We start from the raw sequence: 109,174 nt of genomic DNA, 5'->3' as shown, positions 1-109,174 counted from the left end.
CAATCCAGTAACATGTTGAATGCACCTTGCAGCTTCCTTTTCGAAGTTCCTTCTGCCTAGTCGAATAGTTTGTCCAAGGTAGACATAATAATATTGTTGCTGCACTAAGGCCGCAAAGCATTTTACTGAGTTTCTGCAGATTGCCACTGTGATAACATGAAATGGCGATGTGAAAGGTCCATCGTCTTGAAGACATTTCCAATGCATTAGTAAACAGCTTCGGGATATAATTTAACAGCCCCCTGTGTCCTCTTGTTTTGTGGTCCTGGACTTGGAAGGCATCTCATCTCAACACCGCGATATAACGAGGGGATTCCAGAACTGCCCAGGTCTCAATGTAATCAAAGGCTTTCTCATAGTCCTTGAAGAACTTGATAGAAAGACGGTTCGTGATGACCTTATACAATAACTTATACATGACTTATAAACAAAATCGGTCTATTCTTCTTTATTAAGGTCTTATCATCCTTCTTGAAGAACAACACCAAGTTCTTGCTCCACGCCTCCAGTGTTGTGCCAGTATGAAAAAGCGAATTGAAAAGCTTCTGAGGCTGTTCAAGGATAGTAATAGCTTTCAAAAGCGCTGTACTATCTTCGTCTTTACCCACAGCTTTGTCCTTTTTGAGCTGTTTGAGGACTATCTTAATATTACCTCTGTCGACGTCTAGGAAATCGTTAGTGTGGTGGCGTGTTAATGGAGCTCTGTAACAGTGAGCAAGTAAAGCTAAAAGCCGTAGAAACCTTCAATTTCCCCATGAAATTTCAGATTAGAGGCAATTATACTACCGTCAGCAGTCTTCAACTTAGCCAGGTCACTTCTCCCAAGCTGCTGAATGAATACATCAAGGTCAACAAGCATTTGCTTTCTCCATTTCCGTTTCCAAATCCATGGGTTTCTCGATTTGTTGCATCCATATGGACCCACGATTCGTCGCATACTTGTACTGTCATTTTGTCGTAGAAGTCGACCATTACACCGGTGATTTTGAGTCTTACCGGTACAGAACCTAGACAGGTAGTTGTACATTACCTAATATCAAATATATTATTGATTTTAGAGTACTTATTGACCTAATTGCATGACTTTTTAAAAGGTGCCAGTTACTGAAACATCATGTGACAGTTACTAATTTTTACTGCCAGTTACTAGGTTTTTTGGGGGTAGTGGATATAAACTTCATTAAAATCGAATATTAATCTGATATCTTTACAATTTATACTTATAATTGTTCTTCGTCTTATTGCCAGTAATTCAAGCCTACCAGTGCTTAAATCAGGCCAATACTTTATTTTTAAAATATTTTTTTGTGTTGCTAGTCGCTTAAAGTGCCAGTTACTAGTACTTTTACCCTACTTTGACAAAAACACAACCATACCGCGATGTAGAAACCGATAGTAGCGCGCCATCTGTCCGTAAGTCATAGAACTTATGATTTTATACGAAAATCACGCCTTCATCTCAGGCACTCCAGGCACTACTCAGACGAGTGTAACCTGTAGTGACATCCACAGGTAGGTATAGTGCGACAAACTTATCTGTTCCGGTGACAGCGAACCAAATTGATCCATATCTCATAACTTACCAATGAATTATACTTTCATATAGATTAGATGGGTTTATTAAAACCGCAAGGGTGAATTACCACTACAGGCTAACTTAAAATCTTATAGAATCAAGAAATATTAGACATTTACGTGAGCTCTCACCGGAACAGATAAGTTTGTGGCACTATAAGTAGGTATTTCTTTTATTTAACCATGTGTGTGTGTACCATTATTGTATTATATATAAACTATAATTATAATTAGATCTATAGATATAAAGAGGTTGCAATTACAAATTTTACCAAACATAGAAGTTCCTATCTTTATTTTAAGATAATTATGATACATTTTGTGTAAGATGATTAACAAAATGTATAATTTTAAGTAATTGTTTATCTTTTTTTAAGAAGTATATTTTTTGTTCAACTAAGTACATAAATGTTCTGACAAAGTTAAATTATAAAAACACTAAACCTAAAAACTTTGATTCGTTAGACGTGTTTTTGTTTGTGACCCTGATCCCGGGACTATCCCGGGATCCCGGAATTGTCTTCATCCAGTCCCGAAATCCCGGTATCCCAAATAAAGGCCGGGATTGCATTCCCCATCGCCAAGGCGCGAGGCGGCGAAATTGGAGGTCACTGTCATTCATTAACGTTTAAGCGATGTAATGCACAGGGTTATTATTTATTAAATTTATATGTACGACACGAGTGGCGGCTGAAAAGTCCTCGGCCCAAGGCATAAAACAAAAGAAAATAATATTTTTATTTCTCTACGTAATCAAGTGAAATACATTTTTCACATCAGGCATATAACGCCTTTATACCATAAAAAATGATTTCTCTTTCTCTTCAAAATAGCTTTCTACAGCCGCCTTAATTTCGTTTCGTTCTCGTATAGTAATAGATGCGAATTATCATTGAATGCTCCATTAACGTTTAGGCGATGTAATGCACAGGGTTTAAGTAACAATTTCCTCCTCTCTTACAACCAACTTTCACATTTTTACAATGGTTAGAAAACAGGGTTGTAAATAAGGGTAGGTAGTAGGTACCGCAAATCATAAAACAATAAAAAGATTTATTGCCTAAAAGTAAAAATATTCACAATAAAATGATAAAACAGAGATCAATATTTTACGATGCATTGAGCTCTCGTTGCGTTATGTACAAGCTAGCGGCAAACACAATATCCCTCTTGATAACTGTTGAAGCTTCTAGCATTTTCGTTTGGAGTTTCGGGTCTCCAATGCACACAGCTGCGTCCTTCACATCGATAAGTACCTGAAAGTTGAAACAAATCATTAGATTATTGTATACAGTAATAGCACAGCACATACACAGCGGGGGAGGTAAGACAGACATATACCGTGAGTGAATGCTAGAGCAGGACAGAAAATCTGCTCGGTGGCTGCTTGGGTCTGGTTGTTGTTTATAATGCCGCTGTACCGTATACATAATATTTTTATATTATTACGGCCACCACACGGGTTCGTAGTCGACTTCGATTAACCCGTTGAATGCAGGTTAACCCATCACAGCGCCGTATTTATGGCGAATCACGATATAGTGACATTTATCTAAGTCGATACCGAACCCGTGTAGTGGCCGTAATAATATAAAAATATTATGTATATCCTAACTAATATTATAAATGCGAAAGTAACTGTGTCTGTCTGTTACTCTTTCACGCCCAAAATAAATAACGGATTTGAATGAAATTCGGTATACATAATATGGTCTAGACCCTGAGAAAGAATATTTTTATCCCGGAATTCCCACGGGAAAACTTTTTAAGGCGAAGCGAAGCTCGCGGGAACAGCTAGTAAATAATAAATAAATACATATGTGGGGACATCTCACACACGGCCATTCGACCCCAAGCTAGGCAGAATCTGCGTTATGGGTGCCGGACAGCTGATAATATATCTACACAAATACATAGATAGATGTATAAACGACAACCAGACACAATATAGGTACCGAAATATCAGCTGTCCTACACCCATATTACATCCATGCCTAGTTAGGGCACCGGTGGCCGTGTATATGTATATGTATATGTATATGTATATGTATATGTATATGTATATGTATATGTATATGTATATGTATATGTATATGTATATGTATATGTATATGTATATGTATATGTATATGTATATGTATATGTATATGTATATGTATATGTATATGTATATGTATATGTATATGTATATGTATATGTATATGTATATGTATATGTATGTAATAGTATATATATAACACATCCACACATACACTATTATATTTTTTTAAATGTTCTTAGATACCTCATGCAGCTGCTGTATGCACCTGACAATAATGCCCTCCTGCACATCAGTGAGGTGCATGATCTCTGCAAACGGCTTCTCGAGCGCCCACTCGTACACTGCTCGCACGAGGCCGAAGTTGAGCCGGTCGGGTTGGCCCTCGAATTGACCCACCTGGGGGAAACGGGTCATGTTGAATCTTTATACGGGTGTGAGATCTCCTATTATGGAATTTTCAATGAATATTAAATAAACTTTTCAACGTAAGATGTCGAGTATTGCAACTCTTTTACAGTAGGACGATGTGTTTTTTTGCCTATAAAAAGGTAAAGGTTAAGATCTACTCAGGTAGATTGAAAGGATAGGCAGGTAGAGAAGGCAAAAATTTCAAAACGACTTTATTATGGTTTCGGCATGATAGTGCTGCCACCTAGCGAGATAATATTTAAATACAAGACACCAACTACACCCTATGAAGAAACTAGTGATAATGCAGTTACGAAACGCATCTATTAGAAGGCAGAATAACAACACCACGCTCAACTCACCAAATGCTTAGATTCAATCGCAGCCAATTCATTATCGATCGCCTCTATCGCCTTCACTCCTTCCTGCAACTTATCCGTCAATTTCGGCTCAATCTGCGTTCTCGCTTGGAACACGAAACAACTGAGCAACGCGGCGATCTCAGCCGGCGTCTTATCCGTAAACACGTTTCTGAACACCAACTCTGATATGATCAACTCATTCGTCCCCATACCACAGGCCACTCTGCCTTTGAGGATCACACTGTCATGCTCGTCTATGTAGTTAAGTTCACGTAACACCATCAGTCGTCGTTGGTAGTCTGGGTATAGAGCCAGATTTTTGAAGGAAAGCCGCTTTCTGTACATGTCCCGCATTCGTTCGGTCTGCTTGCGTTCGTAGACGATCGCAAACTCTGAACGGAAGTTCGCTATTTCTGTGCTCTTCTTCAGGGTTTCTAGTTCATTCTGGAATTGAATAAAAATATGGTTAAGAATGAGGATTATTTTAACTTTGACCTTGACCGCACACAGTTCAATATAAAAATGGATTTAAAAAATCGTGGCGTTTAGCCCTTGGATTGGCTGATAGAGCCACAAGTGAACAAAAAGTCAGTAAACTTTGGTAAAATAAAAAATACAGTATAGTCAATGTTAACTAAAGAAAAAAACTTTTATAGCATTTCGGTAGACCTGGTCCTTGCCTGACCAGACGACCAAATGGCGTAGTGGTTAGTGACCCTGACTACTGAGCCGAAGGTCCCGGGTTCGATTCCCGGCTGGGGCAGATATTTGTTTAAACACAGATATTTGTTCTCGGGTCTTGGATGTGCCCGTAAAATGGCAATAGGCCCGCCCCCTATTACATTGGGACTAACATAACACTCTGGCGAAAAGTGGGTGCAGCAATGCACCTCTGCCTACCCCGCAAGGGAGTACATTGGTACAAGGCGTGAGTGTGTGTGTGGTCCTTGCCTGGACTAAATCTTCCAAGTGCTGATACCTACACCTACAACCACACAAATATCATTGATCAAAACAAACTCACAGCAAGTCTATCCATCCTGTCCAGCAGTCCCAGGATCTCTCCGCTAGTGATCTTCAGTGCCTTAGTCATGGGCACTCGCTCGAGCGTCGTGGCTCGCGTCTTCACGGCGTGCGACAGACGAGCTAGCTCTTGCACGCAACGCGCGCACGTCGCGCCCACTTCCGAGTCCGCGAATCTGAGGATTGTGATTATAAGTATTTTTAAATAATAAGCAATCGTGATATGACTGTTAAATTACTAATAAAACCAAGGAATGTAAAGGTAGTTTAAGATATTTTAATTTTCCATTTATATTTATTTTTTAGAAGCATTTTAAGTCTGAAAGATTTACCACTTTACTTTACTGCAGGGGACCTAATTACGGTAAGGTTAACTTAATTTGGATAGCCAATTATTGGTAATTTTTAACAAATGTTCATAAAATTTAAATATCAGAAGCTGTATAGGACAAAGACAATAATATTATGCTTACCTTGGTATCTGCCGTTTATCCCAATCGCTAATGACCATGTTAACATCAATCTTTAGCGTAGTTTTCGTAATAGCTATAATATGCTTCGGCGATATACACATAATGGTGTGATCCATGGTGCTCTCCTCCGTGCCTATCCCATCATAGAGTGAAGAGAAGCTCAGCATTCTGTACCAGTTGTCGTCGAGGGGGAAATTGTATTTCACAGTCTCTTGGTCTTTCTTCGCCGTGTTTAGCAACAGGACTTTGTAGGGCGTTTGCTTGGAGCCTGCAAAAAATAGTTAGTTATAAGTAAAATGGTCTGCAATTATGGATAATAAATAGAAAGGAAAACTATCCAAAAATATTATTTACAAGGAACTTTTTGTAGGTATAAAAAGAAATTGGTCAAAAGCCGACCGACTCAGCATGTGATGGCGTAAATTTTGTTAAATACCTATTTAACAAGAGTCATTCTAATACAAATATCCATACTTACCACTCTTATTTAAGAACACAGCCAACTGGTTGATAAACGCCCCCACGGACACTATAAGAATCTTTCCAGGAACAAATTCTTCGGCCACCTTCGGCGAATCGAACAAAATCGGCGTAATATCGTTCAAAACATCCATGTACTCTGCGGCAGTGTCGTAGAACGTAGCTAGAGGTGCCAAGTGCCCCGCTAGAGGTGTGCTACACTTTTCGGTGTATTCCTTTTCGGCCAATTCGAGTTTCTTCTTGTAGTCCTCCGCCATTTTCGTTTCGCCGAATTCTCTGAACGATCTCTGCATCATGCCTTCGACGGATACTGTGGCGACCCTGAAATAATGTAAACATTATAGTTAATAATAACTAGTTGTTTGGTTCAGAGAAGATGCCTAACAAGTTGGAGTACGTTGTTAAGAGCGCGACACTCGAACAACGTAAATGGAATATCTCACTTGCCACATTACATAAACTATCGTAACCAGTGGTATCCGTCATCTGTCTGCAAAGGTTATGTGTGTTATGACTTATGAGAGTGATGAAACAGACCTAGAAACCATTTATGTGACTCTGTGCTCTATGTTGTATTTGTGGTTGGATTATACAGGATGTTGCAAAAAGGGTATACTAAGCCGAAACCTACATTTGCAGCATGGTAATGGCATGAATAATTTTTTTCGCGAATTTCCAAATTCTGATTTCAGTTTCAGGCTTAGATATACCATGCTGCACATGTAGGATTCAGCTTAGTATACCAATTTTACAACACCCTGTATTGTTGGCTGTATTTCTTATTGCAGTCAATTAGAAATACAGTCAATGAGTCAGGTACTGAAATGTTTATTTTACTTTATCTTCATACCTACGTATCATATCATATATTTACCTGAGCAGACTCAGTATCATAGCGTAAGTGAGTCTGAACTGCGAGGACAGTTCCTGCGGCGTGCCCAGCATCATGCCGGTGAGGTCGCGCAGCTCGGGCACGCCGTCCTTGCACAGGACTATCACCGTGCCCGTCGCGTCTAGACCTGGATAAATACAGGAATTAAGTAAAAATATAAATGGTATAGGAACCTGTAAGCGTTCGTAAGAAATTATCATTTTGTCGGTGGAGTAACCGAGTTCTCGAGTGAGACCCTCAGAAAGGTAGCCGGTAGTGACTGGACGACGAATGCCAATGATAGAGTGTTGTGACGCTCGTTGGGAGATGTCTAAATCATCAGCGATTACGAGCTAAAAAATATGTCGATCGGCCTCATGTTATCTTGAACACTCGGCATACCAAACCGATACGCCGCTAAGTCAGTCGGCGACAAGCAGCTTGCCAACTGGATACGCAGCCTAAATATAACTTTCGTATAATCATCACTACCCATCACGTCGCCACTGCTGGCGCACGGGTCTCCTTCTAAAGGAAGGGTTTTCGGCCAAGTCCACCACGATGGCTTCGTGCGGGTTGGCGGACTTTCGTATATACTCGTAGTTTCTTTATTATCTGCGCGTGTTATACCTCTCCGTCCAGCTCTTCCAGCCATCTGTATGTACTCGGCGGGTGCCAATATCCGGTTCTCCAGCCCGTCGAACTTGCGGATCTCGTCGAACACCACCGTGCGCGCCGGCATGTTCACGCCCATCGCAAACGTTTCAGTGGCGAACAGTATCTTCACCTGAGAAAATGTGAAGAAATATGTGTGAATTAAGCTCGATCTTTGATGCTCTTCATAATCAACTGTCGACTTTCAGAGTGTTTTGTTTCTCCTGGCTGCTATGAATGATGACCAGACGTCGTCTATTTTCTCGATGGCGAAATGTGGTTATCACTTTGATAAACTGCGAGCGAACTAAAGCACGCAAACCATCGACCATTATTGAATTCTATCAATAACGTCTGAATAGCATAAATTAGTAACAATTTACGGGTTTCTGGGGCATTTTGTAAAGACAAACTACAACCACAGCTACAACTAAACTACATAAGTAAAATATAAATACATACATGTCCAGATTGGAACAGCATTTCGACGATCTCTTTCAGCAATGGCAAGATGCCACTGTGATGCACTCCGATACCGTTTGTCAGGACCCTTTGCAGACGAACCACCTGCAAATTATTATTACATTAGTAGTACATAGTCTATGGCAGTGTTTTTCAACCTTTTTCATGATGCGACCCCCCTGGTATAAAAAAATATTTCGCGACCCCCTTGACCCTTTCGGTTTTTTATCATGTATGTATGTGTATGTTACAGTTATCCCAATATTCCTTCCATACGACGTATTTATGGTCTCCATGATTAGGATTCGAAGGAGTACATATTTATCGGATTTAAAAACACATTATTTTACAATTACACACATTGGATACGTGTGGCCATGTACATAGGTACGTACGACTAATGTCATTGCGACCCGGAATTTCATTTTCGAAATTAACTTTTCTTTCTGAATTTTTTGAGCATTTAAATATCTTGAATAAAAGTTTTCAAGGGTGAAATGAAAAAGACAAAATACCTGGCTTTACAAAAAAATAGATACTTGTTGTCGTCGTCTTTAAACGGTACGTTAATTTGCCTATTCGTGGTCTATACTCGAGAACACGTTTACCCCAACGGTTATCGGTTCTTCGGCAGATATGACCAGCACACTACCACTTCAGCTTGCATATTTTGACAGCTATGTCAGTAATCTTAATCCTCTGACTGACGGAAAACCTAATTTCTGATGCCCCCAAGCATAGCTCTCTCCATAGCACGCTGAGTGACTTTAAATCGGTGGACTAGTCCTACCGTCAGTGATCACGTCTCTGCACCATACGTCATCACTGGCAGGACGCACTGGTTGAAATCTTTAGTCTTCAGGCTCTGAGGGATGGCCAGGGAGAATATGTGCTGACGAAGTTTCCCGAATGCAGCCCAACCCAGTTGGATGCGCCTTGCAGCCTCCTTGTCGAAGTTGCTTCTGCCTAGCCGAATAGTCTGCCCGAGGTAGACATATTCTTGTACAACTTCGATTGTTGCCTCACCAACGATCATCGGCTCCCGTTCGATGTGAGCATTGTACATGACTTTCGTCTTGTCCAAGTTTTGACCCCGAAGCCTACACGTTTAGAAGCAGCATTTAGGCCAACTTCTATCATCCAACTGAGTTCCTGCAGAGATTCTGCCATAATAACGATGTAATCCGCAAAGCAGAGAGGTGTGACATGTACTTGCACTCCATTGTCCAGCGGCATCGTTCAGACAGACTCCTCAACACCTCGATATAGCGCCAGTCGATTTGAAATCTCTGCAACGCTTCCAAAATTGCCCAGGTCTCGATAGAGTTGAAGGCGTTTTCATAGTCCACAAAGGCTAGATACAAATAGACCGATTATACTCTTCAGTCTTCTGTGTAATCTGCCTTACTGTGTGGATGTGGTCTATTGTACTAAAACAGATCCACGATGGGATAATTTAATTAATAAAAAACAAGCTCAACCTTCGCATTTAAGAAAATTTTAAGTAAAAGCATTTTTAAAGTAAGAGTCTTTCTTAATAAATTATTACTTTTTTTTTGTTTTTTCAATATTGTCTTTATAAAATCTTTATTGTTTTTTTACTGAAGTTTCCAGTTTTTTCGCTCTTTGGCGACCCCCCTACAGAAGCTTCGCGACCCCCCGGGGGGTCGCGACCCACAGGTTGAAAAACACTGGTCTATGGTACTTACAGTAAAATTGCCGCTGTAGTTTTGTTGTAGAAAATAAGCTTTATTTTTGCGATGTGTGATGTGATATAAAAATTATCTGAGTTGCCGAAAGGGACTTTAAGCTAATGTCGACCTTAAATGTATCGCTGTCCTGCTTTGACAGCGATACATACGGACAGAAAAAGATAGACACAGATTTAATGCCAACATTTGCATAATGTTCCATTCTGGAACTCAGCGTATGTCATTATTCTTCTTATCTTGTCTCACTCAGTTGCAGAAACGTCCTTTAAGTTTTAAAAACATCATTAAACCTTAAAGTCCAATTAAGTCGTTGCAGAAAAGCATTTTAATGTGACGTTTCATGAGACTTTTAAATTTATCTAATGAAATGTCAAATTTACCCTAATGAAATGTCAATGTCGTTTTTTCTTCATTTTTACGTTGCACAAAGCCACATTAGCCACTAAAGTGACTTTATTTTGACGTTTGGTCCCTTAAAATATACTTCAAATCTAATGACCCAAAAAGCATCCATTATAACCAATTTTAAATTTATTTTCTTATAATAATGTATGTATTTGAAACTATTTCAATCAGTGTAGTGTCTTAAACAGAATTGTAATCGTTATTATAGCAGAGGAAAACATTTATGTGCTTGAATTGGAACCAATACACAAGTACTCATTACCAAAATTTCGCAATCTATCTATGCAGTGTTATCTCTTTATAAATAAAAAACAGTATTTTAAAATTGTATTTTTAATGTTTAATACTTATTACTAAAATAGTAGGTAATTCATATTTAATTTTATAACTATGTTGATAAAATGAATAAAAGTTATCTATTCAATTCTCTGTGGGTTGTTAATGCCTGCACCTCTGGCTCTCTGATGAGACCTGCCCAGCCTGCATATGCATATCCACAAAACGGCTTTCCTGTACTTCTTCAATACGTAAGGCAATGGTCTTCCAGAGACTCTGGTCGTAGCAGCATCTAACCTACCAGTTAAAACAGTAACGAATAACGCGTTTTCTTCCGCTGTTTATCTCAGGTCACACCTGCATTTTTCACTTGTTTATCTTCCAGTATCGGCATAATTTTGCAGTTATGTAGTTAAGTAGGTAAAACAACATTGTAATTATAAAGAAATACGATGCGGTGGTATTGTTTGTTGATTGTTATTTGCAGTCTGGCGAAAGACAGTCTGGGAAAAAATAAGTATGGAACGCGTACGAAAAATAATGGCGAGCACCGCTCACAGAGTACTTTTTACGCTATCATAGACATCTTTGGCTTTTGTCATCTGTCAGTGTCAGTCAGTCAATCGTTTAGTTTGAAAAATAATTTTAAATCATAAATAAATTAAGATTTAACAGTTATTTATATATTATTATTACTGTGGATAAGTGCAGTGTTTGTGTGGAGGTACCTAACTATTAATGTTGCTTGATATTATTGATAATAATTATGTTTTATAAAACTTGTGAAATATGTGGTTTAAGAGCCGCTAGCCGGTCGTATAGATGGCCAAAAGAGAATTTTCATGGCCAAATTTCCACTGGATGAGGAAAAGTAAGCTAAAATTAAAGGCTAAAGCATAGGATTTAGATTATTTATATGTATAAAAAAGTTAAAGTCTAATAAAATAACTGGAGGGTCAGCACAACCAACAATAGTGCATGAATGTTTTTTTTATCGATATGGATATTTTTATTTATCATTAGTACGCACAGCTCATCAATCAGAATAACTTTTTCGAAAATCAAATTCGGATCTCCATACAAAAATTACCAGTGACTTTTATTATACAGCATCATGTTTTGGGGTCAGAGTCATGACTACAACATGAAAAAAGCATTTACAATCCAGAAACGGGCCATCCGTACAATGGTCCGTATTCCACCCTGGGACTCGTGTAGGGAACACTTTGTGAGGTTAGGAATATTAACTGCCCCTTCCTTGTATATTTTTGTACTACTCACAAAGTTATCAAAAAATCTACCCAGATACGAATCAGCAGATCTTAAGGAAGCGCGAAATAAAACAAGGAGGAGAGATATTCGCATTAATTCTCTGAGCGCCAGACTCAAAATTGTGGAACATAGTGCGCGATATCAGGCTGTGTTCTTATACAATAAACTACCAATTGACTTGAAACAAATTGACAAAATAACTTTATTTAAGAATTCTTTACGTGCCTTCTTGTTGGAAAAGTGCTTCTACTCAGTTGACGAATTTATTAACTTGCATGTGCATGACATATTTTGACTTGTCTTTTTTTTTATTATTTGTATTATTTTAGTATTTTGTTTTGTATTGCATTATTCAAGAGCAGATCAAGATGGATAAAATTGCCTCACTACATTCTTCTAAAAAATTTGGCTCCTTTTGGAAGGAAACTAAGAAGCTGAACCCAAGGTCGGGCCACCCTGTGAGCGTAGGAGGAGTGCATGACCCTAAGGACATTGCCAACTTATTTAAATCTCATTTTCAGGTTAGCTCACCATTGGGTCCGGCTGTACATGTAGATGATGCTGAGGTGGTAGACGGTTCACAACAGGAACTTGAGGTCCGCTTTCAGGCCAAAGAAGTTGCCAAAGTTATTGGAAAGATGGTGCGTGGCAAGTCGCCTGGTCATGACCATCTCAGCATCGAACATCTCCAGTGTGCAGGGGTCCACCTACCTAGAGTGTTGGCAATGTTCTACAATCTCTGTCTTAGTCACTCATATCTGCCGTCGGAGATGATGAAGACGATTGTGGTGCCGATACTTAAGAACAAAACTGGGGATGCCTCGGACTTGTCCAACTACAGGCCTATATCGCTGGCCACTGTCATAGCGAAGGTTTTGGATAGTATGCTTGACCGGCGTCTGGGTGAGCATATAAAGATTCACGATGCACAATTCGGGTTTCGTCCCAATCTGTCCACCGAAACTGCCATATTATGCCTCAAGCATACTGTTCAATACTACGCTGACAGGAGGACGCCGGTATACGCCTGTTTTCTGGATCTGTCCAAGGCATTTGACCTGGTGTCGTATAAAGTGCTGTGGGATAAGTTGGTAAGGGAAACCACACTACCTAAAGAGGTAATATCGGTTCTTAAGTATTGGTACGGCAATCAGACTAATTGTGTGAGATGGGCGGGGAGCAGCTTGTCGGATGCTTACAGGCTGGAGTGTGGAGTGAGGCAAGGTGGCCTAACCTCCCCTAAGCTCTTCAGCTTGTACGTCAACCAGCTCATCGTTGAGCTCAGCAACGCTCAAGTTGGTTGTTCAATTGACGGGGTAGCTATGAACAATATCAGCTACGCCGACGATATGGTGTTGCTGAGCCCAACGGTGAGGGCTCTCAGACATCTACTGGCGATATGCGAACAGTATGCGGTGACTCATGGACTCAGGTATAACGAGTCTAAGAGCGAGTTCATGGTGTTCAGGGCGGTCAACAAGACATACACCACTGTTCCTGACATCCCCTTAAATGGAACTCCGCTCAAACAAGTTGACAAATTTAAATACCTGGGTCACTGGGTCACCTGCGACTTAAGTGACAAGGCAGACATTGAGAGGGAGCGCAGGGCGTTGTGTGTTCGTGCTAACATGTTGGCCCGTAGGTTCGCTAGGTGTACAAAGGAAGTCAAAATCATGCTTTTCAAGGCTTTCTGCCAGTCTATGTACACCTGCAGCCTGTGGACCAGCTATACGCAGGGAGCATACAATGCCCTGCGCGTGCAATATAACAACGCATTTAGGGTGCTGCTGGGGCTGAGACGCTTTTGTAGCGCTTCCGGCATGTTTGCTGAGGCGCACACAGATGGCTTCCATGCCGTGTTACGGAAAAGGTGTGCGTCTCTGCTCGGGCGAGTGCGCGCCAGCTCCAACAGCTTGCTAGGTACGTTGGTGGACAGGTGGGACTCCCCGATCCTGCGCCACTGGTGCAGTCTGCATGTCCGGCCGTGGTGGACGGAGGATCGGTGAGTAGGCTACACCTGTGTACTTACACTTTTTATTTATTATTTATCATTATTGTGTTTAGCATAAGGTACTAACATTAGCGTAAGTTAACATTGTTACTAACTATTTTTTTTATGGATTTTATATCTGCAATAAAATGAATTGAATTATTATAATCATTGTGTAATTTTATTGTGTGACATTCAAATACAATGTATTATTGTGAAAGAATAAATGAAATGAAATACCTACTTAAATAATATTTAATTGTTTAATAATAATTATAAAAATGTTGTTTGCAGATGTAAACAGTGGGTTAAGATGACCGGTAAGGAGGATCTGGTTTATGTGCCTATTGAAAAGCTACATCAACTTAAACGAATTTGTGGCAATCATTATCTACCACAACATTATAAGAACACAATTGAAAAAAAAAACAATTCCATGTGTGGGACTTACTGCAGACACTTTATTTTATAATAAATAAACATAATTATATTTTTCCACTTTTATTTTATTTCAACATTATATCATAGCACTTACGTCAACGGAAAATCTCGAGTTTATTTTATGGATTATATTTTTGTGTTCAAATAGGAACATAACATAACGTTGAACCGAGACTTAACGTTGGTGTCATTGTGTAACACTGAAATCCTATTGTGTAAAACTGAAATTAAAGTAATACATACACTCGCACTTTTTTTTTACTAGTTATCGATAAAAAATATCCATAAGAAGCACATCACTATTTCAGCGGGGCTATGTTGGCAGTTTTGTACGTCATAATTTTTGTTTTGTTGGTACCCTCTGTTAGTACGCGTGAATAAAAAAAAATACAAGTATTTTTTTCTTTTTTTTCCCTTGTACTCCCATCTCTTAAAACGTAGTGTTCTTTTCTCTATGGTTATTTGTTGACATTTCATTTTGCGTTTTGTTATAGGTGAATCAAATCTCAGAATAATGTAGAATTTCTTTGATTATTGTAATTTTATGCCAAACTTTATGATTTTTGCATGATCAAAACGCATTCGTTCACTCATTTCTACTCCAAAGTTCATTCATTTCCTAAAGAGCACAGAGTAGATATGTTAAACTTGTCATTACTTAAAGTAGCAATTTTTATGTCCAAAAAAGTTCTGTGCAACAGCTTTAAATTAATGGAATCATTAGTGGTAATGACATAATAGCTAATGTGACATTTTAAAGAGGCTTTCTGCAACTGAGTGTCTATCGTATCTATACATAGTTAGACATCCTATCCTAATCCTAACTTCCTAACTTGTATTATAAATGCGAAAGTAACTGTGTCTGTCTGTCTTTCTGTCTGTCTGTCTGTCTGTTACTCTTTCTCGCCAAAACTACTGAACGGATTTGTATGAAATTTGGTATACATACGGTCTAGACCCTGGAAAAGAACATAGGCTACTTTTTATCCCGAAATTCCCACGGGAAAACTTTTTAAGGCGAAGCGAAGCGCGCGGGAACAGCTAGTATTATTATGAATAGTGAGGTTCCGCTATTATAGCTTACCTGAGGCAGTTGCCTATCTGGTGGTTTCAGCCGCTGCAGACACTTCTGGAAGAATGTATGAATGTGGCTCTTCTCCCGAGCGGTCGTGAGGTCGGTCGACATCAGGTTCTCGGCGTTTTGATCGCATCTGTTAATTAAGAGTGTAAGTGATAAGCAGAATTTAAGTACAGGAAAACTTAATAGGACGCGTGCATAAATAATTATTTAATTTGAAAATGGCGAACCGACTCATGATATTTAGCCCTGTCGTATGCTATTCTTACCTACTTTTGGCGCCATTTTAATGGCGTTTCTTACTCTGACAATAGTTAAGATAAGTTTTTGTAGTATCAAATGCAATAATATTTATTAATACAAATTATCTTTTTCCTCTCAGTCTATCGCACTACCTATCACTTTCTCCACAACACCCAAGGTTAGCTGGAAGAAAATGCTGTTAGCATTAAGTTCGCCTACTTATGTACATATTTTTATTTTTTGTGCAATAAAGAATTTAATGATAATAATACTTACCTATTTCTTGATAATGTGAAGGCCACCACTGGCAGTTTGTCATTTGTTTTCAAGTGGTCTATCAACGCCACCCACATAGTTTGTTCTGCTTTCGGTTTCAAATGTTGCTTGACACCTGGAAATAAGGTTTTTTAGCTGTTTTTAGCTTATTGATGGAGCCCTTGAAGACTTAAAGATAGTCGATGCCTATAAAGAAAAATAACCATAAAGTATGGTGATGGGTGAAGGTTTGAAGATAGTAGAAGCTTATTGGGCCACCGTAAAGTAGCAATGAGCAGACATAATAAATAAGGAGGATTCAACAAAACTTAGTAAGCTTAGTAGCTTAGTAAACTTACATGGCATAAGATTTTTGTTGTCGTAACTGTAAAATGCTAAAATAGATGTGACTATTCAGAAGTTATTATAAAACTTGATTCTTATAATTTAGTTAAGGGGGCATGTTAATATTTCGAGAGAGCTACGCATATAGAAACCCTTAGACCCTCCCAGAATATAATAGAATAGTCACCTTTAGTTCCGAAGTTCTTCTTGAAGTCGTTTTCTCGTGCCTTCTTGGCGGCGACGGCGTCGTTGTAGCCGCGCGGCTGGAACTTGCCGTCCTGGTCGACCACCAAGAACCTCTCGTTCTTGGATTTACCACCGGAACCTAATAAATATACGAAATAATTAACAGTCTTAAATATTGGTGAAGAGCGAGCTTACCGTAAAAAGATTTCCCATGCATGTGATTTCATGTGTCAATCTTCGGTAAGTACCAACTTACAAACTTTCACGTTTATAATACAGGACGGCATCTTGGCTAAAGGTAGATTAACAAATTTTGAAAAAAATTCTAGAAACGCATTATTTTTAATATGTACAAAAGTTGAGGATATCGATTTGTGTGGCCGCTATATACTTGACAAGTCATAACACTATAGTCAAAACAGTAACTAATATAAAAAATCCAAAACGTGTTTACCCGTATAAAGATAGTGGCAAAGCGGCACGGGTCGCTTCGCCGTGGACACCACATACACCTTCCTCTTCTTGGTCCTTCCGACCCAGTCCGCAAACTGCAGCGTGTTCGGGACAGTCGCGCTCAACATCACGATGCTGACGTGTGCTGGCAGAAGAATGAGCACTTCTTCCCAGACGTGGCCTCGCTAGAATGTGAAGATTAAACTTAATTAGTAATTTCTAGCTTTAAGGTATATAGTGCGCAAACTGGAACGAGTTTGCTACAGTAGTTGTACGGTGTGGCATATTGTCATCAAAATTTAATTGAGAGATGAGAAATCAGTTTTTTTTTTGTATGACGTGTAAATGGTTAAATTTATGAATAAATAATTGAAATTGAAAAAAAGTATGCACTGACCGACTGGCTGTTTAGATGCTACTCGTTATATTTATATTTATCATGGGAGCGCCCTCGGACGATACCCATCAGTGGATTCAAATCTTCCCTTACTTTATACGAGGAGGCTAAGGTCAACCATACACATGTCATGCAAACTCCTCTAAAATAATAATAAAAAGCCACTCACATCAGCATTATTAATATAGTGCACTTCATCGAAGATGACGAACTCTAAATCCCTGGTAACATCCGAGCCACAGTACAGCATAGACTTCAATATCTCCGTGGTCATCACGAGGCACGGCGCTGTGGAGTTGATCTGCAGGTCTCCGGTCAACAGACCGACTTCGCCGAACATCTTTGAGAAGTCATTGTACTTCTGATTCGATAACGCCTTTATGGGGGAGGTGTAGATTGCTCTGGGAGGAAAGAAAATTGAAGGTGAATTTAATTGTCGAATTGAATGCTATAGCGCTATTAAAATTTTAAGGTGAAATAGTACTAGGCCAGCCATCTGACGTTAAAGGAGGACTTTTGGAGTGACCAAGAACTTGTATCCTAGCGCGGGGCACAAGACGCGCATATCAAGACGTAAAAAAGTTTTCCGTCACGCACGCTATCGGCGTTGCGAGATGTGAGTGATGCAAAATCGAGACGCAAATCTTTAGTCACGTCTTGCGCCCCATGCTAGGAAATTTGGGGAGCGTAGTGAGGACGCCCGGTGGCAGCTGGACTACCAACTAAACTACTGTATCCTGTTTAATATACGATATATACCTAGAACAAAATTATAATCGTGGTATGTAACATTATTTCGTATCTTTCTAATCATAGTTACCGTGTGCAGTTTCGTCTGGACATGGCAATGGCATACTCCGCGACCACAGTCTTGCCGGCCGAAGTGTGAGCCGCCACGAACACATGGTGACCTTCTTCCAGCTTTAGAATAGCCTGAAAATCAGTTTTATGACAGTATAAATTTAAGATAAAGTTGATTTGTGTATGAAAACTTTGCAGATCATTATAAGTAGATGTAAATTCATGACATAGGTACCTGCTTCTGGAAATTATCAAGCTCGAAAGGATAAGAATGAGCCATGTCTTTAATTTTTTCTCTAAACTCAGGAACAGGCAAGGAAACATCTATCATTTCTGCCCATTCAGTGGCGGTTGCTCCTCTTCTTATATTTGATCCAGTTATGTTGAGGACTGGGAGTTCTGGCAACTGCACTGCTGGCTGGATGGCCGTGGTAGCAAGGAGGCCGTCGTCGTCATCAGAGGTTGTCAGTTGTTGGACCTTTTTGGTTAGTTCTGGAACCTTTGATTGCGAGTCATCTTCATCTCTCCAAAGACCTATTGAGAAGATTTATTTAACATAAATTCTTGTGGTTTATTGTTTTACCTGATGGCTTATGCTAATAATAAATAATAGTGTATTAGTAATATTATGAAGAGTTAAAGATATAAAATCCTTACCTACTAAATAGGCATTGTTATCAACCACCTCTTCTAAGTTTATTTTCGACTGTAAGTCAATACCATCGACCTTTTCCACCTGTTCTTTGTTTTCACCACCCTCACTGTTGAGGACCGTGTAGCCATCCTCTGCAAATATCACCCCGCCCTGGCATCCAGGAGGTACCATCAACAGTTCTGAAAAATATTTGAAAGTACAAATGTAGTTATACTTATATTTCCTCCAATATTTTATCATACTCTACTTAGTATTAATATGCATTCAAATTAGAAAGAAAGAAAGAAATGAACGGCAAGAAACTCCAGTGTCATCTTCTCAAATATATGGACAGAGTATTGTGGCTTACATCACATTTATAAAAATAGTTAATAAAATGAATCACTTAATAATTTTAAATGGGTACTTAATTAATGACATTTCATCACATACCTTCTCCCAAAAATTTCCCAGGCTCATCATCTTCCAAATTAAAGTCTATCTCCCCATACTGTGTGATCTGATCCAGAATCTTCTGTTGCTCTTCCTCGAACCCTGCAGGGAGGAACGGCATCTGTGTGGTGGAGCCACGGGTGGCCTGGCTCGGAGGCAGCGGTGCCCGTGACATGGACAGGGTCTCTTCATCTTCATCTAGGGGCAACTGTATCTCTTCTAGCCCAATAATTTCACCTGTTATTGGGTGTCTTACTACCTGAGGACAAAAATTAGAATAACTTTAGGTATTTTATACTGTATTGCACATGGGACCACTATCAGTGGACATCCACTGCTTGATATAGCCCTCCTAAGGAGTCTATACAATAATCACACAGGCCACAGGAAGAAAGACACTCAAACTTGTTCTTAACTTTCTCGACTATATGTGAATATGGGGTAGGTATACAAATTATAACATACATACTATATCTATACTATTAAGATAAGGTCACCTCAAGAGTTGTATCAGGATCAGTTTGATTGTCATCAGTTTCCAACAAGGAATCTATGTTGATCTCCCGGGGCCAGTGAGTCTGCGATCTCTCCCATTTGTGGATAGATAAGTTCTCCGGCTTCAATAGATATTCTTTTACTCTTTCGTTCAAGTCATCGAATATAGGTGGTAGCTGAAAGTGTTAATTAATAGAAGGTAACAAACATTAGCGATCTGGTAAAATAAGTAACCACTGATAAACATCATACTTTAAAGTCTTCTTCACTTTCACCAGACATTCCTGGAGCAAATACGCAGGCAACTGAAAATGAATAATATGGTTAGGTATTATTTGCAATAAAATGCAAAATAATCTTACGTTGAGTTGAGGTTATTTTTTTGTTTACCAAAATAAGCACAAAGTGTCAAAGTTGTCAACTTGAGTGACACATCAATACACTTGACAGTGACAGCTTAGTCCACAGATTAATGGCGTGTCTGGCGTTTCGAATTTAGAATAATAACGGCCTCGCGCTACGTGGGTTTCGTACAAGGAATTTGCAAGGAACATACTCTAAAGTTCCTAGTTACTTCTCTAACGAGGTTTCGTTCCACACCGTTTCACCATTCGTAGTGTATTTATTTTCCCTACTTACCTAAGTACATCTTTCCATCCATACATCCATCGGGATATTCGGGATAAGTATATTTTTTCTCATTCATCAACAGTATGAATCGTCTAGGTATCATCATCTTCTTAGCTCCACAACAACACTCTATCCTCGATCTTCCTCATCCAGCTACTATTATAAAATTGGAAACATGTCTAATCTTTCGAAACTTCTGTTATGTAGGTAGGTACCTATACTTACCTAGTAAAAATATATAAAAAGGTATTTTAAAGGTTAATGTAGTTGCAATGCTCACATCAAACTGGAGCCGGTCATCGTTGGTGAGGCAACAATCGAAGTTGTGCAAGAATATGTCTACCACGGGCAGACTATTCGGCTAGGCAGAAGCAACTTCGACAAGGAGACTGCATGGCGCATCCAACTGGGTTGGACTGCATTCGGGAAACTTCGTCACATATTCTCCTCGGCTAGCCGGTAGTGGTTGGATGAGGAAGGCCGAGGACCGAGTGTTGGGGCGCTCCTTGGGAGAGGCTTATGTCCAGCAGTGGATGATTATTGGCTGATGATGATGATGAAAAAAAAAAATCTTTACCTATAGGTACAAATTATAGTACTTACTTACTTATTCTCAACTGTGTAAGCAACTAAGCATTATAATCACATAATTCTCTGGTAACATTATTTTATCCTATACTTTGTAGTTACCTAGGTATAGGTAGTCCGCTTTTATTTTATTCTTCTAAAATTACGCTATACCTACATATAATTGACGCTCGCTGCCCTGTGACCTGCTAGATTTTCCGACTGTGTAAATGACTCTCGTAACTCGTTATAAATAGTCGGAAAATCCGTTTTTTTAAAGTATGGTAGTCATCCTGTACACTCACGGGCAATTAAAAATCACCAAATTACTCCCAATCTGAAAAACTAACCTTCTCCAATATTACAGTAAGTACCTACCTACATCAGAATATTACCAACTAAAAACGTAAATATTTTGTTCAAAGTTCCTATTAAATGTTTAAAAAAATACCTAAGGGCCATTTGGTGGCTGCATTTTGTGTGTGGAATTCTTTGCACGTGAATGTATATAATTTTCATGTCTCTATGATGCTAGTTAAGAATACTGCTTGCTTAATTACTTATTATCAGATTAGAATCATGCTGTCGTAGTAACCTAAGCCGAACCACCCACCTACCGTATTGCTGCCAACCTAGTTTTTCTTAGATATTTAACTACGGAGCTGTGTGATCATGATAAGATAACCGAGGACTTTCTGACATAGTTAGGCACATGCAAATTGCAGTTACTTTATACTCGTACCTATCAGGTAGTGGACTAGTGATTCACCGAGCCTTCGCTTCCAAGGCCGTCGAGCAGGTCCACACAGCTCCCTACTTCACCCACTAGCCCACCTGTCTGTCCACTCACTTGGCTTCTGCCTTCGTTGGCTGAAGGCAGAGAGCGCTTGCCAGACTGTGATTAAAAAAATAAAAACAAAAAAGTGGCGGAATCTTCCCGCGGTTTTATTTTTTAAAAGTTTGTGTCTTGTTTGTTTTTTTTTTTACGAAAACGAAGTTAAGTTTGGTGTTTTGTGTAGTTTTATGTTTGCTGAATTTAGTTATTGAAGTGACCAATGGGCTTGCAGTGGTAAGTACTTATTCCATTTAGGCTTAGGTACCATTATTATTATAATATTTATACTTAAGTACCAGATTTAAAAAAAATAAAAAAATCACAGGGTCTTAAATAGGTAGGTAGGTACGTAGTTACATCTACACTACAGGGTACTAATAAGTAACTATGTTGGGTAGGTACATTAACCTGATAACGGGAATGTCAATGATAAAATTTCACCCTAAGTAGATCTGATGTGTTTAGGACGTATTTAGGAGTGTTCAATATAAGGACTTCGAAAAGAGGAATACTTATTGTAATCTGAAGTAAGGGATTTAAGTAGGTACCTACTAAAAAACTAAGTACTTAATGTTTTTGGCCATCTACCTAAGTAGGTAAGTACCTACCTACTTAACATAATTTTGATTTTCATATTGCTTGTATGTACTTACAGAACTGTACATAGAGAATAATCAAGGGGTGGTAGGATAGTTCGTTGATACATACGTAGGTACAAACACTACAAACACTTCTCATCATCATGCTTCAATAGCTTCATTGATTGCTTAGTACTTAGTTAGATAGATAGTTAGAATATTCTTTATTTGTACACAAGAACAGATTTTATAAAGCTTATATACAAACACATAGGTACTTACAAAAAAGGCGGTCTTATCATTAAAAGTGATTTTTTCAAGACAACCTTTACCAATACTTATTCTAAAATTAATTCGATTTAAGTAAAACTTAGATAGGTCACATTAGTTTATTGTTCTTACCTTAATATAGCCACCTACTTATCACCAATTCTCAAAGTTATTATCGTAAAGTAGTGCACACGTGTGTCTTTTACATTCATTAATAAAATCTTTGTTTAGTTGGGTATTCTGAAGATAAAATAAAGTCTATGCTTAAGTAATTTTAAGAATACAACAATACAAATACAAAATCATTTATTTCCTTTAACAAAATAATCATAACATTTACAAGTAAATGGAGTCTCCTTTAAGTAAACTTTTAAGTAAAAAAGAAGCAGTTTGTAACATAGATCTACAAACTTACATAATATTTGCAGGCAAATATAATACGTTATCCAGTTAAGATATGCTAAAAACGAGGAAATGGGCCTAATGCCTTCTCTTCGGAATTATGTTAACATAAAACTATGTAAGTAGGTACCTATAGTTGTATCTAAAACATATTGTGTATTGTATCTAAAACCAATGGGTAAAAGCGGCGAAAAGAAGGTGTATCAAATATGGAGCTCCTCACTACTACAATGCGGGAACAGACCTTAATATAATTATATAATTATATAATTATAAATAACTCACTTTAGTCACATTATCACATAAAATAAAAAAATAACAATAGGAAAAGCTGTCCGCTGCGCTAACATTGTTTCCCAAATCATTAGCGGAAATCTTTTTAGATGTCTGCACAATTTAAACTTCCTGTTTAGGTAATTTATGAAAGTTAAAGCATTAGCCATTATTAGGTATAGCTATAAACATCTGTGAAACGCTATCTTAAGTTTTTATAACAAAGCCTGTAAATAAGTTTGGAATATTTTCTAAAATACCTACTTATGTATAACTACATAGTTAAGTACCTACTTATAAATACTATATTTTAAACATTAGGCATAGGGGTGTTGTAATTATTACGTAAATAAATAGCTGATAAATAATACCATGATGAGGGCTTTATCTAAAAAAAAATTAAAACAAAATCGTACCATACTTTTTCGAGTTAAATTTGAGACAATGATCGGGTATAGCTAGAACCTAACTATAAGTTTAATTGAAACCTGAGCTACAATAAATTATAAATCCATTATGTATGAACTAGAAATTAATACGAGTTTATACTTAGATACTTACCTAACTGGTTTACTCAGACATTTCTTTAAAGGCAATACGGAAAAGAGCGAGATATCTCATGCAGCTTCCAAGAATGCGCATCGATTGTAACTTTGTAGGTAAACATACGTCTTACATAGGTAGGACAGACTAGGGTAAAAAGTACAATACCAATAAATAATGTACATCCAGACAAACGGGGAGGTTTTCTCGGAGATATTGTCCATTAGACCAAGAGTAGAAATTCAGTAACGCACCTATGGAGAAAACTGTGTACAGAAATAGGTGTGAACTGTTCAGATATTGGCACATGATGATGATTGAGATTTACCGAAAGATCTATTGCTAATAATATCCACGAAATTCCTATTTACCAAAATGATGAATGAGTAATATTGATCAACTTTATTGATGTTTCCAAAAGGCTATTAAACTCTCATTGGGCACAACACGTTAAGTTTAATCACTTACTTAACTAATTACTACTATACATAGTTAGTATAATTTAATTTCATCAACATCGTTAACCTGTTTCATCCTACGATGTGACACCAGCATGTTTGGATTGTATGTATTCTGTCTCATTCTGCGGAGGCTGACAATATTATGTTGTCTGTCTGGCAGGAACTGATAGTGATAAACTGATAAACGATGGGATACTCTCTTATCTTCTCTAGAGAGTAGATCACCGTAACTAGACAAAGACAATATTTATATTGTTATTTATTTAATTCTTTAGTGACCAGAAACTCTGGGTTAAGAAAAAAAACATAATTAAGATGAATGAGTAATTATCTACAGCATCTATCGATCGATACATACCCCAGTCACGATCACAAGATGTGTCTAAATTTCTATTACTTATTACTATTTCTGTAAGTATCTTTGGTCACGTTAGTCAAAATAGCATGCTATAGGTATTAGAGTAGGTACAGTCAGCAAAAGAGTTAAGTATCCACGCCCAGCATTACACTTTCATGTTATAATCTATTGACGAATGATAGATTACTCGAAAAGGAGTCATTCTACAGCGCTTGCATCATCTGTTTTTATAGAATATTTTTCAACTCATTCGTCTTTCTCCTGTCCGAAGGAGCGCACTTGTCTCTTTAGTTGGCTGTACTAGCGGTCCACAGGCAGGCACTGTTGGTCATGTGGGTCAGGGATTGTCCTCTGATGAATATAATTTTACGGGACATCGCAGAGCCATCATCGTCGCACGCAATATGTAATGTATTCAGATTTACCGGGCGCCCTTGAGTGGCGGATGCATTCTTGTCACACGATTGCAGGGTTCCGCCGGTTCCGTACTCGAATTTATCAATGAAATTTCTGAAGGGAGAATAATATATTCGACAAACTGAATAACAAATCTAAAAAAATGATAGAAAAAGGGATGTCTTTAAAATCGTTACACTCAAAAATGTCAATAGGAATCGTCTTTGTTGAAATTAAGGGTGGGTTGCACCATTTAACTTTAACTATTACAAACGTCAAATCCCTTGACGAGCGAGATCAATCTTCAAGAGATTTGACGTTTGCAATGAGCCGTTTTCCTTGACAGCTGTCAGTTGAGCTTTTGGGTAAGCCGATAGATGGCGTGAAAACGCAGTGTACCAACTGTCAAAAATTACATAGAGAGCAAAGAGTACTAAACTCAGAATAAGAACTCACTAGTTGTGATTAAATGTCGGGTGGTAGCGCGAGCCATCCTTCCGAGGCTCAGACTGCATGTGGCTTGGGATAGTGCTAAGTATTCTGTGAATAGTTCTACCCGCGCCGTCACGTAGTGTTCTTTTCTCTATGCGCGCCGTTTGAACGGGTGCTGCGTGCGAGAACTGATTTTCTATTTTTATTTATTGTATGATCCTAAATAAGATCCCAAAGAAATGTGCACTAACTCTACAGTATCAAGGGAGGAGGAGCAGATAGCTCAACTACAACTCAATTAATACAGGAGAAACACAAGGAAACTGAGAAAACTTGAAAAGAACGGCTGTACGCACAATCGCACTGAACGCTGAAGCAACAGTGACATCGACATCATAGAGAAAATAATACTACAATTCTACCTACCTACGTCACTTTCACATTTCATTAGCCTCACAGAATAACATATTGTGATCTGAGTGTGTTCTGAGGGTTTGAAAGTTGGTACAACCCCAGACAACGCCATCTATTTCTCCAAAAAGGAACTTTTTTTTTTTTTAACAAACGCCTCATAGTTAAAGTTAAATGGTGCAACCCACCCTAAGTGTAGTAGGTACATCTACATAACATAATAATATATTATTATTATTAATAATAAGCCATATATCTGTTTGTAACTTATATATTTGCAATAAGTGAAGAGTTTTTCTTTGTGTTTGGCAACGAAACCGTTGTGACAAAATCACGGAGCATAAAATTAAACTTACGAAGTTTGAATTTTAATTGAATAATTACGGATACTTCAGAGTTAAATTATTTTTGACTTTTGAAATTAAGCATATCCTGCCATAGTACCTACCCGTGTATGTGTGAAATAAATGTATTTTCTTTCTTTCTTTCTTGTTTATATTTTTGATAGGTACAAACAAATATCAACAATGTGCTACAAACAAGATACCTAGATCTGACCCACTTTGTGTAAGTTAGCGGCCACTAACCAAACCTACCTATATTTTAATTCATTTATAAAATCGCTTACTATCAGGGAAACATATTAAAAAATATCTGGGATCCCGAAACATGGGGCCTAGAAATGCAAAATTCAAATCGGTAAATCCGTTTCACTGCTACAGTCAATGGGATTGCAAGCCTGCCACATGTGCCACAGTTAAATCCATGCGTTGGTAGCTAAATATAAAATACGTGTCTGATATTATTAAGTAAGTATAAGATCTAGTAGGTATCCACATACACTAGTTTGTCAGACCTATGGCTAGACGATGTTAGTTACAACTACAAAGAAAAACAATAAATTAAAAAAAACCGTAACCGCCTCAGCGGAGCGTAACATTCAATGGGATTATCAGTTATCAGTAAACAGTGCATTGCATAGTGTGTAACGTAGAGGTGATTGTAAGCACGTACTTACTAAGTACTGAGAGAAAAATAAAGAATAATGACCAATTAACTACCTGCAGTATTCCGCACTGCTTCGATGAAGTGTCTCGCGTTTTTAATGGTGATTTTCCTCAAGACCTGTTCAGACTTTGAGGTAAAGAGATGTACGCTATACAATATACTAAGGTATATCGTTTTTTTCTTATTGTGTTATTTATACCATTCGTTATAGGTAGCTCCTTTCCTTGTATTGTAATTTTGTAATGCCTGTAAATCAACTGGGTTTTAACTAAATACTTGTTTCATAAAGTGTAATTTGGTCGCTTCTTAATTATTAAATTACCGTCGGTTTAACTATCTATAAGTTCCCATAACTATCACAAAAACATAAACTTGACTTATAAATTCAGTTAACACGGTATTTTCTGGGTTTACAACACGTTCGATGGTGTATTATTAATTCCCACTGTAATGTATTCTGAATTCGCATGGTCTAAATCTGGTTTCGAAATTTTGCATATAAAGTTCCCCCTTGATACAGATTTATGTTTTGCCTAAGTAATACGAAGATAAATCACCTCACCTAGCATTCAAAACATCAGCCTAATTATTCTGATGCAAATACCTCTAAGTATTTATTCATAATCATACATAAATACCATCAATAAAATTAATAGTTCGGTTAAAGGTAGTAGTAGGAGGCAGTAGTATTTGAATAACCACAAGTAAACACCAACCATTTCACCAAATCATTGCATTCAAATCAAACTGTTAACACTACTGTTCTGCATTATGTGATCGGCTCACACAGCACATCATTATGCGTTTATTAAATAATGTAAGTCGGTAAATCGGAAGTTCTTCCAATTTTGTTATTCAATGATGTAACATCGATAGCGCATCGGTGGTAAAGGAAATCACATGAATGCTTTTGGATTACTTAAGGGCATTCGAACCGCTGACCCTAAGTTAACTTTACGGAGAAAAGGGTAGGGACAAGTAGTGAAAGTTGTTTAAACCAGGAAATACGCGCATTGTCTACAAAGTTCCTAAGTTTATAAATAGTTAGATAAATAAATCCAAAATAATAATACCCACTTATAGGTAAACGCGATTTATTTTCCCTTCTTTCACGGATCTTCCGTCGTTCCTACAGCAAACGCTATGACAAAAGCTAGAAGTTCTGTTATGTTATTTATTTTCTCCTCTGCAAAAAACCTTGTCTAAAAGATTTTGCATACGTACGATGGTCAAGATAACCTACTCATCAATTAAAGATTTTACTAATCAAGGTTAATTTTAGTCTAGAATAGCATGCTAAGATTAAATAATTGAATGCAAATACCTACTTATGTACATAGCATAGACGTAACAAACAGCAATATTGAACTGGTGCTGGCTTAACATACAGAATAACATGAATAAATAATGAGTGATTAATTTATAAATCTTATAAAATCCAGTAGCTGTACGAATAAAATCACGTGGCCTGACTACCTTTGTCTTACTAATCGGACCACATGGGCTCTGTTCCAGGTGGTCCGATTCATCGGACTGCCAGGAACTTTATTCCGCGTGGTCCTGCCAAAGGAACCATTAATTTATGACATGAATTATAATATTATGCCATAGCAGGACTGTGGAAGCATGGGTATCTTGTTTAATTTAGCAGAGATTCTATGATCACTGTCCGATTGCATCGTCATCATCATGACATACCATTTTGCCACAAGCCCTTTAAAATTAAACTTTTATCTAACCTATTTCCAGCCCAGATCATCGGGTCGCACCTGCATAATAGGCGCCGGGATATCAGGGCTGGCCACAGCGAAGTATCTCCAGGACTATGGGGTGACCAACTTCACGGTGTTCGAAGCCACCAGACACATTGGAGGCACCTGGAGGTTCGACCCTCACGTGGGGGTGGACGAGGATGGCCTGCCGCTGTATACTAGCCAGTATAAGTACCTTAGGTATGTATTTGTTAGCTTATGCTACTGGTAAATTATACCATACAACCATACGTATTATAAACGTTTAAGCATCTAGACTTAATAAATACCCTATGAAGTGAGAAGATACCGTCGACGTTAGATTCAATATCGAATACTTTCGTCGCAAGAATCGGTGAAGCAGTTATGTGTAGCATTATTCCGTTATTTAATAACACTAGTACTTATCTGATTTAAATAAATTTAATTTAGGAAGTTATCTTTTAAAAATCATAACTTCCGGTCAATTATTGTAATTCACAGTCATGTTTTAACTATTGGAAAGCTCTTTGGCCATTTATTAGATTATTTGATAAATAAGTAAACGTATTGGCATTTGCCCGTACATTACAGATTACATAACATAGGTAGGTAATTTGTATGGAGTCCACACTCATCAATTACATATGTGGACACCTACTTTAGTTAGTTGTAGGAATCTTAACGTTTTCTTACGTTGATGTTACGTCATTAACTCTCACTTTTAATGAATATTTACTTAAGCTCTTTACAATACATGCTTAAGTAATTGACTACTTTACCACTAGGTCACGTTGTAACCTAGACATGTAGGTATACCTAGGCATTTATTTAGTTCCTGGAAGTAAGCCACGAGGCAATAAGCTGCAGGACTTTTAACGTAACGTTGTAACGATAATGTGTTGTATTGGTAAAGTAATAGCCAAGACAAATTGCTAGAATGTAATTTGTTCTAAGTTTATGCATGTGAAGCGAAACAAGTGTAAATATAACTTACTTAGGTATACATAATCGGATTTTTAAATAATTAGCAATATGGACAAAGGTTTCAATAGATAATCTCAGACACAAGTTTATTAATATATTCACACCAGTTTGGTCAGTTATTATGAAATGAATGAAACCAGAACACAGAACTGGTTCACCAAATAATACCGAATAAGCATGAATTAAGAGAGTATATAGGACCTTACGTATTGTGCTTTCTTTAGGAAATTGGAAATAATTTTCACTATAGATTAACTTATTTACTTACAAGAAATCATAATCGCTCATAAAACTCATAATGGACCAAACACTCATATTTTAATTATGTTCTTCTACAATCTGGGCTAAACCATCGCTATCCTGAAAAATTCTATGGGGCAGTTAAGCGTATTTCGTTTTTTTAAAATCGGGTTCAAAATTACCCTCTGAGTCATTCTCTTTCAGCTTTTTTAAGCACTTTACTTAGTACATTTTTCAACACCCTAATTTAATATTGCAATATTGTTTCCAGAACGAACACTCCCCGCGAGACGATGGAGTTCGAGGAGTTTCCCTTCCCCGAGGGGACCCCCTCCTACCCCTCCGGCACCTGCTACTACAAGTACCTGAAACTCTTCACTAAGAACTACGACCTTTATAAGTATATTCAGGTTAGTTGTTTTGGCATACATGTAGTCCTTTACCTGCATAATATTGTATAATGTTAAAAATCGTATAGAGATGGTGTTACCTTTTGGTTTATTTTTACACAATAATAAAAGGTAAGTAAAAAAAAGTTCCCTACGAATTCAGAACCTCCTTTTTTTGAAGTCGGTTAAAAAATTATAATAAGTAGTATAAAACTTCAAAAATCAAAATTTGGTACTTTTTATTATGCATTCAAATGTTAACATATTATTTATCATGGAATTTAAACTAAGAATATTTTGATAATTTTTGCCTGATCACTAATTAATCATTCCGAGTTGATTTAGACTAATGCGAAGCCTTAAAGTACAACCCGCGCAAAGTTTCTAGACACCTGGCTCAAAAATCTACCCCACTCCCTCTTCCCCGCGCGAGGCCCCGCTCTCGTCCTTTTGTAGCGTTAGCATAAGAATTATCAGACGATTAACAATAAATATTTTTTATCGCATACTTTTTTGTTACTACTTTAACAAGTAGGTAACAACTTGAATACTTGAAATGAAAAAAATATTTATTTAAATTAAAGATTATGAAAGTATAAAAAAAATAGGTTGCAGTGTTTGGTAAAAATTAAAAGGTGATATAACAAGGGCTACCACACTAGGCTAGGCCTGTGTCGTGGACAGCCAGGACTTATACATAGAGGGTATTGCAAAAAGGGTAGACTAAGCTTTTTTTTTTGGATAATCAGAATAATTTCAAATATCGGGGCGCTACATGTAGGTATATTATGTTTACGTTCTCGCAACAATTTTCTTTATAAAATTAGTTCATTAAAACTGCGCAGTATGGCGAGGTTTATTATTTTTCCGAGCTTAGTTATAAAAATACTGATAGCAAAGAGGACGAAAAAAAATATTTTTGGGATTATCGATATTACTTTTTTTGCACTCAGTACTAAAGACAAATGTCATTTAACCCAGGTGTCTAGTTATCTCGCCCGCCTTGTATAGTAGGTATAGAATAGTAGGAACGAAAACTAGTTACAAGATCCTACAATGAATTTTAAAAGGGCATAATGTTAACACCGGAAGACATAGTGTGATCGAACATGAGCTTATAAATCGTGACTAGGATGTGAGATTGCCATTACGTGAGCTTGACTATTTGCTGTAGTTCCTTTACATAGGTATTATTATTTATTATAGCTTGGAGACGATTAATGAGACGTATAAACCCGACGAACCGAATATTACGTATTATTATAGTTCTGAATACACATTTCCTAACCTGCCGTGCTGTAAAGTCTTCAGTATTGTTACGAGTACCTACCACAGATGTAAACGGTACGATGTTGACGGTCGAATGGCGTAGTGGTTAGTGGCCCTGACTGCTATGCCGAAGGTCCCGGGTTCGATTACCGGCTGGGTCAGATATTTGTTTAAGACAGATATTTGTACTCGGGTCTTGGGTGTTGATATTTATAGTTAATATGTATCTATCTATGTACTTGTGTAGATATATCAGCTGTCCGATACCCATAACACAGGCTCTGCCTAGCTTGGGGTCGGGTGACCGTGTGTGAGATGTCCTCACATATTTAATTTATATTTATTTAATGTTCCAAACTTTTTGAGCAACTTTGCCATGTGATGTGACCAACTTCCAATTGAAATTTCTGATTGCGGATGAGATTTTTAGATTTGTCCCCATACTGCAAGTTGCTCAATATAAAGGTACTTATAGGATAAAGGTCTACATTGACTTGCCAGCGTAAAATAATTAATTAATACAATACTTAATAAAAATCTAGATATCGTATGCTGCTTGTATTAATAGGTAAAACTACGTACTATATAGTTTTATTGTAATCACTATATAGGGTTTCCATTTAAATCGTGACTTAAACAATACAACAACATACGCAATCAACATAAATAATGTACCTAATCAAAATTGTTATCAATTAAATAGATACCTAAGTACCTACGAACTAAGTTGGAAAAACTTGATGCTTATGTTACGACTTATCATTAAGAGTTTATGACTCATACAACTTCGACCTTACAATCAAACACTTACATTACCTACTCATAATGGTAGAACCACCTATTTATATTATTTTTTGTAACACAATTTGTAACGCATAGTCGATGTTGGTGTCGAGACCGCGAAGCTCAAGTGGAACTGGGCTGGCCACGTCTGCCGCATGCACCCGGACCGGTGGGCCAAGATAGCGACCGAGTGGGTGCCGGGCGACGGGCGCCGGCGGAGAGGCAGGCCGAGACGGAGATGGCGGGACGACCTGGACAAATTCGATAGTAACTGGGCTGAGAGTGCACAGGATCGTAGGGTGTGGAAGGAAAAAGGGGAGGCCTTTGCCCAGCAGTGGGAAACCAAATAGGCTATGTAAAAAAAAAAAAAAAACACAATTTACACAATGGTCCATATCCAATCGGGTAAAAAGTCTGACCATGACAAAATGACAAAAAAGTCATGCGAACACCATTATGGCATTGAATATCCTTCACTGGTCATCCTGCCAACCTTTTTAGGTTTCTCGGGCAGTGAAAAACATAAACTGGTTTGTTATTTTGGTGATGCAAAGAGATTGTTATAAGTAACTGCTGTAATACATACAAATTGCTACTTATCTTTAGTTTATGAGGGTCCGAGGTATTACAAAACCTGTTCCTGCGATTCGTGGAATTATTAAAATGCTGTTGTGATGACAAACATGATCACATGATCAGTCATGTAATAGTGGTTATTTGTTTTTAAGATACAATCACCAATCATTTGATTATTTTATTCATAGAACTGAAACGCATATGTAGGTACGATTTCTAAAACTAGCTTATGAAATGCAAATCTACACTAAAATCACCCGTAATACCACTACAGGACACTACCCTCCCCCTAAACTGAAGATATCACTATCACGTAACACAACTCGCCCGTACAAAATATATGTCTTCTTCTGTCAGTCAGGCATTAAGTAGTCAGAGCTTATTAATTTCTTCTGTCTTCGAATTTAACACCCAAGACCCGCGAGTCCAAAATATCTGTATACAGTAGACTTAATTTCTTCTATCTTCCAGTTCCGTAGCCACGTGCGCTCAGTGCGTTGGAACAAGGACCGCTGGAGCCTCTCGTACTACAACACGGAGACTCAGAGCGACGAGGTGGCGTCGTGTGACTACGTGGTGCTGTGCAGCGGACACTACTCCAAGCCACGGTGGCCCAAGTTCGAGGGCGCTGAGGCTTTTAAAGGTAGAGTAGGCCGGTGTAGTGTTTAGTGACCCTGACTGCTATGCCGAAGATCCCAGATCCACGGCCGACCTAGTAAGAGTGGATATAGAGAAACTTGCCGTCCGTGCATATCCCCTGTTGGTTTAACTGTATAAAGATCCAAGGGACGCCTAGCCTGTGGCCTGTAACCAACCACGTTTGCGAATATATATTTGTTTAACCAGACTAATACCCCTCCATACTAGCCAGAAAGCCGCTACACGTATTATTATGTATTTACTCTAAGTCAAGGCTAGATTGCTGTAGTTACCCTTGGAGATAGCAGCACAGAAACTGGCAAAAAATTATCGCAAATCCACTAAAACCTTGCACCTTTCCATTCCAGGCAGCATGATCCACAGTCACGACTACAAAGAGCCTGAGCCTTACCGCAACAGACGCGTCCTACTCCTAGGAGCCGGACCATCTGGTCTAGACCTCGCCACGCACTTAGTCAACGTGACCCAGAAGCTAGTCCACAGTCACCACTTAGTGTACAACCAGCCTAACTTCCCGAAGAACTATGTGAAGAAACCGGATATCCGGGCGTTTACGTCGGATGGAGTAATCTTCGTGGATGGCAGCTTTGAACAAGTTGATGATGTTATCTTTTGTACAGGTGAGTGCGAAGGGTCTATGTGCCTGCACCTGGCTCACTCGAACGTATATGTATAGCATTTGGGTCTTATTTGCCTTCCTAAACTTGGATTTACACAACGCTGAACCACTACGGGACTGTGAGCAAATACACATGCAAGTTTCCACACGATGATTTACTTTACCGTAAGAGCGATGGCATAGTTTGTTCCAAATGGCCGTCACGGGAAAAAATTGTGCTTGGTGTGGCTACCTGACTAAGCTGTTGCACCTACATTATCCTTATACTTCCTCATAAAGCTCATACAGAAAAACCACATTCAAGGAAGAATATTCCATTCTTAACATCCCCCTTCAATCTCCCAGGTTTCGACTTCGACTACCCCTTCCTGGACGAGACGAGCGGAGTGACAGTATCAGGGAAGTTTGTTCTACCGGTGTACCAGGACATCGTGAACATACGCCGGCCCAGCATGATGTTCATAGGCCTTACGCAGGTCACCATCACTAGAGTGCTGCTGTCTCAGGTATGTGTTGCAATAATGCAAGAGCAGCATAAAAATTAAATAGATATCCTTACAATCGATGCAAACAAGGAAGGAGATTCTTATTCATGAACCTTGACTATTTTGCAATAAATATTGTAAGACTATTCTGCACACCACAACACCACTTCCTGAGCTGAAATCCTGACGTTGGTTTTGTTGGGAGATGTTAAAGTCATATTCGAGTGGTGTAGCGCTCCTTGGGAGAGTAATCTTATCTTATGTAAAATGTAATTGGACTATAACCTCTTGTATCTTGCATCACCTGCATGGCTGTCAATCGTGTATTTTACGACTCACAAAATCACAAACCAATTCTCCTCGTAGGGTGAATACGCAGCCGCAGCCATCGCGGGTAAATTCAAGCTTCCCCCTCAAGAGCAGATGCTCAAGCACTGGTTGTCTAAAGTGTACTACCTGGACTCCATCGGCAAGAAGATCGTCAATGTCAACCTCATTGGCAACTTGCAGGTGAGGAAGGTAATGTCTGAACCAGTTACATGGTCCGAGGATGGAGGGTGACGGAGCAAGGGATGGTGAATATGTATTTATGGTTCGTATTTATTATAACTATCCATACGTTACGTGAACTGGTGAGGAAGCGAGGGATATTTTTGTTTATGGTTCGTATTTATTATAACTATCCATACGGTACGTTCCAGACGTTATAACTAATATTGTTACGGAGAAATGGTAATGATTCATAAGTAACTAAAATAAGTATTAAAGTACCTATATAAGTACACCACAACATCTTAAAACTTTCAATAATTTTATACATACTTACTTACACCATATAAATATTCATATGTAACCTTATTTACTTACTTTAAAGCATAGGATATCTACATTAATATTATACTTATCATACCTATAATTAATTATTCAATGTGATAATGACAATAATGCTTTTGTGATTAAAACAATAGAGCATGTGTGGAATTTTATCAGGCCACCCAATGTACCTAGATCTAGGTCGTTACTGAAAATACTATCAGAAATCGTGATGTCTATATAATTCCATTACATAAAATATGATATAATTTATAACGATAATAATTATTACTTTTACTTATATTGTTTTCAGTCTTTAGCCGGCATCGGTAATCCACTATTGCACATTACGGTCTGTAGTCAATTTTTTCAGGGCTGAACAATAAAAGCTGAAAATATGATAGGAGAATCATGTGTGTATTGTGAAGTTGGAGTGGATTGAAGAGATTAGTTTTTTTTGTATTGGTCTTACATAAATGTATAGGTACCTAATCACAATATTTTCCCTAACCCAGGACCAGTACTTTGGGAACCTAACATCAGAGGCAGGAGTGAAGAGAGCGCCGCCAGTACTTACCGAGATCCGAGACTTCAACGCACAGATCCGACTGGACGACTTGCTCCACTACAGAGATTACGACTTCAACATCACCGACGCGTTTCATTACGACCGGTATTACCACCCGGTTGACCCCAACAATGTGCCCTGTCCTATTGACATCGATTTTTAAGAGAAGGTGAGGTGAAATTATGTTTTTCTGCACAGGTACCGTGCCACCACCGATACATTTAACTATGTAAAAGCAGCGTCGCTTGCCTCTCAAACATCTGCCAAATCCATACAAGTCCATCCATACGATATACGTCAGATTTGTCAAGCGAGCGACGCTGCTTAGTGATTATTAATTGCTAATCCTCGGTGGTGGTAGCCCCACAGATCATTGTTGCCAAAAGCAAGGAGATTTTGGTTTGACTTATAATAAAGTTGGTCAACATTGGTCACCCCGACATGATGTTCTTAACCTCTGTTGTCAATTTGTATTTGTAATGTTTCTTGGACGCAAAAGAGTAAAGTTATATGATGTAATATTGATAGTTATTGAAATACCTATCTGTAGGTATGGGAAAGTTGTTTTACAATGGGAAATTGTAGAAATAATTTTCATATGGAAAAAAAGTCTAAAAAGCTGAGTGATCTAATAATATCGTGTGCATCATGATTACTCAGAATGGCGGGTATACTTTTCCTAGCTTTAAAATATCGCAGATATTTTGTACCTTTACGAAAATAATATTCACAAAAAAAGGCACACCTGGGTGAGTATCCTGTCCTGACACAAATAAAATTTTAATATCGATGTATAGCATTTACGATCAATATTAAATTTCCATTACTGTATATTTTATCTATAACAATAACCGTCCTAAATAAGGGTACCTACTATTATTCCTTCAATGAAGCCATTCATACAAAATTATGTGTTATGTATAGTTGAAAGTGTAGTTATGGTTATGTAATGTGTTACACTTGCCTATAGGTACCACTAATTAAAATATAATTACTTTTACTTGTAGGTATTTTTTTACCATTGTAGATATAGATCGAGAAAGTAAAGAAAAACTGTATTCTACTTCACAAAGTACTTATATTATTATTTAAGTTACTTACATAAATAAACCTAAGTACAAATAAAATATTTTTTAAATATAAAATTTGTATGCTTGTGTTATTTTTGCCATTATATTTTATTATGTAGATAAGAACGTAAATTTTATGAGCAGCTAAATATTGTAAGTTAACAAACTTATACAGGTGCTGTTCCTAAATGTTCTCATGTATTCTACTAATGACTAAACATGCAATAATTAATATTATTTAATTAGCTAGTTATGTAGTCTTTGTACTTTTATAAATAGAGTTCAAATGCCTGAGCACATTAAGACTCACTAGACGGAACAAAATCATGAAAGAACGAACTTAATCATGAGGTTTACTCTTTCTTGAAAAAAATATCGAGTCTTTGTACCTTCGTTTTTCGTAAGCTTGAGAGACCTCCCCTGATCTACAATCACAGCATTGCAGTTAACCACAACTTAACGCGCTAATCGCTGTCGATTTACTGACAGAAGTATGACACTGGAATTTAACTATCGGTTAACTAAAATATTAGGGCCTTACCATCAAAACTTAGACACAAACGTAAACGCTTTATACCTAAGTGTAAAATGTTGGTTTAAACACCCATTAAAGGTTTTTAAAAGTTTGATAATAGTAAGATGTTCCGAGTATTTGCTCGGTGATTCGGGTGTTTTCTATGTAAAAATACGTTCTAATTTGACGTCTATGAAAATTTCAAGGAGTACAGCTCTTGCTCTCCCGCGGATCTTGATAGCACCTGGTGAAGGTGTTTTCATCGATGACGTTGTACACATAGTTCCTGTAGGTGTACAGATTGTCCAGCTTGGCAGCTGTGTCCAGTGTCCTCATTTTGAACAGCACCGGTGGCACTCGCGATGTGCCTGACTCTTTGGCGATGGCTGCGTAGTACTCGTCCTGGAATGATAAGGAATAAACATAAATCATGGTGACTTGATGACTATAGGCCTAAAACCATTCCTTGGAAAGAGATCTGCGCCCCAGCAGTGGGAACTTGATGGGTTGTGATGATGATGATGACTGAGGTTGCATGATAGTTATTTGTTGTGGTGTACGCGAAGGGTTGATATAACTAGGACGTACACATCACAATTAAGTGTAAAATATAATATGTGATATATATAATAATAATATAATATAATATGCCTTGGTTTAGCCAATAAAGTCCGCTAGGGGACTTTATCTCGATTCTCGACGAAAATACAAACGTACACATATTTATATCACGTGTAATGGCCTCGGATATGTAAATGATAAAAATAAAACAAAACAAAACAAATAATATTTTAAACGTAAAATATATAAATGTATACATACGTTTACCTACGATAATTATTATCTATTGAAACTGGAATATTCTTTAACTTACTATGAAAGACAGTATTAAAGGGCTTTAGGTCTTAGTGAAAATGTACCTCTCTTTCAGCTAGAAGATGGATATCACTCATAGGACGTCCTCTACTTTTGACTAAATCAGCTCTGGTTTGCCATTCTGCTAACATTTCCTCCTTGGATGGCAGTGAAAAATTACCCTTGGCTAGAGCTGTAGCATATCTAGCCTGCAAAAACATAAACACTTGATTATTTATAAATCATAATAGTATAATAAACTAACAGATTAAAGAGGTCTTCTACTACAGGTTTTGTCAAACTTACAAGAAGAGTTCCAAAACGCATGATATATTTTGTAAATGTAGAATTTTGTATTTTTGATTACCTACGATATTAAAATTTTACCTGAGCATCGATTGCTGCAACTAGGCACGCCCTTACGACCATTCCCATCATGATCATAGTCGGTTGGTTGATGTTCACCATGTAGTGGTAGAGGGGAATCACATAACGAGGAGCAAAAGTCAGGCCACTTGACTCGTCCAGAAACGGATACGAGTATTGGAAACCTGAAAAAGGTTTTGTTTTGAACAGTTTTAAGTACCTAAGTACCTACTTTGAAGAAACAGATAGGTACTATCAAGGCGTTTACAATCATCAACAATTATCTAAATTAAAGTAGTTAGTGATATATACCAGTACAATAGATGACATCATCCAACTCCTCAAAACTGCCATCAGAAAAATACGCTCCGTTTTCGGTGAACCTCTTGACGTCTGGCTTCTTGATGAAATTGTCAGGGAAAGGTGTTCGGAAGGTAACTTTGCTGTGTGTACTATGGAATAAAGTCTTGCTGACGTCGGCTACGTCGAGGCCTATGTCCATGCCTGAGGGACCAGAGCCCACAATCATTACGCGACGGCCTTTGTAGGGGTCTGGTTCTCTGAAGTCGTGGCTGTGTATGATTGTTCCTGGAGTATGAGTTAAATTGAAATATGTATATATAATATTATACGCTTTAAATACAGTGCAAGAAGAAGCATTAGTGCATTAGAAATTTGATGGAATGCTTACAAACTTGTAATTACCTTTGAATAATTCTTCGCCAGGGATATTAGGCATGTTTGGTTTACTGTGGTGTCCTGTAGCAATGAAAATAAAGTCGCAGACTTCTTCGAATTGTTCTCCGGTTTTAACATTTTTATGTTTAACTTTCCACACATTTTCTACTCTTTTCACAGATTCGACTAGATGAGAAAACTGAAATGTAAAATTGAATTAATACTTAGTAGAGTTAGTACCTAGATGACTATTTATCATTGTTACATGATGTTTTTGAGAAAAATGTTAGCAAGGAACTAACCTTGATATGCTCCTCCAATTGGAAATGTTTAGCGTAGGACTTCAAGTATTCGTAAAACAGCTTCCAGCTTGGGAAAGAAGGGTATTCCTTCGGTATTGGAAATCCAGACAGTTCCATTGCTTGTTTTGGTAAATTTGTTCTGAAACAAGCGATAAAGTTATTAAGCATAATAAATATAAGTAAAATACGGTACATCAAGGAACTCTGTATAATAATTATGTGAGTTACTCTATGAGGGATAGCCCTATAAAAAACAGTGGATGATAGCCAGCTCTAATCACCACCTTTTTTCTCGGAAATTCATACGAAAACACCTAAAAAAAGGTATTAGGTATAAGTATCATAAACTACTCCTCCAGTTTACTCGGGAGCTAGGCTGGCTGAGCTGAAATCAAGGGGATATGTACAAAGGTTCCACTCGAGAGAGCCACGTGCAGGAACTTCACCCCCTATGAGAATAGAATAGAATAGAATAGAATAGAAGTATCATAAATTTAATATAAAATTTGTACTTATTCGTCTCACCTCAGATGCTTATACATGCTGGTATGTATCGGCTGTCCAAACTCGTCAGTGCCCACTCGGGGGTCGTATCTCCAGGTGCCTCCCACATACTGTGTTGCCTCTAGAACTGTGAAGTTCAAGCCTTCTTCTTTCAGATAGTGAGCAGAAGTCAGGCCGGCTATGCCAGCCCCTATGACGCAAACACGCGGCTTTTGAGGTTCAGCCTGAAAAATAATTTTTTTACTTACGTAGGGTAAAAGTACTAGTAACTGGCAGTTTAAGCGACTAGCAACACAAAAAAATATATTAAAAATAAAGTATTGGCCTGATTTAAGCACTGGTAGGCTTGAATTAATGGCAATAAGATGACGAACAATTATAGGCATAAATGGTAAAGATATATGATTAATATTCGATTTTAATGAAGTTTATATCCACTACCCCCAAAAAACCTAGTAACTGGCAGAAAAAATTAGTAACTGTCACATGATGTTTCAGTAACTGGCACCCTTTAAAAAATCATGCAATTAGGTCAATAAGTACTCTAAAATCAATAATATATTTGATATTAGGTAATGTACAATTACCTGTCTAGGTTCTGTACCGGTAAGACTCAAAATCACCGTTGTAATGGTCGACTTCACGACAAAATGACAGTACAAGTATGCGACGAATTGTGGGTCCATATGAATGCAACAAATCCAGAAACCCTTGGATTTGGAAACGGAAATGGAGAAAGCAAATGCTTGTGGACCTTGATGTATTCATTCAGCAGCTTGGGAGAAGTGACCTGGCTAAGTTGAAGACTGCTACCGGTAGTATAGTTGCCTCTAAGCTGAAATTTCTTGCAGAAATTGAAAGTTTCTACGGCTTTCAGCTTCACATGCTCTGGGTAAAGACAGAATTAGTACAGCTCTTCTGAAAGCTATTACTATCCTCGAACAGCTTCAGAAGCTCTTTAACCAATTTTGTTTATAAGTCATGTTTTCAAGCTGTTTTATAAGGTCATCACCAACCGTGTTACTATCAAGTTCTTCAAGGACTATAAGAAAGCCTTTGATTCCATTTAGACCTGGGCAGTTCTGGAATTCCCTCGTTGTAACATGCATAGCGGCCTTAATGCAGCAACAGTATATTATGTCTACCTTGGACCGTCTATTCGACTAGGCAGAAGGAACTTCGAAAATGAAGCTGTAAGGTGCATAAAACAAAATATTACTGGATTGGACTGCATAGGGGAAGATTTAGAAGAACCAAAATTTTCACATAAAAATGCCTGAAGGCAAAGGTCTTCAGTCAATGCGTCTTACTGGTGATGGCGTATGGATCATAGACGTGGACACTGACGGTTGGACTGGTCCACCGATTCAAAATCGATCAGCGGGCATTGGAAAGTTTCTTGGTTCTTTGAAGGACCATATTAGAAATAAGGTAATCCGTAAGAGAACTTGAGTAACCGATATAGCTCTTAAATTCTGTATGCTCAAGTGGCATAAGGCCGGCCATAGCTGCCGAAGAACCGATGACCAGTGGGGCAAACGCGCTCTAGAGTGGAGACCACGAAAAGGCAATGGTAGCGGCGGATACCTTCGGGCCAGCTGGACCAACGACCTTATAAAGCTGACCGGTAGTGGCTGGATGAGGAAGGTCGAGAATAGAGTGCAGTGTCACTGCTGGTGAGAGGTCCAGCAGTGGACAATTACAGACTACTGTAGATTGCCTTGATTTTAGTCATTTTTCTGAAAAGAAACATGAAAGAAATTTTTACCGCACCAGTAAGTGCCAGTTATTGGTGCGTAAAAAAATGTATGCAGATTAGTAACTGGCAGCCCCGTGCCAGTTATTGAAACAAAGCTGCCTAGACACTGGGGGTTTTTACAGTGCACTTTAAATCGTATTTTCTGTCGATAGAAGGTATAAAATAGCTTAAAATCACAAAACCCAAAATATTAGTAACTGGCAGGGGGGTGCCAGTTACTAAGAGAAGATATAAATTACATTTCAGTAACTAGCACCCTCAAATATAACTCAAAAGCAACTAAAATCACAGTGAATCGGGCTATTATGATATTGTTTAGACCTTCCCCTACTTCTTTGTTATTGTCACACTATCAAAAACTTATTTATTTTCGCGAAAACAGGCCATACAAATTTTGGTGTCTCCTTAAGAAAAACTAAACGCACATGCATTTTTTTGGCGATCTTCGCCGCTTTGACTGAAATAATTTCCAGCGCTGGAAAATACACACCTAGCGGCGTAAAATTAAACTATAATATCAATGAATAGTTGGAGATTGCTGTAAACACATCAAAGATGGTCTTACTATATCCAAAAGCTTAATATATTTAGTTTTATAGCCAAAGTGCCAGTTACTGACACATGCCAGTTATACCACGATTTACCCTATATCCGGTAGGTATGTAACTATAAGCAGGTTTTTACTTAAACGTTTTATCAGACAGACATTACTCTACCTTCGGCACTATCGCTTATGAAAATCATAATGGGGAAAACCTAAGGGAAAACCTCTATGTGGTTTTGTTAACCCCTCAGCTGCATAAGCGCCAAATCGCAGAGTCGCCTACAGTTACGGGTTTTAGGAAAAAAAATCAAAAAAAACTCCACGATAGTAAAATTTATGTACCTAAGTAAATCAGCCTAGGGACTAATATGAGGATTGTAAACCTACTAAGGGCGGATTCGGCCAACGTCGAGTAACTGTTTACTCACGAGTAAAGTACCAGTTACTCGCGAGTAAGCAGATTTTGCATTCTACCAAACCTGAAACCAAGATAACTAGCTTATCCCAAGAATAAAATGTTATACCGCCAAAATTGACCGTGTAACGAGCTTATCCGAGAGTAATTTTGTAATGGCGGCAGCACATCAGCTGATTAGAAAACCGTCATAATGACATATAAACACATCTGTCAAAACATAAACAAAAGTACGTTAAAAGGCAAAGTCTCAGAATAACAACAGCGAATAAAATATTAAAACATAAACAATTTCATACTTTTATAATACATTCAAACTAAGTTGGCATGTCATTTCTATTGCATGCTTTGAAACGCAGCTATTTTTATTTTAGTTGCATTACAGTTTCGTTCCTCGTTCATTCAATTTAATCATGGTATAACTTGGTAGAATCTCAGATCAACTACAAATAGATTCGCAATCGCCGTGTGCACTATTCTCTTTCTCACTCAAACCATAGATGTTGCCGACAAAAAAATAAAACCTAAATATGGGGAAATTTAACTTATCATAATAACAAAAACAAAACTTGAGTATATCGTCGGTTGATAGGAAAAAGACACTAAAGGCTAATTTTTCAATAGCCAGACAAAAGTTTTGCTAGGAAATAATTTTGATGCTGTTGCGTCTCAATGTTTCTCAATGTTTGTATTACCAAGATAACATTTATCTGAATATTGAAAAATCTGCCTTATTGAGTTTTTCCTGTCAACCGACGATATAAGAAAAAAAACTTTACTCATACTTATTTGATTTCAATATAATTATTTAATATACACAAACTGAGTGGATTGTATAATTCATTGTCTTCGTCCAATCGAAACAATCCTCTTCAAAATGTGCCGAACACAATTTTTGTATGTTTCCTTGGTTCCCAATTTGTGCGACCGGTAATGTCTATCCATTTTCTTGATATTTTTTTTTCTGTCGGAAACCTATGAAAGAGATAAATGGATGAGCATGAGCATTATAATCGTGGGCCAAATATGTGATGGGGTTTTTTTTAAAGGAAACACGTATTTCGTATCAATACAATAAACTTTATATTATACAGAAGAAATCACACATGGAAGAAAAAAAAAGAAACGAACGTTTCCTCACAATGAGAGGCACCTCATTTGAAAGAGGAGAATGACTTCTACAAAATACAATCTTCACAAAAACCGAATTCGTGCGCCCCATTTGTAAACCCAACCCGAGTCCGTTACAATTTCTAGTATTTTCTTTGCATACTATAATATTTGTGGGTAAAATAAATTTTCAATAACTTGCAACACCATGTGATTTGTTATGATATGGTACCTCGTAATTTTTACTTAAAACTGATACTAAAAGACCTTACAGTATTAAAATTAGTATCGTTTTATATTAAAATCGAGCCAATAGATAGTACTATGATGAATGTAAGCTTGTTAAACTTGATAGTATCTACTTACATGTGAAAATATATCTCATCCATCATTCCATCGTGTTTTCGTTCAATATGCTCTAAACAACCGAACAAAATCCACCCACCCATGTCACACACTCGTTAAGTGATGATAATAGTCTAATAAACTTAATAAACACCCACAAATCACTAGCAAATCGAAAATAAATAGCATTTAGAAAATTTTGTTGTAACTGTCAGCCTTTGTTTGGCACAGATTTTTCATTTGTTTCATTGTTTGGCACAGAGAACTGACGTAAACAGGCGCCACAGCAAAAAGGACAAAAAACATTTACAGCTTAACGTTTCTTTCTTACGCTTAATGTAGCTAAGCGTCTCTTTTTCGCAATGTCAGAACTGTCACGATTATACCCCTGTGGGTAGAATGCAAATGTACTTATCCTAGATATTTACTCGCGTATAATTTTAATTCCAGTATAGTTATTCTCGTGTAACGTGATGTTTGGACGAATTCACCCTTAATGTTATGTACCTACATCTAGTTATTAATTTTGCTCAAGCTAGTGACATCTAGTGAGCAGACTGAACACTTCTTATTAAACGCGATGAAAAATAGTATTGACCTTGAACCAACTATAGTCTACGCTTTGCTCACAAACAAACCTATCATTCAGCGATATAGTGAACCAATTATGCTATTTAACACTCACCATTACGTAGCAATAACTTTCCTAGCCTGTAATATAACACAGATTTAACTTTTTACTATCGTTTTTCTACATAACACACGGAACGCGATCGTTTCCGCACACAAACATGTAATGACTGTACTTTTACATAGATAATGGCGCTGCTATCTCTACACTATACTATACTGTGGCTATTGTGAGTGGCCCGTAAACGTCGGGTGACAATGCGTTCTAGACTACTTGTGTGACTCAATAACACCCAAACGAATCTGAAATGGGCACATTATTTTTTGTTATAGTGCCACAATCTTATCTGTTCCGGTGGTCAAAATGTGCAACTAACGAGACGTCATTGTCAAACGTCATTTCATACTCTGTGCGTTATTTGAGTTGTCAATTTCTGCGAAGAGGCTGACGCTACGTTATTTAATTTGTTTTGTGATTATCTGCGTGAAAATAATGCCAAAAGCGCTAAAATGTGATGCAAGAAAAGTAATACTAGATATATTGGCTTTTATGCAGTAAGAATAACGTATTCAGACGCCTTTAATTCCGTTTGAAAAATTGGAAGAACGAGTTGCAGCGGCTACAGGTTAGTGTTGCCAAATATGACGAATATTTTTACCCATATACTCACATGTAATTTCAATAATATTTTCACCCCATCCCGTGCCCCAGCAGTGGGGACGGGATGGGTCATAATGAAAAGTATATAATATTTATCTTTCTTTGATTACAGGTGACATGTCACTTTAAATCTAAGGCAGTATACCAAGAAGAATTTCGCGCACCTGCATCGATTTTAGACGAAATAATGATGATTAATGACATCGGAAGAAATTGCTTTTTGTTCTTTGTCTGAATTTATTTTAATTTTATGCTCTTATTTCTTGTTACTTTAGAAAATGTAAAATAAAGTGTTCATAAATAAATAATTAATAGTTTTTTTTTTAAGTCTGTCTATATCGGTATTTTCACGACCCACAGATCTGATATTACCTATACCATTGTAATCTAGATTTAATCTCCTATATCAGAACATAATTAGAGCTTATTTTATTTCTGTTCGCCGTGTACAAATTTTCCATACAACAAATGTCGTTTGATATATAATATCCTCTTTCATTTACTATCGACCCAATATTTTGATTTATCTATACTTATGAATGTACCTAATTATAAAATAGGCAATAGCAGAAATGCATTGTCGTTTAAACCACAAATAGGCAAAATTTAATCGATGGCACCACTGGATTCGATCACAGCGATGCCGTCACCGGAACAGATAAGATTTTGGCACTATATGTGATGATGACAACACAAGTTTTTAAAAGTTAAACAAGCTCAAACCGTTATTAAAAATAGTATAGCTATTATAAAAGAAGGAAATTAAAACTAGGTATATAATAAGACGACCGAATGGCGTAGTGGTTAGTGACCCTGACTACTGAGCCGATGGTCTCGGGTTCGATTTCCGGCTGGGGCAGATATTTGTTTAAACACAGATATGTGTTCTCGGGTCTTGGATGTGCCCGTAAAATGGCAATAGGCCCGCCCCCTATTACATTGGGACTAACATACACTCTGGCGAAAAGTGGGTGCAGCAATTCACCTCTGCCCACTCCGCAAGGGAGTACATTAGTACAAGGCGTGAGTGCGTGTGTGTGTGTTTTACATAATAAGAATAAAAAAAGCGGCTGTATTGCTAATTGCAATCTTTGCCACAGAACCTTTACTATCGGTATCCGATTAGAACTTATTTTTTTATGTCAGAACTAATTAAGTAAGTGTAAGTACTTACTTAGTTTTTTTGTTCATTATCTACTTATGCGTGTGAGTAAATAAGTAACTAATTAAGCACGCTCTACTCGTGAGGCTGCGTCATTTATTTTCATCATTAATTTACAAAGAAATTAATAATTTATTATTAATACTTACTTGATAATTTTTTTATTAATAATATCTTGCCTTTTTGTAATTTAACAATTTATGCTAAGTAATAGTACCTAAGTAAGGATAATTAATAAAAAAAACTTGATTCATCAATAAAAACTTGATTGACAACGTTTGTTGTTAAATGTACCAACCTACCTACGTCATAACAATACATAATAAAATATAATTATATCATTATCAAAATTAAAATGATTGCTAACGAGTGATTCAATGGTTTGTTGTTACTATCTAATGTATTGATTTTATTTTATGTGATTGCTAAGATAAGATAGCAAAATCATCTTTGTTATTTAAACAGATTTATAATTACCTACCTTATAATAGTACCATCAGTGATCTAAGTATGTATTTTGTAGGTAGCTATTTTATATACTTATCCTAACTAATATTATAAATGCGAAAGTAACTTTGTCTGTCTGTCTGTCTGTTACTCTTTCACGCCAAAACTACTGAACGGATTTGAATGAAATTTGGTATACATACGGACTAGACCCTGGGAAAGAACATAGGCTACTTTTTATCCCGGAATTCCCACGGGAAAACTTTTTAAGGCGAAGCGAAGCGCGCGGGGACAGCTATTTTATATAAATTTCAGTTACGGTAGTCTTAAATTTCAAACGATATAAAGTGTTAATAGTTATGCTTATGACTGAACCGTCATCTCGTTACTTGAATAAATTATATAAATTTAATAATAAAAAATATGTATCTGTTTGAGCGCAAGTAGGTACTTACAGGTTGTGTAGATTAAAGTACTTACTTATGACTTAACAGGTATTATTAACTATGCAACGCATAGAACGCAACGCTCCTGAGTGCTGAACCTACGAAATTGATTGCTTTGCCAAAAACCACATGTGCAAGCTATTTTATTGGGTCGGCAGCCGAGAGATTAAGATAAGAATAACGTAGCTTTTTGAAGTTTAAGTTCTAAACAAATTTTCTAGACCAAGTGTAAGCGTACACAGAATCACTTTCTATCTATTCTGTAGCTATCGCATCGCACTCGTAACAGTTAGGTATCTTAGATCATGCATATCCCCATGGAACGGGTGACCTGATTGCTTGCGAATCGACAAATTCACAGGAGAGGACCATTGGGTACATGTCCTAAACAGCAGTGGCCGCATCACATATTCTCGATAGGTTATTCGACAGGCGCTTCACTGGGTTTTTTTTTCATTGCTAACGTTACCGAAAGAGGCGCTTACGTTTATCATGATCTCATACCTACAGATTCCGGTGAAACGCCAGCAAGAAGTGTCAAAATCTAGAGTGAATATGGTAACACTAAGTACTTAGTACAAAAAAAAGTATGTACATATTACTTCTATGAGAGTGACACATACATACTATGGATTATAATGGTATGAAACGTCACAAGAGGGTTTTCTTATCAGCTGACGTGCTGCCGCCATTACGAAATTACTCTCGGATAAGCGCGTTATACCGTCAATTTTTACGGTGTGAATTTTTATTCTTGGTATAAGCTACATAATATCTAGGTTTCAGATGTGGTAGAATGTAAGAGTAATTACGTAATGGCGGCAGCACGTCAGCTGATAAGAAACCCCTCTTATGACGTTTCATACTCTTATAATCCATTCAAACTAAGTTGACTTGTCATTTCTATTGCACACTTTGAAAACGCAGCAATTTTTATTTTAGTTGCATTACAGTTTCGTTCACGTTTATTCAATTATTCATGGTTAAACTTGGTAGAATGTAAATGTACTTATCCCAGATGTTTACTCTCGTGTTAATTTTATTCCGGTATAGTTAAGTTACCCTGGTATAACGTGATGTTTGGTCGAATCCACCCTTATAAGCGTATTTATACGACTAACAGCGTTTAGAATTGTGTCTTAAGTTTTGATGGTGACGCTCTTTATGTCTCATTTTGAAGCATAAACTATCTAGGCAGTGTTAGTAAATAAGTTGTTAATAGATACCTTAAAAGTGAAACTGACAACACCACCAAGGAGACTGCAGCTGATCACACTTGCACACACAAACAAACACTTCAGTTTCATGTTGCACACACACAATTATTAAATATTAATCACAATTATTATGTAAATTTGTTTAATAATGATCATTGAACGTGCAACCGCTCCCTATCGCACAATGTCAGCGTTTAGTAGTCTGACCCCGTTATAAACAATATACGCAATTACAGTAGAATATTATGACTATTTATATAACACCTCTTGGGATTTATTTACCCCCAACCGTGGTATCAATCAATGTTTGGTGATGGCTCTATGCCGTGTGTGATTAGAGGCGCCATCTTAAACGTTTATTTCGTGAAATCGATTTATTTCGGTTTTGTAAGGTAAATACTACTTACAGCAATACAAAATACAAATACAAATACAAAATTGTTTATTGTCTTAACAAAGATTTCTTAATAACTAGTAATTTGAAGCCTCCTTTTAGGCGTTGGAAACGCCTGTGCCAGGAGACTCCGCTCTTCCTGTATATCATCTAGTTTAAACTTAAGCGTCTATTACTGATTAACAATTTTTGGTTTTGCATGCAATAGATTAAAAATTAAAAATTAAAATTAAAATTAAAAATAACAATTCAGAATGTGTACGTAATTAATTAATTATAAATATAAAAGTACCTGCGTGGAGTGTGCGCGTGTGTGTCTGTGTTTGTGCGTGTGTGTGTGAGTGTGTGTGTGTGAAGGTGTGTAATTGTGTATCAGTTGAGTGTGCTTAATTGTAACTGTAAGTGTAATATTACGACAGCAAATTTTATATAAGTCAAGTAGCCTATTGAAAGCCTGCGTGGTTTAAGCGGCAGGTTTTTGTTGTAAACTTATGTACCTATTATAATATGTTTTTGGAAAATAAACGAATATATATAAAAATAGAAGAACTGTCGCATCCTCACAACTGGTTTCTATGTCATCATCACAACCCATCACGTCCCCACTGCTGGGGCACGGTTCTCCTTCCAAATCGTAGTTGAAAAACTCAAAACTCAATAAGTGGCAACATAATAAGCCTTGGCATTCCTGGGTTACCGACATAGCTGTCAAAATATGCAAGCTGAAGTGGCAGTGGGCTGGTCATATCTGCCGAAGAACCGATAACCGTTGGGGTAGACGAGTTTTCAAGTGGTGACCACGAACAGGCAAACGTAGCGTGGGGCACCCTCCTGTCTGCTGGACTGACGACCTTAGGCGTGTAGCCGGTAGTGGTTGGATGAGGAAGGCCGAGGACCGAGTGTTGTGGCGCTCCTTGGGATAGGCCTATGTCCAGCAGTGGATGATTATTGGCTGATGATGATGATGGCATTTCTACTTGGTATACTGTTCATAGGTACCTAAATGGCTATACTAGTGGTATAAATATTCAAACACAAAAAAAGATAAAATTTATTTCATTTAATGTCCTACATGATCCGTTCCTCAATCTAATAGACGTCAATATTAACGTATTTCACATAAGAAGGTTACATTTAAAATGATGATTTGTAGGACCGCCGGTACAATCACTGGCCGTGTATCTTCTGCACACAGGGTGTCTTGCTCTTCGGGTCTTGCAGGCACCGGCTGAACGTGTGGTCGTCGATGAGCTGGTACTCGTACTCTCTGAAGGTGTACCAGTTCTCCATCATGGACTGCTGGTCCACGTCCCTCATGCTGTAGATGACTGGCGGGATCTTGTACGTGCCTGACTCGTTGGAGATGTCTTCGTAGTATTCGTTCTGAAATTGTAATTGAAAAGGTCAATGCTTTTATAATTGACGTTTAGTGTAAAGTCTGTAAAGGAAAGTTGTAAAAGGTGGGTAAAAGTGTTTACGAAAATGAGTGCTTTCGTTTTATTTTCGGCCAAAGTAGTAACGTGGGTATATTGATGACCTAATGTATAAAAATATATTATATTATGAAACTATTTAGAAATATTGTTATGTTATGTACATTGTACCTTACATAAACAATAATTTGGGGTTATCTAGTTGATAAATACGACACGGATATAATTAAACACAGCTTGTTCGTTTTATCTTCCCAGTAATGTTTATGTAAGTTTCTTGAAATAATACAATAATATGTAGTACCCGTAGTAATAGTTATACTAGTGTAGAGTAGTGACCCAGACCAGAGGTCATATTTTTTATTTCAAAATCACGTGCTTCTAATAAGCTGTTAAAAATAAAAGAACATGAATATGTTAAGAATAAAAGTTAAGAACGGTCAGTGTTTTAAAGTTTGAAAAGATAATAAGTGTTAAGTACCACGTGTTACGAAAATCTGAAGCTTACTCTTGCAGAGTGAAAAACAAGTACACACAATCGGTACATTTATTACATCGAGATAGAGACGTGGACTGCACGTGGTTAGTGCTACAGCGATATAAAACTTATTTTTTCGTAAGCGGGAGTGACCCCCAGATTCTGAATCTAATCATAGTTTTTATTCAAATTCTTACCTCTTTCTCGCCAATAACAAGAATGTCACTCATTGGTCGTCCCTTCTCTTTGATGCTGTCAGCCCGCGCTTGCCACTTCGCCATCATGTCTTCCTTGGAGGGCAACGTGAAGTTGCCAGTGGCGAGCGCCACGGCGTATCTGGCCTGAAAACGAGAGAAAGCGTGTCAGGACTTCAAAAAAGCTTTCAATGGACTTTGGGTTCGACAAAGCTTGAAACTAATGCTACTTATAACAGTTTTGAGAGCATTTTTCTTTGTTATTTCGAATTTACGTGACGTGCTACGAGTATTTCTTATTTTTTAATTTTGGGGGACCTTCCAGTTACAGAAAACCATATTTAACCCGTTGGAAACTTTGGTCTGACTTTACATTAGACAATACAGAACAGTTTTAGTTTATTCTGTAGGTTATGGGGCCTAATCCAACCCAGCTTTGCTTTCAAATATTGCGACCATTAACCAATGTAGAGGTAGTATCAAATTGTAGAGAAAATCCCAGCTTTCATTAAATATTGCATTTTTTTTTCCCACCTGAGCCCCAATGGTGGTGACAGTGCACGCCAGCTCGACGAATCCCAGCAGCACCATGGTGGGCTGGTTGATGTTCACCATGTAGTGGTGGAGCGGGTATACGTAGCGGGATCCCATGGTCAGCCCACTCGACTCGTCCAGGAACGGAAGGGCCGTTTTGAAACCTGAAACGTGAAAGTGTAATATAGAATGAAGAGTAAGACTTGGCAATTGGTCTCCTCCCTTCTAATAAAGAAATGGTTTAGGCCTAGTCCAACACGCTGGCCTATTGCGGGTTGGTGACCCCAACACAAGCAAGCTTGTTCTGAGAGAGTTGTCGGTTAAGTGGTCCTGGGCAGCCTCATATTAATTAGTAAATTATTATAGAAAATGATTATTTTACCTGTACAGTAAACGACGTCATCCAACTCTTCAAAAGAGCCGTCAGTAAAATACGCGCCGTTTTCAGTGAACCTCGCCACATCAGGTTTCTCTACAAAGTTGTCCGGGAACGGAGTTCCGACTTTAGTCTTGCTATGATGGCTGTGCACTAATTTCTTGCTGACGTAAGCGATGTCCACACTTATGTCCAGGCCTGAAGGTCCACGTCCAACTACCAACACGCGACGGCCTTCAAAAGGTACTGTGTCTCTGAAATCGTGGCTGTGAATTATGGTTCCTGGAAAAAAATATTAGTGATTATTTCAGGATTCTAGATTTAGAGCTTTCTTATATCTCCCAGTTAGACAGAAATCATTGTGAGAGCATCTTTTGACGTTCCTTGAGAAAATGATCATGATATAATTTTATTGATGATGGTGTGTTCTATGTTTTATGACTATCCAAAAAATATATTTCCTTACCATTAAATAACTCTTCGCCGGGGAAATTTGGCATGTTAGGCGTATGATGGTGACCAGTTCCCACAAACACAAAATCACAGTCATCCATAACATATTCTCCGGTTTTTAAGTTTTTGGATTTTACTTTCCATGAATTTTCTTCCCGTTTTACAGACTCGACAAGGTGATTAAACTGAAATTAAAATATAAATGTTAGTTATTTTAACTGGAGTTCTAAGATTTAAATATACCCATCCCTCTTATAATTACAGACAGAATACAGACCTTCATATATTTTTCTAAGTCGAATTTCTTGGCATATGATTTCAAGTATTCGTAAAACCGCTTCCAGGTTTCAAAGGAGCGGTAGTCGTCAGGCATGGGGAACCCTGATAGTTGCATTGTTTGCTTCGGTAAGTTGGTCCTGTAATGGAAAACATAGGTAAGTTTAAGTATCCACACGAGATCTACACGAACCATTGAGTTATGTCACTCTTGAAATGGAGAAAAACTTTGTGAAAATCTAGATTTAAAATAAACCTTACCAAACAAAGGATTTTTGATTTTGTTACTGAAATAAGTCAGGATGTAAGAAGGTGTTACATTGTAAAGGCGTGAAGACACTACGATGAAAATCGAGGTCTCTCTGGGAAGTTATAAGTAGGTAACCTAGGTCGTCTACTGTAAAGTTTTCTGGTGTGAGCTTGGGTGGCTTTTAATAGCTAGTTTCCCCATAACGTTAACGCATAATGGCACACATTGGAGACTAAATGCGGAAAATCTGCTCGCCACGATAGATAGACCGATAGAAGTCAGGGTCTTGTTGATTCTCACCTCAAATGCTTATACATGCTGGTATGTATGGGCACCCCAAACTCGTCAGTGCCCACTCGGGGGTCGTATCTCCAGGTGCCGCCCACATACTGGGTTCCCTCCAGAACTGTGAAGTTCAGGCCTGCTTCCTTCAGGTAGTACGCCGAGTTGAGACCCGCTATGCCAGCGCCTATCACGCATACTCGCGGCTTGTGAGGTTCCGTCTGCAATTATCCCGGGAAATTTTAAATAATTAAAAACCTATTATGTCTGGTATAAACACGGGTCAGTGGGACGTGTTGGATAGTTGAGAGCTTTTTACTGGTGGAACTATGTTAGGCTATTAAAAATTCATACTAGCAATCTTTAAAATAAATAATATTCAATAGGTACATACATAATAATGATTTAATATGCGGTCGCTTGTATACCCATAAGGTTATAGTTATAGTCAGAAGTATTTCAATACCGAGTTACCAATAATATCAATTTATTTATTAAGACAAAAAGCTTTAAATAGAACTAATGCGTTTACCTAGTTGATATTGGCAATTCATCGCCATGATATAGTTCATCGATTTTATTATCATACATTAGGTAGGTACGTCAATAAGCTTTTTTCGCTACGAAATAGCATGAGCGTCGAGTTTTAAAAACGTTCCTGATATACATAATATGTTCCTGATATACACATTAAGTACCTATATTAATTTAACTGTGTTTTTATCACGTGTATGACACAAAAAACTCGCTTCTGATGATGAATGATTACTCAGCATATAATAAGCCATGAGTTAGCTTGAGAAAAACTTGTTTGGTATCTACGAGTGTAAAAGTAAAAAATAGTATGCAAAAAAGGGAAAGAAACTTTGTTAATCACGTTGAGTTTTTACTATGGAGAGTAGTTTTTTGCAACGAATTTACTCAATTCGTAGAACAAAAGCTGTTCAGAATTATGAACTAAGTCACCCAATTACGGCTAGTAGGTACTCTACAATTTTGTTCTTTACTTTTAACATTGTAGTGGAAAACCAACAGCATTATATTAGCGAATTTACAAAATAACTTAGGAAGTGAGAACTTCCCCGCATATTGGGTAAATAGATACCTACCGAAAGTAGTAGTAACTACCTACTAAAAGTAAACGAGATAATAAATAAATAAATAAAGTGAGATAAGGTATTTATTTGAGATTAAGTAAGTACCTATGGATTAATTTTTTTTTTACATTTAAGTAATATTTGTCGCTGTGCAGGGTGTTACATAATAACCTAGATTGTAAAATTGAGAGCCTGGGTCACTTGGGTCAAGTTCGCCTGATAATGGTTTTTTAAATACAAATCTTATTGAATGCTTCTCTTTTTCGTGGTAGGTTAGTTACAATTACAATACTTAACGCCTAGTAAATCAAAAAGTTTCATTTACAAAGTGACGACACCAAATTACCCGAATCGTATTTGTAATATTTTGTATTTCACGATTTACTTAAAATAACAATTGATTCATTACACATAAACATTTAATTAATTTTAAGCACTTAAATTTTATTTTTTGTATTTTTTGGCACTTCTTTATTATTACCTACTGATTCTGTACTGTAGGTTGACTGGAAGAAAATAATTTTAGCATTTTGTCCGCCTTTTATACACATATTAATACATTTACATTTAATACATTTTGTGCAATAAAGAGTTAAATTAATTAATTAACAAAAAAAATTGCGTTCCTACCTACCTGGCGGAACTGCCTAGGTAGTACCTAAGGAAGGACCAGCAAGCGTATAGCTGCTAATGAGCATGAAGTTTCTTCATAGATTAGGTGTACCTATGTTTTGTTTGGTTTTATCCTAATTCAATTATTCTATAAATTGGAAAAAAAATGTGAAACTATTTAGAATGTAGGTACCGAGAAATATCTTGACAACAAATAAAATTATTAGGTACCTAGGTTCAGTAACAATTTCCCAAACATAAACATGAACACCAAAATTAATAACCATCAGCCAATAAAACAAAAACCGTGTTTCAACCTTATGCGCACTATCCTACGACTCCTAGGAGTATTAAATTTCTCGGTGCTATAGTGCCATAGTGCACACTACAGGTTGTTGCAAAATGGTATAGTAAGCAAAAAGGGACGAAAAGATTCAGCCCGTCTTCATCATTCTGAAAAACTATTAAGTATTCGTGAAAAAAAAACCTAATACCCATAGTAAAAAGTCTTGAGGACTAAGTTACTACGGAGAAGCTTTTTTTCTTTGAATGTTTAAAGCTTCATATCAAAATTTGATTTAAAATTATGTGCTTAGTCAACTTTTTTCGGCTTATAACACATATCCAGCAACCCCCTGTATATTATCTATTAAATATTTGGCAGTATAATCTATTATTATTAGTTTGAACTTTACCTTTATACTAACGCCAAAAACACTAGTCAAGAAGCACAAAATTATGGAGTGTTTAAATAACATTTTGCACGCTTTAATTAAATAATTATACTTATTTATATAATAATAAAGTTGGACGCCGTCGTCGGCGGTCCGTAATGCCGAATGGTCGAATTTTGCCTTCTTATCAGGATATACTTAACGCTGGTGATGACATCATTATATTTTATTCCGTTATAATAATATGTAAGTACATAGTAGAAGACCACTCGAAGTATACGGAGGGACGTTAGTTCTAAGAGCCGGTAGAACCTTTATGTTGTTTGGAACTATAATAACTTTTATTGGAAGGTTCTAACGTACTGAAGTATTTTTTACGCAATCCGTAACTATTTTCACTTTGTCTTAGTACTAAATAAATATAATAGTACAGTAACGTAAGTATATAATAATATAATATAATATCTAATATCACGTTTTTAGGGTTCCGTAGCCAAAATGGCAAAAACGGAACCCTTATAGTTTCGTCATGTCCGTCTGTCCGTCTGTCCGTCTGTCCGTCTGTCACAGCCGATTTACTCGGAAACTATAAGTACTACAGTGATGAAATTTGATGGGAATATGTGTTGTATGAACCGCTACAAAAATATGACACTAAATAGTAAAAAAAAGAATTGGGGGTGGGGCCCCCCATACATGTAACTGAGGGATGAAATTTTTTTTTTCGATGTACATACCCGTGTGGGGTATCAATGGAAAGGTCTTTTAAAATGATATAAAGTTTTCTAAAAAACATTTTTCTTAAAGTGAACGGTTTTTGAGATATCAGCTCTCAAAGTCGTAAAAAGTATGTCCCCCCCCCTCTATTTTTATAACTACGGGGTATAAAATTCTAAAAAAAATAGAAGTGATGCATGCTAATTAACTCTTTCAACGATTTTTGGTTTGATCAAAGTATCTCTTATAGTTTTTGAGATAGGTTGATTTAACTGTAATTTTGCTGCTACGGAACCCTTTGTGCGCGAGCCCGACTCGCACTTGGCCGGTTTTTTCCGTTTGTTTTGTTACTATAGTACGGTATACCCAAACATTGTTAGGAACTCCATATTTAAAAAAAAAATTGAATTTTTAAAAAAGTTTTTTAGTTCATGCGTCCGGTATGAAAATTTTCAGAAATTTATGTTCAAATTCATCAATGTACCATCCCGCGTCCCTCTATGAAGAGACTTTATGATGTGTTAGCGCCCCACCGTCCATTCTACTGAGGCGAAAATTAGATTCCAAGGGTCATTCATAGCCAACGAATGTATTATATTTTAAATTGGCCATGAAAAAGAATTTGAGAGGCGGTCGATGTGGCCGAATTGTATAGTACAAGCTGGAGGTTCAGATGAAATACCTAACAAGTAAAAATTATAGGTAAGTATAATAAAACTTGAAAAAGTACCTACGTATGCTTGCCGCACCTGTTTACACGCACAAGTCGACTTTTGCAATTTTATTGCCATTGTATATGTAAACCCCGGTTTAGTACTGACCTATCTTTTTCAAAATAATGACATTTCTCAAGTAAGTATGATAAAAATAAACTCAAAAACGACTTATTACTACATTATCTCTGATGACTCTGAATGCTAAAGGCAGGCAGGTTGTTGGGAAATTCGACATGTAATAAATAATACGTTTATGTACTTTAAATAAATACACATTTAAAACTTCTAACACGACTATTTATTTTTGAATCATCTGAAAGTTTCGCGTGTTCTGCAAGAAATAACCCTCCCACAGTTAGATTAGCCAGACGAACTTAGCGAGGGGTAGCGGAGTCAGCCGTGGCGGGTCGAACCATTCAATTTGAACAATTTTATTATTTATTTATCATCAATATCATTCACTGTTCAAACTTCATGCACTCCATTTTTAACCCATTTATAGAGGTGCAAATTTTTACATGGGGTTCTGATGTTTTGGTATTGGTAATAACTTATGGCTTCTTACACATATTTATACAAACAATACATATAATTATTCTTACTTACTTGAAATGATTGTAAAGCGTATAAAAATAACTAATAAATTAAAGTGTACTGCCCTGAGAAACAACTTTCAGCCTAATTTTGCTACAAAGATTTTTAGCTCATTTAAGTCCAACTTCAAGATAATCCATATATATATATATGTCGCAGGCAACTGGTTTAATGGCCTGTTTGATTGAACCACTAGCCCGTTCATTGGATGGCGCTGTTCAGTTGTATGACTAAAGGACAACTCGTCAAGTCGTTGATTGTAACGTTCGACGTCTTGACTGAACGTCATTCAGCGAGGTCGTTGAATGGGATATAGTATAGCAACTTTGTAATGTCTGGTTAGGGTGAACATCACCAGACAAGAGTAAACAAAAAGACAATGTTACAAAGCTCTTATCTCACAAATAAACTAAATAATACCAATAAACGTACCTTCATATTGTTGTTCATAATTATCCAGTTTCGCCACTTTTTTTCTTTGAAACTATCCGCCCGCGGCGTAATAATAGGTAAATCCATGTTGTCACACTATTTTAACACAAATAACGCACTTTAAAGCTAAATTATTTGCAAAAAACTAACCCCCTTATTCATAGAGAAGTTACAATACGTTTTAACTAATAAACTGTTTTGTCCCTCTCCGACAAAGATCAATTTGTTCTTTGACAGAGAGGGACAAAACAGTTTATTAGTTAAAACGTATTGTAACTTTTCTATGAATAAGGGGGTAACAATATAGGTGCTTTTTGTGTCAGCTGTTAGCTGTTAGACGCCATATTTGTTTTATTCACCACCTGACTGATTTTAAGTCAGCTAACTAGTTGGACGTTTTGTGACGCTTGTACAATCAACGTTCGGCCTAGTCATACAACTGAACAGCGCCATCCAATGAACGGGCTAGTGGTTCAATCAAACAGGAGATTAAACCAGTTGCCTGCGACATATACATTTTAATATACTGAAATACCTACTATCATACATGAATTACTCCGTAGTACTAACTAGTGAACTATGTCGTGTACTGTGTTCCAGTAACGTAGCAGTAATTATCCAGGAATCCTGCCCAAAACGCGATACAAAGGTGGACCAATGTACGAGTATATTAAATTTGTGACTAATTGACAAATACTTGACCAACCGTGTGTATAATCGAATGTTCATACAGCACTATTGTACCTGAAAATGAACCTTGTTCGCATATACCAAGGTGGATTTTGTGGTGTAGGTTGTATTATTCGTAGTGCTGGGCCAATGGCGATGGGTGACCATTGTTGCGTTGACAAGGAATTTCATATCAATTTGCTGTATTATAGCGTGTCAGTTCGAACCATTGGACACAGTGGCATAGATTGCTTGTGTAACAATTTGTTAGAAGAACGATGCCATTCATTATCTTATGGCTTATGGATAGGTTACAGTAAGGATGACTGTACATAAAATAACACTATGTATATTGCCCTGCTTTGTATCTGATGTTGACAATAGTGGGTTTTGCTAAATCTACAGTGACAGGCTCCATGCAGTCGGTGAAATCACTGAAATCACTCCTCAGCAAATCTGAGACATATTAAGTATTATAGTTTTGCCTGTTTTAGGCCCTCGGATAAAAACATATTTGTGTAGGTTCTTGTGTTTTATTTAACTTTAATAGTTTTCACCTACTTTTACTCGTATAATCTCGACATGTGCCAAAAGGTACTACTGTCCAGCAGTTTCCCTTAGGTATACAACTAAATTAACAAAATTACAGTACCTTCACCCATTACGACCACAACAATCGTCCAAGCGTACGCGGACTTCTCTCAACTTATCCAGACGCATGAAAATGGAAAACTTGTCAAAGAAACCACATTGTTATCTTCACGGCGCCGACTGACCGCCACAAAGGACTCGGCCGATGCGGGGAGCGAGCGCGGACTCACGGAGGTGTGAATATTTGGTTTGGTCAGTAAGGTCCGAGGGCAGTACTTCGTAAGTTTACCCTATAATAATATATACCAACTAATACATAATATAGTTAAGACCCAAATTGTGTGAATGCTTTCGTACCAATCGGTATTTTTTTTTTGAAAGAATATAACATATTATTAAAATTGCACACGGCTATAACGAATATATGTATATTGCCTATAATTTTCCGACTGAATTCTATGAAAATATCATCCTTATAATATTAAACTCATTTGATACTTAATCCAAAAGGAAAGCGTTTTGTATGGAGCTATCTACTCTGTTATTTTTTTAGAAATCATTAGCAATTAGAAAATACTATAATTTATTTTAAGTATGTTTTAAAGGCTAATGTTAGTAACTTTAAAAATTATTGTTGTGATAAGTAAATCAATAACATTATACCAATATACTGAAGTCCTAGAATGTATACGGATCCGCAACTATTGACAAAAGTATTTCTCAACAAATCTAATTTCACTTTCGGAGGCAATCTGTCGAGAAAATTCTTGGTGGTAGTGTAAGCTGCGCCACAAAGCCTCACAGATGCCCATACAAAGCCGCGGTAAGCCTCAGTCACCTCGCCAGAATTAGCTCTGACATGGACTTAGGTACGGACTGATTCAGGAAGTTGTGGCATCAAAACTCAAACCTACTAATAGAAAAATAAAGAAAAAACGACTACTACTAGCTATACATACACATGCTATAGCTCTTTAACATAGCAAAGAAAAGCTAGGATATAAAAACTATGCAAGTATTACTACATTACTATACTAAAATTTATTTTATGTGTGTGTACAAATAAAGAATATTCTATCTATCTATCTAAAGGTACTTTTCCCGTACTTGTTGTGTTGCTACGAAAATTATGCTACGCAACCAACTTTCGTAGCGCGAAGCACAAAAATTACCTGAAATAAGAACATAAGTAACATAAATTTATACATTCATTACATTGGTAATATGATTAAATTACTTTGCTTTTAACAGCATATCGAACAAAAATACATGTTTCTTTAGTTCAAGGTCTCAAACCAACCTTTTACCTTAAAACCGTTTATTTTTATTGAGATTTTGAAGGATAGAACCTCTTTCCCACGCGGGACAGTGGAGTTTTTAAGTATAAGTATAAAAATAATGAGATAGAAAACATTCCACTTTCTGTACGAATGATCAGAGAACCCGAATCGGTGGGCAGTGGCCAGTGGATAGCTCCTGACGAGATTACGAACTACAAAGGGGGCTTCGGTGAAAGAACGAAGGACTTTAACTGGAAGAAAAGCGGCGAATAAAGATTCTTTGTTGAGTATTCAAAAAACTGATCTACTAACTAAAAATAATCTGATTTTCTGCGATGACAAACGTGTAGTTCTTCCTAAACTGGACGAGAGGCACTAATACTTTTTTTAAGTTACTTACCTATTTCAAAAATAAATTATGATTAGGTACCTATAGGTTCATTAATTAAATAATACCGCTGTATGTCCTTTAGTTAGTCCCTGGGTTCCCTGAATTCCCAAATCATCATCAGCCAATGATCATCCACTGCTGGACATAGACCTCTCCCAAGGAGCGCCACAACACTCGGTCCTCGGCCTTCCTCATCCAACCACTACCCGCCACCCGCCTAAGGTCGTCAGTCCAGCGGGCAGGAGGGCGTCCCACGCTGCGTTTGCCTGTTCGTGGTCTCCACTCGAGAACTCGTCTACCCCAACGGTTATCGGTTCTTCGGCAGATATGACCAGCCCACTGCCACTTCAGCTTGCATATTTTGACAGCTATGTCGGTAACCTTAGTCCTCTGACGGATAACCTCATTTCTGATACGATCCATCAGAGAAACCCCAAGCATAGCTCTCTCCATAGCACGCTGAGCGACTTTAAATCGGTGGACCAGTCCTACCGTCAGTGTCCACGTCTCTGCACCATACGTCATCACTGGCAGGACGCACCGATGATGATGATGATGATGATGATGTCTACAGGTATGTATAGGTAGTACTTTAATATTCTGTACCTACATCTAAAGTGTATCGTTTAGCGGGTTATGGTTTCCTGGGCTATATCTCACTATAACCGCACACAGTAAACACGTGTAAGGGTATTAGTCGAGAATATTTTCGTATTCTGAACATAATTGAGAACGAGGTATTAACTCGAGGCATTACTCTGATCCTGCGTAATTCCTAATAGAATCACACAGGTGATCGCACAACATTTTTTGTTATGCCACATCCTGTAGCTCTCAAACTTCTGATTATACAGGGTGGCACAAAAGTGAAAGTGTATGGCGATAGGGAATTAAGGGCTGTCGACAGGTATAAAGATCCCAGATTAAAAATAGCGGTATCCAATATCCATTAATTGCATAAGAAAAACTTTAATGTTTCTCTATATTATTGTAATTATAGTTATGACTTTATAATCATTATGTACCTACCTATGCCAGCTAGCCAAATCAAACAGTACCTATACAATTATTATACGCACTTACATATAATCCATATTCTGTAGACTAGATACGCACTGTAGTTTGGGAGCCGCTACCGACGTAAGCGGCTAATATTCGCAGGCTATTATAGTGACGGAGAATTCCCGTCTAATACGCGGGATCGAATGAGGTGGCATTATTCACTAATGCGCCTACTCCGCTGCCTCGCTTCAAAGACGAGGAGGGAGAGAAAAAACGATGAATAGAGCTTATGGAATCTAATAAAGCGGGACATTCTTCAGATTTTCAGTCGAGATAGGTAATCTTGCACTATTTTTTCTACTTCGTGTTTTGAGAAGTATGGAAATAAATGTTTTTAGTACCTAAGTATATCCCCTTTTACTGTGTCATCTTATTAATCTTTAAATACTTAGTTTAAATTAACCCTTTAACCAGCAGAAAGATCCAAGTGTAGCAGAAAAATGAAACTTTGGGTATGGGTTATATATGTAAAGCTTTATTAAAATTCGAAAAAAAAATTAAAAAATATATATTTTTTATATGAAAAAAACATGGTGGCAATATAATGTACACTGCCGGTTTAAACTTTGGTGGAGTTTTGTTTTTTCTTTGTTTCTTTTGGATAGTGATCTGCAATGAGTGGAGTGAGGCGGAGTGGGGTCTTGTCGGATGATGCTGTTTCCCATGAGTTGGGGGACGCGTTTGGTGTTCCGGATGGTGGTTTCTGGGGATGGTTTGGGGGAGTCGTATTCGGAACGGGTTTCTGCCCGGGGTGGTTTGGTGAGGGTGCTTGCAGGTGGTGGCGTTCTGCTTGGTTCGGCGGCGCTGTCGTCTCCGTCCTCATCGGCTTGTCGGTCTCCTTCACTTGCTGGACTTCCGGGCGCTTCGGGATAGGCACCGGAGGCTCTGTGTCGAGGTCTTTCGGCTGCAGGACCTCGGGGTGCTTCGGTGTCTGCACTGGTGTCTCCCCGGCGTCGGGGCCGCTCGGCTGCGGGAGTGCCGGGTGGCGCGGAGCCGGTTGCATCCTCTAGCATGCCGGATGGGTTGGATGGGGGTGAGCTTTCGGATTTCTCGTCTTCGGATTCGGGTGAGGATGGGACTGGTTGGGGGGAGCAGGAGTGGACCCGGGGGCCGGATCTCGGCTGCTTTGGTGCTCCGAGGGTTCGGTCTTCGGAGCGGCTTCCGGGCGGAGCGGGGCCTCTGACCTGCTTTTCTTTGTTCTTTGGTGATGACGTGCTGGACATTGTTGTGGACCAAACTAATTTATACGCTGTACAAGTAGGATCGAGAAATTATACACCAACCACTAAAGAAGAAATCATGGCTTGGTATAAATTGGTTTGGTCCACAGTGGTGTTTGGTGCGTCATCGCTGAAGAGTGGAGAGGGGTGGGTCGGAGGTTTCGTTCTGTTTGGAGGCTGTTTTGGGGATTGAACTTTCGGAGTATCAGGGTGGCTGATCTGGTTTCTGGGTCCATTCTTGTTTTTTCCAGTCGGTCTCATCTTCGTCCGAGTCTGGGTCTGGGGACGGGGGGGTCCGGGGGTTCATTTTCGTCTGGCCTGTCTGGTGTGTTGGGGGATGCGGTTGGTTCTGCGTTGCTTGGTGCTCTTGCAGCTGGGCGGCTTTGATGTTGGTGAGATGTTGGTGCAGATGTTGAGGCACTTTGGGGTCTTGTGGCTGGGGGACTTCGGTGTAGAGTCTCTGGTGTTGGTCTTGAGGTGCTTGGGGGTCTGGTGGGTGGGGGAGATTGGCAGGCTGGTGGGGGTGGGGACGGTGGTGCCGTCGAGCTGGGTGGAGCGTCGTCGCCTGTGGGTGCCCTCACCGAATCGTTTTGGGTGGAAGCTTGTTCTGGGTCCGGTTCTTCCGGGTCATCTTCGGAAGTCGTGCCATCTGGAGTGCCGGGCATGTCTTCCGGCTCATGGGCGGTGGCATCATCTGGTGGGACTTTGTTCCGCATCATTGTGGATCGTTGTCTGGAGGAAGCAGGGAGGGAGCGGAGCTTTGCCGGGGTTTGGACTGGCGGTGTACATTATATTGCCACCATGTAGGTACCTACAAGTTGATAGTGGCATATATATGGCCACCACAAAAAAATTGAAATTCGAATAAAAAATGTCGATTTTTTTTATAAATAGTGATCATATCGTCTTCTATACTACATGTTTATATAAAAAAGAAGGTTACTCACATTTTTATCTGCAGGATTGATGAGATATTTTTAAATAAACTTTGTACTTTTGAAATGAGGCAATTTTATTTCAAGTGACATTTTTTTTTTTAAAGTTGGCACTACTAATTGATTTGATTGAAGAAAAAAAATACTGATGTGCATTCAGCTATGTATTAGTGACGTTTCCAGTAGCAAGATCGAATAAACTTTTAGAATTCTCAGGCCTATAAGATGGTGGCACGTATATTGCCATCATCAGTTAAAGGGTTAAGTAATTACTATCGAGTGCACAATCGGATTGCGTCAAAAGAATACAAGCACGAAAATGATAGATGCAGCAACAAAAACATTACTTCACGCATTTACGAAACAAGTAAAAGCTGGAACCACCATTTATGTTCGGAAATCCGCTTACGTCGGTGGGCAGCCAGTGCGTCGCATTAGCAACTGATAAAATATGCATGGGCCACTCTGTTCCTGAACGTAGCGCCTCGAATACTGGCTGGATGGGATTTTTCTTTGAAAATTGTGAATAAATTCTTTATTCAAATATGGAATGCGACGGTTGATGTTTTAATGGAAGGATGTTGAATTCACTTCATAGATAATAAAATAATGTACCTAAATAACAGCCACTATAACCGCCTACTTATGACTGTGTATAACAAAGGTTTTCTTGATATCATTTAAAATGGATTTCCATGTAGCCATTCTCGGATATCCATGATATGAGTTGTATGTGCATTGCCCTGTGTGCCCTCACATATGCTGCGGGCCTGATGACGGTGAAGTCTATGTGGGAACTTATTACTTAAGCAGACAGGTTCGTTTGCCGTAGACACTATAAAGAAACAATATTAACAAAAACATAACCATAAAATTTGCATAGGCTCCTGAAAACCTCAGCTAAATGCATGTTGATGAAACCGAAAATCATAACATCTCCATTTTACAATCGAGTGTTAATGCTACAACCACAGACTGTATATTTAATACCCAAATCTCCAACAACCGTAGGCACAGTCCATTACATAAGGCAGCTAGTGCTGTCGGTGGGCGGGGCGGGCAGAATCCTCCACTCAGAGATTACGGGGCGGGCGGCCGCTCGTGAATTCTTTATGAGGATTGTGGCGGCGACTGTACCTTCTGCTTTGAATTTCCAGAGCACTCTAGTGACATGCTTTTAATTTATTATTATAATCTCTGTTCGAAGTCGTTTTGATGGTGGGTTGTGATGTTGTGGGTGTGGGTGCTACTTGTGGTATTATTATCTTCAGCCTCTGATTTAGGGTTTGATTTACTCAAATATGAATTAAATTACGATAGGCTAGTTATTCTAAAGATATTATATGTATATTACCGATAAGATTGCCTCAAAATGAAACTATATATCACTTATGTTACATAGAACAAAGTGGACTCGGGTTTTATGTAACGACACTTATGAGTTTACGATTAAGCTATACTCTTACCCCAAAAATCTGTCAATTTCAAACACGAAAGAAATAAAATCTAACTACCTATTTAACACACATGTATCATAATTCACAATATTCATGCCCCTCTAACACTAAATGCTAAATACTTACATAATAATATAAAACCGTGGGTAAAATGTTTAACCACAAAAATTACCAGGCACCGTTACTAACACACTTTACTTTGTAAACAACGCCCCCCCACCCCTCCATTTTACACATTTGCATAACAAGCGTATAGCGTTGGCACAAGCTTTAAAATAAAAACTCCCATAACGGCTTTATAAATAGATTTACCAAAGTATTTTCTATTAAATAAACTTCCATTTCATTCGACGGGGAAAAGCGTGTAGTCTCTTTTGGACTCCGTTGTTGAACCTATGTTCATAACATAAAAAGTCAGTTTTTACCTCATTGTTTATCTAAATATATGAAATCCAAACTTATTGAGTGTTTATGTGTAACATAATATCATAACACTGGTCAGGGGCAAGTCGACAAATCGGGTTCCGCTCATCTCGCATAATCTTTATTGACCAAAACTCATTTCGCATAACTCGTATGGTCTAAACTTTTTTGGCCGAACCATCACTTTGCCAAGACTTATGTGGCATAAGGCTCGTTTCGTCTAAAACTCTTTAGGCACAGTCTTTAAACACCTAAGTTTCGTTTGCTCAAATTTATGTTCGTCTATACCTATGTATAATCTTGTTTCTCCTAATGTTATCTTAATACATAATATATTAAGTATGTAGTAAATGTACAAATTGTGGTATTTTTCTCCTACATCCCGAAAATCACGATATTGTATGATCAAAAAATCGAAAGTTAACGACCAATATAATTATTACAAACCCCATGAGATCGAAACCTAAAAATAGGTGCGACGACGAGCAAAGCGAGGAGGAGCGTATTAGGTGCACATGTTCATCAAAACCAATGCGGAGCGCAGCGAAGCGGAGCGGAGCGTTTTCCAAACAGCGGAAACAATACAAGGCACCAGTTTGCGCTATGTAGGGAGACGCTCCGTCAAAGTTAAAGCCAAACGAATAATATTACTTTGTATAAACCTATGCCATAGCATTATTAGGCTATTCAAGATTTGGCCATACCATTATTAGGCTAAACAATGTTATGCGAAATAACTTTTTACTAAACGAGATTTATGCCATACGATTTTCGGCGTAACGAGACTTTGACCAAAAGTTACAATGCAATACGAGATTAGGCAAATAAATCTTATGCCAAAAAAGGTAGAACCCGACAAATCAATCGTACAACATTAAATAAATCAAATTCAATCATCAAAATAAATCAATTTAATACTTACTATTAAGCCTTGAAAAGATGCCGAGGACAGCACGTTGCGTTGTTATAAATTCTTCAGCCGTGCACGATTACTGGCCGAATATAACAATCATCAATTCTTGTCATAATTTAAATTAAGTTTCAAACTTAATAAATCAACGATCGTAAATATTGGTCCTGAAAGAACAAACCCTACGCGGACGGGCTGAGATGCGTACGTATGAATAAATCATATCAAATAACTATCAGGGGACCTAACATGGAGCATTCTTTCCCCGTTCCACATCAAAACATTTCACATTAGGGTCGAATGCCTGGTCGCTTTGGGAACACATTTTTTGCGAAATGGTTTTTCAACCCAAATAGCTTTTAATAAGTAGGTACATACTTCATATAAAAGTGGTTAGATTTTACGAAAGTGGAAATAAATAAAAAGGGATCAGATATAGCCCTTATATACTCTCAATTAAGTATTCTGAAGTCGAAAAACAGAGGTGTTATGAGTTTTTGCTGGTTTTCTATGTGTCCCTCCCGGGTACTTAGCCCTGAAATCGCTAGCAATATAAAAGGAGTTAAAGGAAAAAATATGAGATATTATCATATTAACTAAGTTTATATACCTACTTAACTACCTGTGTTTGCCTCCAGGGTATTGACATTATTTGACCTCTCTACTAATACACACTAAGTAATAAATTTATATCCAACCTAATTACTAAAGTACGCAATCCACACGGTAATACAGTAATAATACAGGATAATATTATTATTTCCAATTACGCGCAACAAAATAGGCCACTTATAAACGAATCAAACGGTTAATTTGCATTAAGAAACGGTTTAACCACTCTCTATTACGAGTGTACTTATGCATTTTTTGCACACTTACGTTATAATAACGTAATCATTAGGGGAAATTATTTGCGTACCATATTAATAAATAAGTATACATTTGTATTAAATCATGATGATGATGATGATGATTGTATTAAAAAGTTCACATAAGTACAGTAACGCCGTATATTTTTTTTATAAAACTTCTTTATCTGACACCCAACAATTTTCTCCAACATCTAAAAGTAACTTGCCATTTTCAACAAAAGAAATCATCAAAGCTGACTCAAGATACTTTTAATAGCGCACGTCAGAAGCAAACCGATAATTACCGGTTTAGCCTGCCAACTGCACCAGTATCCACATTGATATTTTGTTCCAGTTTGGATCGTAACTGGTGAGGGATAAGGTAGTTTTTGCGTCGTGCGATGCTGCTACGAGTTTCGTAGCGAGGCGTAGCGCTACGTCACGAACATTCTCCAATCGCGACTTCTAGATGAGACGAACAATGAATACGAGTTCTGTGAATTCCTAATTCAAATTTATTTGTTGCACTAGCTTGGGAGATATTAAATACCCACTTATTTATTTATGGTTTAAATTATTACTATGTGTTTCCGTAAAAAAACTACAAAAAAAGACAGTGCGCTGTGACTGTAAGTTAAACTTATCCAATTCATTTTCCAAGCGGAAAACCCTACGTTTAGAGGAGGCCAGTGGATTAAAGTGTTTGTTTGTGTTTAATATGTCTCATATGAGTATGAGTGGAGGATTTGTCTATGGTGCATGGTGGAGTTAAATATATTATCGCCAATCTAACCTATTCTGCCTCGGAACTACTACTCGTATGTCCTATTACTGTATCTTGTAACTTTAAGAACAAGTGAAACCTGAGGAAGCATTTTTGAAAGTATGCGCCAAAAGCCGTGACAATAACACGGCAAATAGAATTGTTCGCGGGATCCCCGGAGACGACGACGGTGATTGGAACTGAGGCGCGGCCCCCAGCCACCTGCAGGCCAGTTCTAGTAAATGAATCGAAAATGGTCTGAATTGATTCCAGAAAACAGTATATAAGTGATGGTACGGCCGTGCCGCCTTTTTATTGCCTGCTCTATGACCCTGCTACGAAACTGCGACCTAATGCTGAAAGTATTTCATGTCACTTTATTAACCGACTTCCAAAAAAGAAGAAGGTTACTTATACATTCTTATTTTTAATGTTTTTATTTCCTATCTACATACATAATTATTTTCATTTTCGTCAAGTTAATATTCAAATTAGCAGTAATTCGGTGACTTGTAGCGGCCGCGTATTTAAACGGTACTTTAACGGCTGTTCTATGGCTTGAAGCAAGCTACCAAACTAAACAGACTTCTGAATGCTAGATAAATCTGTAAAAAAATATTGCACCCTCTAACTAATTGACGAGAAGTCATCAGTCAATGGGTGACCATTTTATTCACATGATAGTTTCATTAAACATACGTAGGTTAAAAAAAATATGTGTATGTACACATATTTTGTTAAAAATGGTTTAAGAAAAAATGTTAAAAGAATAGCAGAATCGTACAACATATTGCAATAGCCGTCACGAGTAAGGTCTTACCGTCTAATACACTTCTCTTCCAGGACACGTGAACGGCTTTTGGCTTCGTTTTGTCACACATCCTGAAAGAAAATGCGTCAAGAAATGTACTGAAAACGTACTTAGCGTACCTTCTGCTTATAAAATTTAATGTAACGTGGATTTGGCGTAAAAAATATATACAAAAAACAAAACTGTTCGTTCGTACCTGCTCGTTCTGGCCATAAATTTGCACAAGACAAATAAACACTTTTTAGATTCACATCCATAACCCATTATATTTAAAATGTAAAATAAAGTTATAAATTCTAAAAAAAATATTCAATTTCCGTAGCAGATCTTAATACCTACTCGGGGAAAGATCACTTTGATCTGGACGGACGTCATGTGGTTTCACTTTTCAGAAGCATAATCTCTGCCTACCCGACCTTGTAGTAACTATTTTATTTCGTATTGCATAACATATGCAATAACCGTGAACATTAGGTACATTAATGAAATATCAATGAATGCACACTTAAAACTAAAAAGCTAGGTTAGCACCCTATTCCGTAATCATAATGGCTTATAAACGTTGAGAGTACATATTGGCGTAGTGTAGGTGGCGGCAGTCTATTACTTACAAGTTAAAGGGCCGGCGCCCGAGTTGGGGGAATCTTTCATGAATATTTTAACCAGTGATTTGCGACGCGTTCGAGCGAGGGAACCGATTATCTTACCGTTAGTTACTTGGGTATATAGTAGGTATATAATGTAGAATATGTTGTTGGTTTTGGAAAACTTTGCTGAGAACATCTTGTACCGTAATAGGAAACTGAATAGGTAAAAAATAAAATATTTCTAAATACTTTACATACTTTTGATAAGAACGTGTATAGTAATGATTACGACTGAAATCCTCTAATGGATAGTTATAGGCTTATAGGTGACCAAAAGGATTTTTGAATAAGGTATTTAGGTACATAGTATTTGTGTTTTTTCCATGCTTTGTTATACAAAGGTCTTGCCTTTGTAAACTTCAACTTTCAGGCTACATGAAAATTCATGGAAATAATTGCTAGAGGTGACACATATGATGTAACAGAAACTCATTCCGAGCGAATCAGAGCAGTCGTCGAACAGACCAGCCAATTTGTAAATAAAAGGGGTGCCCACGGCCGGAGGGCTCGTAGGGCTCCATAGGGCTCCATGGGGCTCAGTAATCTAGTTGTCACCCGCTATACAGTTAAAGTCGCTAGGCTAATAAAATATTTTGACCCCTTAACGCGACAAATACGCCCAATTCTTGTACTGTCGCGTCGACCGTCGTTTTAGAATTACTTTCATAATCTTTGCTTTTACCTCAAGAATATTAGGATTAAAGTAATATTAAAAATATTTAAAGATTTCGATATACTTATAGATAGATAGATAGATAGATGATAGAATATTATTTATTTGTACACACACATAAAATAAACTTCCTAAACTTATAAAATAATTTACAGATTTCGATATACTTATAGATAGATAGATAGATGATAGAATATTATTTATTTGTACACACACATAAAATAAATTTACTTAACTTACTTACATAGCTAAAGAAAATCTGTGCAATAGTCAAATTTTAATGGTTATACCTAGCTAGGTACTTACACATAATATCTATGCTTATTTAATATACCTAATGAATACCAATAATATATAATATATAATAATAGAATCATTACTTTCAAAAGATTTACTTACTACATAATTATATTATTATAGAAAACGCATAATAAAAACCGTCACAACTCAAAGTAATCCTAAACACTAATTCTTAGCAACTTTACACCCCGCCTATACCAGGGGTGCTACAAAACTATTCGGATGCGCCAATAATTGAAATTTGTGCCCGGAGGCATTCATGGCAAATAACTTTATTCGCCATTTAGCTTCCAATCTTTGCCGACTTGTCGTGGGCCGTCGGAAGGCGTCACTAGGGGGCGCGGTGACAACCCTGAACTCTGTACACTGCTTTAATGTTGTTTTAGCTGATTTGCTTATTGAGTTTTGTTTACCGCGTGTCTTGTTTCGGGATGGAGAATATGTTTGCAGACGTGTCAATGCGTTGAAGAGTGTACATACGTGCAAATGGTTGGGAAAACATTTCAGTTGTAGGTAAAATTGTTTCTGTACCAACCACAACATGATTCATGTTTTACGGCAGAGGTTACATACTTTTTATATTTTCTATTCTTATTTTTCTCCTCTATGAAATGAATAAAATATTTCGTCTACTTTGTATGAAAGTGGTCGATGGCCTGATTTAGCTGCCAATCTCTGCATTTATGTTTCCGCACAAGATTGCATAATTTTTTCTCCAGATAAATTTTATCTTATTACTGAAAAACGGGCCTTATCGTATTATATTCATACTAATATAGCTATTTAGCTTAACATACTAATAGGTATATTTGAAAATCAGTGGGTTGGAAAACGGGTAGAGTGGGCGATAACGGTAATCGTATTCGTGTTATTAGTTAGGTCGTGACTCGTGACCTCTAGGTTATATACTATGGAACTGGAAAAATCTGCATTACACTGTTCTTTCATCATATAAACCGCCTGTATTTGGATAGTTAGATAATGTATTTGCGTGGTAGGTACGATGATGATGCCAGAATAACGTTTTGATTGATTAGTTTGATTACCAATGAATACATGAAAAAGTAAAGCAAAGTAAAAAAAAGTCACTCCCTTTGAATATTTGCAAAACTCAAATTTTAGCTACACCACAGCACATTAAACTAAACCTTCACCACAAGGAGGCAATTTTCTAGAAGTTTCATGCATCCTTCGATGGCATTTAAGCACATTTTAAATGTGGTTTTTAAGTAAACGAACTTTAATTACAGTGCAGTGGCGGTAAGAAGGATGGCGTTGCTAGTTCCCCGCGCTCACACGAGATGGCGTGAGTGTGCTGCCATTTGGAAAATTTTCATGTTACTTTCATGCTTTATGAAACGTATAATTGTGTTGTGAAAAGTATAATGAAACATAGGTAATGTTAAAATAAAAGTGTACCTATACGCTGCTCAGTATAATTTTAAGCTACAAAGATCGTTCTGTTAAATATTGCCCGTGGTATGCCATACGGTGGTAGGGACCACGGGTAATAAAGAGTATAATATCTTCCCTCAAACCACAATTTAGAATATGACTCAGCTACAATTTGTACATAAATAAAATAATCTAAGAACTTTTTAATACGCGTATAAAAATACTACACAAAATATACCTACCTAATATAATAACTTCAATGTTACAATTAATTAAGTCACAGTCCGGTTCCCGCGCGCAACACGGGTGGTCGTGGTCGCGCATTATCTAATTATTATTGCGTGCTAATCCAAAAGTCACAATGAGTAAATGTAGCAAGTGTAATAAAGTTGTCTCGAAGAAGTCACCGGGTATTCAGTGTAGCAAATGTAGCAAATGGATTCATGCCGCCTGTGCTTCGATAACGAACGATCAGCTAGCCGCTCTTTATTCTACGGAGGCGGTAGATTGGAAATGCCGCGCGTGCGCTGCAACCGTTAAACCGAAGAGGATCTCGATCATTCTCCCGGACGCTGATGAAGACACGGACACTGAAGCCACTGCAACAGCTACCAAAATGCAACACAGCATCAACGAAAAATTCCTGGTCGACATGCGGCGTGAGATAAGAGATTTGATTAGAGACGAAATACAGCGCAGCTTGAAATTCTATTCCGACAAGATAGATGACTATGAGGAACAAATTGAAAAGTACGAAGTTAAAATCAAGTCCCTGACGAGCCACCAAACCGATCTAAACAACAAATATAAAAATATACAAATGAAATACGATCTACTAGAACAAAAGATGAATTCGATCGAACAGCTTCAATTTAACAACCGCCTTGAAATATGCGGAATCCAACTAAATGAGAAGGAAGACCCTATGGCAGTCACCAAGCAGATCTGCGAGAAGTTGAAGCTAAACGCTGAGGATATAATGGCAGCACAGACTAAGATATCCCGTGCACCGGCTGCAAAGAAGAGGAACCCGCCGACCGTGCTGGTGACGCTGCGCGAAGGTCGCCGCGACGGATGGATGGAGTCGTCGAGAGCCGCCACGCTGACCAACGCCGAGCTGGCCCGCGAGGGAGGCAGGATCTTCCTGCGCGAGGCCCTCACCCCGGCTACGAGCTTTCTTCTGTGGAAGGCTAAGACGGAACTTAGGGAATCCAACATGTATAAATTTGTGTGGTGCAAAAATGGTGTGGTGCTAATAAGAAAAAGTGAAAATGATAAAATCCAATCAGTGAGATCTGTGAGTGATATTGAAAAGTTCAAGAATGATGGGAAACCTAAGCCTGCGTGCTAGGAGGTACTATTCTTCAATTGTATACTTAATTACTATTATGGTCTAACCTACTTCTGTTACTACAGGTAATAGTCCTCTAATACTCACTCCATACTTTAATTTCTTACTGATAATCATATTATTATTATTACTGGATTGCTAAATGGACGATAATTGTAGTAATATGAATGAAGGTACGTTCGATAGCTGGAATAATTATCTAGTCTCAATTCCAGCTGATTGCCAGTCACTTATAACTTTAAATATAAACATACGATCTATGATAAAAAACTTTTCTCACTTAGAATACATTGTATCGACTAGTAATCGTATAATAGATATCATAACAATAACAGAGGCTAATATTAAGGATAAATATAAATCATTCTTCGAATTAGATAACTATACTATGTTCACTAACTTAAGGGAACATAGGAAAGGTGGGGGAATCATATTATTTATTCACAATAGATTAAAATTCACTCCATATCAAACAAAAACTATCAACTTTGAATCATTAATGGGTACCATTGAGTGTGATAACGCCTACAAAACAATATTATGCTCAATCTATCGTCCACCCGATGGTTGTAAAACCAGTTATATCAACGAATTAAACCGCACACTAGGGAAATTTAATAATGAAAATATTTTCATGACCGGCGACATCAATATAGATCTTAAACAACAAAACAACTACAAATGTACCTATTTGAACTGTCTAAGTGAAAAGGGCTTGGAATGCGGAATAACGCAATATACGCGAGTAGAAAAAAAAGGCAGTAAGATAACTAAATCTTGCATTGATCATATTTTTACACGATGTACCGGGTCATACCAGGTACTTCCGGCCGTTATAACTGTAGCACTAGCCGATCACTACATCATCGGATGCACCATAGTTTATTCTCAAAGTACATGCACTGGCCGCCCCCCAGCATTCAGAAAACGAATCGACAATAAACAAGTTATACTTCAATTAAAGCAAATTGATTGGACCCCTACACTGAATTACCAAACACCAGAAGATATATTAAATTCTATAGTTAATAATTTCCACACAATTTACCAAAGTTGCACGACATATGTAAAAATAAATGAACAAAACAAAAGACAGAACTGTAAATGGGCTAATAAAGAAATAAAAAAAATGATTCAGACCAGAGACAGGCTCCTTAAAATATGGTTAAAAACTAATGATATAAATGATAGAATACTATACAACAAATACCGTAATAAAACTAATAAAAATATTAACAAGACTAAAAACAACTTCTACTATAATGAAATATGCAGTAACTTTAAAAATTCGAAAAAGGTCTGGACAATAATAAATAACTTATGCGGGAACTTAAGCAACTCGATTGATACTATCTTATTAAAATATTTTGACCAAAATAAATGCGACCTGGCTAACAGGTTCGCAAACGAGTTCGAAAACAATGCGTCAAACATCAGTAACTCTTGTAACATGCCTATTTTGAATTCGATAAACTATGAAATAACACCTAGTACTACTATGCGCCTAAAAAAAGCAAGTGAAGAAATTGTAACTAAAATAATAAGTCATATAAATGAGAAAAAAAGCCCCGGGTACGATGGGATCAGAGCATCCGATTTAAAGTATATAAATAAAGAAATAACTCCAGTCATCACTCACTTAATAAATAGTTGTATTACTACATCGCAGTACCCGGACAAATTAAAGATTGGCATTATACGGCCTATATTTAAGAAAGGTAATCATACTGACTATAATAACTATAGACCCATAACTATATTGTCATGTATAGATAAGATAGTTGAGAGATACTTCGGCGACGAGCTCAATAAATACCTACGTAATCAGCATATTATAAATAACACACAATTTGGGTTTCAGAGAGGCCGGAGTACCTCCCAACTACTGTGTCAATTCACTAATGAGGTCAATGATCACCTGCACAATAGACAACATGTACTTGCGGTGTTCATTGACTTCAGTAAGGCGTTTGATACCCTACAATATAATACCTTATATAAAAAGTTATCGCAGAATGGTGTACAGGGCCCTCTCCTAGACTGGTTTAAAGATTATCATAAAAATAGAAAAACAACTGTGAAGATATCCGATACATATAGCAACCATATTTTTACACATCAAGGAACGGCACAGGGATCCATACTGGGCCCGACTGAGTACCTGCTGTATGTAAATGACATGAGTAATGTGCTGGAGGAGGGTTCGGTATACCAATTTGCAGATGATACGTGTTTACTTGTTTCAAATACATGTTTACGTAAGGCCGAGTGCGCACTACAGCGTAGTTTCGACCAGCTGTGCAGGTGGGCACATGATGTAGGCCTCACTATAAACGCGCAAAAAACCAAAGCTATGCATATACATTCTGCTCACCTAAGAACAGGAAGTGACTACGAGCCGACTATCACTGCCCACCTCCACGACTGTCTCCACTCTAATAACAACCCTGTGTGCAACTGCCCTAAACTTGAATTTGTGAAAAACCATATGTATATAGGTCTCATTATTGACCATAAATTTAACTGGGAACCACACATCAATTATATTTGTAATAAATTACGTTCTATCCTAAGTAAACTATACCTACTAAAATATAAGATACCTTATAGGACACTACGTATGTTATATCTTGCACTTGCAGATTCCATAATTAGTTACGGACTAGGTAGCTATGGCCGTACATATAAAACTTACATAGAAAAAATATATAAATTACAGATAAGAATGTTAAAAACCATTGTCCCAATAAACATCAAGAATAAATTTAAAGATAACTATACACAACTGTTTAAGTTTTGTAAAGTCCTACCAATAGAAGAAAAAATTAAGTTGTCAATTTTAAAAGAAGAAAATCATCATATTTCCCAAATAGTTTATAAATCCCGCCCCAAAGCACTTCGAATTTTAACATCAACAAAAAAATGTATCTTGCCTAAATATCGGAATTGCTTTGGGATGAGACATTGGAGATACTTACTGCCCAAAACCATTAATGAATTGCCCCTAGATATGCAAAGTGTATATTTAAATTGTGGTTATAAAAAACAACTGAAGAGATGTTTCATAAAAAAATTATTGTAATCTGTACTGTATTCTTAACTATCTCATTGAATTGTGTTAACTTAACTTATAATATTTAATAACTAAATACCTACCATAAGTGATAACTACTAGCTAATTACTAATATACCTACTTGTTAAATAATGCATGTGATATAAAAATATTTTACTATTAAGTAGCTCTTAAACCCTTAATGGATTTCTGCTGCTTGTATTAGGCATATTGTATTTTTTTTGTGTAATTTCTTATTCAATAAATAAATGAAATGAATGAAAGTGATGGAACAATGAAGGGGATGAAATTATGAAATTGTAAAATATAAAATTAAATCTCAAGTGTAATTTGGTAAGAAGCGCGAAGATTCTCGTGTAATGAACAAACTAATAAAGTAACAATTGATAATTTTGTTGAGGCTAATTGTTGTTCGCCCCTCGGTAACATGGGCTATTCTTAGTTAGTCCACTCTACACAGACCAACAATATTGATCAGCTTTGAGTCCTATTTGAATTTGAACCCATAAGACGAAAACCAATGTTTAATAAAAAACCGGCCAAGTGCGAGTCGGGCTCGCGCACAAAGGGTTCCGTAGCAGCAAATATAATAAACTTATTATGTCACCTATCTCAAACACTATAAGAGATACTTTGATCAAACCAAAAATCGTTGAAAGAGTTAATTAGCATGCATCACCTCTATTTTTTTTAGAATTTTATACCCCGTAGTTATAAAAATAGAGGGGGGGGGACATACTTTTTACGACTTTGAGAGCTGATATCTCAAAAACCGTTCACTTTAAGAAAAATGTTTTTTAGAAAACTTTATATCATTTTAAAAGACCTTTCCATTGATACCCCACACGGGTATGTACATCGAAAAAAAAAATTTCATCCCTCAGTTACATGTATGGGGGGCCCCACCCCCAATTCTTTTTTTTACTATTTAGTGTCATATTTTTGTAGCGGTTCATACAACACATATTCCCATCAAATTTCATCACTGTAGTACTTATAGTTTCCGAGTAAATCGGCTGTGACAGACGGACAGACGGACAGACGGACAGACGGACATGACGAAACTATAAGGGTTCCGTTTTTGCCATTTTGGCTACGGAACCCTAAAAAGCCATGGCCTATAAGGGTTAATTAAATCAAAAGCTTTAGACATCTAACCTTCAGACCACGATATATGAATTAATTACGTCTTCTTCTTTCGTGTCAGTGAACATGCGAATCTTTAAATTGGTCCAGATCAAAAAGAAGCAACTTTGATAGCATTCTGGTTGGCCTAGGGTAAGTCCTCCCGAGTGCAGGTGGAGAGGCACAGGGGAATGGGAAAGTTAATTAGGTGTGGTTATCACAGTCTGTTGCTATAACTACCCTTGTTTATACTCTGTATTATTTTAATTATTTGTTAAGAACAAACTTATATTTTCAATTGTGTATCAAAGCTGAAGAGCCCGGCGAGTGGGTCTGCCGTAGCCCAGTTTATTATTAAAAGGCGAGATAATTAAATTAAGCGAGCTTCTTTGACTCTGACGTCGGGCTAATATTTTTATTAGCTTCTTTGAAATACAGAGGTGTAAGAAATGTACGTCGATTATTATTTTGGTGTTTTTAGGTTTTCATTCACATAGCTAATTTATAACGATATTAAATTAATTTTTAAAGTTAGATTGCAAGTTTGTATGTGATTGATTTGGTAATTTGTGTCGCCTACTTACTGTGTTTGAAAATGCTGAATCAATGTTTATAAAATTGTATAATTATTATAAAAATTGCTCTAAAATACTTACTTATAGGATCTGATGTTGGCCTACCCCCCGGGACATCAACAAATCCAACTATTTTCTTTTTATGAAAATGCATTATTGTATCAACATAGGTGCGTAAATATTTAATGTAACTATACGTGCAGATGCTGAGTACTGACACGCAATACCGTTGCCGTGTTATTATTTGGAGGATGCAATGCAATGTAACATAACACCATAATGCGCGCCGGGGGCGGTGTTGCCCCCTTATACAGGGTGTTCAATGTTCATACTACGGAGCATTCTCAATACCTCTCGTTTGCGAATTATCTCTAGCATAATGCAAAAAGACATAAAAGACATGTTGGATGAGCGTTTGCGTGAACAGTGCAGACGATTATAAGATTCGAAACCTCCGTTTACGTTGCGTATCGTCAACTGTCACTGTCAAAATGTAAGGCAAATTTGTTAGTTCCAAAGGTCAGTGCTGAGTCGTGAGCACTGGTTTCCGCTCATCTCGCATAATCTTTATTGACCAAAACTTATTTCGCGTAACTCGTATGGTCTAAACTTTTTTGGCCGAACCATCACTTTGCCAAGACTATTATGTGGCATAAGGCTCGTTTCGTCTAAAACTCTTTAGGCACAATCTTTAAACACCTAAGTTTCGTTTGCTCAAATTTATGTTCGTCTATACCTATGTATAATCTTGTTTCTCCTAATGTTATCTGAATAAATAATATACTAAGTATACATGTAGTAAATGTACAAATTGTGGTATTTTTCTCCTACATCCCGAAAATCACGATATTGTATGATCAAAAAATCGAAAGTTAACGACCAATATAAATATTACAAACCCCATGAGATCGAAACCTAAAAATAGGTGCGACGACGAGCAAAGCGAGGAGGAGCGTGTTAGGTGCTCATGTTCATCAAAACCAAAGCGGAGCGCAGCGAAGCGGAGCGGAGCGTTTTCCAAACAGCGGAAACAATACAAGGCACCAGTTTGCGCTATGTAGGGAGACGCTCCGTCAAAGTTAAAGCCAAACGAATATTATTACTTTGTATAAACCTAATAAACCTATGCCATAGAATTATTAGGCTATTCAAGATTTGGCCATACCATTATTAGGCTAAACAATGTTATGCGAAATAACTTTTTAGTAACCGAGATTTATGCCATACGATTTTCGGCGTAACGAGACTTTGACCAAACGTTACTATGCAATACGAGATTAGGCAAATAAATCTTATGCCAAAAATAACCGTGAGCACTAGTTTCGATCCTCCGTTAACGTTGCGTATCGTCAACTGTCACTGTCAAAATGTAAGGCAAAGTTAGTTCCAAAAGTGACATTTGTTTTTTCCATATGTTAGGTGGAATTTCACCAAACGCTAAACGTATTTAGTAGCCTGTCATACGTCTGTCAGTTAGTACAAAATGTATTTAAAATTTGATTTGAATACGTTTAGCGTTTGGTAAAAGTGACCCTTCGTATAGATTCGAAAATAGTATCGAATCCTATGCTCGAGACACAGGAGCGCCGGATTCGATACTATTTTCGAATCTACACGAAGGGTCACTTTTACCAAAACGCTAAACACTCAAACAACAAAATCAACATAAACACTCACACCATAATGTAATGTAAGTTGTCTTGCAGGTAATCAGAAGTGCATTGCTATTGCACCTATTATTTGAAATTGTTATGTCCTAAACCTAATGCACCTAATATGGGGCAAATAAATAACAATGTTCAGCAATTTTCTGTGAAAATTTAATTGAATGGCTTATCACGATCAGACGTAATTCTTTCCCCGTGATTGGCGCGACCCCACGGTAGCGCCCCTCGGCAAGCTGTTCACAATTACTCGCATTGCTGAGGCTTCCGCTGCGGCGCTACCACAAACAAATGAACCCTACTTGTCTAGGAAGCTAATGGGCCAGTGGAATTATAGCGAGGTTTTTTTAATGAAGCTTTAAGACAGATTTAGGTAGGTAAAACTTAAACGTACGTAGTATTTGTTTACGTTTGTTTCATATCCATGGTACCTAGTTATGCATAAAATTCTAGCTGCAATGCTTGAAAGCGATGGAACCTACAAATTGGTATATGTATCGTATTAGATTGCCAACGACCACTGCGACTTTCCAAAACTGAAATTCAGTACATAGATGCAGACCGAGGATGCAATATAATAAGGTAACGGGTCCATATTCCGAGGTAAATAACAACATTTGAAAGTAAGTAAGAAAAATAAGCATTTGTAACCATCAATATTGATGTGAAATATTGTCTTCTGTAAGAATATACGTTAAATTTTATATTTCTTAACACAGATTCATTGATAACACATTAATTATACTTAAAAAAATATAATTTATTACACATGTCGATTTGCCCTTATACCGAGGTAGGATTATGGTTTCTTCCATATACCGAGGTAGCCTGTTCCATATTCCGAGTTAGTCCTATCAGTGGCTCCATGAGTGTGGCCATGAACATAAGGAAATTACAATCTAAAATATCGATATACTTTTTTAACCCTAAAGTACTCCAAATAAATTTAATTATTCTAAATAGTAGTTGAAAATAATGAAAAGAATTAAATACTCTCCATTTATATTGGTTTTCGTGATAATTTCTATTATTTATGTAACATTTTCATAATTCATTATTGCAACTGGTAACATTGGCTAGAAAAAATATTCATAATGCTTCTATGATGTTCTATGGACTTTTCCAAGCGATTAAAAAAAAATAGAGTAGAGATGGGGTAAATTGATGAAATAGTGACAGTAATCGAATATAATCTATTATTGAACTCGAATGATTTAAACATTTTTTACTATAGTTTTTATCTAAGTAAGGTCTAAAATTTTTCCACGATATTTTATGTTCTTACTTAAATGTTTAAAAGTTGATGATACGTAATAAAAGTAGATGTGTAAGGGATGAGGAAAAGTATCGAATACTTACAAAAGCCAAATACCTTATCAGTACTAATTTCCGATGAGTACCTAATGTATTTACCATAAACGAATATGATTATAATAAAAGTATCTACCCAGGAATCGATCCAGCATCGATTATTTTTTCATTCAAGCATAGGTCGGAAGCAAGGAACATTGCACTAGGTACATCTCTATGGCGCATGCGCGCTGGACTGGAGGCGCGCCGGCGCCATGTTCAATTTTCCGCCAAAAAGTTTGCCGCTATTCTTTGAAAGTATTTTTGTTAAGTCTTTACATTAGAAAACAAACATCTTTTATTAAATTATTATGTTTGTATTTGCAATTGGAAAATCGATAAGGTAAGCTTGTGTGCGAATTATTTTAGGAAATTACGTAAAATGGAAATATTTTTATGTTTTTATCAGTAATTTGGCATCAGTTTAGTTACTAACCTAGGTTTTTGTTCTAGCGTTTTCATTTCTAAACTCACTAAGTTTTGTGAAAATGGGTACCAACTTATAAGGATAAGCTTAATTCTGTCAACTATCCATACAATTTACCTACTTACTTTATTTTTCAGTGACAACAACAAGAAAATGAAAAAATCAACCAGACCCCTAAACCAAACATGAAATGCAGTATACAGGACATTCATTTATCTGGGAATTCTGGGATAACAATATTACAACGGCCATCAGACCTCGAAGTAGAAGGATAATGGAAATAAAATACAGAAATGAAATTAGGCAATTGTGTATATAAGTGTTATAAAAACTCCACGGTCGTGTGTGTTATTTTATTCACCCAAATAAAGTTTTACGTCTACAAATTTCTTTATTTCTTCTTTTATAAAGAGTAATAAGTAGGTAGTATCTAGTAGTAGTTTCGTAAAGTCAGGCATATCTATCCACACCCCTTTTATATTTAGGAAGAAAGCATAGAGAAAAAATAAACAATTGTGTAAAGAGTGCCATCTGGAGGAGTTTTTTGTCATACTCTATACGTCATACTGAGCCTACAACGCCATCTCTTTATATTGCTCAACCTCATTGTACATACATACAGGGTGCCCTGTTGGGACACCCTGTATATATATATATATAGATATTGTTATCACAAGTTAATAGCCGGATCTCCACCAAACGATCCAATGCGATCCGATCGCCCGATCCAAGAAGTTTAGTATGTAAGATTCCTTGGATCGCATCGCGTTGGATCGTCTGGTGGGGATCCGGCTATTAACTTCAATCTATAAAGATATAAGACATATTTGCGTTGACGTAGTTACACCACACAACAGTTATTACATTTATCAGCTAAATTTAAGTTCGTTCTATTTATGTACCTACCTACATGCAACAATAAATAAAAAACAAATTATTATATAATTCTTTATTACCTCGCATATAACAATGTTTCAGTTCAGTTTTGTTCATGTCACTTGTAAAATAATATGCGAGTGGGTGTGTGTATTCCTTTCACCATGAAAACCAATTCATATTTTGCTAGTTTATGTTTCCCAAGAGAAGCAAATGTTGTCACTTGTGGTGATAAAGTCATTTCGTCCAATAGTGCATCATTTATCCTCGCGAGGCAAATCTTTGACGACATTTATCAGTTTGGTACACATAGTATTTTAATCTTCAGCGGATATGAAGATGTCGATCGCTCTTTGCCAGTGCCGCCATTTCAGCTCGGTTCCCGTGGAACCTGGATCCATATGGAATCGTCAGGTCACAAGAATTTCATAAAAACACTTTTTGCGGATAAAGATGCTTTTTCTTGACACACCATGTTTATTTTTATTTGTAGGTATATAAAATTTGTAAATAACGATATACCGAGAGTATAGGCTTTTATTACAAAAATGTTATTTGCGAGACATTGTAAGACAACTGAACTGACACTGACACGCAATTTCTTCATAAAAGCCATAGATCATGACAATGTTAACATTCAAATACTACTTATCTATGTGTCTTGTTATTGTTCTATGGTCTTGTTGATAACGCCATCTTACATCTTTTTTGGTAGTAAGAGTAATATAAAGAGATGGCACTACCTTCTACTAAAAGTTCAGCCATTAAGGCACTGACTCCCCCCTGGAAGAAAGTCGCTAATTCATCTTGATTTTATGGTTTGATGACGGCATCGGATGACACTGCGAAGGTGTGATGTAGTCATATTCCGATTTCCGAGGTACCTACCTATGTAAAATGTCATACTCCATATTAGGGGTTCAGCAAGTATTTTAATAATCCATATTCCGAGTTATCAAATTATCGATTTAGAAACAACATAGATTTGTTACTCAAATCATACATAAAATATTGGTAAAATTATGTATCACTTACGTTAATAGCGATGAAATAACACTGTTTTTTATCATTTCAAATATACATACTAAGTTAAGGTTTTCTATGTAACCATGATTTTTGGGTCAACAATTATCGTGTCATATTAAGATTCCTAGAGGATATTTTGTACCGCCGAATTAGGTTATAAGCTTGTCACGTTCATCATTATTATTATGTAATCAAGCATATACTTCAAATGTTATTATTTGTAAAGTTATAAGCTAAAAATCATGACATAGTATTTTTCCTTATACCGAGGGTAACTCGGAGTTAGGAACAACGTATAAAAATCAGGCCCTTATACCGAGGTATTTTGTTTTTGAGTTTAAAGGGGTTAAATTAGTTTAAAAAGAGTTAAAATTTAAATTTAATGTAAGTATAAGAATATAATAAACTAAATATAAACTATTTACAAAGTTGAACGTCGTATAAATATTAAAAAACACAATTATTAAATATGGCTGGCCTTACGTAAGCCGGGTCGCGTTTGTATGAAAAACATGGCGGCGTCGCCCTCACGGCACATTACATGAGTTTTTAGTAATTTTAGGCAATTTTAAACATATTTACTACATCAAGTAGTTTCAGTTAAAGATAATGAACGATTAAATGTAATTTTAGAGTATCCAAACCTATTAAAATGAGTAATAATCATGAAAATAAATATAACTCGAAATAAGGACGCCATTTTGAATACCGCGATATATGGACCCGTTACCTTACTTCCAATTAATTACCAACCTATTCACAAAAATATCTACAAAGAACCAAAGACTAAATAGTCCAACGCTTCGCAGATGCGCGCGCGCACAGAAATCGATAAATCCTGCCCTCCCCCAACACACGGTATAATTTAGTGAGTAGTAGTGAGTGTACGCACTCCGATGTATTTGATGTGTCGTGATGGTGTGTTTCATGCTCATTATAGTCAACACCAGCGTGTAATAAAGCCAGCTGGCCTGGGCCTATATTGGGTGCACTTACTTGATGAGTTTTGTAAGGTCTTAATGAATGTTTCTAATGAGAAATCGTTGGCAATCTTATTGATAGGTTTCATCGCTTTCTGACTACAATATTAGACAGTATTTTGTTTAAAATCTCTAAATGTAGAAACATACAACAAATGTTATTTAGCCATGTAGGCCGCGGTAATAGTTCCTGTAAATAAGGATACTAAACGAATGTAGAATCGTTTCAAATCTTATTGGTGATCGCTTTGCGACTGCAATCTTATGTTAAAAATACTAAATAATGTAGAAACATACAAAAATATATACTTGCTATGTAGCCCGTAATAAGTTTGGTAATACGTAATACTAAACATGGTGATTTGGTGATCAACTGACAAACAAAAATGTTACACCAAATCATCGTTCAGCTGTGATTTGGTTTTCTTTGTATGTTTGGTTTTTCCACCAGAAATCTATTCAGACGCCCATAAATAAACACCAATTGTGTATCAGAGGTCAGACTTACCTTTTTACCCAGTTTCCATGAGGTAATTTGATGACAGGGTGGGAGCCGTTGCAGCTTGCATCACGCATCCGGGACACCTTGCTCTGGAGGGGGTCACTCTATATGAAGAAAAACTCAGTTTCGTTGCCCTGCTGCGTGAGTCACGACACTATCTCGTTGTATTAAACGAGCCGATTGCACGACAGCTTTCGTTCGTTCGTTTTTCGTCAGTATAGAGTAACCCCTCAGTGACTAGTGCCTCTAGTGACATCGATCGTAACGGTATTTTGAACCTTTGTTTGTTGATGTCTGTAGTGGTATGAAAATGTACTTGCCTCTTCATCTATATAATATGAACAGCTTTCTACAAATCTTGTAAGATTCTGGTTAGAATCGGCAAGCGGCAAGTCAGCGATGAAAGTGTGAATGTCTATCAATGGAAACTTGTAAGACTATATTTTTGTAGTCTATACGTATTCGTAAATTGTGTACAGAGTTGAATTTTGTCATGGCATTTCAGTCAATGTACTTACCTAAAAATTGAGCATCTTATTTTTCCCAAAACTCTAACTTAACCCCATACTAAAAGATGCTTAAATGTTAAATACATGGAAGACGGCAAATTCACTGCCATTTTAACCTGTTACAGCTAGATTTCAAAAACTATGGGAAAGGGTATTTTGATCATGATTATTTATGCTATTATCCAGTTGGCTACATGCTCTGCCCTGAGCTGAGTGGAAAAGATAGTCCTAAGGGTGAGCAAGGGTACCTGAGTGTTAGTACGAACACTTTGTGCCCAAAATTTGCCGTAGCTATAAGATATGGACAGGACGACATAAGGAGTGTCTTTACTTAGCTCTGCTACATACACTATTAGATTAGGGTATCGGTGGCAAATGCTAGAGCTAGAGCACCGGACACATTTTTTGTATTTCGCTCTTGGCGGCACTTCGGGCACATCAAATACAAGTACTTATAATTCGGTTTACCGTGTAACGTACTAAATGAAGTCAGGGTGTAAGCAGCTTGCGCTTCCGGGATCATAGTGTGGGGACCTCGCACCTTGCTGATGCGTCGCTATGGCGATCAACCGTTGTTGTTGTGTGTTAGAGAGACCGTTAGTGCCTTCATTTTTTGGAGGGATTCATGGGAACCGTTCCAGGAGTAAGTGTTACCAGTGGTTTATTCCATGCAAAAGGTATAGTAGCGTGTAATGTTCCTTGGTTGCAAGTCTAAATTTTAGGATAAATTACCACTATACAATCACCAATACAAAGCCCCGAATGGAAAAATCTTTTTTAAATATTTATATAAAAAAATACATAATATACAGAAAGTGTTCACTAAGATTGTATACTTAGTGAACAGAGGCACTTTCTGTATCTTTATAAGTTAACCCCAAGTATTTATTGTAGTTATTGCTCAAATCATAGTACCTACTACGACTACGATTTATCCGATATTTTCTTCTTGAAATGATGACGTCACAATATCCGGCGGCGAGTATAAACTATAGACCTACCCACTCCGGGCAAACTTCAATAACTCTCCCGGTGCGCGGTGTCCGCACTGCCCGCCGCCGCCGCGCCGCCGCGATCTCAACACGCTCTTTCATGTTAGGTACATGGTGACCATGCGTTTAATACATTTAAGTTTTATGTAGCTTATAACTTTCATAATTTCTTTTAGGTCTAATTATTCAATAGTTATATACATATATAGTCACTTGCCAAGAAGAAGAGGAAAAATCTTAATCCTGTGATGTTTGAATGTATGTACATATAATAATTTAATAATATAAGGAGGAGAAAGTACTGTTGAGGACTATTATTCATGTAAAAAATCAGAAATTCTAGAAATATAATATTTGGGCCCGTTGACCTAGTAGCTTCTAAGTTGTAGGTACTACACTCACGTCAATGAAAAAGATCCATTCAGAAAATCACCAAATTACACCGAAACTGGAATAACTAAATGACACCTTCTGAAATATTTAAGTGCATTTATCGGCTCATCAGAATATTACAAACTAAAAACATAAATATTTTGTTCAAAATTCCTATTAAATGTTTAAAAAAATTGAAGCCATTTGGACTATGCATTTTGTAAGTGGAACTGTTTCTTTGCCCGTGAGTGTAGAATATGATCGTAAAAGCTTTGTAAAAAGCTTCCATAGGTTCCCCGTGCTTGCATGGTCACCCTTTAAAAAATCACGAGGGACAAAAGACTAATAGCTTCTTCAGACAGTGGTCAGTTTACCAAGTTTCCTCCATTTTACAGGACACCTTAATACCATGCCCATAAGGGTGGATTCTATTGGTTTATGTGAGAATGTTATGTTGGTAGATAAATCCATTTGTTGCATTTGACAAGCCATTTTCTTGCAGGTCACTTTGAGTATTTATTTAAAAGAAAATATTGCCTTTGAAGATGATATTAAATGTAACTAAACAAATATAAATGAAATATCCATTTTGATAGCTATATATTTGGTTTCTTCTTACTGAACGTTAGTGGTCTACTAGAGTTCCTGTTCAGAATAACCCCTACTTTTGGCTTAGTATACCTACCACTTGTGTAAATCCTTTATCCTTTATATACATAAAGAAAAAAACTAATAAGTACTACAAGCAAAACAGGGATGCATGTGGCATGAAACTAGAGCACAAAATGAATTAAAGATCTAATCTATGTTAGGTTCAATATTGGAGGCAACCGCCTACGCAGTTCTTCTAAATCGTGATTATGCATAATCTTCTCGCTTATAATTTCACTGGTCATTATGTAGGCTGAGCCCATATAATTTTTGTATCATTTGCTCGTATCAGATCTTCGTAACTCTGTATCAGCCTCGGCTACCATCTATAATAATATAATAAGATTGATAATAAATAAAATGGTAGGTACCTATCATAATGATAAAGATTTAAAAGTCAAAAATGTAATTATCATAAAGCACGCAGAATGGCTAGTGACCAGGAGAGCAGGACGGATAGTGTGAGATTAGCGCGAGTGCGCGGGCGCCGGGTGCGCGTGCCGGCTCGCTAGCAGCTGGTCGCGATAGCTGGACCACATGGTCTTGATACTTTCACCTTTTATTTATGACTAGCTGTTCCCGCGAGCTTCGCTTCGCCTTAACATTTTTTCTTTCATCTTAAAGACTTTCATACCAACTTCTATCCCTAGTTTCTGAAAATCCTTTCTTAGTGCTCTTCTACACTACCTAACGTACACGTGCCAAGTTTCATGATTATGCCGTTTGAGCTGTGCGTTGATGCCCAATCAGTCACTTTATTTTATATAGGTATACAGAAAGATGAGTTGATGACTGTATTTTGAAAGAAATAATTTAGAAAAACGAACGAACGAGAGTTGTCGTGCAATCGGAACGTTTAATTTAACGAGATAGAGTCGTAGCGCAGCAGTGCTCTGAAACTTCGTTATTGTCATGTAGACTCCCTGGGCTTCAAAAACAATTACTCAAGACAAAAGTATAATCTTCTTCCGTTCATTTTCCATTCACTTACATAGTGCAATACTTAAATAACTTAATATTAATAAAACCACTCTATCAAGGGAAGCTTGAATCACCACTACATATTCTAAGTATCAAGACCATAAAATCCAATCCAAACAAATCGCGTGACGTACTCGCAGTATCGTGATTGTCTAAACACCGACAGATGTGTGTCGGAATCTAATTGTATTCGGGGTTTTGTTCCGACTACATTTTATATCACTCGGAACTCGGAACCCCCTAAGTTCGAGGTTCCATTCACCTTTGCACATGCTTCGGTCGTAAACTTAGGGTCGGTAGTAGAGAGGTCGTTTTGTGGCGAAAGTTGATTTTTTTGGACGTTTGATTTGTGTTATAGACGGCCAAAAAGCACTCTGCTATTGGATACAATATAAACCGTAGAAGTAGCAGACGGTAATGTAATTAAATGAACATAAGTATAATAAGTTTATGATATAAATTTACGTCGTAAAGGCAAAAAACAGTATTCAGCATTCAGTTGATGTTATTTTAGCGATTATGACTTACATTTTTTTTTATGATTTAGTATAAGTTCTTTAAAAATAAACCCCTGAAACTGAAATAAAATATTTTAAATTTTATAACTACAGTTGGAACAATACAAAATGTAGCGTTATTAATCTCTTCTAACTATATATCTTCCAAGTAACCTTAAGATGAAGGAATATAGGTATGATTAATAGAAACTGCTAAGTACATTGAAAATATTGACCTAAAATCAATGCAAAAGTTGACTAAACTTTATCGGAAACCGCATACACTCACCATAAGTATTCCCTACCCCATTCCACGGCATGTCCAGATACTGCCGAGGGGTTCACTCCGTGACTAATTATGGTAATGGGCTAATTTCCAACATCGGAACTTGGTTAGACATTTTAGTTTTTAATGTCAAAAGTAACATTTGGTTAGCAACACGGCCATTATCAATTTATCAGCAAACAACTGTGAAATGGTTCGTGTCATAATACTATGTTGCTATGTTAATTTTAAAACTAATAAATACGTGGAACGTGTGTGGTAATAAACTCAAAACGAAATTAAAAGCTTCAGTCTTTAGAAAAAAAAATATCTTCAAGGAAAAGTTAGTAAATAGGTACAAACCGACTAATTCATGTAAGTACCTAATTACAAGACTAATAATCCTACAAAAAGAACTACAAAAAACAATATAAGCAAATAGAAGCGTCCTGCTGAAAGCTTATGCAGCTAGATCAAAATCAACAATGCCCATATAAAAACTTGATCAATAATTCTCCCAAAATATTAGCACCTTACTAAAATCATTCAATTAACTCCCTTACATCATTTCATTTCTTATAACAGGTGGCCCCTTGACTCAAGGAACCGCTTGGTATTCCATTATCTCCCCTATCCCTTAGGCTCCAAGGTGCTAACACCAGGTGGGGTACAATCTTGGGGTTCCCTTCAAGAAACAGGTCAAGGCGTCACCTGTTGCGCCCTCTGGTGAACTTTACTGGAACAAGTTGTTTATGGGTAGGGTTGCTTGATCATTAAGATATCTGGTTGCGTTTTGAGGAAGTGGCACATTATAGTTGTAGCACATTTTTAGATGATGATGTTATGAGTTATGAATTCAGAAAAATACAGAAGGTTTCTTTTATAAAGATTTATTTACATAAACATACAGATGATGGATAAAGTGCTAATAATATTTTTTCAAAGCTCACGGCATTTCAATTTCAATAATATATCAATCATTTATTGTAAATTGTTAAATTTACAATATTATACAGTAATAAAAGGAAGGTACAGTATAAAAGTAATGGCTTACAGAATTGAAACATTGAAAATTCCTAAAGTTCCTAATCGTCTATCGGTTACATGCTAATCCGTTATCAAAAACAAGTCCATGGAAAAAAAATCGAATGCTGAGCAAATTAAACAAACACTTTTATAAGAATAATAAGCATATTTTTTGCCTCTGCACTTCAAAGCCAGCGGCAGCGGTGCAGCATCAGATCTATTTCATCCATTAGAGGCCGCGTCAACACTATCCGGTTCCCCGGATTAATAAAGCTGTAGGGAGTAGAGTATATCATAGTTATAGTTATAAGATTACCCACCACCTATGTATAGTTGCTTTGTCATACTAAAGTTTGAAATATAAATTAAAATATGCAAAATTTCTCATTAATCAGCCAAACAAGCTATGAACAACATGAATAAGATAAAAAGTGAATCAAACCGCATGTTGCGAGAAATGGAGGTCTCAGGTTGTTTTTTATAGATTTAAGTATAAGTAAGTCAAAAATCGTGTTAGCCGTGAGTTTTCATTAATGTTATTATAGGTAATGTAATCAAACACAATTACAAGATATTCAGGTTAAAAATGAACATTCCGTCTGAAACCTGCTAGGGTTTGTATGCGCACTATGGTTCCTTGAAAACAGTAGCCTACAGAACTCGGAGATAAAGTAGGTACCTTTCTATTAGTAAGCTCATTAAAAATAATTCTTCAGTAGAGATTTAAGCGAGTGTTTTAGTATTCAAAAATACAAAAGTAAAAATGTTCACGCCGAAATGAGCATTTACAATACAAAGTTAACTTCATCTGGGTCCCATACCCCATTAAAGCACAAGCCATGGCTAGCAAAAACTGAAATGCCTTTAGTACCACACTCAATACCGTCATCAGCATATAATTTGCATATTTTCTATAGAAATAAGAATAGTAAGTACTCGTGGCCCGCATTTTACACAGAGGGCTGCACAGATAAAACATTGTAGTACCGATATGTGCGCTATGGGCCTATGGGCTTCGAGCACTATGGGCTTATAGAATGCTGGCACAACGGCTGGATTAATGCTCTACTAAACGTAGCTCATTGATTATTATAATTAATTATTTATTAAGAAGCTAACTTCATACCGCCTTTTACCCTACCCTACCCTTCTTACCTTTAAACCTTCCTTGGACTTCCACAAATATTTAAGGACCATAATTAGCCAAATCTGTTCAGCCGTTCTCGATTTTTAAGCAGACTAATGAACATCAATTCAATTTTATTTTGTATAGAAGAAGATTGGACTCTACATCTTTTCCGTAGTATACTTAAATAAATAGTCGTAATGGACAACATTTCAAAAAACTAAAGCTGCTATAAATCCATTTCGAGATTTAGCTCTAAAGGCCACAAAAAAAATGTTTTTGTATTTTTTAGATGTATCATTTTCGAGAAAATCATAAAATAGTAAAAAAGTGCTGATGACGTCATGCATCAGGTGCGATGCATTTTGATGATCAAAGCCTATAGATTTAAAAACAAAGTAACTGTCACTTTCATTTTTGATTGAATTTGACGTTTTATCGTGACGTTGTTGTTTATTTGGGTCATTTTCATTAATTCTGTTCTGACACTTTCTGACTATTTTTTTATTTATTATTAAGAGATGACCTCTATATAATATGTCCCAGAGCATGCCACCGCCTACACAGCTGAAAAAATGCTTCTGCTTATTTTTTTACATGATAAGTACCTACTTTCCATCATCAGGAATATCAATGTCATTTGAAAATTTCCCATTTGTTGGTTGGCATGTAAACAAAGTTTAAATGTCACTTGTCAGTGTCATTTATGTTTTTTTTTCGAGACTCAGGCAATAGACAAAAATAAAAATTGAGCCTAATATGTGACGTCACTTCCGGTTTTAAAATAATTAACTTTAAAGTTAAAAATAACATACAAAAATTAATGTATATACAAAATAAAAAAATACGGGTCCACTAATTTTCTATAAACTTTCCGAATAGCTAATAAAAATATAGGGTAAAGAAAATGAAATGTTGTCCATTCAGACGAAGCTTAAGAGTAGACGTAATTTCATACTCATGTAGGTACTTATTACTTATAGCTTAGTTTGCGACATCAAAATATTTTTACAAGGAAATAATAAAAAAAACTGTTTGGTAAGTAAAAATATACTCAAATCGATAAAAATTACATTCACAAAACGAGAAGTAGAGCCACCTTCATGAGCGTTCACGAGCGCCCTGCGCACGCGCACCACCTGCCCGTATCACGACGCGCAGCTGTCTCTACTACAGTACACCACTCTACTATCAACCTTATTTATACAAAGTGAAAGATCAAAACTAGTTGGCAGAAAATCAACCCACTTAGTTTCGATATGGACATCAACTTGCTTTTACAATCAGCTGTATGTTTCAGGAATACAAAGGGTAATTCAACTTTCTGGTTTGAGGTACTGCTTCTGACTGTTAGTTGTAAAAGAAATAAGGGATGACTTTCTTTGTTGTACTTAGGTCAAAATATGAATTAAGTATATTTATATAAATTTTACGAAGAACCTGTATGGTGTCTCAAAAGCAAATGATTAAGTTTTGTATGAGTGGAAACACGCGCGATTTAATGTTATATTTTCAGAAATTGAAAAACACATCGTTATATTTACAATTTTTTTCAAATGTGTACAGTGTCTAGGTACAGTGTAGGATTACAGAAAATCTGAGCTGTTCTGGAGTATCTAATGGTCTACTGCTTGAAATTAGGACATGGTCTCTAACCTAATTTCTAGGTATATACCTAAGCTTACATATTTTTGTATCCAATTTTATTTTTTACAATATTTATAAAATTTAAGCAAAAAAAGCTCGATATTATTCTGCTATCGCTATCAAGGTGATCACTTGGGGTGCGCGCGCGGCGCGTGGCTGGCACGCGCACAGCTTTCCCGCCGTTCTGCACTATCATGGCCGCCGCCCGACATTTCCACGTGCCCTAACAGAACATTAGGCCCCTTCTCTCACAACGCGACTCTCAAGCGACGCGACTGCGACGCAACCCTTGGTCGCATATATTTGACAGTCAACGACGCGTCGAAGACCCGTTTTTAAAGGCGATCATCGCATCGCAGTCGTTAAGCTTGAGAGTCGCGTAGTGGGAGAAGGGGCAATTTCATTCCACGTGAGAAAACCCACGAACCAAGCGATTGTTAACTTTAATACCAACTAATAACGGCGTCATCTAGGCAAAATAAGGTATTCGAGTTTTTTGCGCCCAATCGTCTATGAATTTCGAAATTACTGCACTATTATACCGGATTATTGAGGTAAGGGTCGGAAAAAGCGTGCTGTGAACTGTTTTGGACTCCCTGTTGGGCTGCATTAGAGATTTTATGAACGCATGCGTTGTTAGGGATAAAAAATACTCATTACCTACTTATATTTTTATACGAGCGGGATCATAACATAATTCAACGTCACACATAAGTATAGTGTGTAATTTCAGTAAGTTTTTATTATTATAGTAGCACCGTGCCCCAAAATTCCTCGATTGAACAGAGCACTCAAACCGTTATCTGTCATCTCGTCCATCGCAACCCCTAAAGCACTTCCATTACGTCAGATGTTAAAACATAACCTCTCGAATCAAATAATGAATAGAAAAATGTTATCGCCAGGCCGTAGCCATGGCAACGCACCCTCGCCATCCCGCAGGTGTGTGGTACCTCGGGATTTAATCAACTGATTGTGACCGACAGAAAGACCTACGGAATACAATATTATAATAAGTATACCTCTATGTATGGGTGCGGGTAAAAGGGCATTTGCCGTGGGGGTACCGCTTTAGTTGCACTGTTTGTAACAAGGTGCAAATAATGATTTTTCGGGTGGTGCGTTGACTGCACTATTGATCGATTCGGTTGGGGGACACATTTATTAGTATGCCTTAATTAATTGTAGGAATTCAGAGAGAAAAAAACAAAGATAGATCTTCAGTGAAAACAAGCAAATTTTACCAAAAATAAAACTCTCGATGACTAATGACTCGATTCTACCTATAATAGCATTAAGACTTAACAGGTAAGAGGTGGATAAACTGCGAAAACCGAGTAGTGCTACTTACTGCCTGAAAGGATTAATGATGATGATGATGATTTCTTTCAGTCTTGCGGTGAGGAAACCTGCATATATCTACATTCGGGATTTGTGTAGTCCCTTGAGTTTTATATACATAGGTAAAAACTTTCCAATCTTAAAATCGGTAAAAATTTTAGTACAGGACAATACGAGTACAAAAAATTCAATGTATGTAGTTATAAATATATGCAATCACAGCCATAAGCAGATGGCTTATTATATGTCTGAAGGATCACCTGAGGCTAATAAAAGTTCGGGGATTAAAGTGATGAGTAATAAATAGAGCATAACTACTTAATTAATTATGCAATGAGATTAAGTATAACATTCTAAATTCTGATACTTTTTAATACCTTACATAAATTCGTACAGACATACTTCTTGCTCCGCTTATTATGTTTATTAAGATTTTACGATTAAAGCGAGTACCTACCTATACTTCTATGCGCTATTCATAAGTAAAGGTGTATATGTTTTTAAGATCTATCCTATGGTAAGGTGCAAATTTTTCACCAGCATCTCATGCCAACTGCCATCCTCTGTCAACACATGCAATAGCTGAATCCAATATAAAAGGGAACAATAATTCCTACACATTAAAACGTTTTTTTTAAGTCTGCAGTAATGTTTGCTGTCTCATATGTTATAGCATACACGCACCCTAGCTTTATTTATCCCGTCAAACAATAGCATGGAATACAATAGTGGTGCGCGCGCATCTGTCAAATGCTGCTCTGTGATTGGGTGAATTTTCGGCGCGTGCGTTACCCCTAGTCCTGATTTCCACGCGTCTGTCCGAATCGATATTCGAATTTCGGTATAACGGTAAAAATAAATGGCACTTTATCCTTCTTTTGTTATTGGCATAATGGCAGTTTTTTGGGCATATTTTTATAGCTTATGGAACGGTCCGATCGGTTCATTAGTTTATTTATAGCATTTTTGCAAATTACAGAGACAGCTAGGAGACTTTATAAAATAGTTAATATATATCTAGACCTAAGAAATAATTTACCTAATACTATTGTTTAAAATAACTATTATGTTTATTTAGTGTGTAAAATTTAAATTTAAGTTACGATGAGGCTGACATATTCTCATATTAGAATAAAGCCTCTATAAATAAACGAGATTAAAAAAAAAAATCCACAGTGCCTATACAGAAACGAATTAAGAATTGTGAAACTTTATTTTAATAAGTACCTAGTACATTTTCAGATTTTAAAAAGGATACTAACTAATAGTTGATTACATCGTTCTAGATTGAAATAACAAACCACAGACAAATCTACCAGGCTATCATAGGAAGCGCACAACATCCTATTCCCACTCAGAACTTGGTAGGATAGTTTCAAATTACTGTACAAAGGGCGAACATCCTTCCTCCTGGCGGCTAGTTTTCCCACGTCCAGTGTTTGATCAGCCAGAACAATGCTCTTTCAACGTGTAGTAAAGAGTCTGTGTACCGATAGTGAATAAATTTAACGCACTAATATTAATGGAATAACTAATAAAATACTAGCTGTTGCCCGTGCCAATAGCCGGTTTTTTTAATCAAAGGTATGAACATGCCTAATTTCATAAAAAATGGTTCTGCCGTTTTCCTTTGAAAGAGTAACATACATACTCGCAAACATAAGTATAAAGGATTGAACGGAAAGTAGTGTTCATCATTATAACAACCCTTTTCAATCATATAGGTAACTATACTGGAAAATAGTGTGCCTAATTTATACACTTCTCAATCCTATAACCTATCATACACTTTGTCTGGTCCGTGGTCGCAGTGTTTTCCCACACACCTTTGTGAGGGATGGAATAACAAAGAGGTATAAGAGGGCTCCAACGAACAGACTGAAGTGTTCAGTGTTTACTGTTGACGAAGCTGGAAATCATTTCACACGGTAACAAAAAAGGGGGTTCTATAAAATTGTGGAAACCGTTGCCTAGATTATTGAACATAACTACACCATGAATCGTTAATTTTATTGTATACGGATAGTGGAGACTCAAAGTACCTATTTAGTTTTAAAAAATCCATGAACCTATCAAAATCTAAAGTGTAAGTGGATAACACACTTGGAAAAGCATGGAAAATATTTAAAAGTGAAATCGTTTTTTTATACCTAATCTGTAAATGAATAAAATTGTATTCAATTTACTTGCACCCATAAAAAGTCGTTCGCAAGTAGGTAGGTAAGTACTTCATTGATGAGTAAGTTGAGTAATCGATATACCTAAGTATTTCCCTATTCAATTACACCGGGTGCGCGGGCGCAAGAAGGAGGACCAACTGGGACGTGGATAGTGGGCCTTGTAATAATTGTCTTGGAAGTACCTATTTATGTTATAATTGACTATTTAAATACCATAATATGTTTTCGGAACTAAAAATAACACGATTACGCGTGCAAATATCTATATTTTCAGTTTAAAAGTTTTAAATTGTAAAAGGCATAATTTTATAATACATGAACTGAACATATTTAAAATCACCAAAAATAAAATTGCATAATTAAAAATCACAATTTCAACTACATAGCACTACTCTGCCTGAGTTTGATATACTACACTTCGGAAGGTCCAATCCCGTGCGTCCACCGCTCACATCCGGTGGCGCATGACTTCCGGAGCGGCGCGTGCGCAAGTGTGGCTTCGCAGTTCCGTCTCCCGGGTCATTGTCGCGTGGGACGCCGCCGCCACCGGACGTGCCCGCCACCTGGCGAGTTGAGAGCTTTGATACTTACTGAGATACATTTTTTTACTGTAGGGTGGTATTTTTTTGAGTAAGTTGGATTTGAAAGGGCGCTGCCCTCGTTGAGCGTTTCATCTGTTACCTTAAAAGCCTCTTTCTTATGAATTTATAAAAAAAACAGAAATCAGATGAATGCAATTATTCTAGATGTTTACCGAACTGCAAATCCCATCTGGTGACTCTGATGAGTCTTAGGTCAAAATACCATACATCTTAATGAGTATACCTAATGCATTTTATAAGGTCTATCTGATTAGACAGGGAGAAAGATACGCTAACCACAGATAAACACAAATAATAAATATATATAAAATCACATTTTTCCGGATGGACGGATCTTTGAAGTTTGCACTATCATAAAAAGCACCACAGTTAAAAATAACCTATACAAGAATATCTAACCAGAGATGAAAATACGTCTAGCGGAGCACCTAATGAGTGTAATTATTCAGTGACAACAGTCTCTATGGCAGATTAATTGAATATTCGAGCGAGATGATTCGATCAGCGGCAGGGCGGTGGGCGGGGCGCCCTGTGATTGGGCGGCGTCGGCGGGGCGGGGCGGGGCCGCCCAGGCGCGCCAGGCTTTTGTTTTCAAATTTCCACTGAAGCTTATGTAAAAGTGTTGACTGAATATGCGGGATTAGTGGGGCTTGCATTGCAGATGAGATGAATCTAATGCATAGCCTAAGAGTTATTGGGTACAAGCACATAATGTATAGATAGACATTTACAGTTCTAAACACACTGGTAGTATTAAGTTTACAGTTTACAGTAAGTATCTACTATTTTCTGTACATATTGATTTTTAAGGCATGGATGGAATTGGATTGTAAAAAACATTTACCCTTTTCCTTTTATTTTATTATCCTAGCGATCCTGAACTTATCTCTATTTAGAACAATTTAAATTTTGCTGAAGCCACAAACACAGAAAACACAAAGTAAATAATAATCCATTCCTTCATGCAACATGACGTAATGAACAGGTATAGAGTCACCTTGGCCCGTGGCAAGTTCACTCGGTATGCGGGTCCTATCTCCACGGTGTCACGTGCACGAGGAAGTTACGTGATGCTCCAGTGACTTGCACCTGGACTTGGTGGGAAGGTTCCGTAGATATATAGCTTTTTTCAGACCTGAAAAGGGCCTGAGGGAATTTAAAAACTTGCCAGAAGAAGAGAGAACTTGAGAACAATTCAATGGTCTTAGTGATCTATATATTCTGAACAAAAGTTAACCCATGTAGAGCCTGATTTTAGACAAATGCTTAACACGATAAAATTATAACACCTTTCAACATAATTAATATGAAACATTAACGTGGTTTAAAATGGTGTTAAATTAACATAAACATCCCTGAACCATTTTTGTTACATATGCCTACAAATGAAGACAATTATAAAGCTTAAATTTTATTTCGTAGCCGTACTCTATTATCCTAAAAGATTTACAAAGGGGAACCCTAAAGCTAGAAGTGTTCTTAAAAAACTGGTAAACATTTTAGCACACCATGTATGCGTTATAGGGGCCCGTAGTGTCACTGTTCGTGCGTAGATACCGATCAAAATAAAGGCTGTCCTTTTTAAACTTAGGGTGATTAATAGTTTTGATATCTTACGCTTTATATTGTAAGCATCTGTGTTTAGGCATGTTTCGGCCGGGGTGGTTTAATTAATAAAGAATGACTACCAGAATTTTTGGTTTTTATACATAATTGCTTAATTAAATTAGATACGTAGATAAACCATTTATTCGCAAATTTAATTAGATAACACATGTTAGAAATAATATCTATTATCGTGCACCAAATGTAATAAGTTAATAGGTATGTCTTTAAAATACTGCCAGAAAAATCATAGACAAGACACGATTGAATTGAAACTAAAATTATAAATTAAATAATCGCACATCTTTAGTAAATAAATAATTAAAAAGTAACATGGAATAATTCGCTACCTTTTCTTCCTTGATCTTAACTTAAACTCTTTAAATCCAACAGAAAAGTGCATACAAAACCAACCCTTCTATCGACATAAATTAACCCAGATACGAGGCGAGAGAACGAGACACAAAGGTGTATTGTCACAGTGACAAATCACGAATACGTCACGGTTCGCTACTGCACCTTTAGAGACACCCCCATCGAGGGGTGGCACGCTTCCACAGACCCTGGCGCGGCGGAGGCACCAGTCCCGATCCACGCGGCCCGGCGGACGGACGCACCCGCACCCCTAGCCACGGCAAACTTTACAAATTCAAACTTCGAACGTGTGCTTTCTTTTTTATTTTATCGGGGTTGTGAGCGGCCAGGGCTGAGTCAGCTGGACGGACGCAAAGAGGTAAGTTTTTATTTAATTTTAGTTCCTTCTAGATGAGTCATTTCGGATAGTAGGTGATTTTGCCATAGTAACCCCCTTGCGTATGCACCTGTATTTGGTGGGCAGATTTTCCGAGCGCCCGCGGGCAGTTGGGGTAGGTTTGAATCAAAGAGATCGCGTCGTCAATTCATTGGAATTTATTTATTGCTGTGCGTGTTTCATAACTACTTTCCGATTTAATCCCCGACGGAAAAATAGAGCTGTTATACTATATTTAACGTTAACGTGTCAGTGTATGTGTCTGTGGTAGCGCAGCTCTCAAACGGCTGAACCACTTTTCGTTTTGTTATTTTGTACCCCGAGTGTCCTGAAAGCCATGTTTCATGAAAATTGGATAAAGTTACGTGACTTTTAGTCGCCCGCGCCTGCCCTGGGTAATCAGCCACTATAATCTAACTGGTCAATCCTTTCACTACCGTGACAAACTCTAGCCGTCAACTCTAGTATTTGTTACCGACAAGTTAAAAAGAAGATAGCCTAGTTTTTATAGTAGTTATAAGTATTCATAGCAGGGTAATGAGCTTTTCTAGTATACCGATACACTACGGAGGTATTAGTTCCTGCACCTGGCTTTCATGAATGGGACCTCTGCATATCCGTCAAAGTCTGTACTGCCTTCCTTAGCTTTGACCGATACCCACCACGCGGGTTATCATTAAAATATTTACTGCACAATTTTTTACATATGTGAACTTAATTCTAACAGCATTCTCTTCAATTAAACAGGGGTGTTTGTGGGTAGTAATTTTTGGTGATATCCTACGAAGCCAGTTTGTTTTAGTTGATGTGCTACGTAGATATTTAATACACTCACGAGCAATGAAAAAGTTCATGTGTCACCAAATTGTTGCTACACGGAAAAAGCTTTTAATAAATTACATTTAATTAAAAAGTAAATTATTATTAAAATACAGTGAAACCTGGTTAAGTGGGACCTGGATAAGTGAGAAACCTCCATAGCTGGAACTCATGCTGAGGTCCCAACACTTTGGCACTGAATTACCTCTGTTAGTGGGACGAGGCAAGCCTCTATACTGGGATTTGTTCATTCGATTTATCATCATAGTTACCTCTATAACTGAGACAGCGAGTAAATGTTATATGCATAAACCTCTGTAACTGAGATAACATTGTTTGTTTTACTCATTCTTATTCTACCCACAAATTCCACACGTAATTCCAAGTTCGTAAGTACAAATGTTTAGCTTCAGTTCAGTTCAGTTCAATGTATTTATTAATCAATTACCTTCAGTTTTCGTTTCGCTTTACTCTTATACAGACGTTTAAATTTGAAAAATGCCAAAATGAAAGCTACAATCGTTATCATTACGTGAAAAACTGAATTTAATATCCTTTTATGGAAGTAGGAAGACATGCGAAGAAGTTTGTGCTGAATTTTAATTACTGAAAAAAAATATATATATTTCATTAATTTTATTTAATGATCGCACCTGTATTACTGAAATAACCTGTATTCTCACCTCTATTAATGGAACCCTCTGTAAATGAGACAGATATTTATTTATACCTGTATATCTGAGACACTGGGTAAGTGGAATACCTCTATAAGTGAAACGATATTGCAGGACCCTTGAAGTCTCACTTAACCAGGTTTCACTGTATTGTGATCAAATTATAATTGAGTTTAAAAAAAAATGGGGCAGCATTTATCGGGTGAACCTTTTTAAGTGCTCGCGAGTGTATATTCCGAAAAACTTTTTCCTAACAGTCTATTCACGGGAAATCTGAGCCGTCCATCCACAATATTCAAAGTTAGCCGCCGCTGCAGATACATCGGGTATCTTGATACTTGTTTGAAACTTCGGCCACAGTGTTCATTGCCTGCGTGGGCACTTGTGCGGACTCTATGGTGTGCTGAGTTGGACCGATTGTTTCTAGAACAAGCAACATAAGGAGGTCTAGTACAGGTTAGATAGTTTGGCTAAAACTATAAAAGTTTACATTTTCTCGCATACTAAGTGGTGCCTTTACCGGAAACTATGTATCATGAAACTTTTGACAGATAATGTATGCAGATGACAGGGGAAAACGTAAACTATTTTAGTTTTCAAAAACAGCAAATCCCGCACAGAGGCCCACCCGAGTCCGCGTTGTTCTATGTAGAGGGCAAGTTCTTATGTAATGGGACTAGACTGTTGAATCTTGTGATATTCACTTGCTTTTTATCCTCCATGCCAGAGCGGTGGTAGCTCAGTCGGGTAAGCGCCCGCTTCTCACGCAAGAGATGCGGGTTCGATCCCGGCGCTGACATGTACCAATGAGTTCTTTTAACTTAAGTACAATGTATACCAATGCTCTTACGGTGAAGGAAAACATCGTGAGGAAACCTGCATATCTAGACTTAGCACACCTAGATATGTAAACCCACCAACCCGCAGTGGACCAGCGTGGTGGGAAATGGTCCAAGCTTAGGAAGGCAGTTTAGACCTTGGGGATATGCACAAAGGTTCCACTCGAGAGAGCCAGGTGCAGGTACATACACCCCCACAGAGAATAGAATAGAATAGAATAGAATCCTCCATGCCAGGTTTTGATTCACGTGACGACAACTCATATTTTTGTATCTTTGTAATAATGTATTGATTAGACCCGTGCTCCCAAAGCTAAACCAAAATCAAACCACAAGAGTCACTGTTCTATATTTTGTCGTATAAAGTTTATTTAGTGAATACGTAAAAGACAATAATATGTGAATCGAAGAAGAATAGAGTCGTGAATAGGAATCAGTATAAAAAACGTTCACCCTTTAACGCGGCGTTTTCGCGTAGAGTTAAAATGTAACCTCGGCCCTATCACTAAAACTTAACACACGTAAAATTGATGTTCCGCTGTCAAATATACACTCACGGGCAAAGAAACAGTTTCATTTACAAAATGCAGACACCAAATGGCGTATTTTTTATTAAATGCACTTAAATATTGCAGAAGGTGTCATTAAGTTAGTTTTTCAGTTTCGGTGTAATTTGGTGATTTTCCGAATGGAACTTTTTCATTCCCCGTTAGTCTATTACCTATGCATTTTTCAATAATTACTGTATTAAGTTAACATTGGTAACGCAGTTAAAATTTATTCGTTGTTCACAAAGTGTCCACGGTTATAACGTAGCAATTAAGCCGCAATCACGGCTTGACAATTATATAACACATTTGAAGTGTAATTCCAGTTGTCTTTCCACACCTTCCTATACGTAATTGCTGGTTTCTCAGTGTCTTATAGAATATTGATGGTTACAGGGGGGTTACTCTACATTACGAAAAACGAACGTATGAGAGTTGTCACGCAATCGACAACCACCAACCACGGCTCTATCTCGTTAAGTTAAACGTACTGATGGTATTTCAACTCCCGCTCGTTCGTTTTTCCTAAGCTGTAGTGACCCCCAAGAACGGATTGTGTAATATGTGTAATGACTTGATGGTAGGTGGGTAATCATGTAATATGCCCACTTTGTGTTCTATGTGAAAATTTATGGGAGCTTTTACAATGGATACCTATGTTACATTTAAAATTACTGCTACAATTGTTAGGTGCGATGTGTAAGCTATTTTCACATTACATTGAATCATATCGTTGTTAGGTAATCGTTAATACTTCATAGGAATGAGTTTATATTAAAAAAAAAACACAAGTTACAGAAAAAATATAGTTATTATACGGAATAAGTACTTCAAAAAGGTTACTCAAAGGCTGAAAGAGGGCTCGCTCTACATATTCTTACCAGTTTTTTTTCATACCCTCTCCTACAATAGCCGTTTTATAACACCTTTTATAATCACGTAAATTATGAAATAAATAACCATACCATTGAAAAAGTTAAATATCACTACTTATAACTTTATAAATTATTAATCAGATAGAATAATTAATAATTAATTTAGAATAGATAACTTCAAGCATAACAAAATAAGTGGGACTTTTCCGCTAAACTGAAACTGCTAATTTCTCTCACCGACTAGAACCGAATCAATTATTCATAGTATTTGCTTTAAACCATAAAGTAAAGAGTCGGCAGTAAGGAGGGTTGCACAGAGAGGGGAGGCCCGGGCAGCGTGGGAGCGATCTCGGCTCGTAATGAGGTGACGCTGTCGTCACGTGACGCGGTGGACTGTTTTCCCCATTTTACCCTTGTTTGTTGCCGGAAGAAATTATTAATAATTATCTATTGATTTTAGAATTATTGGCAGAGAACAAAAATTATGATTGCGTTGCGGAGTAGTTTTAGGTACTAGTTTTATTACCTCTATGAGTTTAAAAGAGTCTGACTGTTGTACCGATGGCCCGGGTTCGATCTATAATAACTTTGGCAGATTTATTTCAACATTAATTTGTTCTACCCTAATTTTGATGCACTTTATCCAAAATCCAAAATATGTTTAGTAAAAGCAAAAGCTTTCATACTGTGCTTTTGATAATTTAGTTGCTAGCAGACACAACTCTCTTTATGTACAATGTATTTTATTTGTTGCTCAATGTTCCTCGTTCAGTGTATCGTACAGTAATAATGGTAAACGGTTTCCGCGAGGTGTGAGGGCGCTACAATCAGGAAAATGGACCACTCGGGGTGCGATTGAATCAAGACTTTATCTGATTTTGGGCTTTTCTGGCTTCAATTGTATTAGTACATTAGAGTCAAGAGGAATTATATGAAAAAGTTGAGAAAAATCTATTTTTGTGCTTATTGTAACAAACTTAATTATTATTTTTAAGGGGTTTCCACTTATGAGTTTAGATACCTTTAATAACAGTTTTGCTTTTCAATTGTTCCAGATATCAATGTGGAAACCGAAGCGACTATGTGTAAACTACTAGTTTATGTAATTCTTTGGGCAACAAAACCTTACGTGTGAATATGGAGGCGGAACTACCTACTTTTCACCGGCTGACTTCTTCGAGGTTCTACCAACAGTATGCGGCGCCTCCCGTGCGGATCTCCTCCAACTATCTCCACGAGATCATTCCGCAGCAGAACCCGACTCTTCTGCAGCAGTACCTGGCATACTACCATGAACCTCTGGTCCCGCTGGACCTGAGTCTAAAGTCCACATCACCGATAACACCGCCTTGCACGCCACCACCTTCCAACAAACGAAAATCACCAGAAACCAGACCAAAAGAGAAAACACCAAAAATATTCCGCCATTTTGAGGAAGACTCGAAAGACGCAAGTGAAGATATAGCTTGCAATGTCGAGAAAAGGAAGATAGACAGTAATTCTAACGACAGTGATAGCCCAGAGGCGAAAAAGCTTAAATTCACAAAACAATTCTTCGAGGAACTTCAAACGTGTCTACCGAAAAGAGATACAACACCGACTAGAAGTGAAAGGAGTTCTCCAGATGTCGTGGAGGTAGAAATAAAAGATGTTGAAGAGAGACCGAAGAAAACTCCACCAAAACCAGTCGTACCGCAGAAGAAGTCAAAAGCCGTCCGACGACTCCTGTTTGATGAAGATAAAACATCTCCTGTATCTGGAACCATCATCAGAGACTTGGATGAAGACGAAAACCTCGTAGTTCGTAAGGTATGTATTATAACTTATAGTAGCATACGTTGATTCGTGTGGTATAAAAGTATTTCTTAAAAGTGCTCAAAATAAAACTACAGATTCCCTATCACTGGAAGCCATATCGTCAAAATTGCCCAGGAACTATTAATTAAGTTTTCTAACCATACCATTACAGTCAAGCAAAGCAAGTTTTCCTTATCGCAAACAATTATACGGCTATGAGTTAAGGGCATTAAAGTTCCGTTCGAGGGCGACTCGCGATAGTAAAGGGTGTGACTTAGACGCATTAAATATGAAAGAAATCGCGTCCAAATACATTCGTTCCTTTTTCTCTGCACTGATATAAATCGGTGACGATTAAGGGTGTAAATGCCATTTATTGTTATGAAATAAAAGTGAAGTTAATATGTAATTACGTAAATATAGCTTCAGGAATCTGTCACGCGATGTGTTTATTTTATTGCTTTTCTGATTATAGATTACAATAGTCTCATTCTTAATATCTATCGTATTCATCTGAAACTCTTACAGTATTATTTTTTTGTTACCAGGGTGACATAGATCCAGCATTCAACGTGGTGGAAATCACAGAAGAGGCCAAGTCTCTGATAGCGAGCATAGAGAATCGTCTCGGCCGGTACATCTGCCGACTGTGCAAGAAGCTGTATGGCGACGCGTTCGGCCTGGCCCAACACCGCTGTTCAAGGATCGTGCATATCGAGTACCGATGCCCCGAGTGTGATAAGGTAATTATTTCTGCAGTAAATAATCTTGGGTGAACGGTCACATGCGATGTTTTTTTTTGTTTTTACTGGCAATATATGCATGTTGGTTTCTAACCTTAAATGATCAGATTATCCAAACTTTATATTTATTGTTGTTATCAATATTTCACTTTATTTATTATCATTTTGTTTCGTTTATCGTCTCGATTATCTCATTCCCATGTCCATACCAATTTATTGATACACAATTAATAAAAAGTCACCCCTTCACTGGGAAAAACGGCAGATGCGTTAATAGAATCATCCACAAAACGTGATCCCAAAGGTTACAAACCTAGATAACTGCAGTGTTTTGTGAGAACAATTTGTGCATGCAAGTATTCAGGTGGCGAAGGGTGGACGGTAATTACGAACACTTGCAATGTTTCCATGGGAAGCAGGACTTATTAAAAACGAACAGCGACGGGATAGTTACAGAAATGTGCTGCACTCTTGTAATAATTGTGTTTGGACACGAATGTGAAATGTACTGCACTGATTATATTATTATCCAGTAGCCAGACATTATGATGTTTTTTAGGAATTAATAATATTTTATGTGGAGATCAATATTAGATATTTCCTGTTCACCACAAAAGGTCACGGGGATGCTTCAGCATATGATAAAATAATTACATCGCCAGGTATTCAACTGCCCAGCCAACCTGGCGTCACACCGTCGCTGGCACAAGCCCAGGGTCCCCGGGGCCACCAAGCGGCGGGACCCTCCGTCGGAGACCGGGCGCTTCCCGTGCCAGCACTGCGGCAAGATGTTCCGTCGCCAGGCGTACCTCAAGAAGCACCTCGTGGCACATGAGACGCCTGAGTCTGATGAGAAGGAACCCTCGGCCTTCCGCCAGGTCCACGCTGACTACCCCGCTTATGCTGCGGTAAGTTTTGTGATTTTTATGTTTACGCGGCTGTTCATTACACTAAACTTCATCATCATCATCAACAAGATACCTTATTTTTCTATCCATCATCAATAATTTAAAAAGCAATCTAATAGGCAACCCCACTGAATCTATAGCCTATACTGACCTTCCGTCACGCGCAGGGTTAAAAACAAATGCATTGTCCAACAGGAATCCTTACGCGACAGCAACTTCAACACCTTCTGGAGCAAGATCCCGCCGCCTCAGCAAGACTTCGGGTGGGAGGGGGTCAGGAACTGTCCATCATCATGCTCATCTGAAGACTCTAGGTCTCTGGACGTGACGGGGTCGGAGGACGAGGGCGGGGGCGGCGGCGGGGCGCGGGACGGGTGACGGCGCGTGCTGCGGCCGGTGCCGCGCTTCCCCTACCCCCCGCACCCCCCGACGCATCTCCCCACCCCCCTTTACCCTTACAACACGCCTGCCAGCTATCTCCACGATAACTCACTGTATTTCTCGTAAGTTTTGTTGACTCATTCGTTAAGTTAAGGTAAGTTTTTTGTGTATATTATGACGTTGTTTATCTGTAAATTGTGTATGTTCATTGTATTTGTACATATCATCCTACGGCTACATTCCAAAATTATAACACATCACGGTGTCAAACATCTTTTGTGGTGCTTTGTAAATACATAGCTTATTATCATTAACTTATTTCATAGTTTCAAAGTTCTAGCTTGCTAAGGTATGTAAAATAATATCTTCATCATTTGTAACAAGGTGTAACATCGTAAATGTTAGGGAGGTCAGTGTAATATTGAGTGGAACTGAGTAATGTATGCGGTTCTATTGAAAGACATGGCGTGCTGTTGCATTCGAATCGAAGGAAGACATACGCCCGCCTGACGGCTACGAAAAAAGCGGATAATTTCAAAAATATTATTTAAATTTTCTATTTATAACTATAATTACATTTTTAATTATTATGAGAAAAAAGCTAAAAAAATAAAAAGATACAAAAGTAACTGTTAAGTGCTTTAAAGGTTAAGTGTTTAATAAAAACTATTTATGCATTAAACATCTCTTCAATAAGCATCGCTCCTCACAAACCTAGCCATTCTTTAACTCAGAAAATATCCTCTAAAACCAAACAACTTCACCCGGATCGCCCCTTCACTGGCCAACCTGAAAGAAGGGTCAAAGCAATCGATGCACGGCATATTTTTAGATGCACCCGAGTGGCCCGGCCACTTCTCATCAACATTTCAGTAGCCACCACCACCGCTACATCGGAATTGGTTCATGCGCCGACCGTCTCGGACTGGGTTTGTTACGAAAACAAATTAGCGGAATTGCAATTTTTATGAAATTTTTAGGACTTGTATTCTAGTCAAAAGATACGTAATTTTTGTCACTATTTTTTTTGTGTTTTAAGATCTCATCTAGTCGATAGGTATATTTTATTTTAATGATCTAGTCAGCATTTTTTATTTATTTATTAAGTC

At 37.3% G+C, this 109,174-nt stretch overlaps 7 protein-coding genes across 10 annotated transcripts; 3 read left to right on the top strand and 4 right to left on the bottom strand.

The window, feature by feature from the left end:
• Positions 1-2,611: 2,611 nt before the first annotated feature.
• On the bottom strand, positions 2,612-20,277 carry LOC105393625 (helicase SKI2W). Its single transcript, XM_038107460.2, has 20 exons — positions 20,041-20,277; positions 19,791-19,964; positions 19,294-19,552; positions 18,864-19,040; positions 18,442-18,740; positions 18,226-18,338; positions 17,575-17,806; positions 17,010-17,193; positions 16,557-16,694; positions 16,046-16,160; positions 15,533-15,659; positions 8,350-8,454; positions 7,864-8,020; positions 7,237-7,381; positions 6,361-6,683; positions 5,883-6,150; positions 5,411-5,585; positions 4,387-4,830; positions 3,860-4,012; positions 2,612-2,831 (listed from the first exon to the last, which is right to left on the bottom strand). The coding sequence occupies exons 1-20, from the start codon at positions 20,068-20,070 to the stop codon at positions 2,685-2,687; spliced, it is 3,765 nt and encodes a 1,254-aa protein (XP_037963388.2). The 5' UTR covers positions 20,071-20,277; the 3' UTR covers positions 2,612-2,684.
• A 1,519-nt stretch (positions 20,278-21,796) lies between these two features.
• Positions 21,797-36,813, top strand: LOC105393619 (senecionine N-oxygenase). Of its 3 annotated transcripts, none has more exons than XM_011565407.3 (8): positions 21,797-22,054; positions 28,702-28,904; positions 30,181-30,319; positions 33,398-33,569; positions 33,934-34,206; positions 34,551-34,711; positions 35,057-35,209; positions 36,019-36,813. In XM_011565407.3, the coding sequence occupies exons 3-8, from the start codon at positions 30,203-30,205 to the stop codon at positions 36,232-36,234; spliced, it is 1,092 nt and encodes a 363-aa protein (XP_011563709.3). In that variant the 5' UTR covers positions 21,797-22,054; positions 28,702-28,904; positions 30,181-30,202; the 3' UTR covers positions 36,235-36,813. The 3 variants fall into 3 exon arrangements, with proteins under 3 accessions (XP_011563709.3, XP_037963316.2, XP_048486164.1); XM_038107388.2 differs by lacking the exon at positions 21,797-22,054 and adding an exon at positions 26,834-27,085; XM_048630207.1 differs by lacking the exon at positions 21,797-22,054 and adding an exon at positions 26,842-27,085 and having other exon boundaries at positions 35,057-35,200.
• A 1,025-nt stretch (positions 36,814-37,838) lies between these two features.
• LOC105393620 (senecionine N-oxygenase) lies at positions 37,839-49,306 on the bottom strand. Of its 2 annotated transcripts, none has more exons than XM_011565409.3 (8): positions 49,106-49,306; positions 40,382-40,584; positions 39,857-39,995; positions 39,582-39,753; positions 39,189-39,464; positions 38,898-39,061; positions 38,576-38,719; positions 37,839-38,057 (listed from the first exon to the last, which is right to left on the bottom strand). In XM_011565409.3, the coding sequence occupies exons 1-8, from the start codon at positions 49,184-49,186 to the stop codon at positions 37,857-37,859; spliced, it is 1,380 nt and encodes a 459-aa protein (XP_011563711.3). In that variant the 5' UTR covers positions 49,187-49,306; the 3' UTR covers positions 37,839-37,856. The 2 variants fall into 2 exon arrangements, with proteins under 2 accessions (XP_011563711.3, XP_011563712.3); XM_011565410.3 differs by lacking the exon at positions 49,106-49,306 and adding an exon at positions 45,219-45,425.
• Positions 49,307-50,529: 1,223 nt separating this feature from the next.
• On the bottom strand, positions 50,530-56,329 carry LOC105393621 (senecionine N-oxygenase). The gene is made up of 8 exons (XM_011565412.3): positions 56,171-56,329; positions 53,785-53,987; positions 53,236-53,374; positions 52,972-53,143; positions 52,512-52,787; positions 52,130-52,293; positions 51,599-51,742; positions 50,530-50,873 (listed from the first exon to the last, which is right to left on the bottom strand). The coding sequence occupies exons 1-8, from the start codon at positions 56,231-56,233 to the stop codon at positions 50,658-50,660; spliced, it is 1,377 nt and encodes a 458-aa protein (XP_011563714.3). The 5' UTR covers positions 56,234-56,329; the 3' UTR covers positions 50,530-50,657.
• A 6,831-nt stretch (positions 56,330-63,160) lies between these two features.
• On the bottom strand, positions 63,161-63,604 carry LOC119691178 (alpha carbonic anhydrase 8-like). The gene has a single exon (XM_048630400.1). It carries the CDS (start codon positions 63,602-63,604, stop codon positions 63,161-63,163), a length of 444 nt encoding a protein of 147 aa, XP_048486357.1.
• Positions 63,605-73,602: 9,998 nt separating this feature from the next.
• LOC125490605 lies at positions 73,603-74,337 on the top strand. Its single transcript, XM_048630399.1, has one exon. It carries the CDS (start codon positions 73,603-73,605, stop codon positions 74,335-74,337), a length of 735 nt encoding a protein of 244 aa, XP_048486356.1.
• Positions 74,338-100,281: 25,944 nt separating this feature from the next.
• On the top strand, positions 100,282-108,439 carry LOC105393626 (zinc finger and SCAN domain-containing protein 26). The gene is made up of 5 exons (XM_011565416.3): positions 100,282-100,463; positions 105,292-106,045; positions 106,582-106,776; positions 107,439-107,684; positions 107,880-108,439. The coding sequence occupies exons 2-5, from the start codon at positions 105,374-105,376 to the stop codon at positions 108,060-108,062; spliced, it is 1,296 nt and encodes a 431-aa protein (XP_011563718.3). The 5' UTR covers positions 100,282-100,463; positions 105,292-105,373; the 3' UTR covers positions 108,063-108,439.
• Positions 108,440-109,174: the final 735 nt, after the last annotated feature.

The sequence above is a fragment of the Plutella xylostella genome, chromosome 25, assembly GCF_932276165.1.
Source record: "Plutella xylostella chromosome 25, ilPluXylo3.1, whole genome shotgun sequence".
Lineage (NCBI taxonomy): Eukaryota > Metazoa > Arthropoda > Insecta > Lepidoptera > Plutellidae > Plutella > Plutella xylostella.
Note: the sequence above shows the minus strand (reverse complement) of the source record. Positions and strands in the feature narration are given on the sequence as shown.

Bases quoted from the DNA above. Each gene is read 5' to 3' on its own strand.
- LOC105393625 (XM_038107460.2), bottom strand. From the start codon at position 20,070: ATGTCTGGTGAAAGTGAAGAAGACTTTAAA. The intron at 18,339-18,441 runs GTACCTATGTCA...ACTGATTTTCAG, and splicing joins TTGATAATTTCCAGAAGCAG to GCTATTCTAAAGCTGGAAGA. The intron at 17,194-17,574 runs GTGAGTGGCTTT...TTCACATTCTAG, and splicing joins ACTATATTAATAATGCTGAT to CGAGGCCACGTCTGGGAAGA.
- LOC105393619 (XM_038107388.2), top strand. From the start codon at position 27,029: ATGAAGTGTCTCGCGTTTTTAATGGTGATTTTCCTCAAGACCTGTTCA. The intron at 28,905-30,180 runs GTATGTATTTGT...TATTGTTTCCAG, and splicing joins AGCCAGTATAAGTACCTTAG to AACGAACACTCCCCGCGAGA. The intron at 30,320-33,397 runs GTTAGTTGTTTT...TCTATCTTCCAG, and splicing joins ACCTTTATAAGTATATTCAG to TTCCGTAGCCACGTGCGCTC.
- LOC105393620 (XM_011565409.3), bottom strand. From the start codon at position 49,186: ATGAAACTGAAGTGTTTGTTTGTGTGTGCAAGTGTGATCAGCTGCAGT. The intron at 40,585-49,105 runs GTATCTATTAAC...ATTATTTTTCAG, and splicing joins TTGTCAGTTTCACTTTTAAG to GCTGAACCTCAAAAGCCGCG. The intron at 39,062-39,188 runs GTATATATCACT...AACCTTTTTCAG, and splicing joins TGATGTCATCTATTGTACTG to GTTTCCAATACTCGTATCCG.
- LOC105393621 (XM_011565412.3), bottom strand. From the start codon at position 56,233: ATGTTATTTAAACACTCCATAATTTTGTGCTTCTTGACTAGTGTTTTT. The intron at 52,294-52,511 runs GTAAAATAATCA...TTCACGTTTCAG, and splicing joins TGACGTCGTTTACTGTACAG to GTTTCAAAACGGCCCTTCCG. The intron at 51,743-52,129 runs GTGGGAAAAAAA...TCTCGTTTTCAG, and splicing joins TCACCACCATTGGGGCTCAG to GCCAGATACGCCGTGGCGCT.
- LOC119691178 (XM_048630400.1), bottom strand. From the start codon at position 63,604: ATGCAACCGGCTCCGCGCCACCCGGCACTCCCGCAGCCGAGCGGCCCC.
- LOC125490605 (XM_048630399.1), top strand. From the start codon at position 73,603: ATGCAACACAGCATCAACGAAAAATTCCTGGTCGACATGCGGCGTGAG.
- LOC105393626 (XM_011565416.3), top strand. From the start codon at position 105,374: ATGGAGGCGGAACTACCTACTTTTCACCGGCTGACTTCTTCGAGGTTC. The intron at 106,046-106,581 runs GTATGTATTATA...TTTTGTTACCAG, and splicing joins AAAACCTCGTAGTTCGTAAG to GGTGACATAGATCCAGCATT. The intron at 107,685-107,879 runs GTAAGTTTTGTG...ATTGTCCAACAG, and splicing joins ACTACCCCGCTTATGCTGCG to GAATCCTTACGCGACAGCAA.